The sequence below is a fragment of the Anomaloglossus baeobatrachus genome, chromosome 10 (genome assembly GCF_048569485.1).
Source record: "Anomaloglossus baeobatrachus isolate aAnoBae1 chromosome 10, aAnoBae1.hap1, whole genome shotgun sequence".
Classification (NCBI taxonomy): domain Eukaryota; kingdom Metazoa; phylum Chordata; class Amphibia; order Anura; family Aromobatidae; genus Anomaloglossus; species Anomaloglossus baeobatrachus.
The window spans coordinates 49,473,603-49,607,716 of record NC_134362.1 but is presented as its reverse complement, the minus strand read 5'-3'; the positions used below and the strand labels follow the sequence as shown (position 1 = coordinate 49,607,716).

General features: G+C 44.2%; 2 protein-coding genes across 4 annotated transcripts in view; both read left to right on the top strand.

The window, feature by feature from the left end:
• Positions 1-12,555: 12,555 nt before the first annotated feature.
• On the top strand, positions 12,556-69,081 carry KCNK4 (potassium two pore domain channel subfamily K member 4). 3 transcript variants are annotated; one of them, XM_075325864.1, is made up of 7 exons: positions 12,556-12,647; positions 29,381-29,700; positions 36,675-36,792; positions 39,500-39,660; positions 55,382-55,568; positions 62,952-63,091; positions 67,564-69,081. In XM_075325864.1, coding segments are annotated over exons 1-7 (1,458 nt in total). In that variant the 5' UTR covers positions 12,556-12,646; the 3' UTR covers positions 68,095-69,081. The 3 variants fall into 3 exon arrangements, with proteins under 3 accessions (XP_075181979.1, XP_075181981.1, XP_075181980.1); XM_075325866.1 differs by lacking the exon at positions 12,556-12,647 and adding an exon at positions 24,625-24,732; XM_075325865.1 differs by lacking the exon at positions 12,556-12,647 and adding an exon at positions 25,005-25,144.
• Positions 69,082-115,922: 46,841 nt separating this feature from the next.
• Positions 115,923-134,114, top strand: part of ESRRA (estrogen related receptor alpha) — a 23,782-nt gene continuing 5,590 nt past the window's right edge. Inside the window, 7 exon segments of the mRNA XM_075326621.1 lie at positions 115,923-115,941; positions 115,944-115,977; positions 119,299-119,357; positions 127,219-127,536; positions 129,483-129,599; positions 129,846-129,971; positions 131,447-131,614. Of these exon segments, the coding sequence (XP_075182736.1) occupies positions 115,938-115,941; positions 115,944-115,977; positions 119,299-119,357; positions 127,219-127,536; positions 129,483-129,599; positions 129,846-129,971; positions 131,447-131,614 (826 nt within the window). The 5' untranslated portion in view covers positions 115,923-115,937.

Below are 134,114 nucleotides of genomic sequence, written 5' to 3'. Positions count from 1 at the left end.
TTGTTTTGTGGTTTTTGTGTGCAGAATACATTTTTGTTTTTTGTTAATACATTCTATTTTGTTAACAACAGTTATTAACCCGGGCGAAGCCGGGTAGTACAGCTAGTTCTCTAATAAAGAGATTAATTTCAAAATTCACAACAGGTGTTTGATACATGAATCGCCCAATAAATTTCGGTGCTCAATTAGAAAAATTAAACAGTCCTCCTCATCATGCTGTTCACATATTGACATCATGAGACCAAGACACCTAACAATTGAACAGCAGTACTGCAACATTGTGAGGCTTCAAGCAGGAGGTTCTCAGGCCACTGAGCTTAGAGTGTCACAGAGTGTCACCAGCAGGTTGTACAGAGATACAGAGAGACTGGAAGAGTCACAGAAAGGCAGAGAAGGGGACGTCCTTTAGCCACATCCCACACTGATGACCGCTTCATTGTGAACATTGCCCTTCAGAAATGGATGATGAATGCCACACAACTCCAGGCACATTCAAGGGAGGTGAGAGGCTCCCAATTGTAACGTCAGCCCATTCAAAACCATTTACTTCAGCAAGGTCTGCATGCTAAACAATCTTCAAGGTACCTGACCACAGCACCAGGCACAGGCGTCATCTATGCTGGATGAGGGTCTAGTGTGCGTCAGTGCTGCTCACTGATGAAAGTCAATTCACGCTGAACACAAATGATGGCCGCCAGTGATGTTGGAGATGTCAAGGAGAGCGCTATGCATCAGCCACTGTTGTCACCAGACGAGCCTTTGGTGGTGGTGGTATTAGTGTGAGCAGGTGTATCTACTCAATACAGGACAGCACTACACTTTGTGAATGGTACAGTGACAACCCCTAGTACTGGAATAACATCATTAATCCAGTCATTGTGCCTCTTCATGAACAACACAGGTCTAATTTCATCTTCATAGATGACAATGGTCCCACTCATTGGAGTCACATCATTAGGGAACGGCTGTTGGAGACTTGGGGACCTCAAATGGATCGGCTGCACTTTCTCCACACCTGAATCCCATAGAAAACCTATGGGATCAGCTGAGTCGTCGTGTAGATGCCGTAACTCTGTACCTCAGAACCTCAATGACCTGAGGACTGCCCTTCAAAAAAAGTGGGACGCCATGCCTCTGTAGGGGTGTCACCTCTATGAATGGAGAAGCAGACTGTGACTTTAAGAGACAGTGCTTCTCCATGTTCTGTGTTTTGTGGACTAGCCGGCAGAGTCGGCCCTCCGCTTTGAACTGTGCAGTTGGGCGAACCTTGCCCAAAAAGTGCAGGAAGACGAGAAAGTGTGGGAGAAGAGATTAAAGCAGGAACAGGGGAAGTTGGGTCGCCTGACAGAGTGAGAGAGGAGGTGTTGCCTGAGAAGTGTCCGTGTCTGAGAATGGCGGTTGGGAGAGAAGCTTGATGCCGGTTTGCGAGAAAGAGACTGTAATCTGGACTGTGGCAGAGGCCTGGTAGCCGTCGAGCCAGTACTGGATTGGGAAGCACCGGAGGTCGGCGATCCTGGAGACGAGACGAGACGAGACGGTACCCAGAAGAGTCTATGGAAGAAGAGAAGTTTGCGCCTGTCGTGGAAGGAAAGTGCACACCGATCGGCCATTCGAGCATCGAGGCATTTGTCGCGGGCGGAGGGGACTCGCTCGCCACGCTCGGGTCCGGGGCTTCTGCTGCTGCTGCTCGGTGGCTCGAGCGGTGGACCGGACCCGGGGACTCGAGCAGTGCTCCTCACCCGTGAGTGAAAAGGGGGTGGTTTGGTTAGGGAGATTGTTCGTGACGCCACCCACGGGTCGTGGTGTTGATGGCACCACCGCTGCTGGTAACGGGGATCCCGGGAGAGATGGTAGGGTGCAGCTGAGATATTCTCCCCTCTGTGGGCAGGGGTTGGTGATCCCGGGGCCCGATGGTGCAACGGGGAGGCTGGATGGCTGGGGTGCAGGGTTGCAGGGACAGCGCGGCGCGGTGCCTGACGGCACTGGTGTACTCACTCAGACAACCACTGACAGAGTCTCTGGTAAACCAAAACGTCCGGATGGACGGGTCCCACAGCCGGCTGCAGTGTTGTGCTCTCCCCGGACGGCTGATGGTGGCTGTCTTTCCCTACACCTTGTAGAAAGTTCTTGACTCCTGTGGTTGCTCACCGGTAGTCCGCTCCCCGGCGTATAGGTGCCGTAGGAGCCCGTATTGCCCGCAGGCGCTGGCCCTTGGATCTCTAGCCTATGGCGGTGGCTGTATACCCTCTCTGGGTGGACGGTTGCCTTCAATCGGGACTTGGTAGTTGGAGAACCCCTGGGGTTCCTGTCACATTCTGATTTGACTATTGACGGCGGCTCCAAGCCTGGTCGGGGTCCGAGGAACCTGCCTGTGTGCTTAGCTTCACTCCGTTCCCCGGTCCGGTACCGGCGGGCCGACGCCCGACCCCGGTCCTTACGGCTCTGCGGAGTTCCACCAACTCCTACAGACGGCCACCACTGTCTGCCAACCTTGCTGTTAGTGTTTGGGCTCCAACCCAGACACCCAAGTGTTCACTCCTCTCACTTTCACCTCCAAGACTGAACTGACACCTTTTCCCGTCTCCAGGCCTGTGAACTCCTCGGTGGGTGGGGCCAACCGCCTGGCTCCACCCCACCTGGTGTGGACATCAGACCCTGGAGGGAGGCAACAAGGGTTTTGTGTTTGGCTGCTGTAACTGCCTAGGGTGGGGGTGTGTATGTTGGTATGTATGTGACTACCTGGCTAGCCCAGGGCGTCACACATTGAGCTCCCGAGAGTGGACTCATTGCCTCTCAACAGAACTGTGAGTCCTTAACTGGTGTGCACACCCGATAAGGTTTAACGTAGGCCTCAGTAGTCAGAGCGCGGTAGTCCTTTGGCCTGTTTAGCAGACACCAGTTGGGCTGTTAGTGCGGGTTAGTCCTAAGTAAAGTCTTCTTGTAAAATTTAGTGTTTCATTGATACAGTACTTGTACTAGTTGGGGGCAACACAGTGTTGGTTCGGCACAGCTAGAATCTGCAGGGATTAACAATACTGTTGCCAAACTATACTTCACCGTTGACTTGCGTATATATTTCTTGTCCGTTAATAAAGCGGTTACCTTGTTTCTGCACCCTCGCCTCCAGTACCGTAATTGAACTCTGCGTAGCGATGGCACCTTTGCTTCCGCTTCACCAAGCAAAAAGTGGTGTTACCAGCATGGGCTTCAATAAAACATGGACACAATACACGCATTCCACCAAGGCACACAGTGGTATCTAATCCCTCTTGTTACACATTGTTCCCTGTGCTCTTTTTCCTCTGCTCTCCCTTCTTTCGGGGGATGACGCTTCGACATATCTCCCATTCACAGGACACATACAAAGAGAAACAATGGTAGTAATATGGGTCATGCTAAGGAAATTAGTGGCTTTAAACGTGGTACTATCCTGGAATGCCAGCCTTGCCACAAACCATATCATTGCATTTCTTTAAGTCTTAGATCTTATGAGTCCAAGTTTATTCTGTCTCTGCCTAACCCACCCAGTCTGACAGCTGCAGCTTGTACTGAGCAGGGTGAGATTTCAGCAACAGAAAGGAGGAGGGACACTGAGGAGTTGTTTATCAGACTAGATGGGCAGAGATTGAGTTTAACCTCTCTTAAAGCCATATTGATATTAGCAAAATAATTACACCTGCCTCATCAGGACTAAAATATTAATTTATTAATGTATTTATCTTTTACTAGACACCCAATATTTCTGTTCTGTAGACAGATAAGATGTTTCCTGTCCAAAGAGAACACATGAGCGCTCAGCCGAATGTGCATCTGAAGTGTCCAGAATATCTACCTCTGCCTTGTTAAAAAGTCAGGCTGATATTCTGTTGACCGCTCTGCTTTATACTGCAGTTCTTCCTGTGTATCTGATTTTGTGTATATTTGCAAGATCACAAGGACGTTTGTTCACGTAAGGCAGATTATAATTGCAGTAAGAATTATGTGGCAAAAAATGTCCTAATAAAGGAGATCGTTACCCATGAGCTGTCAGACAGACCGTCCTGTAGTGTCTGGCTGTAGATGGTCACAGTATTTGGCTACACAAGCTGCTCTGCTCTCTGACTTTCCCTTTTTCCCTGTTTTCTTCAGCACTTCCCTTTGTGTCTTTAAATACCCTCATTCCTCCTTACTCTGTGCTGGTGATAGGTCTAATACCCTTTACAAGTCTTCAGTGCAAGCAGTCAGCTTGTATTCATCTGGAGAAATATTGTTGTTGTTGCAGTTCTTTTCCATGAGTTATCTGGAGATAAGTTATTCATTCACTTTCCCCCTGTTTGTTATACCTGTGTCTTCTTTAGAGCTTAGTGGGGTTGACTGAGCGCTCATCCCATCCGCTCCCTACCTAAAGCCTATTCAGGGTCAGCTAGGGTCAGGTATCCTGCTCGGTGCATAGGTGTAGAACTTATCTAGAATGCTGAGGGAAGCGAGGGGCCAGCGGTAAGTTTGGTCAGGGGTCACCTTCTCCCCCTTCCCTAGACACAGGGTTTTTCTTCCCTGTCGCCATTTGCTTGCTTCTTCCCCGTACCATGACATAAGACTAAAGAACTTTATCTCAGACAGTACCCCTCCGTGACTGCAGGGGCAGCATTTTCGCAATTTTACACTTTCTCGTCTCGATCTGGGTAGATAGAGGATTCACTTTGTCCCCCTGTAATTCCTGCTGGTGTGAGAAGGTGACCGGTGATGTTGTTAATGGGAGGTATGTACCTCGCGAGTGGTGTGAGCCTCGGGAATGCTGGCACTTGTAGTGCCACATTTTATGTTTTTTTTCCTTCAGTGTTAACAGGGAAGGCTCACAGGTGGCTGGCGAAATGGGCAAGTATGGCCACCTTAGTACCCCCGCCCATGTGTGTGTCACAGATCAGGTCACATGCCGTATAATGGAGTCTGCTGTTTTGCAGAGGGGGATATAGTGTTTGTCACATGGGGATAGTGTGCTGGAGGTCTCAGTCTGGGTGAGGACTGGGCAGAGACTGCAGCCCGGCTGGAGAGTGCTGGGGCTGCAGGAAGGACCTCAGCTAGAGGTGTGCAGGAGCCAGTGTGTGGAGGTGGCCATTCCTCCACAGAGACTTTTAATAGACTGGAAGCCCACGCTATGTGGCTGCGTTTTTCTTTAAGCCAGGAAAGGCTTGTTGATATTTGGGGGTTTTTTTGCAGTTATTGCCATATGTTAAATAAACTGCTGGATTTGGTTTAAAAGACTATTTCCTGCGACCCTGCCTATTCCTACCTGAGCGGATCCCCACACTGGAAATACATGACTACATTGATGCCTGTTCATTGTACTTACACCTGACAATAGAGCCCTGTCCCTAGACACAGTAATGCCAGGGGCACTCGGCGGAATAGTAACACATTTAATTATGTGTTTATTTATTTAATGATACAAATTCAGGAAGAATAACACAGAAGCAACGGTGTCACCCAGGGTTATGGGGTATTCGGTCCCGGGCGGTGTATAACGGTCCCGGGCGGAATGTCACTTTGGTGGCTGTTACCCGGGCCCGTGCCCTCAGTACTTTTTAAAAGGGGAATATTTACAGGGGATTTTGAATAAAATTCACACGTGACGCTGTGCCGCCCAGTGCCCCGTTACCTTCAGGTCGTCTCAGGGTCTTCAGGGACGGCACGTCCTGGGTCCTTCTTGTCACAGGTAGGTTGACTTCTATAGGATTCGTGACGCCACTCTCGGTATTGCGGTCAGGGTGACCGCCACTGCAGATTAGGGGATGCCTGGGGCTGATGTTGGATGCAGTTAGATGTAGTGGCCTCCCGAGAGTGAGGCTAGCCCCAGGGCCCGGCTTGGGTGTGTGGAACCACAGGTCGCAGAATGACTCACACGCACAGCAAGAATGTCTTTCAGGGTTTTTCACTCACGTCAGATGGCAGGGATGAGTAACCCGGGCGAAGCTGTGATAGCCAGGTGGAACCAGGAATTCCTTCAGGCTGACTTGTGAGGGTGGCTACTGACTCACCTTCCTAGCACTTGTGCTTTTGTGGTGACCCAGACTTGTAGTCCTACGGGGTCACCCAGGGAAGTTGCTTCTGCCTGCTCTCCACTTTTTCGGCCCGTCTGCTTGTAGACTGGACCAAGTAACTCTGGCTACTTGCCTCTTGTGAACTATGGGCCCTCTCGTTGCTACGTGGCTCCGGACTCTGTGGCGTTATGGTGGAGGGTATGAAGTACCCCCACCTGCAGGTTGAGCAGGCCAACTGAATGGGCCCCTGCTCTGGGGACCTGTAACCCCATGCGGGCCTGGTCCTCGCCTGGCAGTCCCCGTACTCAGCCACCCCTTTGCACTTGGGTGTATTTCGGGCAGCACTACCAGGTGACCGTTCTCCCCTGCCAGTAACCACTGCACCTGCGGTGTCTGACTAGTGACAGCCTCCAGGTCTCCTCCTTGTGACTGCTCTCCCTGAGCTTCACTGACTGACTGGCTCACTGCTCCCTCCCCTTTGTGCCTGCCTCCGCAACTTAGCAACCAGGCTCACTACCACACCCCTTGAGTGGAGATGGAGGCCACGCACCCTCCTGGATTCCCTAGTGGTCCCTCAAAGGTTTATGTGGGAGACCTGATTACTATGTGCCTGCGTAACCACACCTCGGTCAGCCTTCTGGATTACCTGTGTTGTACTGACCCGGCATGGGTGCAGTACTCAGTGGTGCCTGACCAGGTCAGGGGCGCCACAGCGCCACTTGCAATTTGCGGCTATGTGGATGGAGCTGCCGCTGCACAGTTTTCACTACTGGGGCTGGTGTTAGTGGCAGCCTGGATGTTGGGCCCTCCGCAAGCAGGGCCAGGCCCCAGAGGATAGGCAATGCAGGTGCGTGTTGAAAGAAGGTAGGCCACAATGGGAGTTTCAGTGTAACTGGTTTCTTTTACTCATGACAAGCTGGTAACTGGTCACCCGAGGCCGGCTGATCTTAACCGCAGGTCCCCTTAGTCCCAGTGCCGGTTTAATGATCTGGTGGCTTCTTTCCTCTGCACCTGTCTTTGGTTGGTGGGTCCCCGTAGCATAGAGCAGCTGGGGGTCCCCTCCTGGTTGTCTTCTTCAGCAGTCCGTATGACGGTAGCGTGAACCCTGTAGGGTTGGAGTCTCTGGTCCTGTCCCCGGTTCTCCCGTTGCTACTGAGTCCCGAACTTCAAGGTCAGTGAGGTCCTTGATGGCCCTCTCACTGTACAGCTTTTATCAGGTCTGCCTGGAGCTTTTGCCTGACCTAGGATTCTGTACCCCGTTGGTGCGTAGTTCCGGGAGTACTCCACCGTACTCCACCGGCAACTAACCGCCTCGGCCCTCAGGTCACTGTTCCCTTCCGGTCAGTCCGTCTGCTCACTTTCACTGTCTCTCCTCCACTGTTTGTCCACTGTCTGCCCCTCCCACCTGGTTGTCTAGTGGACTGGATTGGCTCCCCCTCTAGGCGGCCATCCATTGGTCCAACCCTAGCCTAGTACCATTCTATGTGGGATTTGGGGAAAAACAGGGATTAACTGGAGTGTTTGTGTGTTACCAGCACTGGTCTTCTGGGTCCCTAGGGGGTAGGCCCTGTATCCTGGTGGGGATGCAGTACCTTGTAGATCCCTGATGGCTTTAGGGGCGCTACACAACATCCTGCAATGTTATAAGAAAAGATGCTCCAGTAATGTGATTACATTTGGAATACAAGTGTTTACTACAATAAACATATCAGGGAAGATGACGGCTAATCCTTCACGCCAATGTGATCGCTCTCCTTGCCTTTGATGTCTAATATTCCTGATAATTTTCCCATAATTATGATGACAAATTGAAGCAACCATAAATAAGTGACTGCATCCCTCCTGCTGTCTGCTCATCCTTTGCTTATATCACCTCCCGCACTTTCTCTTTTCCGGACTTCATTTGCTCTTTCTACAAGACGCTGACGTTGTACTTATTTAATGACACATGGACAGAGATGAATCTAGTACGATGTATTCAGAGGCCGGACCGCATGTTCTCACCAATTGCAGTGGAAGAAACAATTCATTTGTGTTGTTGGCCTCATCAATGTGTTATTTAATTTTTTGTTTTGCCTTCGAAAACCATTGCTGATACAATTGGGAATAATTCTCTACATGACCAGTGTGAAAGGGGTTGTCATTAAGGATGATTGAATATCTCAAATATCCGGCAATATTCGACTTCGCGAATATCCGACGAATAGGTCGCCGCTATGCGAATATTCGATGTGCAATGTAAGTCTATGGGAAGCTTGAATAGTCGCTATTCGGCAACTATTCGGGTTTCTCATAGACTTACATTGCGCATCGAATATTCGCAAATAGTCGAATAGCGGCGACCTATTCGGCGAATATGGGCGTTGCCGGATATTTGCAGTAGTCAATCATCCCTAGTTGTCATGTCAGAGGATAATGATATACAGATCTATATAAGATTAGTGAGGGTCCGACACCCGTTGCACCCACCGATCAGCTGTTAAAAGCTCCGGAACAGAGAACATAGATTTGGGGATAATGAAAAAACCACGGTGTTGGCTGCGCTGCTATTAAAGTTCATAAAGATGATGGTATTGTTCCAAAAAACTTTTTTTATTGCAAGATTATAAGCCACAACGCGTTTCGGGGTTAAATGTTCCCCCTTCCTCAGGTAGCAACAATCATATGAAGTGGTATGCCTTATATATACATAAATATGTAGGTCCCCACACCCCTTGATTAATTCAACATATGGATCATAATGATCAATCAGCAGGGTTTTCAGGGACCTCGCCTCACAAAAATCAATTGTACATATTCACATTTAACAGCGATGTTCAAGAAACCACAAATATATTTTATCTCAAGTATATTGTGATACCCTCATCATTAAAAAAATCTTTTGAAATATATTTAAAAATTAATAAACATGAATAAAAAACTCATCAAGGAAATTACTTTAAAAAAAAGAAAATATGAAATTTAGATTTTGAGATTTAAAATTTACAAATGGAGGGTGAAAATGGATTAAATTAAATATAAATATGAATTAAAAAAAAAAAAAATTTTTACTAAAAAAAAAAAAAAAAAAATTTAAAACAGAGAACATGGAACACAGCTGCAAAACGCATCAATTAACACCCGCTGCTGGGTACTCCGGCAAAAAGCAGTGGATCACTGGCTGTGAGGCGTGTCGGACCCTTACCAATCTGATATTGATCACCTGTCCTATAGAAAAGCTATCGATATGGTCAGACTGGACAATCCCTTTAATTGTGACATCATTATAAACCAGCCTTCATGATTTGTCTCATTATTTAGGCTACTTTCACACATCAGTTTTCTGCATTCAGGCACAATCCTTTTTTTTCCTGATCCAAAGGATCCGGCCAAAAAATGTAAAACCGTATCCACCGGAATCCGGTTTTTAATGGATCCGTTATGCCGTTATGCCGGATGCGTACAAAACCGGATCCGGTGGATACGGTTTGCATCCGTTTTTGCATCCGGTTTGTCCTTTTTTTTGAAGGATCAGCTTTTTTAATTAATTTGGTGCATGCGCAGTTTACAAAAACGGATCCGGTAGCCGCATCCATTTTTTACCGCATTGCGTCGGATCCGGCGTCCATAGGCTTTCATTGTAAAACATGCCGTAACCGGCGCGATGCGGTTTTTTTGCCGGACAAAAAAACGTTGCAAGACATGTTGCCTCCGGCCGCCGCTTTGATAAATTTTGCCGCATCCGGAAAAAAACGGATGCAACGCAAAGCCATCAGGTACAATCCGGTAACAATGCAAATCTATGGGGATAAAACGGATGCGGTACTGGATCCGTTTAACCCGTTTTTTTCCAGATTGTACCTGATGGAAAAAAACTGATGTGTGAAAGTAGCCTAATAGTGATGAGCGAACTGCTCAGTGCTCGGGTGCTACTTCCAAATATATGCTACAAAGAAACAAAAACTTACCAGCAACTTGTAACAAAATAAAACAAGTTTTTGTTTCTTTGTAACATCTTTTTGGAGACGGTGACTGCTTCCTTAGTTGGCTGAGCAATCTTTAGTTTCTATAAAAGAGTCACAGCAGCTTGCACCTGTTCACATTTACTTCATTTTTTTAGGAGGTGCTGGTTTGTTTTTGTTTCTATGTAGAACCTATCTATATTTAATTATCTGTCTGTCTATCCACCTATTAATCTGTCTATCTGTCTATCTATCTGTCTATCTATCTATCTATCTATCTAATCTATCCACACTGGCATGCAAAAGTTTGGGCACCCCTATTCATAATTACTGTTATAGTGAACAGTTAAGTAAGTTGAAAATGAAATCATCTCTAAAAGGTATAACTTTAAAGATGACACATTTCCTTTGTATTTCAGGCAAAAAATATATATATTTTCATCTTTTAGATTTTTAAATGACCAAAAAAGAAAAAAGGCTGTCGCAAAAGCTTGGGCACCCTGCATGGTTAGTACCTAGTAGCACCCTTTGACAAGTATCACAGCTTGTAAATGCTTTTTGTAACACCCAAGAGTTTTGTAATTCTTGTTTGAGGAATTTTCCTCCATTCTTCCTTGGAGACGTCTTCCAGTTCTGTGAGATTCTTGGCTTGTTTTCCATTTCTGTGAGATTCCTGGCTCGCCTTCCAGTTTTGTGAGATTCCTGGCTCGTCTTCCAGTTCTGTAAGTTTCCTGGCTCGTCTTCCAGTTCTGTGAGATTCCTGGCTCGTCTTCCAGTTCTGTGAGATTCCTGGCTCGTCTTCCAGTTCTGTGAGATTCCTGGCTCACCTTCCAGTTCTGTGAGATTCCAGGCTCGTCTTCCAGTTCTGTGAGATTCCTGGCTTCTTTTTCAGTTTTGTGAGATTCCTGGCTCATCTTCCAGTTCTGTGAGACTCCTGGCTCATTTTGCATGAACGACTCTTTTGAGGTCTGGCCACAGATTTTCAATGATGTTCAGATCAGGGGACTTTGAGGGCCATTTTAAAACCTTCAGTTTTCAACTTTTCAGGTCGTCTATTGTGGATTTTGACTTGTGTCATTATCCATTTGTAGACGCCATCCTCTTTTCTCCTCTTTTCAATTGTTTACAGATGGTGTGATGTTTGCAACAAGAATTTGTTGAAATTTCATTAAATCCATTTTTCCCTTTACCTGTGAAATGTTCCCTGGGCCATTGGCTGCAACACAACCCCAAAGCATGATTGATCCACACCCATGCTTAATGGTTGACAAGATGTTCTTTTCCTGAAATTCTGAGCCCTTTTTTCTCCACACATGTCTTAAATTATTGTGGCCAAAGAGTTCTATTTTAACCTCATCCACAGGATTTGTTTCCAAACTGCATCAGACTTGTTTAGATGTTCTTTTGCATACTTCTGTTGCTGCATTTTATGGTTAGGATGCAGGAGAGGTTTCCTTCTGATTCTGACTCTTCCATGAGGACCATATTTGTGCAGGTGTCTCTAAAAAGTAGAACAATGTACCACAACTCCAGAGTCTGCTAAATCTTCCTGAAAGTCTTTTACAGTCATACAGGGGTTCTGATTTGCCTCTCTAGCAATACTACGAGCTGCTCCACAGAAATTTTTCTTGGTCTTCCAGATCCTGTCTTGATCTCCACTGTTCCTGGTAATGGCCATTTCTTAAATACATTTCAAACTGAGGAAATGTCAACTTGATAACGCTTTGCCATCTCATTATAGCCTTCTCCTGTTTTGTAGGCCTCCACCATTTTCATTTTCAGAGTGCTAGGCAGCTGCTTAGAAGAATCCATGGGTTATAAAAACCTGGGTTTTTATAAGGCTGTGAAATTTGCATTACCTGGCCTTTCCTAACGATGATAGTGACCAAGCCACATCCCTAACAGGCTACTTATCTATCTATTTATCAGCTCTCTATTTCTCGCTCTCTCTTATTATCACCTATCTATCCATTTATCCTCTATTATCTCTATCTATCTATCTATCCATCCATCTATCTATTCATCTATCAGCTCTCTATTTCTCTCTCTCTTCTTATCACCTATCTATTTATCCCCTATGATCTGTCCATCTATTAGTACATATGTAAATATCAGGATATTTGTGTATTCTAAGTGTATTACCTGTCCCTAGACACAGTCTGCTGATAATACGGCTATTGATTGCTATTGACTATGATCATGTATCTGGAAATGCTGATAGGGCAGGGAAATGGATTAACCCTGTAATGACCAGGCCTCAGCTGAGGGCAGTGTGTACAGCTGATGTCTATCTTTTCTGTGAGATGGGAGTACATTTTTGGGAATTGGTATGGGGTGATGTTGGCCAGCGGATTTTTTTTTCCCTATTGATTCTTTTCCATGGCAGAAGAGTTAGTTGTGTATGAAAGTCTTAAGAAATGGCGACAAAAGAGATGCGGCTATAGGAAGGATAGAGTTCAGCAAAAGTGAGGTTAATTCTCTATGCGGAGCACTGACAGGAAAGGGGATAAGTGAAGGTTTATATGTAATAGACAGATCTGCGGAGGCAGGAGGGTTAAGGCTGCTCTCAGCACTCTGATATTATATATTTTGCTTTGTGTCAGTCTGTCTGTGCAGAACCAGTGACAGAGACCAGAGCATCCAGAGAGTGCAGAGCCCGGGCAGAGGACGGCAGAGCCCAGCAGAGCAAGTGAGGACCGGCGCTCATCCCCTCACCCTCCTCTCCCTTTTACTACCTCTTCCCACTCTAACTGATTGACTTTCTCGCTGACTTTCTTTCCCACAATTGTGTTCTCCCGTTTTTATTTTAAATTACGCTTGTAGATGTACTAGAGCTAAATTTGTCAGATGTAGCAGAATTGAATTTATTAGATGTAGCAGAGCTGAATTTATCAGATGCAGCAGAGCTGAATTTGTCAGATGTGGCAGAGCTGAATTTGTCAGATATAGCAGAGCTGAATTTATCAGATGTAGCAGAGCTGAATATATCAGATGTGGTAGAGCTGAATTTATCAGATGTAGCAGAGCTGAATATATCAGATGCAGCAGAGCTGACTTTGTCAGATGTAGCAAAGCTGAATTTATCAGATGCAGCAGTGATGAATTTGTCAGATGTAGCAGAGCTGAATTTATCAGATATAGCAGAGCTGAATTTATCAGATACAGCAGAGCTGAATTTGTCAGATGTAGCACAGCTGAATATATCATATGTGGCAGAGCTGAATTTATCAGATGTAGCAGAGCTGAATTTATCAGATGTAGCAGAGCTGAATTTATCAGATGTAGGAGAGCTGAATTTATCAGATGCAGCAGAGCTGAATTTATCAGATGTAGCATAGCTGAATTTATCAGATGTGGCAGGTCTAAGATTATTATTTTCAGGGCTACGGAACTTTTACTTTATGAGCAGACAAATATCCCCCAACTAATTGATACCATATCTTCAATCGTTTCCTTGGAAGTTACAGCTTTGCTACATCTGTGTATGTCATCTAGGAATTGTATCTGAAGGTTTCATCCTTCATTGTGCCAAGCAAAGCTGGTAACTTCTAATGATAATGTATCATAGCGATCTCCATACTCTTTGATTCTGATGTGATATTTAGTTACCGTCTCATCTCATTGAATCATCTGGGAAGTAAAAAGAAAAATGGGGCTGAGTGAGCATCTCTCTCTCTCTCTATCTATCTATCTATCTATCTATCTATATTTACATACAGATATATAGATACAAAAAAGCAAGAATAAAGGCAGTGATTAGGAGGTACACTTTTTTCACTTGTACCCTTGAGTGCTGCCCCTAATTTTGCTTTTTTTTCCTATATTCAGAGGACGTTCATCAATTCTCCTCTATGAGGGATTGCACCAGGGACTGAAGACTTTGCTGTTATTTTTGTTTTCTATCTGTTTATCTATGTATCTATCCATCCATCCATCTTTTCATCTATCCATCCATTTTCATCCATCATCCATCTCTCTCTCTACTTTTCGCTCTCGCTATCTTTCCACTCATCTATCCATCCACTATGTATCTATCTATCTATCCTTCTATATATCGATCTATCAATCTATCCATCTATCAATCTATCCATCCATCCATCCATCCATCCGTCTATCTATCTGTCTATCTATCTATCTACCTATTCATCCATCTATCTATCCCTCTATCCGTCCATCCATCTATCCGTCTATCCATCTATCCACTCATCCAGCCATCCATCCATCCATCCATCTCTCTCTATCCATCCATCCATCTATCCATCCATCCGTACATCTATCTCTATCTATCTATCTATTCATCCATCTATCTATTCATCCATCTATCCATCTAGCTGTCTATCCATCTATCCATTCATCCAGCCATTCATCTATCCATCCATCCATCCATCTCTCTCTCCATCTCTCTCTCCATCTATCTATCTATCCCTCTATCTATCCCTCTATCTATCGATCTATATATCTATCTATCCATTATCTATCCCTTTATCTATCCCTTTATCTATCTATCCATCTATCTATCCCTCTATCTATCCCTCTATCTATCCCTCTATCCCTCTATCTATCTATCCCTCTATCTATCCCTCTATCCATCTATCTATCTATCTATCTATCTATCTTATCTATCTATCCCTCTATTTATCCCTCTATTTATCCCTCTGTCTATCTATCTATCTATCTATCTATCCCTCTATTTATCCCTCTATTTATCCCTCTGTCTATCTATCTATCTATCTATCTATCTATCCCTCTATCTATCCCTCTGTCTATCTATCTATCCCTCTATCTATCTATCTATCTATCTATCTATCTATCTTATCTATCTATCTATCCCTCTATTTATCCCTCTATTTATCCCTCTGTCTATCTATCTATCTATCTATCTATCTATCTATCTATCTATCTATCTATCCCTCTATTTATGCCTCTATTTATCCCTCTGTCTATCCATCTATCTATCCCTCTATCTATCCCTCTGTCTATCTATCTATCCCTCTATCTATCTATCTATCTATCTATCTATCTATCTATCTATCTATCTATCTATCTATCGACATTCACTTTATATGTCAATGATTCCTAAACCTATTACTGTAGGTTAGCTCCTGAAAAATATTTCCACTTCTGGATTGCTGGAGAATTCCTTAATACCATTCTTGTTATAATTGTGGTTATATCATTTTTTTTATTCTTGGCCAGTGCTGTGTTTATAAAGTATCTTTCCATATTTTTATATTTATCTTTTTGTATCTTTGTTTGCCATTAGTTTGCCATCCCCCATTGTAAAAGTGATTGGTGTTTTTGTTGCTTTGCTCTTAGTAACCCCTGATTAGGACTCCAGGGACCCCAGGTTCCTAGTTGGGGAAACAATGGATTATGATGCGGATAATTTGTTTACACAAACAAAATGTATTGCTGACCCATAAGGTGTGGCCGCCTCACTTTCCCCTTTAGCATACACACAGAATGCAGCGATTGAGTATGGTTTATTACAGGCACACTAAACCTAAAGCACTTTGACCACAATTTATCATTTTATTTTAACCTTTTTTGAGTAAAAGTTTTCTTTGTGCCAAATTCATTATACCTTTTGTACCAATTTTATATATTTTTAGCTCTACTCGACAGTGTGGGCGCGGTTGTCTTTATCCGAATGTTTTTGGCTAATTTATCATTTGAGACTTCTATAAGTATCATAACTTTGTGGCATTGTTATACCGCAGGACCCTCCTGGGTTACAATTGTTTTTGGGGCTAATATGACACATTTTAAAGCCAACTGAAAGGGTGGTTTTACTCAAAGAACAATTAGAGTCGAAAAAAGAAAGGAAAACAATTTTTACATTTCAGACAAATTCTTTAAACATCATTGGTGATTTTGGTGTAAAAAGAAGACAAGACAAATAAAACAAAGCTTAAATATATATATATATATATATATATATATATATAGTACTAGCTGTACTGCCTGGGCGGTTCTCTGGATAGTAACTGCCTCTCTGTCTCTCTTCCAGTCTCTGATGTCTGTCTCTGTGTCTCTGTCTATATCAGTCTTTCTGTCTTTCTCTGTATCAGTCTCTCTGTCTGTCTCTCTCTATCTCTGTGTCTGTCTCTATCTCTGTATCTGTCTGTCTCTCTCTATCTTTCTGTCAGTCTCTTTCCCCATCTGTCTCGTTCCAGGTCTGTCTCGTTCCAGGTCTGTCTCTTTCCCCATCTGTCTCTTTCCCCGTCTGTCTCTTTCCCCGTCTGTCTCTTTCCCCGTCTGTCTCTTTCCCCGTCTGTCTCTTTCCCCGTATGTCTCGTTCCCCGTCTGTCTCGTTCCCCGTCTGTCTCGTTCCAGGTCTGTCTCTTTCCCCATCTGTCTCTTTCCCCATCTGTCTCTTTTGCCGTCTGTCTCTTTCTCCATCTGTCTCTTTCCCCGTCTGTCTCGTTCCCCGTCTGTTTCGTTCCCCGTCTGTCTCGTTCCAGGTCTGTCTCGTTCCAGGTCTGTCTCGTTCCCGGTCTGTCTCTTCCCCGTCTGTCTCTTCCCCCATCTGTCTCTTCCCCCGTCTGTCTTTTTCAATGTCTGTCTCTTTCCCCGTCTGTCTCTTTCCCCGTCTGTCTCTTTCCCCATCTGTCTCTTTCCCCATCTGTCCTTTTCAACGTCTGTCTCTTTCCTCGTCTGTTTCTTTCACCGTCTATCTCTTTCCCCGACTGTCTCTTTCCCCGACTGTCTCTTTCCCCGTCTGTTCTTTTCCCCGTCTGTCTCTTTCCCCGTCTGTCTCTTTCTCCGTCTGTCTCATTCCAGGTCTGTCTCTTTCCACGTCTGTCTCTTTCCCCATTTGTCTCTATGTCTCTTTTCTTGTTCTTGTTCTTTCCCCATCTGTTTCTTTCCCTGTCTGTCTCTTTCCCCGTCTGTCTCTTTCCCCGTCTGTCTCGTTCCAAGTCTGTCTCTTTCCACGTCTGTGTCTTTCCCCGTCTCTGTGTCTCGTTCCTTGTCTCTGTCTCTTTCCTTGTCTCTGTTCCCGTCTGTCTCTTTCCCTGTCTGTCTCTTTCCCCGTCTGTCTCTTTCCCCGACTGTCTCTTTCCCCAACTGTCTCTTTCCCCGACTGTCTCTTTCCCCGTCTGTTCTTTTCCCCGTCTGTTCTTTTCCCCGTCTGTCTCTTTCCCCGTCTGTCTCTTTCCCCCTCTATCTCTTTCCCCGTCTGTCTCTCTCCCTGTCTGTCTCTTTCCCCGTCTGTCTCTTTCCCCGTCTGTCTCGTTCCAAGTCTGTCTCTTTCCACGTCTGTCTCTTTCCCCGTCTCTGTGTCTCGTTCCTTGTCTCTGTCTCTTTCCTTGTCTCTGTTCCCGTCTGTCTCTTTCCCTGTCTGTCTCTTTCCCCGTCTGTCTCTTTCCCCGACTGTCTCTTTCCCTGACCGTCTCTTTCCCCATCTTTTCTTTTCCCCGTCTGTTCTTTTCCCCGTCTGTCTCTTTCCCCGTCTGTCTCTTTCCCCGTCTGTCTCTTTCCCCGTCTGTCTCTTTCAAGGTCTGTCTCTTTCCCCGTCTGTCTGTCTCTTTCCTTGTCTCTGTCTCTTTCCCCATTTGTCTCTATGTCTCTTTTCTTGTTCTCTGTCTCTTTCTTTGTCTCTGTCTCTTTCCCCGTCTGTCTCTTTCCCCATCTGTCATTTTCAACGTCTGTCTCTTTCCCCGTCTGTCTCTTTCCCCATCTGTCTCTGTCTATTTCTCATCTCTTTACTTGTCTCTGTCTCTTTCCTTGTCCCGGTCTCTCTGTCTGTCTCTTTCCCTGTCTCTTTCTCTCTCTGTCTCTCTCTATCCATCTCCCCACCAACATCATATTACCTCACACATAAGCTTCTTATACTATGAATGTCCTTTGTTCCTATAGCAACCAATTACAGCTCCTATTAATAACCTAATAGCTCTCAGCTCCATTCACTTTAATGGAGGCAGGTTTTATGGAAAGTAACTGTAAAGCGCGGGGTTAAATTTTCCCATCAAAACATAGTCTATGACGTTCCCTGAGTCACATGTGGTGTCTGTGCAAAATTTTGTGATTGTAAATGCTACGGTGCGGATTCCTTTAGTGGACATACACACACACATACATACATACACACATACATACATACACACATACATACATACACTCAGCTTTATATATTAGATATATCTACGGGCAGTATGTATCAGACACTGGCTGTATGATTTCAGCAAGGTATGTTTGACTCTGAAGTCTTTGGGGGACCAGCCGTACAGGCGGGTCCACAGGGGCATCTCCCCACCCTCTGTCAATGACTGACAGGTCTCTCCATATTATACACACACATAGGCAGAGACCTGTCACTCAAAGGGAGCGGGTGGGGAGAAGCCCCCGGGGACCCGACTATCTGACTGGTCTCCCATAGATTTCATGGTGAAACATACATGTCATGCAGCCAGTGCCTAATACATGCTGTCTGAGGATCAAGCAGCATGTATCAGTTGTCAGGTTCCCTTTAAAATAAAAAATCCTGCAGGCATAAACCATACACAGCATTTAAAAACAAACGGTTAGTGGCTAATAAATGGTTAAAGGGAATCTGTCAGGATCAACCCTTCTAAGCCATCTATATGAGAATGCAGGTCATAGGAAGCTGAATAAAATGATACCTTGATATATGTGATCCGGTGTATTATTACAGAGAAATCCAAGTTTTTCTTATATGTAAATGAGCTGTTAAGATCTACGGGCTGGACATAGATCTCAATGGGAATCGGCCTCCAGAGACTATTAAAATGAAGGGTTACCAGTGTGAGACATGAAAGTAACACAGAACAGTAGAACTGAACTTTGTCTTCTTACAAACACATTTGCTGCAGCTCTCACAGTTCTGCTGTATTATAATATTACAATATTATGCAATATTGCAGTCCTGTCTGCCTGAGAGATGGAGGCTGAAGCTGAGAGGAACCTGCAGTAGTGTCAGTTATAATCCCACACAGCTCTGCAGTCAGATCAGTGAGCAGCCGACACACTGGTAATGCCTCCTTTTATCTAATATATAAAGCTGAATGTGTGTGTGTATGTGTGTGTGTGTATGTGTGTCTGTATGTCCGGGATTGGCATCTGCACCGTCGCAGCTACAGCCACAAAATTATGCACACTCACACGTCTGGACCCCGAGAGCGTCATAGGCTATGTTTCAAGAGGAAATTGTAACCCCGCGCTTTACAGTTATTCACCAAAAACCTGCCTCCATTAAAGCGAATGGAGCTGGGAGCCACAGTGCAGCCAGAACTTCAGAAGAATGCGCAGCCACGCCCTTATATGGAATGTTGGCGTGTCACAATGCAGCCAGGGAAAGAGACAGGCACAGACAGGGAAAGAGGCAGACACAGACAGGGTAAGAAACAGACATAGACAGGGTAAGAGACAGACACAAAGAGACAGAGAAAGAGACAGACTGACAGGGAAAGAGACAGACAGGGAAGGAGAGAGACAGGTTAAGATACAGACACAGATAAGTAAAGAGACAGACATAGACAAAGACAGAAACAGGGAAACAGACAGACAGTGAAAGAGAGGGAAAGAGACAGACAGGGTAAGAGACAGTCAAAGACAGGTAAAGAGACAGACAAAGGGAAAGACACAGGGAAAGAGACAGAGGGAAAGAGACAGATAGGGAAAGAGAGAGAAAGAGACAGACAGGGAAAGAGACAGACAGGGAAAGTGACAGAGATAGATAGACAGACAGGGAAAGAGATAGATAGACAGACAGGGAAAGAGATTGAGACAGACGGAGAAAGAGACAGAGACTGTCAGAGACAGACAGGGAAAGAGAGAGAGAGAGACAAAGAGATATATACAGAGGGGGAGACAGACATTACAATTACCTTTATATCTATTTGTTTTGTGTTTTTTGAGTCAAGAATGCATTCTTGTTAATGCATTCTATTTTGTTAACAGCAGTTATTAACCCGGGCGAAGCCGTGTAGTACAGCTATTTATAATATTCTCTGGAGGCAGATTCTCAGGGAGATCTATGTCCGGCCCATAGATCTTAACAGCTCATTTACATATAAGGAAAATGTAGATTTCTCTGGAATAAGACATCGGATTGCAGATATCAAGATATAATTTTATTCATCTTCCTATGACCTACCTGCCTATATAAATGGCTTAGGTCAGTCAATTCTACTGATTGATTTACCTTTATCTTGAGTCACTGTACAATAGGGTAAGTATATATATATATACTACTGGGCTTCTTGCACTGATAGCTACAGTGGCATTAACTGCTGTGGACATCATTGCGAAGAAGATGCTGTAGAGCTGCACATTTCATCCTTTAAATTTATATACTGCAAAGCAAGAGATGTTTTTGCTTCCATATTTCACGAACTGAACTCAAAGATCTAAGGCTTTTTCTTTGTATACAAAAGGCCTTTTTCTCTCAAATATTGTTTACAAATTAGTCTAAATCTGTTAGAGAGCACTTATCCTTTGCGGAGATCCATCCACCTCACAGGTGTGGCATATCAAGATGCTGATTAGACAGGATGATTATTGCACAGGTGCGCCTTAGGCTAGCTAGCATGTTTTTTGCGCAGGTGTGCATTAGGATGGCCAGCATGATTATTGCACAGGTGTGCCTTAGGCTGAACAGCATGACTATTGCACAGGTGCACCATAGACTGGCCAGCATGATTATTGCACAGGTGCGCCATAGGCTGGCCAGCATGATTATTGCACAGGTGTGTCTTAGGCTGGCCAGCATGATTATTGCACCGGTGTGCCTAAGGCTGGCCAGCATGTTTATTGCACAGGTGCGCCTTAGGCTGGCCAGCATGATTATTTCACAGGTGCGCCTTAGGCTGGCCAGCATGATTATTGCACAGGTGCGCCTTAGGCTGGTCAGCATGATTATTGCACAGGTGTGCCTTAGGCTGGCCAGCATGATTATTGCACAGGTGCGCCTTAGGCTGACCAACATGTTTTTTGCACAGGTGTGCATTAGGATGGCCAGCATAATTATTGCACAGGTGCGCCTTATGCTGGCCAGCATGATTATTGCACAAGTGCGTCTTAGGCTGACCAACATGATCATTGCACAGGTGCGCCTTAGGCTGGCCAGAATGATTATTGCACAGGTGCGCCTTAGGCTGGCCACAATTAAAGGACCCCTCTAAAATGTGCAGTTTTACAGCATTGGGAGGTCCAGGGGAGGTCAGAAAACCAGCCAGTCAGTATCTGGTGTGACCACCATTGGCCTCACAACTGCTTCACATAGAGTTGATCAGGTTGATTGTAGCCTGTGGATTGTTGGTCCATTCCTCTTCAATGGCTGTGAAGTTGCTGGTTATTAGCAGGAACTTGAACACTCTGTCGTATACGCCGATCCCGAGTCCCAAACATGCTCAATAGGTGACATGTCCGGTGACTATGCTGCCTTGTAAGAACTGAAGTGGTTTCAGCTTCCAGGGATTGTGCACAGATCCGTGCCAACCAGTTTGTGTAGAAATACTTTGGTTTTGCACCGATTGTTGCAGCCGCTGTCCGGGTGGCCGGGATCAGACAATCGTGGAGGTGAAGATGCTGGATGTGGAGATCCTAGGCTGTGTGGTTACACGTGGTCTGTGGTTCTGAGGCCGGTTGGATGTTCTGCCAAATTCTCTGAAACTCCTCTGGAGACGGCTTATGGTAGATAAATGAGCATTCAATTCATGGGCAACAGCTCTGGTGGCCATTCCTGTAGTCAGCATGCCAACTGCACGCTCCATCAAAACTTGTGATATCTGTGGCATTGTGATAAAACTGCACATTTTAGAGTGGCCTTTTATTGTGGCCAGCCTAAGGCACACCTGTGCAATAATCCTCCTGTCTAATCAGCATCTCGATATGCCTCACCTGTGAGGTGGATGGACTATCTTGGTAAAGAAGAAAGCAGAAGTGCTCACTATCACAGATTTAGACAAATTTGTTAACAAAAGGCCTTTTATATACATAGAAAAAGTAATAGAGCTTAGTGTTCAGCTCATGAAAAATGGGAGCAAAAATAAGGGTTGCATTTATATTTTTTGTTATATATAGGTGTGCCACCCCTAAGCAGGCGAACTGCTCGGATCCGGGATTGCTGTGGCTCGAGGGTCCCCGGACCCGGGGCTCAGCGGCCACTCGATTAAAAGGGGGGGATATTTACAGGGGATTAGTTTGTGACGTCACCTGCGGGTTGCGATAAAAAGGGAGTACCGCCACTGCCGAGGGGAGTACCAGGGCAGATGACGTGGGGGCAGCTAGGTGACAGTTCCCTCCGCAGGTAAGGAGGCCCCGGGACTCTGCAGGGTTGGTGGATGGTGCTGGGCAGGCAGAATGCAGGGAGGGGGGCAGTGTACTCACTCAGGTTTTTGTGATGTGAGATGCAGCTAATGAAGCAGACTCACACATTGTAGTAAATCAAAGTCTCTGGGTACCACTGCCTCTTTGGGGAGCCCGTCCGGGTGTCCGCTCCCACCGGTATCACTTTAATGGTCCGGAGCCTGCCTCCATGCACAAATGTAGTTGTTCTGGTGACCCCTTGGCCTGAAGCTGTCTTGGTCCCGCTCCCTATATATAGTGGAGTTGTGCTCTCGATGGCTGGCACTTAGGATTTCAGTGGGCTACATAAGCTGACAAACCCTATCCCTCTCTTTGTGCTGGTGCCTTCGATCTCTGAGCTCTTGGGGACAGTTCATCAAGAGACTATCCTCCACAGGTTAATTATCAGGTTGCGTGAAGCTACTCCCTGATCTAGGGTCCTGTACCCCGCCATGCTCGGTACCGGTCCAGTTACTGGACTCTCCGGTGCCAACCGTCCTCCAAGACTAAGTCTGGGCACCCTCTCCCAATACCCTGCGACCGGGTCTCCGACTCCTCTGGTCCCGGACCACTGTCTGCTACCCAACCAAGGTCACACAGGGAGCTCCAACTCTCAGCTCCTTACTCACTGAGGGCTACTCTAAACTCCTCACTGAAACTCTAACTCTAAACTGTCTTCCTTCCCTCCCACCAGTCTGCGGGACCCCTAGATGGGTGGCTCTTTACCAGGTAGACCAACCCACTGGTGTATCTGACAGGTCATGATGTGAGGTGTGGTTGGGATTTGTAGTGCTGATCGGAGTGATACCGGTTTTCAGAAACCCGGAACCATGGGAGGTAGGTTCTGCATCATAGAAAGAGAGGATGCAGTCCCCTGTGACACTCTGAGATAGTCAGGGGCGTCACACACACACACACACACACACACACACACACATATATATTGCAAATGGTAATATTTGCACTGATTTCTGCAGCATGCTTGAGATTCCTAAAAGGGAATCTGTGACCAGGTTTTTGCTCCCCCATCTGAGAGCAGCATAATGATAATGTAGAGATAGAGACCCTAATTCCAGCGATGTGTCACTTACTGAGCTGTTTGCTGTCATTTTGGTAAAATCACTGTTTTCTCTGCTACAGATCTAGCAGTTATACTGAGCTCATGAATATGCTGGACTACCTGCAGCACACCAAGTAGTCCTGCAATGATCTACTGCTGACTATAGTGATTTTATCAAAACTACACTAAGCAGCCCAGTAAGTGACACATCGCTGGAATCAGGATCTCTGCCCCTACATTATGCTGCTCTCAGATTAGGTGACAAAAACCTGGTCATAGATTCCCTTTAATTTTCCAGCACTGTATGCAGCAGATTATTCAGAGGCAAATGTGCAGTGGATTATCCAGTGCAATATTGTTATCTGGGAACATTACTGTAGATTTGTTACTGTTTGTAAACATGTTGTATATGGTTCATTTCTACCAGGAGATTGATTTGTGTGATGGATATACGCCACTGCTTTCTGTTATCACCCAATCTGGGAGATACTTTCAGTTGTTCTCGCAGTATACTAATAAATGTCCAGTTCTCATCACTTCTGCATTATATCAGTTTTGAGAAAGTATTTTTTTTATAAAATGCACTTTTGTAAGATTTCTACATTAAAATTAATGTCCCTTTAAAAAAAAATAAAATAAATAAATGAATAAATAAAAATCTCCAAATCCAATGTTTCACATACATTATTGTGCATGAGCATTGAGCCAAACTGTGACTACGCTGACAGCATGGAGCACATTCTACTGCAATGCTGGCTGATAACAGAAAGCAGTGGAGTGCATTCATCGCACAAATCAATCTCCCTGTGGAAATGAACCATATTCAAGTATTTTTTGGATGCCCATCCATCCCGTGAAACGGTTAAGTAGCGAGGTTAAGTGGCGTTTAGTACTTGGAATGATCTCCATTGACTGTCATCATCAGTTATGTGTGCTGACGGAGGCTACGATGAAGCATTAACTGTTTCATGGCCAGAAATGGACCAGCAGAGTGGGAGGGGTTAAGTGACACTGCAGCTCCGTACTGTGGGTTACTCTTATGCAATGCTGCATGGTTCTGGCAGGCAAGTGGGCGATGCTTTGCAGTGTATATATTGAATATTGTGCTATGTGGCTTGGAAGGAAGGAAAGGGTTAAGGCAAGTTTTATCATGGGACTGCTGTATAAATGCATGGCTGGCAAACAGAGGGTGACTGAGGCCCAGTCTGGCTCCTGCCAGGACAGAAGGGTTATTATATTGAGTGGTCTGCGGGGAGTCGGATGATTGCTCTAGTCTTATAATCTCATTAAGTAGAATGCGAAAAATTGCAGTTTAATGGTGGCTATGAAGGGGTTAATCAATTGCCTTCACTACAAGTATAGGGTAAGCGAAGATCTTCAAGATTGAGGTCAGAATCCGTGACCGGTAAGGAACACTGGCTAAAAAATGGTTAATTGTGTATCTTTTGCAGGTCCCTTGGTTTGTGCATCATCCCCTCCATTGTTCCCTCCTGAGGTCCTGTATATATTCTGTAATTCTCCATCTCACCCTTTATTTTGCCATCTCCCCCACTGGCTCAGTGCAGATGTTTCTACATCTCAAGCCTCCGCTGTCTCAATGTCTACATCTTATTTCATCCTCTTATTCACTCCCTCTTTCCACGCCCATGCAGTGTGTGGATGGGGGAGATGGCACTGTGGGTATCACTCTCCTTTGGGCATCAGATACAAGAGGGTGGTCTGCAGGCCCGGCTGCAGGGGGAATGTGCAGGGGGGGTACCATTATATCATCTAACACTGGACACCCCAGGCTGACAGCTCCGCCACCCTCCATCCTGGTAAGTGACATGACCCACAAGCCACTCACTTCTGCTGACATTTCTAGCTGTTTCTATGTCCTGATTAATGTATTAGTCATATAAGAAATAATCTATTGCTTATTGGACTTTTCTCTTATAGATCTCTCGTGATATATGAGAATTTAGCAAAATATTGACAGATAACAGATCATAAAGTTTATAAACTTGGTTTGTTATAGCAGTTATGCAAGTGTAATAGAAATATAAATAACCAATATACGATATATTAAAGATAAACTGATGCAATAAGAACCCAAAAATCCAATATACAATATAAAAATATATAGGTGTAACATAAATAACAAATAGATGATGTAAAGATATACAGGTGTAATAAAAACATAAATAACCAATATATAATATAAAGTCATACAGATGTAATATAAAGATAACCAATATAAAAACATACAGGTGCAACATAAATAACTAATAGATGAGATAAAGATATAATATAAACATAAATAATTAATAGATGATATAAAGATATAATAGAAACATAAATAACTAATAGATGATATAAAGGTGTAATATAAACATAAATAACTAATATAAAGTCATACAGGTGTAATATAAAGATAACCAACTAATATAAAAACATACAGGTGCAACATAAATAACTAATAGATGATATAAAGGTGTAACATAAACATAAATAACTAATATAAAGTCATACAGGTGTAATATACAGATAACCAACCAATATAAAAAAAAATACAGGTGGAACATAAATAACTAATAGATGATATAAAGTTATAATATAAACATAAATAACCAATAGATGATATAAAGATATAAAGATGTAATAAAAACATAAATAAACATATAATATAAACATAAATATCTAATAGATGATTTAAAGATGTAATATAAACATAAATAACTAATATAAAGTCATACATGTGTAATGTAAAGATAACCAATATAAAAGCATACAGGTGCAACATAAATAACTAATAGATAATATAAAGATATAATATAAACATAAATAACTAATAGATTATATAAAGATGTAATAAAAACATAAATAAAGATATAATATAAACATAAATATCTAATAGATGATATAAAGATGTAATATATACATAAATAACTAATATAAAGCCATACAGGTGTAATATAAAGATAACCAATATATAAAATATATATATACCACTATTTAATATACCAATATACCAATATATAAAAACATACAGGTGCAACATAAATTACTAATAGATTATATAAAGATATAATATAAACATACATAACTAATAGATGATATAAAGGTGTATTATAAACATAAATAACTAATATAAAATCATACAGGTGTAATGTAAAGATAACTAACCAATATAAAAACATACAGGTGCAACATAAATAACTATTAGATGATATAAAGATATAAAGATGTAATATAAACATAAATATCTAATAGATGATATAAAGATATAAAGGTGTAATATAAACATAAAGAACATATAAAGTCATACAGGTGTAATATAAAGATAACCAACCAATATAAAAAAATACAGGTGCTACATAAATAAGAGATGATGTAAAGATATACAGGTGTAATAAAAACATAACCAATATAAAATATAATACAGATAAACAGATGTAAAAAGAAAACAAATAATCTATATACAATATAAAAAATAAACAAATACAACATAAATAACTAATAGATGATATCAAATGACCAATATACAACATAAACATTTACATCTGATTTGTAAATTTGTTGGCGCAATAGAAATAAAATTATTATTAGGTGAAAAATAAACATGACCAATATACAATATAAAGATAAAGGTGTAGTATTAACATAAATAACCAATATCCACAATTGCTTCCATTATATTGCTCCTGGAAATAACTAGAAATCAATATCCATGAGGCTGATTGTGAAAGTTATATCCAAAGTGTCAGTAAAAGCTTGATTTACAGGTAGGCTTATAAATACGTCAGGGTTCATTTAGCAGTAGCATTACAGAAAGCAGTGGTATCTGTTAAAACGATTGCTCCCTGGGTGTACTAATTAATTCCAATGGTTAATGTTATATGCTTCTTCCAAGTCAGAAATTTGTTGCATAGTCAGTGTTTTTCTGAAGACGTATAATGTTTGGAAGACCTGGGCGTCACTTACCATTAAAACCTAATCTGGAAATTCAGATGTGACTGTAATAAACTCCAAGGCTCTTATTTCATATGATTGGGGCAAAAATAGTAACTCTAGAGGGCTGAAAAATCCATTCATAGTGCCTTAAAGGGTAGCATTCTTCTATATTATAGGGGCTGACATGTGCTGTTGGTGGCGGTCCTGGGACCCCCATTGATTGGTCAAAGCACCTTCTTGAAATGTGGAGCTCCTTCATGAACTGGGCGCACAGAGCGGTGAATGGGCTCAATAGTATGGAGCACTATACTTCAGAGTGGTGCTTTGACCGATCGGGGAAGGGTGTCAGGACCCAGACCACCACCGATTTGTCATCATTTATACTATTAGGGGATAACTTGTTGATCACTTGTTGGTTCGACTACATGAACTGATCTTTAGAAAGGGGAACTTTCATTCCCATTAGAATGAGCTTGATGGCGGCATCATTAATTCTGGTATGGAACTGATGAATGTTTTTGAGATTGAATGGAGTGGTGGTTGAGTATCCAACTTGCCACTCCATTTTGTAACAGGGATAATAGTTCCCTGTCAGGTATATAAACTTCCCATTCTGCTGATCGATGAGGGTCTAAAGGCCCCGTTACATGCAACGACGTATCTAACGATATATCGCCGGGGTCACGAATTCCGTGACGCACATCCGGCATCGTTAGCGACGTTGTTGCTTGTGACACCAACGAACGGCCGTTAACGATCAAAAATACCTTATCGTTGATCGTTGACACGTCGTTCATTTTCATAAAATCGTTGATTGTTGAGGACGTTCCCGAGGCAGCACACATCGCTACGTGTGACACCTCAAGAACGACGAACTACAGCTTACCTGCGGCCGCCGGCAATGAGGAAGGAAGGAGGTGGGCGGGATGTTACGGACGCTCATCTCCGTCCCTCCGCTTCTATTGGGCGGCCGCTTTGTGACGCCACTGTGACGCCGCATGAACCGCCCCCTTAGAAAGGAGGCGGTTCACCGGCACCAGCGACGTCGCTAGGCAGGTAAGTCTGTGTGACGGCTCCGAACGATATTGTGCGCCACGGGCAGCGATTTGCCCGTGACGCACCAACGTCAGGGGCGGGTACGCTCGCTAGCGATATCGCTGCGTGTGACAGGGCCTTTAGTGATCAGACCTCCATCAATCAGAAAATTATCACCAATCCTGGGATTAGGTGATAACTAGTGATGAGTGAGCACTCTCATGCTTGAGTGCTCAGTACTCGTAATGTTGAGCGAGCACTACAATGCTCAGGTGCTCAGTAGTCAGATTGATGAGCGGGTACTACCATGCTCGGGTGCTCAGTACTTGTAATGTTGAGCGAGCACAACAATGTTCAGGTGCTCAGTACTTGTAATGTTGAGTGAGCACTACCATGCTCAGGTACTAAGTACTCGTAATGATGAGCGGACACTACAATGCTTGGGTGCTCAGTACTCGTAATGATGAGCGGGCACTACCATGCTCGGGTGCTCTGTACTCATTAAGAGCAGTTGGATGCTTGGATGGGTGCGACCCGATCACCTGAGTATATTGGAAGTCAATGGGGACTCGAGCATTTTTCAGCAAAATATTCCTGAAAAATGCTCAAGTCCCTCATTGGTTTCCATTATATTTGGGTACTAAAGTTGTGCCCATCAGAGCAACTGCTTTTCACAAGTACCGAGCACCCGAGCATGGTAGTGCCCGCTCATCATTATGAGTACTGAGTACCCCAACATGGTAGTGCTCACTCATCATTACGAGTACCGAGTACCCCAACATGGTAGTGCTCACTCATCATTACGAGTACGGAGCACCTGAGCATGGTAGTGCTCACTCATCATTACTAGTACCGAGTACCCCAGCATGGTAGTGCCCGCTCATTATTACGAGTACCGAGCACCCAAGCCTTATATGTGTATATTTCTTGGTGGTATACGGTTGCACACACTTTATTGTGCACAATGATGTGACTTGCACTATTTGATGCCGATCGGAAGCATCATTCTCTCTGTAAGCAGTCGTATCCTATACATTATTGCTTTCAATATCAGACACTCTTTTCCTTTTCTCCCCCCTGTACAGTGTCTTGCCACTCCCCAGTTGGGGGTCTTCCCGGAGGCTTTCTCTACCCCCTGTCTTGCTCATCACAAGATTCCATATTACTCGGAGACCAGGTTGGGATTGAAGAGGAGATAACTCAAAATAAAAACGTCATGAAGAAGAAGACGGTGTTGGCGCTGCTCGGTGTGGTCCTCGGGTACCTGGTGACGGGGGCAGTCGTCTTCCAGATGCTGGAACAACCCTTTGAGACTCAGCAGCAGAATCTCCTCATGGAACATCGCAGAAGGTTCCTAGAGGAGAACATGTGTGTGCAGGAGGACATTCTGGACACCTTTGTGCTGGTGAGACCAAAACCTAGGAAATGCAGATATAGGTTTATAGGATTTATGTGGGTTTCATATATATTTTATGCACAATATCCACATTAGATGTCACCTATGGAGATATCCAAAAAAAAACCAAGAAAAGTCATTGGCCCCAAATCACACTTTGCACTCCAGTCTTGATGAAGAGTCTGCACCAAATTCATTCCTAGGTGCGCTCCTCTCAATGAGTTTTGGGTAACACTCAGCTATAATGTGCCAGCATAACAAATATACTCACGACATTGACTGTATTACGCTTGGGTCATAAGATTGTCGCATACATTTGCTGCAGTCAATCAGTGGCTGCTGATTAGCTGCAGCCTTCACATTCTGTCCAAACAGGAGTTCTTGATCGGATGAAATGTAAAGGCTGCAATCATTACAGCCACCTCTGATTGGCTGCAGTCGCCACTGCCACCTCTGATTGGCTGCAGTTGTCACAGCCACCTCTGATTGGCTGCAGTTGTCACAGCCACCTCTGATTGGCTGCAGTTGCCACTGCCACCTCTGATTGGCTGCAGTTGTCACTGCCACCTCTTATTGGCTGCAGTTGCCACTGCCACCTCTGATTGGCTGCAGTTGCCACTGCCACCTCTGATTGGCTGCAGTCACCATTGCCACCTCTGATTGGCTGCAGTTGTCACAGCCACCTCTGATTGGCGGCAGTTGTCACTGCCACCTCTGATTGGCTGCAGTTGCCACTGCCAGCTCTGATTCGCTGCAGTCGCCACTGCCACCTCTGATTGGCTGCAGTCGCCACTGCCACCTCTGATTGGCTGCAGTCGCCACTGCCACCTCTGATTGGCTGCAGTTGTCACAGCCACCTCTGATTGGCTGCAGTTGCCACTGCCACCTCTGATTGGCTGCAGTTGCCACTGCCACCTCTGATTGGCTGTAGTTGTCACAGCCACCTCTGATTGGCTGCAGTTGTCACTGCCACCTCTGATTGGCTGCAGTTGTCACTGCCACCTCTGATTGGCTGCAGTTGCCACTGCCAGCTCTGATTCGCTGCAGTCGCCACTGCCACCTCTGATTGGCTGCAGTCGCCACTGCCACCTCTGATTGGCTGCAGTCGCCACTGCCACCTCTGATTGGCTGCAGTTGTCACAGCCACCTCTGATTGGCTGCAGTTGCCACTGCCACCTCTGATTGGCTGCAGTTGCCACTGCCACCTCTGATTGGCTGTAGTTGTCACAGCCACCTCTGATTGGCTGCAGTTGTCACTGCCACCTCTGATTGGCTGCAGTTGTCACTGCCACCTCTGATTGGCTGCAGTTGCCACTGCCACCTTAGATTGGCTGCAGTTGTCACTGACACCTCTGATTGGCTGCAGTTGCCACTGCCACCTCTGATTGGCTGCAGTTGTCACTGCCACCTCTGATTGTCTGCAGTTGTCACTGCCACCTCTGATTGGCTGCAGTTGTCACATGACAATAAGGAAACTGTCAGGGGTCCCCACCCTGGGTCTATACATAAAAACATTTACAGTAAGGAAACCCTTTTAAAGGAAATCTATCATCAAGATTTTGCCATCTAAGCGGAGAACAGCATAACGGCGAAGAAGAAACCCTTATTCCAGTAATGTGTTATTTACTGGGCTGCTGGCTTTAGTTTTGATAAAATCACTATTTTCTCAGCATTACCACTAGAGGACTAGTAATTCGGCTTCCATGTAGTCCAGCCCCGCCCCTATCACTGTTTAGTTGTATTCTGCCTATGCACAGTGTACACAGAAAGCCATCAATCAGTGATGTGGGCAGGGTTAGACAGAGCTCAACACTGAGAAAACGAGCAGATCTGGAGCAGATAAAACAGTGATTTTATCAAAACTGAAACAAGCCATTCAGTAAGTTACACATGGCTGGAATCAGGGTCTCTGTCCCTACATTATGCTGCTCTCAAGTGAGGTAACAAAATCCTGGTGAGAGATTCCTTTAAGGGAATCTGTCTCCAGGTTTTTGCCACCTAATCTGAGAGCAGCATAATGTAAGGGCAGAGATCCTGATTCCAGTGATGTGTCGCTTACTGAGCTGCTTAGTGTAGTTTTCATAAAATCACTGTTTAATCAGCAGTAGATTATCATTACAGGACTACTTGGCGTGCTGCAGGTAGTCCAGAACATTCATGAGCTCTGTATAACTGCTAGATCTGCAGCAGAGAAAACATTGATTTTATCAAAATGACAGCAAACAGCTCAGTAAGTGACACATTGCTGAAATCAGGGTCTCTGTCTCTACATTATGCTGCTCTCAGATGCAAGAGCAAAAACCTGGTGACAGATTCCCTTTAAACAATTATTTGATTTGGGAGAGGGGGGAACTGCTGCAAAACTGGGCAAACCCATGAGTCTTTTAGTTCGGTTCCGGAGACCCGCCATCTTTCCTGGTATTGCAGTCTGTACACAAACTGTGAAACATGGACGAGGGAATATCCAGCCACATAATGGAAAAATAAAATCGGATGTCCTTTGATAGGTCCGTAATTGTTAGGCGATCCCCCCAGGCCATGGTAAAATTGTTCTCAGAGGGACAAAACATATCGTGGAGAAAGGAGCCATTGATTATGGATGAGTTGTTACTTTCCCAGCTGTTACGTCTCATAGGATACATTGTATATGAAGTTATGTTTACTTTATAACAGGTAGATTATAGATGTTTTATTCAGTATTTCCCTCTATTTAGAGGACATCTGCTTTCTTTGCTGTCAGTTGCTGATTGGCGACACAAAAATACAAGGTCCATCCAAGAAATAGGAACAAAGAGTTGTTATTTAATGGTGTTTGTACCATAAACGTCTTTCATTAAAGGGTTATTCTCAAAATACTAAGTTATCCCACATTTTACGGATATAGGATAACGTATTCATCGGCAGGTCAGGCTGTGTAAATTGGGGACCAGCCTCTGCAGGACCCTCAGAGGTGTGGATATGATCAGATTACTGCGGAACAGAGAAACAGAATTCATGTTACTACTTATTTCTTCCAAAGACAGTACTAAGGACCAGGAGGCATTCACTGCGAGTGGAAGAAAAGCGATTCCGGCAGCTAAATAGGAAAGGGTTCTTTACAGTTAGAGCAGTCAGACTGTGGAATGCCGACCACAAGAGGTAGTAATGGATGACACTATAACAGCTTTTAAAAAAGGGCAACAATGTCAGTTATAAATGATTTAAGGATATAGTATTAATTGAAATACTATGTCCCAAGAATGACAAAAGTATTTTAGGAGTGATACCTTTATAGGCTAACCATGATATAGGCTAATAATGATATAGTATATAATTGGTGGAGGAAGGTTGAACTAGAAGGTCTGCTTTCAACCTATGTAAGGCCTCTTTCACACGCCCGTGAAAAATCACGCACGTTCTTCATGGACGTGTCAAAGGTGCGTTTTCCCCTCCGTGAGCCGTGTTCATGGCACATGTGTGTTCTCCGTGTGTTATTCGTGATAACACGCGGAGAACGGAAACTTTCTACTCACTTGTCCCTGGCGTTGCTGTCCATGGTGCTGATCTTCGGTCTCCGGTTCTGCCGACTCCCCGTTGCTGCTGCTTCCGGCCGCAGTGAAGTGAATATGCAATGAGCATAATGAGCGGGGGTCGGAAGCAAGTGACAGCAGCGGCAGACACAGCAGGACTGGAGAAGGTGAGTAAAGTTTCTTTATTATTTTCTCAAACACGTGTGTTTTCTCCGGCGCGTGTCACACGGAACACCTCCGTGTGGTCCATTTGCGTTCCGTGTGACACCCGTGATGCCGGAGAAAAACAGACATGTTGACGTGTGGAGCACACAGAAACACGTATGCTCCACATCTATACACGGCCCGTGACAGAACACGCACGTGAGCGCAGACCCATTGATTTTAATGGGTCCACATGTGCCCATGTCTCCGGTACGTGAGGAAACAGACCAAACATGTACCGGAGACACGGACGTGTGAAAGAGGCCTAACTATGTGGAAAACGGATCTGTTACAGAACAGATGTAAAGAGAGGTGGAAGAGGGAGGGTAAATGGGGATGTCCAGTACTGTTATATTGGTGGCCTATCCTTAGAGTAAATCCTCATTATCACATCGATGGGAGTACGACACCTGATACCCCCGTCAATGAGCTGTTCTCAATGCAGGTGGTGGTCATATGTGATCAGACGCAACACAGCTCCATCAACTGTAAAGTATCCGCAGCGGGGTACTGCAGATCCACCACTATTCAGATGTGCAGTATCCGTCCCAAGCCTACAGTTAGGTCCAGAAATATTTGGACAGTGACACAATTTTCGCGAGTTGGGCTCTGCATGCCACTACATTGGATTTGAAATGAAACCTCTACAACAGAATTCAAGTGCAGATTGTAACGTTTAATTTGAAGGTTTGAACAAAAATATCTGATAGAAATTGTAGGAATTGTCACATTTCTTTACAAACACTCCACATTTTAGGAGGTCAAAAGTAATTGGACAAATAAACCAAACCCCAAAAAAATATTTTTATTTTCAATATTTTGTTGCGAATCCTTTGGAGGCAATCACTGCCTTAAGTCTGGAACCCATGGACATCACCAAACGCTGGGTTTCCTCCGTCTTAATGCTTTGCCAGGCCTTTACAGCCGCAGCCTTCAGGTCTTGCTTGTTTGTGGGTCTTTCCGTCTTAAGTCTGGATTTGAGCAAGTGAAATGCATGCTCAATTGGGTTAAGATCTGGTGATTGACTTGGCCATTGCAGAATGTTCCACTTTTTTGCACTCATGAACTCCTGGGTAGCTTTGGCTGTATGCTTGGGGTCATTGTCCATCTGTACTACTCTTGTCTGCTGTTATGTCATCAATAAACACAAGTGACCCAGTGCCATTGAAAGCCATGCATGCCCATGCCATCACGTTGCCTCCACCATGTTTTACAGAGGATGTGGTGTGCCTTGGATCATGTGCCGTTCCCTTTCTTCTCCAAACTTTTTTCTTCCCATCATTCTGGTACAGGTTGATCTTTGCCTCATCTGTCTATAGAATACTTTTCCAGAACTGAGCTGGCTTCATCAGGTGTTTTTCAGCAAATTTAACTCTGGCCTGTCTATTTTTGGAATTGATGAATGGTTTGCATCTAGATGTGAACCCTTTGTATTTACTTTCATGGAGTCTTCTCTTTACTGTTGACTTAGAGACAGATACACCTACTTCACTGAGAGTGTTCTGGACTTTAGTTGATGTTGTGAACGGGTTCTTCTTCACCAAAGAAAGTATGCGGCGATCATCCACCACTGTTGTCATCCGTGGACGCCCAGGCCTTTTTGAGTTCCCAAGCTCATCAGTCAATTCCATTTTTCTCAGAATGTACCCGACTGTTGATTTTGCTACTCCAAGCATGTCTGCTATCTCTCTGATGGATTTTTTCTTTTTTTTAGCCTCAGGATGTTTTGCTTCACCTCAATTGAGAGTTCCTTAGACCGCATGTTGTCTGGTCACAGCAATAGCTTCCAAATGCAAAACCACACACCTGTAATCAACCCCAGACCTTTTAACTACTTCATTGATTACAGGTTAACGAGGGAGACGCCTTCAGAGTTCATTGCAGCCCTTAGAGTCCCTTGTCCAATTACTTTTGGTCCCTTGAAAAAGAGGAGGCTATGCATTACAGAGCTATGATTCCTAAACCCTTTCTCCGATTTGGATGTGAAAACTCTCATATTGCAGCTGGGAGTGTGCACTTTCAGCCCATATTATATATATAATTGTATTTCTGAACATGTTTTTGTAAACAGCTAAAATAACAAAACTTGTGTCACTGTCCAAATATTTCTGGACCTAACTGTATATACTGTTAACGGAGCTGTGCTGTGCAACTGATCACATCCAGATGGGTACAACTAATTGGCAGGGGTGCCCGGGTGTTGCACCCCCACCGATCTGATATTGTAACGCTCAAGGCCAGTGTAGGAACAGCAAGTGGGATTAGTGGACCCAGTGGACCACAGGAGGCATCCGTGCTTAATCCTTAGTGTGAAAGTCTTAACTAAGCAATCACAGTGAGGCAGACGAAAGGTACCACTCCCATGGCAGTGACCAGGACTGTGACAGCTGACCCGAAGGACAGGTGATGGACTCATGGATAACACAGGTGCAGACAGGTATAGCTGAGGCAGGTACGGACAGGTATGGTGGGCACTTCAGGAACAGATAGGTGTGAGAAGGCAGACTCAGGTACACAGGAATAATGGGACCTGACAACTAGCTAGACAGACAGAACACTGACTAACTGGGAACGTTGCGCAGGCACCTCCCCTAATGGGAAGGTGCCTTAAATACATAATGCCTTTCCAGGCATTTCCTGGAAAGAGCGTCAGCTCGTTAAGAGCAGGTGTGTGCCACGTGTCTTAGGTGCACTCCTGGGAACTCTATCCGGCATGTACATAGTCTGTGAGGGGAGGACGGCAGGAGAGCATGTGTAAAGCCGCAGGGCAGCAGGAGAGAATGGTACCCGGCCGGGGCAGTGAGTAAATCAGCATTCCTGCAGAGACCGCGGCACCACAGATATTGATATCATAAGGATAGGCCACCAATATTATATTAAAGTACTGGACAACCCCTTTAATCATAATGGGCTCCGTTTGATTTCTGTCATGGTCTCTGATTGCTTAGCAGACTATCACAGCATTCTGTGCTTTTTGTGTTAGGCATTTTTGACAGAATCCTTATCATGATGGATTCTAAAAAAACGGTTATGACAGTATTGATGAAGACTGATGACATCGGTTAAGTTTCCACCGAAATGATCAGATCCGTTCTAAGATCTGTCACACGTGTGTTACAAAAAAAGTGTGGACGCAGCCTTAGCTCAATGATCTGTCAGAGCTTGTGACTATCACAGCAGAACGTTTCCTCATTCAGCTTACACACCCTAATTAAGTGATAATGAATCACAACAAAGGACGGGAATTAACTGAATCCTTTGGCATTACAGCAGGTGAAGGATGCGCTGGGATCTGGAGCTGATATTGCAACTAACGGCACCAATGCGACCACCAAGTGGGACATCGGGAGCTGCTTTTTCTTTGCAGGAACAGTCATCACTACAATTGGTAATGTTCTTTTCAATCTTTTATTATAAACAGATGGATAATTACATTTATAGAGCTAATGTGTCATATATAAGTGTCTAATACAATAATGATAAAAAGAATAATTCCTATTTATATACCACCAACATATTAGGCAGAACTTTACAAGACAGAAGATACATGTACAAACAATATCAGACATTGTAATGTAACACATAATGCAGTTAATAGGATTGTCTTGGGTAGTGCATTCCAGAGAACTGTTGCAGCACAAGGAAAGTCTTGACTTGGGAGTGAGAAGTGAGAATTATAGAAGATGTTAGTGCCAGACCATAGCTGAAGCACAGGTAGGGTGGTAGCCGGTACAACATTGCGGAGAGGAAGGGTTTTGGTGATAGACAGGGATTCGTGTATATTGTATTCAGTGCGTATGGGCAGCCAGTGTAATGGCTGGCACAGAGTGGAGGCATCTGTGTAGCAGCTGGAAAAAAGTAAGAGCTTAGCTGCTCCACTCAGGATGCATTAGAGAAGGAGGGAGTTTAGTGAGAAGGGAAGACTGATTAGCGGTTTGTTCCAATAATCCACTAATGTTAAATTGATATATGATATTTTAATTTTGGTCAGTCATCATTCACTCATGTATACATATGTAGTATGGCTTTGTAAACATCTGAATCATATGCAGCTGCAATGTGGCACTTTTCTATAGCTTTACTGGACTTCTGAATGATTGTAAATTCATACAGATGTTTTTTTCTCTGTTAGGTTAAGTTCACACTTCCGTTGTTTTGCTTCCGTCAGGTCCATCTTTGCGACGCAACGATGGATCCGTCGTTTTTCACATGTCAACTGACGCACCGGATGTGTTATTTCACAGGATTCCGTTCACAGGAATCCTGTGAAAAAACTGATTTGTCACGTCCGTTACATCCATTGATGGATCCGTCGTGATCCGTTTGTGTTTGAGACAGCCCAATGGGTGTGCCAAACATGCTGGGCATGCTCAGTAGAGCATGACGAAATCCAGCACTGAATTCCGTAGTGTGACGGATTATGGCGGAATCCAGCACCATAGACATACATTATAGTTTTTGACGGCTGGTGACAGACACCTGCGGAGTCCATTTTTTTGCCGCTCCAAAAAACATTACATTCAGCGTTGCTCCCTCCTGACGGTCAGTCAGTAAACAACTGATCCGTCACTCGGCAGATGCAACGCAAGGCCATCAGTCACAATCCGTCGCTAATAGAAGTCTATGGGAAAAAAACGGATTCCTGCAAAATATTTTGCAGGATACCATAATTCCTCAAGGCGATGGATTGCGACAGAAGCAAAACAACGGAAGTGTGAACTTACCCTTAGATAACCAGGCAATGCAGAGCTGAGGTGCTTGTTGTCTGCTGCTAACAAATCAATGAAGTGAAGCCACAAATGCTTATCTCTTGATGCATATGACAGAAGATAATCCTTTGCTATATGCATCATGAGTTGCATTTGCAGTTTCACATTAGTGATGTCTCAGAATCCAGCAACAAACACAGCTCAAAAACGTCACTGATACTAACAATATCCCCTTAAAAATAAATAATGTCATGGTGTAGGATAATATTAAAACTTAACCTTTATTGTATATTATTTTAAGACCTTAAGTCAAATGAATGCCAATGACAATTTCCTGGTACCAGGAACTAGTTTATTAAACAAAAAAATACAACCAAAAAAAACGAGTCTCACTTCATAAAGAAAAGATAGCTCAGGTTAGCTTCACCTAGTAATACCAAGCAACGTAGTGAGGGACTACAGCCCACAGTTATTTAAAACTATACTGATGTAGATGACAGGATACTATACAGAAGCAGACAGTGATCAGTGGCATAAGCTGAGTTCAACACTTAAATTAGCTTGATGATAAATCACAGATTTGAGGCTATCAGGAGCACACAGGAGAGTGAGGCAGGTGTCTGAAGCACTGAAGAAAGCAGGGTGCTGCTGAGAAATGTAAGTTTAGCAGATAAGAATTGGACGGACCATTCAGCTATGTAAAACTGGATGCACCTAGGGGCAGATAGAGATAAAGAAAACCACAAAAGGTACAAGAAATCGTATGTAGGATTTGGTCTGTATATTAAGAATAAATAGGCATGCCCTGTGCTTTATGAAAATTGTGGAATTAACCTCTTTAGTCTCTTAGCATGTATTATATACCACTGGCAGCTTTTTTGAAAATTTTACTGTAATTTTTAGCTTTGAAAAAATATCCAGAATATTTAAAATTTTCCTTGCACGGTATATTGAAGGTGTAAGTTAGTATATTAAAAGTCAATATTAAAGGATGATATCGGCAAAAAACAGGCATACACAATAAGAAGTAAAAGGCATAAAAAGGTACTTCCGACTTGATGGAAAATACGATGCGGCACTCACCAATAAAATATCTTCCTTATTTTAGACACATCACCAGGAAAGTCGCTTGCTGTCTGCTCATATGCCTTGTCCAATATATGAGTACGAAATAAAGTAGATAATATGTTATTGGTGAGTTCTGTAACATATTTTTAATTGAAGGTGATTACAGAAAATATTGTGGGATTACTGAGCGCCACTGATATTTACTTGATGATTGCTAATATGCAAAACAAGAAGAACCTATAATGTGATAATATGTGTAATTAAATAATTTATTATTCTCATTAAACTATATTCTTCTCTCTGTGTGATATGACTCAGGATTTGGGAACAATGCTCCTAAGACAGAGGGCGGACGAATGTTCTGTATTTTCTATGCACTTGTCGGCATTCCTCTTTTCGGTATCCTACTGGCTGGAGTTGGCGACCATTTGGGATCCGCTCTCCGCAAAGGCATTGCGAAGGTGGAAATGATATTCCTGGTAAGATCATATCGCTCTTATAATATATGTATATATATTTTTATATATATATATATATATATATATATATATATATACTGTGTATATATATATATATATATATATATATACATACATATCTCTTATACTGTATAATGTAAATATATGTAGACATACATGGATATGTATATCGAGTGAAATAAGTATTGAACACGTCATCAATTTTTTAAGCAAATGTATCCCTAAAGGTGCTGTTGATATTAATTTTTTGCTAGATATTCGTAGCAACTCATCCAATCCACACAGGGAAATAAATCAAACTATAGATGTCTATAAATTTAGTGATGTGTAGAAATGAAAAATTACACCGAAAAAAAGTATTGAACACATAAAGAAAGAGAGTTGCAAAAAGCCATGGAAAGTTATGACACAAGCTGAACTCAGTCATTAGAAAGCAATCCTGACACCTAGTGAAAAATAATACCAGCCAGCTCAAGTGATGGCCTATAAAAAGTTGTCTCATTACTAAGATGTCACACAAGAAACATCTCATGATGAGTAAAATCAGTGAGCTGACTCAAGATCTTCATAACCTTATTGTTGCAAAACATACCAATGGCATTGGTTAAAGAAGAATTTCTAAACTACTCCGGTTCCAGTGAACACTTTTAGGGTCATAATCCGGAAGTTGAGAGAACATAATTTCACCTTAAACTGGCCACGACCAGGTGCTCCCGCAAGACTTCAGGCAGAGGAGTGATAAGAATTATTAGAATAGTTATCCTAGAGCCAAAGACCAAAGTTTGGAGATGAGAACATCATGGTGTGGGGCTGTTCTTCAAAATACGGCACTGGCAAACTCCACGTAATTGAAGGAAGGATGAATTTGTCAAATGTACCAAGACATTCCTGAAAAGAATCTGCTGCAATCTACAAGGATGATGAAGATGAAACAAGAGTGGACATTTCAGTAAGAAAATGATCCCAAACACCACAGCCAAGGAAACTCTCATTTAGTTTCAGAGAAAGAAAATAAAGCTGCTAGCATGGCCAAGCCAATCATCGGACCTGAATCCAATATAAAATATATGGAAGAAACTAAAGCTAAAGTTCATAGAGGGAGCCCACAGGACCTGCAGGATGTGAAAAGTGTTTGGGTGGAAGAATGGACCAAAATCACACCTGAGCAATGCATGCATCTAGTTTCTCCATACAGGAGGGGTCTTGAAGCTGTCATCGCCAACAAAGATATTTGCATGAAGCATTAAATAACTTTCAGCAATCGTGTTCAATACTTTTTTTTTCTGTGTCATTTCTCATTATTACATATCACTAAATTTATGGATATCTATGGTTTGATTTCCTTGCCTGCGTAGATTGGATGGATTGTAACCAACATCTGGTGAGAACTTTATGTCAACTGCTCCTTTAGAAATATATTTACTTAGAGAATTGGTGATGTGTTCAATACTTATTTCACACACACACTGTATATATATATATATATATATATATATATATATATATATATACCATTTAGATGTCTGTTTATGTCTTTTGTGTTCTTTTCATGGATAGCACGTACTCTTTATAGTTTGTGGGATTGTTTACGTCCTCTTTTTTAGTTTGACTGTATACAAAGATACGCCTTGTTTTAATCTAATTTGCAGGTTGAAATCGTCCATTCATATGAATGCGTCTGTAAAAAAAACAAAAACGTATAGAACTTGGATGCCATCCGTGTGTCATCAAAGTGCTTTTTAGTCTTTAATGGCTATTAGCAAGGAGAAGTTTGAAAAAAAGATACCATACTGATGCAAAAATGGACACGTACAAAAAATGGAAAATTTAATCCACCACACTTATGAAAAATGGTCCATTTTTTCCAGTATATACAAAAGAAATACAGACTATATACTATATACTATGTCATGTCCAGTATACACCAGTTCAAACTATATACTCCGCTTGATAACTTCTCTGATATCTGTGATCAGCGCAGGCTGACTCGGGTATCGACCAGCAGATTAATAGCTCATAGGCAAACTAACAAAAGTTGATCTGTGCTTGTCTCTGCTTGTGAGTCATCTTTGATAACATGTTGTGGGGGAGCCAATCACATCTGTTCCTCTACTATATATGCTAGCTAGATCCTTCCTTCTATGCCAGCTATAGTTTATCTTAGCTGGTCTGGTGAGGTGTTGTGATCATGACTAATTGGAGGTTGTAATACTTGTGGTTGTGTGCAGTTGTGGAGTTAACCATTGTTGTCTTTTTGTTGCTACCTTCCTGCTCTTGCTTTTCTCCTGAATATCTCATTGTTGGTTCCTACGAGTGAGTCAGAGTTTTGTTTTTTTCCCCATCTGTCTTTATCTGTGTTTCCATCTCTCCTACCTCTTCCTTCCCTGGTGGGAGGGGAAATAAAATCAATTCTGATCAGGAGCTTAGCCCGGCATGGGACTCAGGCATCTCCACCATTAAGGGTAACCCTGATTTTAGGGATAGTCAAGCGACCCCTAGTGTGAGGGACCGCATAAGAGCTTCTGTCCCTCGCTTTCCTACAGTCACATTGTGACAGCTGCTCTAAAGGCCCCGTCATACCCAGAGATAAATCTTTGGCAGATCTGTGGTTGCAGTGAAATCATGGACATATTGTTCCATTTGTACACAGCCACAAACCTGGCACTGATTGTCCACAATTTCACTGCAACCACAGATCTGCCACAGATCTGCCACAGATCAGCCACAGATCTGCCACAGATCTGCCACAGATCTGCCACAGATCTGCCACAGATTTATCTCTGTGTGTAAAGTGGCCTTAAGATTACATAGCAAAAAATTGGAGATAGATTTCCTTTAAATCAGGGTCTGCATGGCAAGTGAAAACACCCCAAAAAATTAATTGTTTACTGTTAGCATCGTACAACCTCAAAGTTTCACTATAAAGGAAAAGAAAAAGTCACAAGTGACTTGTAACCTAGCCTTAAAGGTGTCGCACCTGTACACATTGGAGGTGCAGAATGTGATGATTGTCACTAGGCGGCACTAGACATTACTTGCATGCAGTAAATGGAGAGGTAGTCAGACAGGCGGGCACGATAGCACACGGGGGGGGGGCAGACAGAGACGAGGTCAAATTAAAAGCCGAAGGTCAGGGTTCTAGGAGAGTACGTGCGAAAATACAGGGAGCAGACGGGGATGTGGTCAGGAGGAAGTCCGAGGTCAGAAGCCGGGAAGTAACAACAGAAACAGGGGAGGACAGACAGAGACGGGTCAACAACAGTCCGGAGACAAGAGACCAAGACCAGAACACTGAGCACCTCGGGAGCCAACAGCACAACTGTAAATGGGAAGTACAACTTGCGGTTTCCTGTGCTAACACGCTACCTAATGAAGCAGAGCAATCACCGGGAACGAGAAACATCTACGAGAGCACCTCCCAGGACCAACATGAAACCCAGTGCTGTGAAACAACCAGCAGAGCATTCGTCCTGCGAAACACTCTACACCATAGACAGCATACCGGCTCTGCAGGAGAGCATGACAGAACAATACAGAATGTTCTGCACATAGGAACCGTGACACAGGGTTTCCGATGATTTTCGATGTATCAGAACGCGTGAACATTTGCCAGGTATTGTGCACGTGTCCATCAGAATAGGACGGATGCACAATATCTGCCAGTTGTCATAACATCATTCACAACACTCACCTCTAATGCAGAAGTACCGTAAGCGGTACCGGAGTATTCCTTTAATACCAAATTCCCCTCTACTTCATCCGTAAGCAGACAGTCCTTTTGTATACTTGGCATCAAAGAACATTTTACCCTAAGACCTTCAGTTGTTTACAAACGTCGCTTATCGTTGTTACAATCGATCCTTCTGTCTGAGACAGTTTTTGAGCTTCACTCTACACATATTCTGCCAGTAAATGCCTAGATTCAGTGATACAGTTCACCTGACGGAAGGTGGAGGTAAGCGGGTCGTATTACTTGTACATCCCCCCCTCCGCGCATTGTCTCCCGGGGTACTTCTGGAGATACATTAACTAAACCTTGTCTCCGAAAGAGCTCATTTATCGATTAGCGCTGCGGAATTCAATTTTTGGTGCTTTCGAAATTAGATTTTGACTTGAGTTTGTGACTCTGTGCAGACAGAAAATCACGTGAGACAAAGTGCAAACAGTCTATTAACTGAGTAGAGCAGTATGGGCTGGAGAACCATCTATGTAACGAAAACTAATGAGTGCATTATTAGATACGGCTTTATATGACTTGGGCATTTTTCGAATACAGGTGACCCCAGGTGAGGCGAGGACGATGCTGCTTTTCTTATGTCTTCTATTATTACTCTTATTATTTTCCCAAAAAGTATTTTTTATATATATATATATATATATATATATATTTTTTTTTTTTTATTTAAAAAGTTACTTACCGTAACTACGCATTTAAAAGGAGTCTGTATGAGCTGAGCACATTAACTTGTAGGGGATATGGCCCCTTTAAAACTTGCACCTTTAGTGATCTAATTGCTGCCTTTGTTCTTCAGAAACTGAAATTTAATGAACTATAGTAATTAGGTGTCATGAGGACTGGAGTTCCTAATCTGGCTCTCAGGCTAGGGGGCCCTAGCTGTCCCTGATCCCAGAGATACATCTGATGGTGAAGATGTCTGAGCCGCCTTCCTTGCCCTGCTCCTGGAGAGCCCTGATTTAATACCACCTCTACTCATCCCCAGGGAAGAACCGGGACAGGAGTGGTGGAAATCACATAATCTAATACACCGGTCCTTGATCCCAGAGATACCTCTGATGGTGAAGATGTCTGAGCCACCTTCCTTGCCCTGCTCCTGAAAAGCCTTGATCTAATACCCCTTCTCCCCAACACCAGTAAAAGATCGGCACAGGAGTGGTTGAAACCACATAATCTAATACCCCCTCTCCTCAACCCCAGGGGAGGGCCGGGACAGGAGTGGTTGAAACCACATAATCTAATACCCCCTCTCCTCAACCCCAGGGGAGGGCCGGGACAGGAGTGGTTGAAACCACATAATCTAATACCCCCTCTCCTCAACCCCAGGGGAGGGCCGGGACAGGAGTGGTTGAAACCACATAATCTAATACCCCCTCTCCTCAACCCCAGGGGAGGGCCGGGACAGGAGTGGTTGAAACCATGTAATCTAATACCACCTCTCCTCAACCCCAGGGGAGGACCGGGACCGGAGTGGTTGAAACCATGTAATCTAATACCACCTCTCCTCAACCCAAGGGGAGGACCGGGACAGGAGTGGCTGGAACCACATAATCCAATACCACCTCTCCTCAACCCCAGTGGAAGAACGGGACAGGAGCGGTTGTAACCACATAATCTAATACCCCTTCTATTCAACCCCAGGGGAGGGCAAGGGCATGAGTGGTTGAAACCATGTAATCTAATACCACCTCTCCTCAACCCCATGGGAGGGCCAGGACAGGAGTGGTTGAAACCACAAATATGGACAAATGAGGAGACCAAAGCTCTATCACATAGCTAGCACACACGAAGATATAATGTGATGCCTTGGCAAAACCAGGTAGTCACAGATAGGCCCCCGCATAACAACTTCCCTCACCTAGGTTACACACAGCCGACCTGAAACCCTAGTCATCCCCCTCAGGGCAAGACAGGCACACCAGTGGGCGGGACCAGGCAGTTAGGGAATGCCCACCTAGGGGTCTAGACAGCCCGGGTCAGGAAAACAAGCAGTTAAGCTTTAGTTCAGTTTTGGAGTTCAAATTGAGAGGAGTGTGGGCTGGAACTAGGTGTAGCTCCAGCAGAGGAAGTTCAAGTTGAACGGTGCCAGGGTCGGAGCCCTGGTATCTTGGCTAGTTGGTAGACGGTGGTCTCCGTCAGCAGGAGATGGGAAGATGGCTCGGCAGATCCGAGGAGGACCGGAGAAGGGTTGGAGCCCACCGGTACTGACACCGGAGACCCGACCGGAAACCGTGCACAGAGGGGGTACTCTGACCCTGAAGCCAGGACCGAAACCAGCGGCCTAGCTAATTAACCGATTGAGGGCAGGATTATAGGTCCTGTCCCAACCAAAGTCCCAAATGCAGACAACCACCCACAGAGAGGAATAGGGCAACCACCGGGGCCCATAGATCCCACCGGTCAGTGTCAGCGAACACGGCTCCTTAGGCACACAGCAAGCCGGGAGTGGACTCCTGAGTTCCAAACCAGGCAGCCCACAATACACAAAAACACTGCAGAGGAAAGGACAGCGACCACCAGCCCGGGTGGTGGGACCAGAGTACAACCGGTTGCGGCGGCCGGCCACCAGCACCTTGGTTTACCAAAGGACTCGTGTGATTCATCCAATTGTGAGTAACCAACTATCCCCTGGTTCATATGGGCGTGCCGTCGCCATACCCTGCACAGAGACACTGGGCCCCGGGGCAACCATCCCTACCCACGGAGGGGTTAACATCCGGCTGCCATTACATTTCCCCCGGGTATCCCACAACAGCAGCGGTGGTGTCCCACTTCACCACACACCGTGGGTGGTGTCACAGACTTTCTACAATCAATCCCGTACAAATATGTCCCCCTTTTATTCTGAGTGACCGCGAGACCCCCGGGTCCGGGGAACCCCTCGAGCCGTACCGTAGGCCCCGGATCTGAGCAGCGCCGGCTGCTGGCACGGGGGCGGCACAATAAGACAATTTGTGATAAGGAGGAAATAAAGAGCAGGGAGGAAATAACTAAATTATGAGAGGGTTTCCACAGTATACCAAGCATCCTGCAGTAAATCACCAGCAACTGGAACACAACAGCAGAAGGACCGGATTAGCAGAAGCTATAGTCGGCATGGGAAGACAGATTCCGCCATCTTAAAAAGGCGGGAAGTGATTGTGTTATGTCTCCCGCAACATGTAATCTAAAAGGTAACCAGCAGAATAGCAGAAATTAACTGCTGCTAGCCCGATCACTAATGAGCACACAGCTGGTCGATGCCAGAGCCTGTCTGTGCAACTTAGAATCACCAGAGAAGGTTTAGTGTGGAGTGTCAGAGTCTGTGGCCTGAACAGCATCTATGCCGCCATGACACTCGACGAGGTTAGAGCCAAACACTGAGTGACATTAGGATGCTGAGGTATGTGCACACAAAGTCTTTTTCAGGCAGATTCAGCCTAGAATCCACTTGAAAAGCACCCCAAAAAATAACATAGTGTACAGCAAAAAAAAAAGTTGTACAAATACAACTTTCATGTCATCTTTGAAAAAAATGATTTTTGCAGGATCCTTTTTTTTAAACATGTGAGTCTATGGAGAATGGATCTAATGTAGAATCCCTCTGAGCTCGTTCTGACAGTCTCGTTCAGGACACTTTGTAACCCTTTTTTACATGGGTTAGATTGGTTATATTTTGTTTTCAAGCTTGTACGAAGAACATACTGGTACTCAAGATACAAAATATTTCAGAAGGGTTGACCTGATTGGTCGCAATGGTTTTGTCTGACAGTTTAATTGTAGGAGACACGTTCTTTGTTTTGGAACAAAAGTAAAGTAGGAAATTGTTTCTAAAGAGTGGAACGTTGGCTCCATATTATGTGGAAATATGCAGACTACAATGCGCCTGCTGCAGCCAAAGATTCACAATTAAAAAAATACAAAAAACTATAAAAATATAAAAAGATTTAAAATCTATTCATATACAGTATGTCACAAAAGTGAGTACACCCCTCACAGTTTTGTAAATATTTTATTATGTTATGTCCTGGTGGTGGATACTCTGGGCCGTGCACCGGACTCCTCCAGTGAGGCAACCCGGAGCTAACCCCTGTACAGGGACTGTCCGATCACCCCACCAGAGGGCCTAGATGCACGGTAGCCGGAGCACTAATGGTACAGGAACAGAGTCCTTCAGGAGACTGGGAAAAAGATGTCTCTGGGACCACGGAGATCCTGGAGGTAGTCCAGATGACGAGGCTCAGGTTCAGGTGCCGGGTTGAGACGTCAGGCGGGATCCAGGTCCAGCTGAACTAGAGGGCAGAGGTCAGCGGGTGAAGCCGAGGATCGGAGACGAGTTCAGGCTGAAGAAGATAGTGGGGTCACAGCCGACAGTCACCGAAAGACTTCCTGGGCGAACTGTGGTCAGGACCGGGTTAGAGTGGCAGGACGGGCTCTGCGAAAGACACAGGGCTAATAGGAGACAAGGCAAGAGGGGACCTGAACACCTAGCTTAGGGAACACGTTGAACAGGCACCGCCCACATGGAAGGAAGGTCCTAATATACCCTGTACCTGAATTTGGCAATATCCTGTTTCTGGAACGCTGGCCCTTTAAGAGGAGGTCAATGACCGCGCGCGCGCCCTAATGCACATGCGCGAAGCCCGAGTGCCGGAGACCAGAGCAGGAAGCGGTGCAGAGGAAGCAGGAGAGCCCGACAGTGTGTCCTGGGTCGCAAGGGAACGCCGGGAGTGGGGGACAGGAAGCATGGAGGATGCTGTCAGGACCGGGAGGACTGGTAGACCCAGGAGGCGGCTCTGCTGGACCGAGCACCCCACCGGCCCAACTTATTTGGTTGACCATGGCGAGACCTGTTCTGTCTTGCTAAACCACTGTATAGTCTTGGCAACCATGCTGCAGCTCAGTGTCAGGGTGGTGACAATCTTCCTATAGCCTCGGTCATCTTTATGGAAAGCAACAATTCTTTTTTTCAGATCCTCAGAGAATTCTTTGCCATGAGGAGCCATGCTGAACTTCCAGTGACCAGTATGAGAGAGTGTGTGAGATAACACCAAATGTAACAGCCCTTCTCCCCATTCACACCTGAGACCTTGTAACACTAATGAGTCACATGACCCTGGGGAGGGAAAATTGCTAATTGGGCACAATTTGGCCATTTTCACTTAGGGGTGTACTCACTTTTGTTGCCAGCGGTTTAGATAGTAATGCCTGTGTGTCGAGTTATTTAGAGGGCATCAAATGTACACTGTTAGTCAAACAGCACACTGACTACTTACGATAACTCTGTGGAGTCTTTCTGATTAATCAAGCCTTATTATATATATATTTTTTAATTTTGGAGAATTTATTACTTTTTCCAAATCACCAATGACAGCAAAGAAAATGTGCTGGACGCTACTTTATATTACGTTGATAGCATAGATTGATGATTCAGCTTCGTCTCTGCCAAAGTTGATCTTAAGTGATTCTCAAGGATTGACAGTTTGCTGAAGCTTCTCCCACCAGGAGCTGCAATCAGTCCTTATGATGCACATCAGTCTCAGAACTAAGCAACCTTCTGAAAATATGTTAGATGTTTGATTCCATTTAAAGGAAACTTGTCGCATTGAACAAGCAGCATATTATGGAGAAAGAAGATCTGAGCAGATTGATGTATAGTTTTGTGATGATAAAAAAAATAAGAAAAACTTTGCAATTTATGTATAAAAACCCCTTCTAATTCTTGGCTCAGAGGTCCAGTGGGCGGTGCTAATTAGTGACTGACAGCTCTGTCTTTGTGCATGTTCCTACATCGAAGGCTTTCAGTCACTGATAAGACTGTCCACTAGACATCTGAGCCAATAATGGGCAGAGATATAAATGAATAAATTACAGGTTTCAATGAATATTTTCCGAACATAATATATAACATTTCTCAATGGCAATGTCATCAGTGTGTCCCACTTTGGGGAGACCTCTGGTGAGTCTAGGACCATAAGGTCAATTATTATTCACAGTATCTACTTTATTTCAGTGCTGTAGGGGTTAAGGACTCTTTCCTATCTGTCTGTCCTTTGTAGTCCTAATCTCAGGTGCAGCTCTTTTGTGACCACTCTCCTTCTCTATAAAAAGTCACGTGTCTACAGTCTGATGCCAGTTATAGATTCTCATTCTATGCTGACCACTTAGGAAGGAGTCTGTCTCTGGTAGAAGTTGAGTAGTTGTGACAATTGCAGCTGTGGTGTTGAGCTGCATTGGAGTGGTTTGGAGTGTTTTCCTTTTTATGTTTTTATGTCTATTTCCCCCTATCTGTCTCCCTTACCTTGTGTTGCATTAGTGTATGGTGAGACTAGTGTTCTCACCAGCCTTCTCACTAGCCAGTTCAGATCGAGCGAGGGTCTAGGTACATGACGGCGACGGGGGGAAGGACCCTTAAAGGGACTTTAGGGAGCCATGGGTAGAGTCTCATGTGAGTTGCAAGAGGGGTCCCCTCTCCTCTCTCCCTATTGCTCGGGTCTTCCTTTGATACCACTCCCATTGTTTCCCCTGTATTTTGCCACACATTGAGTGTCTGTACGCTCTGGTGCAACAGTCAAGAATTTTAATTCTTTATGTAATATTCATATATTCTTGTTAGTTTGACCCTAGAAAATGTATTAATTGAGTCAAAAGCTAATTGACATAGCACAGCTACTTTAAGTGTCACTGTCTCTAATAATATTGCTATAATACTTCAATAGCTAATAACTAGCTATTATATACTATTTTATTATTTTTATTTATTATTATATTATTTATATTATTATTATTATTATTATTATTATTATTATTATTATTATTATTATTATAATACGCTTATATTATTTTTATATTGTATTATTATTTTTATATTATTATATATTATATTTTTCCATTATTATTATTATTATTATTATATTTTATATTATATTATACTATATGGTATACTATTATATACTAAAAATATCTAGGTAATATTACTTTGCTTACTTATTTTTATTTTTTGGAAAGAGGAGCTGTCAGCTCTCATTACATGTCGCTTTTAGTAAATGGCTGTTTTTTCAGTAAAATATAAATTCTGGAGCACTACGGTGTTCCTTTGTTATTCCTCCATTGTCAAATGGGTGTTACCAGTTGGGGAGTGTCCTTATCCTGACTATGTAAAATCAGTGCTGGAAGTTTCATACTTTGTATGGACACTCCTATTTGACCAGGAGAAAGGTAACACTGTGTTGTTAATTCAGGAGGAGTAACAAATGAACTGTAAAGGGTGTCCGACAATAGAAGGTCACAGTGTTTGGCTGCACAAAATGCTCCCTGACTTTCTACTGTTCCTGCTGTCAGTACTCAGTGTTTCAGTAGCTCCTCTGCTGGGTTTTCATCCTTTTCCCTTTAAGACCCAGTAGAGGTCCTCGTCCCTTTGGGTTTAAATGCCCTCATTTCCCCTGGACTTATGCTGATAATATTCAGTTTATTCTAGCTCTGGGTGCAAGCAGGTGGCTTGCACTCATCTGTGTTATTGTTGCTGAAACTTTGCTGAACTTCTACCTGTGTCATCTGTGGAAAAGTAGATCATACTTTCCCCCTGTGTGTCCCCCTTGTGTCTTCTATAGTTGTTTAGAGGGGTTGATAGAAAGCTGATCCCACCCGTTCCCTATTTAGGACCCAGCACGAGGGATACCCAGGATCAGGTATCCGGCTCGGCGCATAGGTGCAGAACCTATCTAGAGTGGTGAGGGATCCCAGGGACCAGCAGTAGGTTTCGTCAGGAGTCACTAGAATAAAAAGTGATAAAAAAGTTCTATGTGCTATAAAATAGTACAGCATGTCTTGAAAAAAATAAACTCAATTTATTTGATAGAAGTAAAAGTTATGGCTCTTAGAATCCAAAATCAATGACTATTTCAAGCAGTGAAATAAAAAGTAATAAAATAAAAAATAAATAAAAAAATAAATAATATATATAGTATAACTGTAATGGTAAAAGTCCACTATCAAGTTAACGTATTAATTTTTCTGCTTAGTGAATGGTGTGAAATTCACAATATAAATTAAAAAGTACAGAATTGTTGTTTTAGTTCCATAAAGAATTAACAATAGTGAATCAAAAAGTTATATGTACTCCAAAATCATACCACTGAAAAATAGAAATTGCTCCACAACAAAACATTTTAACATTGGAGTCTATGGAAAACGGATCTGTTATCGGATTGCTATTTATCTTCCATTTGAAACAGATCCTGTAGAAAAAAACTGATCAGTTACAAATGCAAGAAAAATGGAAGATAAATAGGAATCAGTTAACGGATCAGTTCTCCATAGGCTCCAATGTGTTAGATCAGGGTTTGGACAGGAGTTAGGGTCATTCTGGCGGTCCAGACCTAGCTACCATCAAGTGTAACTCTTGGATAAGGGACAGCGCAGGGACCCCAGTCTGAGGGCCAGTTTATGGGTCCATGCTCAAGTTACCCCCAACACCTCCGTGACATTTTCACTTTAGTTAGTGCAATCATTATCATTCCTATCATATAAAGTTAATACGATGGGAAGATCTTCCATTTTACCTTGCTGTTCTGTACACATGGATATACAATATCATTGCAAATTATTAATCAAGTAATTTCATTTAGCTGACTGGATAGTTTCCACTTCGAAGAGACATAAATCTTTCTTCTGGTATCAGGATATGAGAAGCACAAGCTTGCAGATAATTTGCCTCAATGTCTTACTTGCATCCTGCAGAATTATTGGGAATTTGGATATTAACCCTTTTAATTCTAGCACAATACTTATATTGTCACAGTAATCATGTGGGTAGAGCAGTTGGGCTGTGATCAATACTGATTATAGGGAGGGGACACCCCTTGTTATTTCTCCATCAGAGACAACATTGCAATCACCTGGTCTGGAGGTTTTTGATCGGCAGCTGTGAGCCCTCAGAGCTGTGTCACGGGTGTCAGACAATCATGTGGTTTCTGGCCATAGAAGGTCACAGTGTTTGGCTACGCAAACTGCTCCCTGACTTTTTATTATTACTGCTGTCAGTATTCATTGGTATAGGTATATTCCTGCTGGATTCATCTCTTCCTATTTTGGACCCACCAGGAGCTCGCCTTCCAACCAGCTGCTGATCATCAGCATTCTCTTTGTGCTTAAATACTCCCTTCTTCCCTAGACTGGTGCTGGTGATATTTTCAGTTCATTCAAGCTCTGGTTGCAGGCATGTGGCTTGTACTCCTCTGTGGTATCATTGCTGAAGCTTTGCTGAACGTCTACTTGAGTCATCTGTGGATAAGTAGTTCATGTACTTTTCCCCGTGTGTCCCCCTTGTATCTTCATTTAGTGTTTAGTGGGGTCGGCGAAGAGCTCATCCCACCCATCCCTATTTAGCGCCCTGCACTAGGGATACCTAGGGTCAGGTATCCGGCTTGGCTCATAAATGCGGAACCTATCTAGGGTGGTGAAGGACCGCATGAACCAGCAATAGGTTTGGTCAGGGGTCACCAACTCCCCCTTCTGTAGGCGCAGGGGTCCCCTTCCCTTCCCTTTTGCCGCTCGCTTGGTACTTCACCTTACCTAGTTTAACAGGCTGTTAAGCATGTGTTCCCTTTAGGACAAATGTTGGCTATACAGTAATAATTTATTTCTATTGACATTTCCATAATTGGTATGAGCTGCAATATGAGACAAAGATTCCAATATGGACACAATACTTTGAGTGTCTAAACCAAGAAAAAGACTCCTTTGAAGGCTATGGCTTTTTCATTTGGCTAATCAGGGATCAAACACTGACGATCTAGATTATACTTGGATTGGACAATAAGATCTACTACTGCTGGGCTTGTGTCTTCAAGTAGATTTTCACTTCTGGTGACTATATACATTCACTCTTTGTATATGCACGGTGTATGTATCTTTTTGACATATAGACAGCACATATTTGCATTGTGCACCACTTGCTCATAGGTATTTGTGAGTAACAAAAGAGTAAAATTATTAAACCATCATTGCAAATTTAGTTGATTAGAAAAATGTAAATGCTTTCTGCTGTTGGCAATAAATCAATGAAACAAAAACAATATAAATAACGCAATTCAACTAATATACCAAGTGTTTTCTCCGAATCCAGCATCAAATCCCAGCTTTAATGATCACCGGAATGTCAGAAGTATTAATTCCCTTCATTACAAACATATTTAATACTCAGTAGAGTCTCTCTGGCTGTTGTAACCTGCTGCAAATACACAGACACCAACTTATGGTTGTGTCCTGAAGAATCTTAAGCCTGCTTTACACGAGTCGACCGATCGTGCGATTTCACGATCGATCGTACCCGTCCCCGTTGTTTGTGCGTCACGGGCAAATCGCTGCCCGTGTCGCAAAAAAGTCGTGAAACCCCCGTCACACGCACTTACCTGCTGAGCGACCTCGCTGTGGGCGGCGAACGTCCTCTTCCTAGAGGGGGAGGGACGTTCGGCGTCACAGCGACGTCACACAGCCGCCGGCCAATAGAAGCGGAGGGGCGGAGATGAGCGGGACGTAAACATCCCGCCCACCTCCTTCCCTCCGCATAGCCGGCGGGTGCCGCGGGACGCAGGTAAGCTGTGTTCATCGTTCCCGGGGTGTCACACGGAGCGATGTGTGCTGCCACGGGAACAATGAACAACCGTCGCCATTTAAATTAAACAATTTTTTAAAACTGAGCGACGAGTACACGACTCACGATTTGTGAGCGATACTGTGTCGCTCGGAGGTGTCACACGAGACGACGTCGTGAACGATGCCGGATGTGCGTCACGAAAACCGTGACCCTGACGATGCATCGCACGATAGATCGTCTCGTGTAAAGCCCGCATTACTTATTCATCATGGGCAACGATCTCAAGTTAAATTAATATTTAGGGGTTCCAAAAAGTTCATTGCCATGAACAAACAAAATAAATGATACAAAAAGACACCAAGGCAGTGAATTTTACTAGAGATACAGTTGGAAGCAAAGTTTGGTGTCCTCTAAATAATTCACCACACAGCCATTAGTGTCTAAACCGCTGGCAACAAAAGTGAGTACACCCCCAAGTGAAAATAGCCAAAATGTGCCCCATTAGCCATTTTCCCTCCCCAGTGTCATGTGACTCATTAGTGTTACAAGGCATCAGGTGTGAATGGGGAGCAGGGGTGTTACATTTGGTGTTATCTCTCACACACTCTCTCATACTGGTCACTGGAAGTTCAGCACATGGCCCTTCATGGCAAAGAATTCTCTGATGATCTGAAAAAAAAGGAATTGTTGCTCTACATAAAGATGACCGAGGCAATAAGAAGAGTGCCAACATCCTGAGACTGAGCTGCAGCACGGTGGCCAAGACCATACAGTGGTATAACAAGACAGGATCCACTCAGAACAGGCCTCGGCATGGACAACCAAAGAAGTTGAGTGCACGTGCTCAACGTCATATCCAGAGGTTGTCTTTTCAAAATAGACAGATGAGTGCTGCCATCATTACTGCAGGGGTTACAGGGGTGGTGGGGTCTGCCTGTCAGTGCTCAGACCATACACTGCATCAAATTGGTTTGCATGGCTGTCGTCCCAGAAGGAAGACTCTTCTAAAGATGATGGGCAAGAAAGCATACAGTTTGCTGAAGGCAATCAGATTAAGAACATGAGGATAAAAAAAAGTGATGATACAGCACCATAATTAGATTAAGAACATGGGCTACTGGAACAGCTCTCACTATGGTCATCCCAGAAGGAAGCCTCTATTACCTGCCTCCGATGGTGAAAACCTCTTGAGTGCCTGTGAAAGATCTGGAAGCAGCAGGTACTGAGGTTTCAGTTTACACAGTAAGTTGCATACTGATTTAGAATAAACCTAATCTGCAATGGGGATGAATATTTTTTATTTCAACTGTACCTAACATTTTTGTATCACTTGATGATTGATTTCAGTTGGTGAATGTAAATAAGCTTCAGCTTGTCATATGTCTTCCTTGTCTTCTTTCTGTACACAGAAGTGGCGCGTCTCACCGACCATTGTTCGAGTTATCTCGGCTGTACTCTTCATCCTTATTGGTTGTGTACTCTTCGTCCTTATTCCAACTTTAGTCTTCCAAGAAATCGAGGAGTGGACCCTACTAGAGGCCATTTACTTCGTGGTCATCACCCTTACCACAATTGGCTTTGGTGACTACGTGGCAGGTATACCATTCTATTGTATGATGCGCTTTAATATAATTATACTATTCATTCCAACCATATGTACATTTGTCTACACTGAAATTGAAGAAAATATCTACTATGTTCCTAATCAGGTTTCCCACCCCTCTCCAAAAATTTAACAGGGGGAAATCTTTAGCTTTTTTATTTTTTTGTTTTAATTTTCTATTTGACTAGCCATAAAAAAAATATAATTTATTTTTATAGTGTACACGCTAGACTGACATTTCACTTTTTTCAACAAATCATGTTTCAGCTTTGCTGTATAGACTTGGACAGAGTTTACAGAGCCACTTTATTACCATTAATAACAGCTGTATTGTAGTTAATAATACAGGATAGAGTTGTTTGCCTTTGACATTAATTCCCCAATATAAACAGAACTGTTTCTCTCCTACATCAAAATTTAAAGGGGTATAAGATTTCAGCAAATAAACATTGTGGTGTTTTTTTTATTTTGCATCCAAAGTTCTAGAATATTACAACATATGTATTAGTTCTAAATCGTTTTAAAGATATCTTCTTTTAAGGCCGCTTTACACGCTGCAATCTCGCTAGCGAGATCGCTAGCGTGCGTACCCGCCCCCGTTGGTTATGCGTCACGGGCAAATTGCTGCCCGTGGCGCACAAAATCGCTCGGACCCGTCACACCACTTACCTGCCTAGCGACATCGCTGTGACCGGTGAACCTCCTCCTTTCTAAGGAGGCGGTTCGTTCGGCGTCACAGCGACGTCACTAGGCGGCCGCCCAATCGAAGTGGAGGGACGGAGATGAGCGGCACGAACATCTCGCCCACCTCCTTCCTTCCTCATTGCGGGCGGCCGCAGGTAAGGTGAGGTAACTCGTTCCTGCGGTGTCACACATAGCGATGTGTGCTGCCGCAGGAACGATGAATAACATCGTACCTGTAGCAGCAACGATATTTGGGAACTGGACAGCGTGTCAACGAGCAGCGATAAGATGGGTATTTTTGCTCGTTAGCGGTCGTTCGTACGTGTCACACACAACGATGTTGCTAACGAGGCCGGATGTACGTCACGAATTCCGTGACCCCAACAACATCGCATTAGCGATGTCGTTGCGTGTAAAGCAGCCTTTAGTCATTCAAAAAGGTAAATTAGGTAATTGGACGCATGCAGAAGCGCCGTTAGGTTTATACACTTGTATGAGCACATGGTTCTTCACAACATTGATTTTTCATAGGGTTTGTCCCAAGAACAACTTGTATCATCTATCTGTTGCGATGACTGTGAGATAGCGGGGAACCAGGGCTCCTAAGCTGTCCCTCAAACTAGGGGGCCCTATGCTAGAATAAAAATTGTAAGTGTAGGTTCAGCTCACCTCTATAGCAACTGTGGCTGATTTAGATGACAGTCAGCGGGTCGGTTCCCGGACGCTTGAACAAGAAGTAACCTCAGGGATACTCCTGATGGTGGAGAGGTCTGAGTCTCCTTCCTGGTTTTGCTCCTTACTACTCCTGATCTGAGTCCCCCCTCCCCTCAGGGAGAGACAGGAATATGATGAAACCCACAGATAAAGACAGAGAAGGGAAAAGCAAAACTCTGTCACACAGCACACACACAAAGGTGAAGACAATAAGAGATTCAGGAGGAAAAACAAGAGTTGGAAGGAAGCTACACAACAACAGGGTTAAACACAACCACACCAAGCAATGAGCACAATTTTCACCAGAAATTCTGGGACACCACACCTCACAGATCAACATAAAACAAACTATAGCTGGCATGGGTGGAAGAATTCAACCAGCACAAATAGGAGGGGAGCAGATGTGATAGGTCCCCCTACAACATGTGATCAAAGGAGCAAGGAAACCAGCAGAGATTAACTCTTGCTATCCTGCCTATAAATCAGCACACAGCAGGTCGAAGCCCGAGTCTGCCTGTGTTGATCCTAGACATCATAGAAACCATCAGAAGGAGTGTCAGTATCTGCAATATGAACAGAGCACACCGCCATGACAGTCGGCGAACTATGTGCAAAATTCCATGTAATATTATCTATAGGACTGATGATAAATGTATGATCACTTAGAGTCCAACTGCTAATATTTCAACAGATTCCCCTGTGTGAATGAAGCAGTAGTGAGCATGTGCAACCACCATTCCTGTCTACAGAGAATGGAGCAGTAGTTGCACATGCTCAGTACTGTTTCATTCCCACAGGGCAATTTTCTACTCTTGTTTTCAAGATCACTGGGGATCTCAGAAACTAGACCCTATATATGTATCACCTATACTGTGATATACAGTATATAGTCTTTTGGTCAACCCTTTAAAGGATTTTTGCCCCCCAAAATTTGTCTCTTTAAAAAAAAACAACAAAAAACAAAACCCCTTGGCTCAGGAAGGCATTCCAAGCATTTGAAGGCATAGGACACTTTCATATTGCATTTGGCCATTTTGCTACATTATATATTTCACAAATTAAGTATTTAAATAGGTATATAAATAAGATTTGAATATCTTTTGGTAACATCGTGGTCGATTAATAAAGTTTTTTCTTAACGTTTAATGTACCTAAGAGGCTTTTGCTTTGATGGCTAATTGTGGGGTCAGGATAGGTTGAAATCTGAAGACTATTGTGTTCTAGCAATCTAGTAACATTGGAGCGAGAATGCATTAACAGAAGAATTGCTTGCTTGTGGCTTGGCATGAAACTCTATTTATCTCAGGAATAGACTTCCCTATTCCGACACATGGCAGTTTCTTGCAATTTGCCTTTTACCTGGGTGCCCTAATTGTTGTCAAAGGAAGCCATAATACCCTAGACAGCCTATGTATAAGAGGAGGACGGTAAGGACAAAAATATTGGGACATACAGTTAGGTCCAGAAATATTTGGACAGTGACACAAGTTTTGTTATTTTAGCTGTTTACAAAAACATGTTGAGAAATACAATTATATATATAATATGGGCTGAAAGTGCACACTCCCAGCTGCAATATGAGAGTTTTCACATCCAAATCGGAGAAAGGGTTTAGGAATCATAGCTCTGTAATGCATAGCCTCCTCTTTTTCAAGGGATCAAAAGTAATTGGACAAGGGACTCTAAGGGCTGCAATTAACTCTGAAGGCGTCTCCCTCGTTAACCTGTAATCAATGAAGTAGTTAAAAGGTCTGGGGTTGATTACAGGTGTGTGGTTTTGCATTTGGAAGCTGTTGCTATGACCAGACAACATGCGGTCTAAGGAACTCTCAATTGAGGTGAAGCAGAACATCCTGAGGCTGAAAAAAAAGAAAAAATCCATCAAAGAGATAGCAGACATGCTTGGAGTAGCAAAATCAACAGTCGGGTACATTCTGAGAAAAAAGAAATTGACTGGTGAGCTTGGGAACTCAAAAAGGCCTGGGCGTCCACGGATGACAACAGTGGTGGATGATCGCCGCATACTTTCTTTGGTGAAGAAGAACCCGTTCACAACATCAACTGAAGTCCAGAACACTCTCAGTGAAGTAGGTGTATCTGTCTCTAAGTCAACTGTAAAGAGAAGACTCCATGAAAGTAAATACAAAGGGTTCACATCTAGATGCAAACCATTCATCAATTCCAAAAATAGACAGGCCAGAGTTAAATTTGCTGAAAAACACCTCATGAAGCCAGCTCAGTTCTGGAAAAGTATTCTATGGACAGATGAGACAAAGATCAACCTGTACCAGAATGATGGGAAGAAAAAAGTTTGGAGAAGAAAGGGAACGGCACATGATCCAAGGCACACCACATCCTCTGTAAAACATGGTGGAGGCAACGTGATGGCATGGGCATGCATGGCTTTCAATGGCACTGGGTCACTTGTGTTTATTGATGACATAACAGCAGACAAGAGTAGCCGGATGAATTCTGAAGTGTACCGGGATATACTTTCAGCCCAGATTCAGCCAAATGCCGCAAAGTTGATCGGACGGCGCTTCATAGTACAGATGGACAATGACCGCAAGCATACAGCCAAAGCTACCCAGGAGTTCATGAGTGCAAAAAAGTGGAACATTCTGCAATGGCCAAGTCAATCACCAGATCTTAACCCAATTGAGCATGCATTTCACTTGCTCAAATCCAGACTTAAGACGGAAAGACCCACAAACAAGCAAGACCTGAAGGCTGCGGCTGTAAAGGCCTGGCAAAGCATTAAGAAGGAGGAAACCCAGCGTTTGGTGATGTCCATGGGTTCCAGACTTAAGGCAGTGATTGCCTCCAAAGGATTCGCAACAAAATATTGAAAATAAAAATATTTTGTTTGGGTTTGGTTTATTTGTCCAATTACTTTTGACCTCCTAAAATGTGGAGTGTTTGTAAAGAAATGTGACAATTCCTACAATTTCTATCAGATATTTTTGTTCAAACCTTCAAATTAAACGTTACAATCTGCACTTGAATTCTGTTGTATAGGTTTCATTTCAAATCCAATGTGGTGGCATGCAGAGCCCAACTCGCCAAAATTGTGTCACTGTCCAAATATTTCTGGACCTAACTGTAGCTTTTAATTACTGAATTCAGGTTTTTCCTCCAGTCTCATTGCCCACAATGTATAAAATCTGACCCCTCGCATGCCATCTGACATTACTAACATGTGACAGAACGGCTGGTGGCAAAGAGCTTACTGATACCAGCGCAGCCTGTAATAAGAGCCACCATTGTGTGGTTGGGGGAATCGGTTGTGGAAGAACATGACGTCAACCAGATCCAACACCTCTAGGGTGAATTAGACCGGAGATTGTGAGCCCTGTTCTCCTCCAACATCAGTGTCTGTCCTCTCAACTGCTCTGCAGAATGAATGGGTGACAAATCATAAAGATATGCTGTAAAATCTGGTAGAAATCCCTCCCAAAAGAGCTGGAAAGGGAATAACTCCATATTAATATCAATGGATATAGAATTAGATGCCATAAAAGCTCTCGTAATTATTATGTGTAGGTGTCCTAATACCTTTGTCTGTAAAGTTTATATTAGAGAGTACCTGTCAGATCCAGAAATGCTAATTATCATCAGACATAGGGTTATTTTGCAAAAAAATAATATTTAAATTCTGTATTGTAACAATGGTTATAGAGGAAAAAATGAACTTTTGTCCTCCCTACAGCTGCTTCCGTCCACTCATAAGGGCTAGGCAGAGAGTGATTATCAATATACTATGATCATCATGTAATCACTCCCTAGGACTTTGATTGACAGCTTGCTTTGCAGTGCCCCAAAGATTGGAATCAAGTAGCAACAGGGACGATATAAGTTCATTTTCTCCCTGCAGCTGTGCTTCCTGTAATCTGGCAACACAGGATTTAAATGCTATTTAATTACAGAATAACCCTATATCTGCAAGTATATGGCATTTCTGAGGCGACAGGGTCCCCTTAAGCTATTTGTAGTGCTCACAGCCGGTGTAAGGGCAGTGAACGGGATTAGTTGACCCACTAGTGGGAGGGGCTTTACTAAGCGTCCAACATGAGGCGGACACCAGGTACCACTCCCAAGGCAGTGACCAGGACTATAGCAGTTGACCTTCAGGACAGGTGACTGACCCTGGGATAGATGGGTACAGGCGGGGTGACAGAGGTAGGCTAACCAGGCGGGTACGGACAGGAATGGTGGGTATGACAGGGATATGCTGGTATGGGAAGGCAGACTCAGGTAAAGGGGACGGACACAGGGATAATGGAAAAGGAGCTCAGGACCTGACAACTAACTAGCTAGCAGACTGGAGTCTGACTTACTAACTGAGAATGATGTGCAGGCCCCTCCTCTAATGCGAGGGTGCCTTAAAGGGAACCTGTTACCAGAATTTTCGCTATTAAACTAAAAGAATCCCCTTGTGCAGCTCCTGGGCTGCTTCTAGAAAGGTTCATCTTGCTGCTGGCCCCCCTTTCAGACCTAAATAACAGATTTATAAAATCCTACCTTTTGCTATGGTAATGAGGTTTGCTGGCCACGCGGGTGAGATGTATTTCGTCCGTTATTCCCCCTCCTGCAGCTGTTCGCCGTCCCCCAGTGTTCATTTACATAGATGAGGCTGCCGCCCACATCTTCCGCAGTGCTCCTGAAGTCTCGTGCATGCGCAGTGGCACTATCGCGGGACTAAGCACTGTTTTCAAATCGCGAGCACCGCTGATGTTATTGCGCAGGCGCGAGATTATGGGCGGCGCTGTGAATGTCATCACCAGCGTCATCCAAGTACCCGCCCATAATCTTGTGCCCGCGTTTTTACCTCTGTCTCTACCATTATGCGCTTAACGGTAGAGGCAGAGGTAAAAGCGTGGGCACGAGATTATGGGCGGGTAATCTCGCTTCTGCGCAATAACATCACCGGCGCTCGCGATTTGAAAACAGCGCTCAGTCCGCGATAGTGCAACTGCGCAAGCGCGAGACTTCAGGAGCACAGTGGAAGATGTGGGCGGCGGCTTCATATATGTAAATGAACACTGGGGGATGGCGAACAGCAGCAGGAGGGGGAATAACGGATGAAATACAGCCCGCCCCCGTGGCCAGCAAACCTCATTACCATAGCAAAAGGTAAGATTTTTAAAGTTGTTATTTAGGTCTGAAAGGGGGGCCAGCAGCAAGAGGAACCTTTATAGAATGCAGCCCAGGAGCTGCAGAAGGGGATTCTTTTAGTTTAATAGCGAAAATTCTGATGACAGGTTCCCCTTAAGTACACAGTGCCTCTCAGACATAGGCTGAGAGGCATTTTTGAGAAATAGCTTGCCAGGCCTTTAAAAGGAGGGCCAGTGAGCGCGTGCCCTAAGCACACTCCCAGGAGACCTGGGCTGCGTGCACAGGCCCTTGACGAGTAAGGAGACAGCAGCACAGGTGGATGGCCGGGGAAGTGGGGAAGTGGGGGGAAGGACGCGATCCGGCTGGAGCGGTAAGTAAGTCGGCATCTCGGCAGAGATGCCGGCGCTACAACCTTTTTTGTGCTGGGTTGCTGATTGTTCCTGATTTTCAAAGCCCTCCCTTGACTTCTAAGTAACCACCAATGTCAGAGCCAAACTAGATTTATTTGGCCCCAGCTAGTCAACTTTATTCCGTCCCATAGCTGGATGTCCTTCTTAGCCAATGAAACCTGTGAATGAGCCTGTAGTCTCCGAAGATCAGGTGTAAACAGGTGGGGGTTAGCCACCTATTACCTGAAACTTGGTGACTTTAGGGTACAATGGCAGAAGAAATAGCCCCAGTGTGCAAGCTAAACATGATACCCATCACTGAGCCTATGACATTCATCATTGTACCATTGTTCTCCAGTCAAATAATGTTTTATTTTTCTGATTTTCAATGTCTCAGTACAGTAATAGGATCAAAATATTGATGTACATTATATATTATTCCATCACTGAGTCTCATCACTCGCTGTCTTGTAGGTGACAGTGCTGGAAATGAGCACACGTGGTACAAACCATTGGTTTGGTTCTGGATATTGCTTGGTCTTGCCTACTTTGCTTCAATTCTCACAATGATAGGAAACTGGCTGAGGGTTCTGTCCAGAAAAACCCGAGCAGAGGTAAGCTACAATGCCAAATTAATCAAGGTAAATGTATTTTTTCAAGTAGTTCACTTAAATATTAGCGTAACATTGGCCGAAGATGCTATGGGTACCAGGGCCTCCCAACTCTCCCTCATCAGATGATGTTGGAGGAGAAACGAATCTGGCATGTCCTATTGTGCACCACTGGATATTGCCACCACCGGAAGAGATTGATGGCAGCTCTTTCATATTCCCCGCCACATTGAGAGCCAAGGATAAGAAGTGACATTATCATGCACGGTGGAACACATTATGAGCACCAGAGTATGCCGCACACTGGAAGTGATGTCATTAGGGACTATGGAACGCAGGTTGCGCTCCATTGATTACAATGCATCAGGTGGCATTCACAGGGACAGGAAGTAGGACATCTTTATAGAAAGAGGAACGCAAATGCATTTCAGTAGATGTACCCACCTATTGCATGTGCGTATTTAAAACAGATATTGCAAGCCCCCAAATCTATGCTGCGTCTTTAGTATACATAAACAAGACTACCATCTAATATATAAAGCTGAGTGAATGTTTATGTGTGTGTGTGTGTGTGTGTATGTGTGTATCCACACTGTCGCATTTACAATCCCGACTATCGTAGACTATGTTTTGAGGGGAAAATTTAACCCAGCACTTTACAGTTATTCACCAAAAAAACTGCCTCCATTAAAGTCAATGGAGGTGGGAGCTACAGGTCATTAAAAGGAGCTGTGATTGGTTGCTATAGGAACAAAGGAAATTGTAAGTATTAGAAGCTTATGTGTGAGATAATGTGATTTTGGTGTAGAGATGGACAGAGAGAGACAGAGAGATAACGAGACAGACAGAGAGACAGACATAGAGTCAGAGAGAAAGACAGACAGTCAGATAGAGACAGAGAGTCATTGAGAGCGAGATAGAGAGAAATAGACAGAGCAAGAGATAGAGAGCTAGACAGGGACATGGACAGAGAGACAGACAGACAGAGAGTCAGAGAGAGAAACAGAGAGATAGAGGTCAGAGAGTCAGAGGGAGAAACAGAGAGATAAAGAGAGACAGACAGATATAGAGAGACAGAGAATCAGAGAGAGTGACAGACAGAGAGAGAGAGACAGACCGAAAGAGGCAGACAGAGAGTCAGAGAGAGTGACAGAGACAGATAGAGAGATAGAGAGACAGACAGAGAGTAAGAGAGATAAATAGAGAGATAGACACAGAGAGACAGACACAGACAGATAGAGATAAGCAGACAGCGACATTGAGTAAAAGAAATAAATAGAGAGAGACAGACAGAGACAGAGATAAGTAGACAGAGAGAGACAGAGACAGACAGAGACAGACAGAGAGAAACAGAGAGTTAGAGACAGACATAGAGAGGCAGACAGAGAGAGACAGAGAGAAAAGCAGACAGAGAGATAGGCAGATAGAGAGGCAGACAGAGAGGAGACAGATGGATAGAGAGAGACAGAAAGAGAGACAGAGAGAGACAGACAGAGACAGAGAGAGACAGACAGGGAGACAGAAAGACAGAGAGAGAGAGAGAGAGACAGAAAGCCAAAGAAGGAGACAGAAAGACAGAGAGAGACAGAGAGACAGACAGAGAGAGAGAGAGAGAAACAGAGAGACAGACAGACAGGGAGACAGAAAGAGAGAGAGAGAGACAGAGAGGGAGAGTGGGAGAGAGACAGTTATTATCCAGGGCAATGCCGAGTACTACAGCTAGTCAGTAATATCATTGGGGCAATATCATATTCATGTGAAGAAAAATAAAAGCACATTGGGGATAAACTAAAAAGAAAAGGTTGATAGTTAATTGGACAAAATGACAATATAGGAGTATACCCAGAATAAAAACATAATATACCATATTAGGAGAAAGCCAAATGTCTAAGAGAGAAAACAACAGTGGCCACTAGAGCCTATATCTGATGGAAGGTCCCAAACACACCAAGGTACCCAGTATGTGAACACCATTATGATTAGACAAATTGAATTAAACATACAAACCTTAATTGCTTATTAAGACCCTTGGGCTAAGGTGAGTGCCCTTAACCCTTTCACGACCAAGGACGTACTTGGTCCTTTCCTGGTATATATGTCCCCCATTCTGGTATATATGTTCCCTTCCAGGTATATATGTCCTGATCCTGGTATATGTGTTCCCCACTTTGATATATATCCCCTATCCTGGTATATATGTCCTCATCCTGGGCCCCTTCCTTGTATATATAACCCCATTCTGTCTCCAATGCATAAAAAAACCCAAAACCTTTTACTAACCTTCCCCAGCTTCTACATAGCTTGTGGTCCTCCCTGTCGGATCCTTGCACTGCAATACACGTTTCCAGCCAAACAGTGGCTGGCAGCTGATATCAGTGTGTGTACTATGGCATATGACATCACTGTCGTGCACCCCCAGTAATGGGAATGCTGACATCACTTGCTGGCCACTGTTTGGCTGGCAACGTCTATTGCAGTGCAGGGACCTGATGGCTCTCTGGGAAACAATGCATTTCAGTTGGATGAGCGTCATCCAATGCACATCCAGCTAAAGTAGGCACTGGGGTGAGCAGCAATAAAAGTAAAGTATGATTCAAACCTCTGTTTTGTTTTGTTTTTTTTCCATACATGTGCTGAATACAATTTTCATCCATCTGTTGTTAAAGAGTCTGGGTTTTTTTTGTTTTTTATTAGTAAGGCATCTGTTTTTATTATATGCATATAAAAATTCAACTTGCAAGCTTCTCCTATTTATTATATTTATTAGGATACTACAGAACATATTTGTAGCCAAGGTCCTGCAGTGGTATATACCTCACAGATATCATTGTGAAACAGGTGCAGGGAACTCGCACATTTCACATTTTTACATGGTTGAAAGTCGCACCAATGTCTGCAGCATAAGTGGACATGCTAAGGGATCTCAAAATCGCAACTCCTGTCACTTTACGTTGCAGTTAATTTTCGCAGCAGGTGCATGAGGTTTCTTAAAATCCTATGTACTTTGCTGGCACTATAAAATACAATGGATTTTTTGCAAGTCAATACGCACTGGAAAATCCACTTGTGTTTTCGTACCTTGGGAGTGTAGCCAAAGGGTATGTGCACAGTGCATTTTTATCACATTTTGTGATGTGTTTTTTAATACAGTTTTGTCACAAATCTGCATACTTATCCTTATGCCAGCAAAGCCTATGAGAATCCTGAAGTTTTGTTTACGTTGCTTTTTTTTCCCTTGCAGATTTGGTGCAGAAATAAATCGGCAGCATGTCCATTCTTTCAGCATTTTTCCACTCCAGAATGCATAGAAAACGCATGGAAAAAACGTGGCAATTATGCACATTTTATTCTGCCAAGAGTAGCAGATTTGGTGCAAATACTCAGGATGCGCACATAGCCTCAAAGGGAACCTGTCAGGGGCAATATGCACCCAGAACCACGAGCAGTCCTGGGTGCATATGTCTAATCCCTGCCTAACTGTCCCTGTATCTAGTAGCATAGATATAGAGAGCTTTAGAAAAAGTATTTCTAAAGATCCTTTATGATATGCTAATGAGCCCGGGGATTAGATACAAGGGCGTTTCTTCCCCCAACTAGTCTGCCCTCTTAGCATGCCCACAGGGCATGCCTAACATGCTATCCAATGCCCACTGCCCAGTGTGACGTGCGTACCTGTGTTAGTTGTCATAGCCTCATACGCCAGGTTTAGGGTAGGTGCGCACGATCAGAAGTCCAGGCACTTCTGGTCAAGCACACTAGACCACTCTGAAGCCGGGACACGTACACCCGGCTTCATAGTGCACATGACCAGAAGTGCGGTCACTTCTGATCTTGCTCACTGAGCCTAAACCCGATGTCTGAGGCCGTGACAACGGACACAGGTACATGCGTCACCACCTAGAACGTTGGGCAATGGGCTAAGATGCGGACAAATGGGCTAAGCATGCTAAGATTGCGGACTAGTTGGGGGAACTAATTCCCTTGTGACTAGTCCCTGGCCTCATTAGCATATGGTATAAGATCTTTAGAAATACTTTTTCTATAGATCTCTTTATCTATGCTAGTGTATACAGGGACAGTAAGGCAGGGATTAGCAATATACACCCAGAACTGCTCGTGGTTCTGGGTACATATTGCACCTGACAGGTTCCCTTTAAACAATAATTACTAGCTAATATTCAGATGACGCATGGATGGCAACCACGTGGTATCTGTTCATTTGTTTTTATTCATGCAAATGGGAAGAGTATTTGAAGCATCCTTAATTATTATTTGTCATGTTCTTCATTTTATGGTTCATAGCAATGGCTGTTATGGTTTTCCAATATCTGTAAAAATGTTGGCCGTCGATGATTTCTACATAACTTGTCCAAAAAAAATAATATCTGACTAAACATACACAATGAATGATTGTACTGAACCTTTCAACATAATAACTGGCGAATTCTAAAAAGCTTTCATTGCCATTTTTGCAGATGGGAGGTCTAACCGCTCATGCCGCAAACTGGACCGCAAGCATGACAGCGGATATGAAGCTTCCTCACCGGGGGCTAAGCCTTAACTTCCAAGAACGAATGACGCGACAGAAAGGGAGTTACCAAGATTCAGATGAACAGCCAAGGGATGAAGACGAGGTGGAAATGGAGATGGAAAACAAAGGAGGGAGACAAGCAAAGACGACAGAAGATGAGGACGACGAGAACGTAGAACCCCAAACTCTTCCAACTTCTGTTCCCACCATTGCACCGGTAACACCACCGCTAACTCCTTCTTTTAGGGAAGAAGATCCTGCAAGACGAATCATGGAGTGGGGAGAAAATTTGGCCTTCATTGATGAATCTTCAGATACTCAGAGTGAGAAAGGTGAAGGGGAGAAGGAAACCGATGAAAAAGGGGGGAAAGGAAAAGTATCAAAAGGCAAGAGGAAGAAGAGGACAGGAGGAAGAGGTGGAAGGAGAGACACCCTCCCTGCCCCACGAAATCGGGATAAGGGGGAAAGTGGGTAACGAGGAATGTAATGAAATATTACAATGTTGCTTTAATGAATATCAACACTACCAAAGTGCCACTTCCCTCCCATCACTTCACTGCCAAAAAATGCATTGACCACCAATCCTATGGGCTTCGAGCTGTGGCGTTAGTTTTATACTCATTGTCCAAAATATTTTATTTGGCAGTTTTCAACATGACATGAAGATTTTCTATGTTCATCAATATTAATGTGCTATGCAAAAGCCTTCACACGCACAAGTGTGACCACGGCAGGGCCAAAGTATATATATACAGTATATACACTCATCCCTCTCAGCATGTCATGTAATGGCACATCACAATAATATACAGATGTGACTAAATATTATCCAATTTCCCAGAGATCATCCGATCACCTGATTGGCTTGTGTACCCGATACAATGGGGAGGGGGAGGTAAATGTGATTAATAAATGGCCTATAATAAAGAGGTTTAATGAGCTGTCTGTGCGGCTGCAGATTAAATGCTGTTTGTCTTCTACGCTGCCAAGATGAGACCATTTCTACCCGAGAAGCAAGCCTTGCTGCAGCCACTGCTCTGTCTTCCATTAGGTACTGTAATAAAAGATGGCATCTCTCCAGAAATTCCTTCCCCAGCCTCTTCTTATATCACCTGATCAATCTGCAATCGTCTACATAACGATCTCCGCTATTCCAGACTGTTCCTTAACTTGTCCTCAGGTTCCCTTAATACTTCTAAGATATTACATTAAAGATACAAACCCAAAAACAAATCTATATGGACAGATTAACAAAAATAAATAAATATTTATAACTTTCTTTTTTCTTTTTTTATTTGACCCTGTCCAGTCTATATATCAAAATCCTAATTAAAATGAACCTTCGTCTGGTTTTCTTTTATTATTTCCCCTCCAGCACTAGTACGAATAAAGAATGTAGGTTTGGGGACAGGGATGGGATTTAGGGTGTATCTTTTTACGTATAACAGCAGGTCTGCTAAGCAGAAGATGTAATGCCCAATAGTCCAAAAATTAATAGAAATACAGCAGGGACTAAAACATAACTTTTACTGATGACTAGATAAAATCAATAATAATAACAATAGTAAAGTGCTAGTGCATATAGTGTGCAAAGAACAAAATGCCACATAGCAGCGCATAGGCTTGATCTCACCCAAGCTTCATCCATGAGCTGGACTGCACATCGGTCCCAGAATGAGAGGTCACAGGCCGGAAGGATAAGGTGGAAGGGTATGTTACAAACCCTGTCGTGCCCGTGAATAAACTTCCGCCCTGACAAGGGCAGCACCCAAATGGAATGTCTGCCCCACAACCAAAAAAGCAAACAAATAATTCCTCCCGACGCGTTTCCCTCTCAGTAGTGAGAGTTCCTCAGGGGAGAAGGAGGAAAAAAATGGGAAAGATCGACCTGCAGTGGCAGGGATCAGCACAGGCCAAAAAGGTGATAGACCTATGTGTGCTGGGCAAATGGTGGCGCTCAGTCTCTGATAGAACTGATGCCTTTATACACCCTTAATCAGTATAAAACCCCACATCTGTGCAAAACGCCCTACTTACAGTGAACATGATGAAGACGATCAATCCCTACCATGCCGGCGTCTGAGGTCACTGCCAAGGCGACAAATACCGCCCCCTTGCGTTCCAGGTTGGAGCGCATCGCGCCAGCATTGTGCGCAGTTGGAGGCTGCAGAACACCATGTGTGTTGTGTATTTCCGCGTTCCACACTGGGACGCAGAGGAGCCAATAGGAATCCTGCACGGGAGCCCTCCCACAAACAGGTATAATTCTGGGAGATCCCGGACCGGAAGTCAGCGTAACTGACTGCTAAGTCTACCAATTAGAGATGAGACTTTGAAAAAAAGGGTCATTTCCGGTTGCACTGACAGGAGCGTCCTTAGTGATATGTAAATAGATCACAACAAATCCGGGACATAACGACCGAAACCGAAAGGCTCCTTACTGTACATGGCACCTAGCAGCAAGCATAATTAACCCCATAGGGGGCGGTTATACACAAATGATAAATAAAGTACAGATTGCAGTGGTCGCCCCTGGTAGCCAGCGACCAAAGGGCACAATGGTGTCCATGACAAACATGCAGGGTGGGAAAAGAAACGTACACTGGAGCATGACTACCATGTAATAAATACAGGCAGGGAAAAGGGGGAAAAAGGGGGGAAAAAAAAGGGGGGAATAAGGCTGCCACAACATTTGTAATTAGAAACATGCAGACAAAACACAAACATGAACAGCATGGCAATAAGAGGGAGAACAAATAAGGAAAGAACTATATCCCTATTATATCCATAGCTGGACCTAATCATAATACAGGAGAGCCCAGCTAAAATGCAGGCTCCCTAAGGACCCCTGTCATCTTGTAATAAAGAAGGGCCCCAATAGTAGGCTACAAAATATATTGGTTAGGAGGCAAGGCTAAATCTTCCACAAGAACGAATACAGCCAGCGGTCAAAAACTAGGGGGAGGAGACCTATCAAATAAAGCAGCCATAGTTGATTTGATCATTGAGGCCATCAGGATGGCAGGTTTTAAGACGAAAAATCATCCTGGCCTCCTTTTGTAGCAATACACGATCCAAATTGCCACCTCTGGAGGACATTTTGACTTTGAGGATACCCATGAATTCGATGGCTTCCTTGTTGGAGCTATGACGTGTATTCATGTGCCTGGCAATAGGGGTGTCACGATCATTTCTGATGTCCCCCATGTGTTCCCCAATACGTCTACGAAATTCACGCACTGTTTTACCGACATATTGCAGTCCACAATGACACGTGGCAAGGTACACCACCCCCTTCGTTTTGCAATTGATGAACTCCCTAATAGTCAGGGATTCACCCGTAGAGGTACTGGCGTATTCCTTACCTATCTTGACATTTTTACAGGCGACACATGATCCACACTTAAAACAACCAGATGGTTTACCTGGAAGCCAAGTGGTTTCCACATTAGGGGATACAAAGTGACTGTGAGTCAACCGATCGCCCAGCGAGCGATTCTTCCGGAATGTGATCGCCGGTTGAGGCTTAATACAGTCCGCAATCTCCACGTCCATTCGAAGGATATCCCAATGTCGCTCAAGTATCCTTCTAATGGTTGGGACACCTTTAGTGTACGTTGTGATGAGTCTAACAACACCCCCCTCATCATTTTGTCTAGATTGAGGGGAAAAGAGTTTTGTGCGATCCTGATCAAGAGAAAACTTATATGCCTGCTTGAGGATCCGATCAGGATACCCCTTCTCCAAGAAACGGGACCTCATGCCATGCTGTTCATGTTTGTGTTTTGTCTGCATGTTTCTAATTACAAATGTTGTGGCAGCCTTATTCCCCCCTTTTTTTTCCCCCCTTTTTCCCCCTTTTCCCTGCCTGTATTTATTACATGGTAGTCATGCTCCAGTGTACGTTTCTTTTCCCACCCTGCATGTTTGTCATGGACACCATTGTGCCCTTTGGTCGCTGGCTACCAGGGGCGACCACTGCAATCTGTACTTTATTTATCATTTGTGTATAACCGCCCCCTATGGGGTTAATTATGCTTGCTGCTAGGTGCCATGTACAGTAAGGAGCCTTTCGGTTTCGGTCGTTATGTCCCGGATTTGTTGTGATCTATTTACATATCACTAAGGACGCTCCTGTCAGTGCAACCGGAAATGACCCTTTTTTTCAAAGTCTCATCTCTAATTGGTAGACTTAGCAGTCAGTTACGCTGACTTCCGGTCCGGGATCTCCCAGAATTATACCTGTTTGTGGGAGGGCTCCCGTGCAGGATTCCTATTGGCTCCTCTGCGTCCCAGTGTGGAACGTGGAAATACACAACACACATGGTGTTCTGCAGCCTCCAACTGCGCACAATGCTGGCGCGATGCGCTCCAACCTGGAACGCAAGGGGGCGGTATTTGTCGCCTTGGCAGTGACCTCAGACGCCGGCATGGTAGGGATTGATCGTCTTCATCATGTTCACTGTAAGTAGGGCGTTTTGCACAGATGTGGGGTTTTATACTGATTAAGGGTGTATAAAGGCATCAGTTCTATCAGAGACTGAGCGCCACCATTTGCCCAGCACACATAGGTCTATCACCTTTTTGGCCTGTGCTGATCCCTGCCACTGCAGGTCGATCTTTCCCATTTTTTTCCTCCTTCTCCCCTGAGGAACTCTCACTACTGAGAGGGAAACGCGTCGGGAGGAATTATTTGTTTGCTTTTTTGGTTGTGGGGCAGACATTCCATTTGGGTGCTGCCCTTGTCAGGGCGGAAGTTTATTCACGGGCACGACAGGGTTTGTAACATACCCTTCCACCTTATCCTTCCGGCCTGTGACCTCTCATTCTGGGACCGATGTGCAGTCCAGCTCATGGATGAAGCTTGGGTGAGATCAAGCCTATGCGCTGCTATGTGGCATTTTGTTCTTTGCACACTATATGCACTAGCACTTTACTATTGTTATTATTATTGATTTTATCTAGTCATCAGTAAAAGTTATGTTTTAGTCCCTGCTGTATTTCTTTGTATCTTTTTACGCCATTTTTTTATTTAGTCTGTTTAAAGGGAACCTGTCAGGTCCAATATGAACCCAGAACTACGAGCAGTTCTGGGTGTATATTGTGAATATCTCCCTATCTGTCCCTGTATACACTAGCATAGATAAAGAGATCTATAGAAATGTATTTCTAAAGATCTTTTATCGTATGCTAATGAGTCTAGTCCCCTGGGCCTTAGTTCCCTGGCCAGTCGCCCCTATTAGCATGTTAGTACACCCCTGTGGAAGTGCTATCATGCTAATGAATGTCCAAGAGCAGTTCTGGGTGTATATTGCTAATCCCTGCCTAACCGTCCCTGTATACACTAGCATAGATAAAGAGGTCTTTAGAAAAAGTATTTCTAATGATCTTTTATCGTATGCTAATGAGCGATGGTACTAGTCACAAGGGTGTTCGTTCCCCTGGCTAGTCGGCTCCATTAGCATGTTAGTATGCCCCTGTGGTTGTGGTAACATGCTAATGAATGTGCAGTGTCAGAGGATGAGCTCACTCACCTCTCCGCCGCCATTGCCGCCCGACGGGGGATTTCGGCTCAGTGAGCATGACGACGGAGTTTTGGTCATGCACAGTACTTCAATACACTCACCTTCATAGTGCGCATGACTCAAACTCCGGGGTCATGCGCACTGAGCCGAAATCCAGTGTCGGGCAGCGATGGTGGCGGAGAGGTGAGTGAGATGATCCTCTGACGTTGCACATTCCTTAGCATGTAGGCACACCCACAGGGGCATACTAACATGCTAATGAGGCCGAGTAGCCAGGGGAATCAACGCCCTTGGGACTAGACTCATTAGCATACGATAAAAGATCTTTAGAAACACTTTTTCTATAGATCTCTATATTTATGCTAGTGTATACAGGGACGGTTAGGCAGGAATTAGTAATAGGCACCCAGAACTGCTCGTGGCTTTGGGTGCATATTGGACCTGACAGGTTCCCTTTAAAATGTTATGGAAAATGCTCTGATAAAAAATGAAATGAAATGGGATCTGAGAAATTATGTTCATGTGTTCAAGCTTTTGAGCTTCTTTAAAAGGGAACCTGTCACCAGATTTGGCACCTATAACCTGCACCCACCACCAGTGTACCCTTATATACAACATTCCAGAATGTTGTATATAAGAGCCCAGGCTGCTCTGTATAACGTAAAAATCACTTTTATAATACTCACCTAAGTGGCGGTCCGGTCCAATGGGTGTCACTATGGATGTTACTGCTCTCCGTTCCGATGGATGTTACTGCTTTCTGGTCCAATGGATGTTACTGCTTTCCGGTCCGGCGCTTCCTTTCTGCTGCGATCTCCGTCCTCCTCTTATCCAGCCCAGGCCGACATAGCGGTCATGCGCAGGCACACTTCTCTCTGCCCGGCTGAGGGCAGATCAAAGTACTGTAATGCGCAGGTACGAGGAAAGGTTAAAGACCACTTATACATGCGCAGTACAATACTTTGATCTGACCTGAGCAGGGCAGATGAAAGTGCACCTGCGCAGGATCGCGATGCCGGCTAGTGTGGATGAGGTAGGACGCGTCATGCACACTTCCCTCAGAAGAAGGAGGACAAAGAACACCACAGAGAGGAGACGCCGGACCGGAGAGCAGCGACACCCATCGGACCGGACCACCCCCTAGGTGAGTATTATAAAAGTGTTGTTTATGTTATAGAGAGCAGCCTGGTCTCTTATATACAGTATTCTAGAATGTTGTATTGGTGGTGGCTCATAAGGGAAAAACCCGGGTGACAGGTACCCTTTAAATTCATCAGGATTTCCAAGACACCAAGTGGTTAAGGGAAGTAAAATATATAGTATTCATGTTTTCTGTAAGGAAGATAAATAAATAATAATTATACTTATAATAAAAGTAAATGGGAAGACTAGAGAGATGCCTGTGCGCCTTTTTTTTTTTTAGCATTCTTTGCTTAAAAAAACGCTAACATTTTATTCATTGTTTAAAGGAGTTGACCATTTCTTTTACATGGCCTTAGCTCTGTCTTTAAAGGAGACTGAGCGAGACATCTTATATAAGGGGTCAGGTGGATACGGATTGTATTTCTGCAATTTCACTTATTAAAGAGGACCTCAAAGAAGGTGTCTACTTGTCCTCAAGTACCCCTGATGTAATAGCTCTTAAACTTTCCATTTTACTGCTGACCAGTGTTTCGTACAATTCCTTGGCATGCTATGTATTTCAGGTAACTTTACAATCTCTTTTTCCATTCTATACCTCTTCTCCTAATGAGTGCATTCTGTATATTTAATACTGTATGTCGGCAACAGGCAACTGCTCTGCGAAAAATCCAAATGAGCTGACAGTTTCTATTAAAAATATCTCATTGTGACGTATGGAATAAACTAATTTATGATTAACTTCTATTGGAGATCTAGTGAGTACGCTCAGATTGTGCAGCGCTTACACTCGGTCCATCAACATGGCCACATCTTAAAAAGTTATTCCTAAAATAGCAAGTTAACCCTTATCCACGGAATATGAGAAAACTTGCTAGTTATGCTAATTCTATTACAGAATCGCTTTGCTAAGTGGCTAGAAGGACTTGTGCTGATGTCATACCCATGTGACCATAAGGGGCGGAGCCTCAGCCAACATAGCTGATGCCAGGAAGCAACATTATTTTTCTGTTGGCTGAGACCCCGTCCCTTGGGGTCACATGGGTATAACATCAGCACAGGTCCTTCTAGTCACTTAGTAAAACAATTATATAATAGCATTAGCATAAATAACAGATAGGGGGAGGACTGACAGGCAGGGGGGCAGGAATCGCTATGAATATCCACCCCAGCTATTAGCCGATTGGCAGCTGCTGCCACTCAAAAAGCTGCTCATTTTACAAACTTTACTTGCTTGTGTTTCAAAACCCATACATCCCAGCTGACCACTAAAGGTATGTATAGACTCAGCCTGATCGTGCCAGTATAGCACTGGCTTTAGTTTATATAGGAAAATCCTAGTGATTGGTGCGTTTTAAGTCATGAATGGTTTCAAAATAGTATTGTCAAAATACTAGGATGGGCGAATAGTAAAATATTCGGCTTTGGGTTATTCATACTGAATACCTAGTACTATTCAACTATTCAGCAGAAATAATGAACATAATGCAAGTCGAGTGTTTTTCTGGGAAATCTTCAAGAAAAATGTTCGCATTCCACACTGACTTGGATTAGGTTCATTATTCCTGGGTTCAAATCCCACCCAGGACAACATCTGCAAGGAGTTTGTATGTTCTCCCCGTGTTTGTATGGGTTTCCTCCAGTTCTCCGGTTTCCTCCTACAGTCCAAAGACATACTAATGTGGACTTTAGATTGTGAGCCCCAATGTATCTGGGGTCTCTGTAATCGTAACGACCCTCACAACACAGCGACCAGATTATTTATGGGGATGGGTAAATGACTAAAAAAAATGGCGCAATTGATTATTTTTCTCTATTAAAACCTATAAAAAATGTACACGTAGCGTAAATGCCCCTTTTTTCTGCAGGTGTCCGCACCACACAACACAATAACAATCTCCTCTAATTATTGTGTTTGCAGCGATTTTTATGTGTTTTCCTTGACATTTGATATGTCTCGTGCCGATGTGAATCTGATACTACATAAACGCTTTGATTCTGTGTTTAATAATACAGCAGCATTTTTTTGCTTGCGTTTTTTCCAGGCTCCACAAAGACGTCCATAGATAAAAAAAAAAGCAAAAAAACCCGCACAGTTCAGCAAAAGCACCGAGAGCGGAGATTTCATGAAATCACATCCTCTTTGCTTGGACATTTAGGCCGTGTTCACATGTAGCGTAAATGCTGCATTTATTTCCGCTGTTTTTTTGCACATACATTCTACTGTCTTTAAGGCTATATCCACACTTTGCGTCGTCCGAGTTGCAGCTCTAAACGCATGCTCTGGCAGAAATTGCTTTTGCCAAAGTTACTTTTGACCACAGAATCGCGGTAAATACGCATGCGCTTTTACTGCGTTTTAGCGCTTTTTACATGCTTTTCCATTGTGTTTAGACAGATGCGTTTTGAACATAAAAACACTGCTAAATAAAGTTTAAACAGTCAAACACAATGAAAAAAGGGAAAAAAAAAAAAAGGAACACATTTAATTATTGAAATCTTAACGAAAATAGTTATATTTCATATAATTAAAGCGGTTTTATACTATTTATCGCTAAAATAGCAATAAATTAATATTTTTCAATCATTTAATTGTCGGACTATGTGTGTGTGTGTGTAAAGGGACATATCATTCCATTATTTTGATGTCAGAAAATCATGCGTTTATGTAGTCCAAAACGCATTCTTTCTGCAGCTAAAAAGCAGGTAAAACGCTGGATTTTGGATGTTGCTTTTTACAACTTCTCATTGACTTCAATGTTAGCAAAACGCAGCACAAATGGCAAAAACAATTGACATGCTGCTTCTTTGAACGCAGAGTTTTTGCCAAAAATTATGCAAATTAAACGCAGCGTTTTGAACTGCAAAGTGCGCACAAGAAATCCACTTTTCCCATAGACTTTGCTGGAAAATCAAAACGCATGCATTTTGGCATGAAAGCGCTGTAGTTCAAAACGCTGCAGAAAAGCACCTGAAACGCAGGTGAAAACGCAAAGTGCGGACACAGCCTAACTGTCCAAGCAAAGTGGATGTGATATCATGAAAAGATGCCGCTGAACTCTGCGGTTTTGGAGCTTTTTTTCTCTAGAGGTTTGAAAAAATGCAAGAAAAAAACGCAGAAAAGTGCAGAATCCAAAATTTTCTGTAGTATAAAAACACTAAAAACCGCGACTTCACATCTGCACCAAAAACGCATGAAATAAAGGGGAAAAGGCATAAAAAATAAGGCAAAAATGCAATAATCAGAGAAGATTCTTATTGTATAATTTGGTGCGGATCCTGAAGAAAACACAAAACACCGGATTTCTGTAATGTGTGAACACGGCTTTATGGAAACAAAAAAGCAACATGTCATATAGTGAAGCTTATATAAATATGAGAAAGTTCTGGCTGATACGACTGAATGAATGAACAGTCCAGGGCGTCTGCTGAACATCCATCACTACTAAATGGGTGTGGTTGGGGTGTGGCTAGGGGCGTGGTCAAAATTAACTGTGGCGCGCGCAGCGCACTGCATACTTTATCCCTCTTTCCCTTCTTTAAAACTTGGGAGGTACGGCTAAACCCACATTCACCAAATAGACGTCCAAGGAAATAAAGACAAGAACAAAGATGTAGAGGGGTAAAAATAAGATTTTATTTATAGATTGAGGTTATTATTTATTTTATCATTATATATGTGTCATTTATACAACTGTCAGATTAATAATCCTATTTATGGGCTGCATTGATCCATAGGAAGGAGAAAACCCCCAGTGAGGAATGGGCCACATCAGGGGGGAAAATTCCTTCCTGACCCCAAATAAAGCATGGCGGTCAGAATAAATCATGAAATTAATATCTAAAAAAATGTATTAAACTATTTATATTTGTATTTCTTTTTGAGCTGAGCTAATGAATATTTCTGTATGTGTGTCAGCTATAAATTATCTATTTTTTAATGTGATTTTTAAATATATTTTTAATAAGCCGTTAATGTGAAAATTACTTACACAACATAAGGCTGTTATGATCCAAAAGAAGGTTAAAAATTCCTCCCGGATCCCAAATATGGCGATCGGGATGAATCCCAGGATCAAAGGCTCATACCTAATGTGTAATTTCTTTTTTAAATATTAAATTATTTTCTATTTTTAGGTTTATTTTTGTATCAAATAAAAAAACAAAATATTGTATTATTATTTTACATAAATTTTATTCTTATTTTTTTTATATTTTTTTTGCTATAAATATGAGATCCTAGTTATTTATTGTATTTTTACTAAACCTACTTATTAGCCATGTTGATACAAAGGAAGGCGAAACCCCCCTGTGAGGAATGGGCCAATTATCCTCTTATCAGGGGGTAAAATTCGTTCCCGACCCCAAATATGGTGATCAGATTAAATGCCTTGATCAAAGGCTCCTAACCTGATAGTTGTGTGAGAATTCTTTTTAAAAAATATATAATCTATTGTTCTGTCTATGGACTAAAAAAAGTTTGTGTAAAATAAATAATTTTTAAATATATATTTTTAACTTTTTTATACCTTTTAGTATACTACTTATGTGTAACTCTACTTAATGTTCTATTCTACTGAACCTATTTAAGGCCGTGTAGATCCAGATGAAGGCGAAAACCCCTTTTGAGGAATAGGCAAATTGTCCTCATCTTAGGGGGAAAAATTCCTTCCCGACCCCAAATATGGCGATCGGATTAAATCCCAGGATCAAATCCAAAATCTCCGTCTACGATCTACGTGTCTATGTGTGGGTGTGTCTATACCTATCATGTAGTGTGGGGTCTATAGCTATCATGTAGTGTGGGGACCTATACTTATCATGTAGTGTGGGGTCTATAGCTATCATGTAGTGTGGGGACCTATACTTATCATGTAGTGTGGGTGCCTATACTTATCGTGTAGTGTGGATGTGGTGGGTGATGGGTGATATACTTACAAGGCCTGTGCGGAGCAGAGTTCCGGAATAATGGACATCAAGCACAGGCCGCTCCTGGGGGACGGAGTATCTTCAGGCTGGATGATGTCAGGTGCCAGCCCAGGATTGGAGGATGCACAGTGAAGTGCATGGTGCAAGGCCACGATGGCAGTAGTCGGGCATGAAGATGTTATGGAGAGAGATGATGTTCTATGGCAGCCGAGGTGACACACAGCAGGAGAGACATGAGGTACGGGTCAGGAGGCAAGAAGTTCTGAGCAGTTGGCATGGGTTCATCCTGCAAGACATAAGATGATTATTCAGAAACTTGTATCTCCTAGATCTTCTGTTATCTTAGAGGAATGATCTTTAGAATGAAGCATTCCTCTATGTAACATCAGATATGATGTATGGGTATAATGATTGGTGTCCTACGTGCACAGCGGTCACTCACCAGATGGTCTTGGATTCTCGCACAGCCCTGATCTTTTCATCCACCTAAGAATAACAGAGTCATAGTTTAGTCATTGGCAAAGACAGTGGGAGAAGGACAATGGAAATGACCACAAGGCGAGAAGAACATCTGATGGGTGTTATCCTCAGACAAGGCTGTTCTTACCGGGCCCAGCTTGGAGATATGTAGATAAATCCGGCCACGGGGTCTAGGTCTTTCTCTTCCTCCGGCCACTGCATAAGATGGTTCTCCAGAACTGGCCTGAATGGTATAAATGGCGGCCGTGCTCTCCTTTCCTCCAGCTCCTCCCAGCCGATGGTGGTAAATAATGGATGCGCTCTGATGTTCCCGCACACACCCAATCGCTCCTGAGGATTCTTGTGCAGCAGTTGCTGGATTAGATGTTTCAGGTCAGCATCAAGCCAAGATGGAAATGCGAAGCGACCTTTTGCCATCATGGACACCACAGTCCCCAGGCTCCACCAATCAACTGCTGTGCTGCATGGTGTTTTGCCAAGCACCGCAGGAGCCATGTAATGAAGACTGCCCGTCACTCCACAGATGGTATTGGAGGCGGTGACACCATCTCGGGCGAGTCCCAGGTCGATAATTCGGATGTGGCCATCTGAATCCAACATGATGTTTTGCGGCTTTAGATCTCTGCAAATAAATAGAAAAACAGAATGAGAAATCTTATTATTGATACTAGAGAAGAGAAATGGGTGATTGCAGGATTGGACGGAGAAGACAAGAATATACAGGGGACAGACAGAAGGAGGAGAGTTCTGCTTACCGGTGGACGATTTGTCCGTGGAGGAATTGGGGGCCACATATTATTTCTGCTGTGTAGAATCTGATGGAGAGAACAGAGTGTAGTATCAATGTCATTGTCGCACTTCCCTCCCGCCTGGACCACATACCTTCCCTCCCTGTCTCAGCTACATCCCAACCTCAGCTTTTATTTGTTTTTGCTATACCGTCCTCTTTCTTACCTTACAGTGTCAATGTTCAAGTAGCCGTACATGTCAATCAAAGCCTTCAGGCTGCCGCTGGATAGATACTCCATGATGAAATACACACACTTCGGAGACTGTTGTGCGGCATACAGGTGACATATGAATGGACAGTCTCTGGCCGCTAGGAGTATCTGCCGCTCTCTCATGATGGTGTTTGTGTTGTCCTCTTTTTTGGCGATGATCTTTACAGCCATCTGACTGTTTCGGCCAGGGACTGATGCCAGGACTACCTGGGGAAATTAATAGAGAATGCTTAGAAAGTTTACATGCAAATCAAAAAAGTCCGTGGATCCTCTGTTAGGAGTCTCAACACAGAAAACTAGCCAGATATCCCTCCGGGAAAGACCTAGCCAAGGAGTGGCTCTTTTTAGGAAACCACCATAACCACCATATTAAGTGGCCCTTTTAGTCAATATCCAACTCTTTGACAAGTTTAAAGATATGACAAGGGAATTACCAAGGCCAGGTATCCATCCACAGACAGCTGTTTTGGGGTATTGCCCCTCATCAGTGTGGAGTAGGATTCTGGCCAGGTGGGAGCAATGCCTAGTAGACCAACAAGACAAAACAATTACTGATCTCGGGGAGACCAGCCAGAGAAAACACTACCGGCAGCCAGCGAGGGCACTCAATACAGTGAAATCCTAGGTGCATTGCCCCCTGGTAAATATGCAAATCAAAAAAGTCTGTGGATCCTCTGTTAGGAGTCTCAACACAGAAAACTAGCCAGCTATCCCTCCGGGAAGGATTTTAGCCAACAAGGGTGCTCAAGACAGTGAAATCCTAGGTGCATTGCCCCCTGGTAAATATGCACGGAGGGATATCTGCCTAGTTTTCTGTGTTGAGACTCCCAACAGAGGATCCACAGACTTTTTTGATTTGCATATTTACCAGGGGGCAATGCACCTAGGATTTCACTGTCTTGAGCGCCCTTGTTGGCTAAAATCCTTCCCGGAGGCATAGCTGGCTAGTTTTCTGTGTTGAGACTCCTAACAGAGGATCCACTGACTTTTTTGATTTGCATATTTACCAGGGGGCAATGCACCTAGGATTTCAGTGACAGTTTTTCCCAGTGTTTTATAATTGGGTTATACATTGTTATACATTTGATTTCCTCTGCCCATGTGCATGACCTTACATTTATCCACATTAAACTTCAATTGCCATTTCTCAGTCCAAGCTTCGAGCTTACACAAATCCCTTTGTATTATTAAAATATCCTCCTCTGTATTTATCACCTTGCAGAATTTAGGATAAGCTACAAATATTGAAATTCTACTCTCTATGCCCTCTACAAGGTCACTAATAAATTTGTTAAAAAGAAGAGGGCCCGACTTCCTGTTCCGGTCCTGGCTGAGGAGGCAGCATAGAGGAGAAGCTCCCGACACCCCTCTGAGAAACCGACGATAAACAGCATACCCGGGCAAGTGAGCGAGCAGAGAGCAGCACGTCTGGTAGCAGGAAGCACACAGCTATGGAGCGGTACTTACTGAGGAGTGCTGGTGGTGGTGAGGGGACCTGCAGGAGTGGAGATCCTGACTGCCGGCGGGGAGAAGAGGAGACTGACATGGCACCTACAAGCCTGATGGAGGAGGAGCCAGAGTCCCCAGTGCAAGATGTGGTAATGGAAGCCAGGAGAGGGAGAAGTGAAGGAGATGAGAGTGGGGGGTCGGGGGAGGATGGAGCAGGAGAGAAATCGCTGCAGGGGATTGCAGAGGGAGAAACACAATGGATAGAGGAAGGGGACATGGAGGAACAAGAAACAGAGGAGGAGGAGGAGTGCAGCAAGCAAAGAGTGGCCAGAGACGCAGGAGACCGGACTGATCACTTAGACATGCAATATAAGGTGTCTAATCATGATAAATGCCAGCAGAAGCTGCATGTCAGAAACAGTAACATTCCTTCTAAAGCAAACAAGAAACTGCCGGCCACACCATTATCTAAATACTGTAAACAAATGGGGGAGGGTGGAAAATCCCCAGCTCAGAATAAGAGAACTAAGAAACCAGCACCACCTGCAGGCCAAGACAAGCATGCACAAGAGCTCAATGTTGATTATAAAAAATTGGCTGCCGAAGTGACATCACAGCTGTCAAAAGAGATTAAAGTGGCCATTGAAACAGCCATACAAACATCCCTAGCAGCTATGCAAAAGCAGATTAGTGGACATGCATCTAGACTGGCAGAAACAGAGCAGAGAATATCTGACTCAGAGGAGAAAATAATGGCTATGCAAGAGCAAATAGCAGCTCTAGTGAAATCTAACGATTATTTGAGAGATAAAGCGGAAGACTTAGAGAACCGATCGAGGCGAAATAATCTGCGCATTGTGGGGCTGCCAGAATCGGTATCTTTGGGACAGCTGGATAACATATGTGAACAGGAGTTACCTCAGGCCCTGGGCATTAAGGCTAAATTCAGAGTGGAAAGAGCGCACAGAGTGGGACCACTGAGACAACAAGAAGCGAATAGGGGAGAGGATCCAAACCCAAACAAGAAAGCCCCGCTGAGGGCTAGACAAGTGATAGTCAAATATCTTGATTATAAACATAAAGAGGAAATACTGAGGGCCTTTAGAGACAGACAGCGACCATTGCATTACCAAGGCAACAGACTGCTAATTTTCGGCGATTATTCAGCAGAAGTCTCCAGAAAGAGAAAAGAATTCAGCAAAGTATGTTCATTCCTGTATAACAAAAAAGTCAAGTGCCAACTGCTATACCCTGCCACACTGAAAGTCAGAAATCTTAATGGCTCGTTTGCATATTACAAAGACTTTAAAGAAGCAGAGCGTACTCTCATGGCAGAACAAGATAGGAATCGGGCTGATGGACAAAAAAGAGGAAACAATGGAGAAGGGACCAGCAGAGGAGGATCTCCAAGAGGCCCAGGGAAAGACTCGAGAAGCTTTGAGGAGCAATCGCGGGTGGAGAGTAGAGAGGAAAGGAGATTGAGCCCAAAACAACAAAATAATCCTCGCTCGGAACACAGAGACTAACTGTTGGAAATGGTTCATGATAACTGAACTGAACTAGATATTGCTGGTCCTGTTCTCGCACTCTCTCACTCTCTTGATTTCACTCTCTCATGTTCAGTTTTGCTTTCACGCTTGCTATCAGTTTCACTTTCAGTCTTACTCCTAACGTTCAGTCTCACACTCTCACACTCACTCTCAGTCTCACACTTTTTTTTTTTTTTTTTTTTTTTTTTTTCTCCCTCCCTCACATATTCAGTCTCATTTTCAGTTTCACGCTTACTTTCAGTTTCACACTCACTCTCATACTCAGTTTCATTTTCAGTCTCACGCTCACTTTCAGTACCTCACGCGCTCTGTCTCACTCTTTTTCTCTCGCATATTCAGTCTCACGCTTACTTTCAGTTCCACTTCCAGATTCACTTTCATTCTTACTTTCACTCGCCTTTGTCCAGGAACAACTTCCAGGCGTAAATGAAGTGGATCTGTCTGCTCTGAGTGCGGGGATGACCACCAGAAAATAGAGCTAAGTTGGACTTGAAGTCCTTATAGAGTTTTTGTCATACTGTACTATTTTTGCCATTATTTAAGGCTTGTTCATGTGACTCATGTGAATCCGGGGCTAGAACGTATACTCTAAGGGGGGTGACTAGGGAGCTCAACAGTTTGGCTAGGAAAAGGGGAAGTCATCAGCATGGCGAAAAGAGCCAAAAGTTTCCCAGAAGGGAAAACGTGTTCTACAGTTACTTGTTTATTGTTATATTTGTTATACATACAAGGTGGGGAAAAGATATATCAAGCCTGGGGGGCAAATTCTATACCTGGTAATAATTGTCTCGTCTCTTGTGAGTTCAGGGCCCACAGGGGAGGAAGTAGTAAGAGCAAAATACAAAGGCAAATATGGTACAAATAACTACATGGAATGTGAAAGGCTTGAGATCTCCTAACAAACGAGCAATGATACTAAGACATCTGAAAAGACTAAAAACAGATATTGCATTATTACAGGAAACGCATTTGAGGAAGGAGGACTTTTTCCGCATGAAGAAATACTGGGTGGGTACTGTATATGGGGCAGAGGCACAAGGTAGGAAAGCGGGGACAATGATTCTAATACATAAACAGCTCAGCCATGAAGTAGTGACACACGAGGCAGATGACCAGGGACGGTGGCAGCATTTAACAATCATTAGTCCAGCGGGTAAATTAAGTATCTATAATGTTTACGGTCCAAACTCCCAACAGAGCATATTTCATGATGGCATAAAGGCCAGCATACTAGCAGATGGGGAGACCAACATCATAGTAGGAGGTGATTTTAACACAGTTCCAGACTCAGCTGAAGACAGGAGGAGGGGGAAGGAGAGGACAGGGGATGTGGACAGAAGGCCGGACCATAGGGATGTGACATTAGAAGACGTGGGTTTGAAGGACATCTGGAGATTAGCTCACCCGCATGATAGAGAATATACACACTTCTCGCATCCTCATGATAGCTGGTCGCGTATTGATCAATTTTGGATTTCTCAAGGCCTAGTTAATCGGGCACAAGAATGTGTGATAGAAAACATGGTGATATCTGATCATAGTCCGTTGAGATTGGGTATCAGAGAGCAGTTCAAGAGAGGTACAGATATCATATGGAGATTTCCATCATTTCTTCTCAGACAAGATAATTTCCACAGGGTTTTACGAGAGTGGTGGGGAGAATTCACAGAGGAAAACAAGGAACACAAAGGGAACCCAGTGCTATACTGGGAAACGGCAAAAGCGGTCTTGAGGGGTCGCCTGATTGGATATGCGGCCATGATCAAAAGGAAGACCAATGAGAATTATAATGCCCAGAGTGAAGCAGTGCGGGTAGCATACACAAAGTATTTGGCTAATAGATCTCCCACGACGAAAGACAGATGGTTGGAGGCAAAAAGGGGGTTCGACGAATGGGCAAAAAAAAAGGAACAATTATTTTGGTCGCACAGGGAAGCAGAGCTACATAGATTTGGCAACAAGGCGGGGAGGATGCTGGCAAATTTGGCAAGGGGTAGCAGGAAAATGACAGTGATTTCCAAACTAAAAAGAAAGGGGGGGGAGGTGACCACAGATCCTAAGGAAATTAATAAATTGCTGGGACATTTTTATAGAAAACTATATGGGCCAGGAAACAATGACATGACTGACGAGGCAGAGTGGTTAAGACAAGCGCACTTGCCTAGCGTAACAGAGGAAGATCTGAGTGACCTAAATGCAGATATCACAGTTGAGGAGGTGACTAGAACAATCGGGGAGCTTAACACCAACAAGGCACCAGGCCCCGACGGTTTTAACAGCGAGTTTTATAAGGCTATGAGGGATCTGATCTCGCCAGATTTAACTGCGGTATTTAATGCATTTTTGGAAGGAGAGGAAATTCCTAAAAATTCAAACGTAGCATATATCAAATTACTCCCTAAGGGAACTAAAGACCTGGATGATCCCTCTAGTTATAGACCCATATCACTTATAAACCAGGATTTAAAAATAATATCTAAGATTATGGCTAATAGATTGGCCATGATTCTTCCAAGGATCATTACAGAGCATCAGGTAGGGTTTATTAAAGGGAGAAATGCTGTCACTAATATCCGGAAGACAATACTAGTGGTGGATGCGGTGAGATTGGATCAGATAGAGAGGGGGACAAGACCCGCTCTAGTTACACTCGACGCAGAAAAAGCGTTTGACAATGTAAATTGGAGCTGGCTGGACAAAGTACTAGAGGCCACAGGGATTGTAGGCAAAATGAGGCTTTACATTAGGAATCTTTACGCTAACTCGGGAGCTAGGGTACACACTCCAGGTTTTTTATCAGACGTGTTCCCTTTGATGAAGGGAACAAGACAAGGCTGCCCGCTATCTCCCCTCCTATTCGACTTGGCCATTGAACCATTGTCAAGAATATTGCAGGGCCCGAATAGTTTTAAAGGGATTAAGGTAAGGGGAACTGAAATAAAGACAGCACTTTTTGCCGATGATGTCATACTATATATGGGGGACCCTAGCGTGGATTTGCCACAGACTCTAGCCCTAATTGAAAAATTTGGATTAGTCTCAGGATTCAAATTGAATAAAAAAAAGTGTGAGATCCTGTTCCTAAAAGGGGGGAATGTAAGGGATGGTTGTATATGTGGCATTCCTATAGCACAGACATCACTTAAATATCTGGGAATTCATATAGGAAGAACGGTGGAATCAATTTACGAGATGAATTATGGCCCACTAATTAGGAAAATTATAGCACAACTAAAGGGTTGGAAGGGTCTGCCTCTACCACTACTGGCAAGGTGCCACCTGATAAAAATGATGAGCTTTCCTAGACTGTTGTACCCATTCCAGACGATCCCGATATTGCTAAAACTGAGGGACGTAAATAGGCTCAACTCAGCGTATGCGGATTTTATATGGCGGGGAAGGAAACCTAGAATAAAGTTACGAACATTGATGAAGTCAACGGAGGAAGGAGGTCTTAGTTTCCCGGATGTTCGGGGTTATAACCTGGTGTGTATAATGAGACATGTGTTTGATTGGTTGAGAGGAACAAGCAGGCACTCAGACTATGGCATGGAAGCCAAGTATGCATCACCGTGGGATTTGGCGTCCATTTTACACTCCCCATTGTCCAGGGCGGATGGGCATATAAGGAACTCAATCTTATTCCGAGACACTATGCTAACATGGAAACTGGTAAGAAAGAAATTGGGACTGTCATGGAAAGTATCTAAGTACTTAAATCCCTGGGCATCTCCGAACTTTCCCATGGGACGGGAAAATAAGCTATTTACTAGATGGAAAGAGAAGGGCGTCGAGAGAATGAAGGATGTCATGAATGTGGAGGAGAGAAGGTGGCTGACAGGACGGGAAGTGCTTGACAAGTATGAACTTAATAGCTCACATATCATCCAGTATGAACAACTGAAGCATGGAGTATTTGTAGATTTGGGGGAGCTTGGAAAGGAATTGAATAAGAGTTTGATTGATGAGCTTATGGAAAGTGATGTAGCAAGTGTAAATGTTTCCAAAATTTACCGAACATTTCGGGGAATGCTTATATCTGGGGAGGATAGCCGTACTCTAACAGCGTGGGGGAAACAATTGAAAGGGCAGGAAGTTGTAGGGGATATATTGAAGGGATGGGTACAGATGCGGAAACATGTTACCAATGAGAGATGGAGAGACACCCAATTTAGAATTTTACACAGGGCTATTATGGGCTTCAACATTCCGGGAAGAGATATGCGGTGTCCTAAATGTCAAAGAGAAAAAACAGATATGCTACATGGACTATGGGAGTGTAAGGAAATTCACAGGTTCTGGAATCAAGTTAGATTATTTGTCCAGGCAACATGGGGAATTTCTGGAAATCTAGAGCTAATGGTGTGGATTTTCCATTCCTTTGAGGGAGGAGTAAGAGGGGGATCGGACATGCCGGGAAAGAAGAAATATACAATAGTACATGACATAGCCATGATAGCCAAACGGTCCATATTAAAGCATTGGATACAAAGGGAGGGACCATCCATAAAAGAGGTCATCGGGGAATTACATAATTTATTGAGGCTGGAGAAAGTGGAAGCGGAAACGGACAAAGACAGGTTGACACCCAAGTTCTTTGGGAAATGGAGAAATTTCATTGAAAGTCAATTTACTCAGGGAGAAATAAATAATCTGATGACACCTTTTATACAATCGGAATGGTACCTTCTGAATGATATCCAGGACAAACTGGGTAAATTGAAAATCACGGAGGTGTGGGTTCCGGAGGAAAGGGAGACGAGACGCTAAGGTAGCCACAAGATGTGCCAGAAAATTTGGAAGCATTCGGGGTTGGCTTAGGGGCTTAATGACTCTAATTGACTTGTATCGCGTCTGTTATTTCTTAGTACTTTTGCCTTGGTTTAATAGAGACCATATCAATCAGATAATCAGTTTAAAATATCAAGTTGGGGCATTGCACCCTATTATGTCACATATTGTCAGACAAATGTTTTTCCTTGCGTAACCTTGAATATCTTGTTATGTTTATAAAAAATTGGAAAATTAATAAAAAGTTTTGGAAAAAAAAAAAGAAGAGGGCCCAATACTGACCCCCTGTGGTACCCCCATTGTTAACTGTGACCCAGTCTGAGTGTGTTCCATTATTAGTAACCCTTTGTTTCCTATCACTGAGCCAGTTCTTAACGCAGTTACACATATTTTCCCTTATTCTCATTTTATGTACCAACCTTTTATATGGCACTGTATCTATCAACTTTGAAAAATCCATATAGACAACATCCACTGCATTTCCCTGGTCCAGTCTGGAACTTACCTCCTCATAGAAGCTGATCAGATGAGTTTGACAGGACCGATCCCTCATAAACCCATGTTGATATTGAGTCATAAGGTTATTCTTCTTGAGATATTCCAGGATGGCATCTCCTAAGAACCCCTGACGGATTTTACCCACTGTAAACTCATGGAGTTTAAGATGGAGGATTGATTTTTCTTTTGGATATCAAGGTGAGAATGTCTTAGACATGTAGACATTATGGAATTATGACTCGCCCACCCCAGGGCTCTGGGACACCCGGTGCCGGGCCGGACTAGTCCGGTGGTAGTCAGTGGTGGCTGGGCCCGGCTCCGTGGCCCTGGTGGGTGTCAGTAGAATATGTGGCTGATGACTTTAATGTTTGTGTTCGTGACGCCACCTGTGGTATGCGGCTATTAAGCCGCCGCTGCTGTATGAGGCCTCCGGGGGATGATATGGCAGCAATGGTGGTACTGCTCCCCACAGGTGGAGCAATGCCCGGGGCACCGTTGGTGCTTGTGAATGTCTATGCAGATAAAATAACTGAGACAACTTCAGAGGTGCAGTTCAAGTTCTTTTACTCACAGTTCTTGTCAGGGCAGGCAGAACCCTTGGACTGCTGGGACCGCTGTCAGGGACCTCCGTCTTCTGGGTGATTCAGAGTGTGAAATCCGGTACCCTCTCTCTTAGTGTCTCTTTCTCTGCTGTCTTCACTAGCCTTGCCTTAGGTAGATGGACTTGGCTTGGCCTCCATTACAGCCTCCAGGCTGGGGGGTCACCTGTCGGCTGATTTCCCCTTTTCTGAAGGTCTGCTCTGGGTTCTGGCCCTGGGAGCTTGCAATTCCCTGGGCCTCGGTTTTTACTGTCTGGAGATTGTCTTTTCACTCCTCCAGTCTCTAGGGACCGTCCCCTGTCGCAGCTAATCACTCCACCGATGTCACTGTGGACCAGGCCACCGCAGCCTGCAGCTACTCGTAGCGCCTCTGGGCCCTCGGCTTCGGTACCCAACAAGGACAGCTCGTGGTACCTACAGGACTACCCGCGGCCCTGCGACCCTTTCTTTCCTTCTTTCTTTCTCCTTGCCTGCCTCCAGCAGGCCTCCTCCTCCCTCCTTGCTCTCGTTCTTCTTCCCCAACTACATGCTGGCTCCTCACTCTCTCACTCCCTGAGGTAAACTGAAACTAACTTGACCTTCCTTTCTCTATCTGCTCTCTGGTGGCTCCTCCCACCTCCCCAGTTGCTAAGCTACCACCCTATGGGAGCAGGGATGGGTCTTACAGCCCCTCTCAGCATGCAGCATGGGAGGGTTGCCTGCCACTTTCCCTGGTCCTGTGTGTCCCTAGCAATGGGTGTAGTGTGAATTTACCAGGGGACCGGAGTTCACTCTCTTCCTCTCCCAGAATGGGGCATCACACCGCAGATGGGGTGCAATGACCTGTGGCGACGGAAGCCTCAGGGGCGCCACACTCCCCCACAGCAAATCCCAGCACGTCCTCGGGCTGAAAAACAACAAAAACATGTGGAGACACTGCAAAAACATTTTTGTATGCAATAACATAAACAGTAAAACATTTCTTCCCTTTATGGGAGGCACATGAAAGTAAACGTTGCAAACTTCTTATAAAGAAAAATTCTAAGTGTGCACTTCCAGTCCATTGCACGGTTTGGGCACATCCCCCATAATTCTGGTAGGGGGCACAACAGGTGCAACTAATTACATTTTTGGCTACTACAAGTCCAGTAGCCCGTCAGTTCGTTTCAAACAAACAAAGTAACATCTTCGACCAGCCATTAAGTCCAATGGCCTGGTTGCATCAGACAGATCAACAACATACCAGCCATTAAGTCCAATGGCCTGGTAGGACATAAAACACATACACCACACACCAGCCACTAAGTCCAGTGGCTTGGTATGACAGGACACCTAAACAACATACCAGGCACTAAGTCCAGTGGCCTAGTATGACATGCCACATACACTTCCACCGGGGCCCACATTCCAGTTCAGTGGCCCGGTAGCACATAACATGGGGGGTGACGTCTTCAAAAAGAATAAGGGGCAAAACACAGCAGGAAAGGGTGTCGTCTTCGAAAAGAATGAGGGGCAGACAGGGGCTATCTACAGTTCAGCATCTCTTCATCTTTACTTGTAGGGATTCTTCTCCGGCTCCCCATCTGGCAGCAGGTAGACAGCGGTCAGCACAGTCTGCGTCTCCTGCATAGCCGTAGCAGGCCTGCTGCAAGATGCTGCGGCCTGGGCCCGCTCTGAGGTAGTGCTGCTGGCTTGCATAGGGTTACTGGCTGGCGCGAGGCTGCTGGCTTGCAGGGGGTTACCAGCCATACGGCGCCACTCTGGCTCTTCTGGGGCTGCATCCTTGTCTTGGCGGGCCGCGCCTGGCATGGCGGCGGCCTGGGTTGGAGTCGCTGCTGCGGTGAGATCTTGGCGGGCCGCACCTGGCGTAGCTGCGGCCCGGATCGGCGTCGCCGTGTCGGGCGTCTCTCCAGGGACCGCGGGCATGGCAGCGGGGGTTGGGGCTCTCGCGCCGGCAGGGGCATTAAATGACTCACCCCTCAGTTGCATCTCCGGTGTTCTGGTGGTCGCTGTCTTGCTGCAGGGTGCTGGTATCGGAGCTGCGGTCGTGGCACGCGCGCCTGCAGGAGGACCGGGCAGGAACCCCACCGGGCAATCCGGGCTCCGCCGGCTGGGGGTGTCACTCTCTTTACCCGGCTCTGCAGCGGCGGCTGGATCTTCTCCGCTCTCCAGGACGCAGGACACAACCCGGTTCTGAGGTGCGTGTCCCGGCTCGGCCACTCCTCCTCTGGCCGCTCGTTGCTCGGCGTCCATCCTTTTAGCTTCTTCTTCCGCTTTCTATGGCGGGCACCGCTTCGCGCGCTTTTCTTGGACAAGGGGGCGGGGCTTCTCTTCGCGCCCTTTCTTCTTGCACGCCCCCCTTCTTCCCGCTCTCAGCTGCGCTAATGGCGGCGGTTTCTCAGTAAAGTACACAGTCTGTCACACGGTTCTTCAGGCGCACAGTACCCGGTTAGACCGGGCACGAAATCCTGTTCGTGACGCCAAAGTTGACTCGCCCACCCCAGGGCTCTGGGACACCCGGTGCCGGGCCGGACTAGTCCGGTGGTAGTCAGTGGTGGCTGGGCCCGGCTCCGTGGCCCTGGTGGGTGTCAGTAGAATATGTGGCTGATGACTTTAATGTTTGTGTTCGTGACGCCACCTGTGGTATGCGGCTATTAAGCCGCCGCTGCTGTATGAGGCCTCCGGGGGATGATATGGCAGCAATGGTGGTACTGCTCCCCACAGGTGGAGCAATGCCCGGGGCACCGTTGGTGCTTGTGAATGTCTATGCAGATAAAATAACTGAGACAACTTCAGAGGTGCAGTTCAAGTTCTTTTACTCACAGTTCTTGTCAGGGCAGGCAGAACCCTTGGACTGCTGGGACCGCTGTCAGGGACCTCCGTCTTCTGGGTGATTCAGAGTGTGAAATCCGGTACCCTCTCTCTTAGTGTCTCTTTCTCTGCTGTCTTCACTAGCCTTGCCTTAGGTAGATGGACTTGGCTTGGCCTTCATTACAGCCTCCAGGCTGGGGGGTCACCTGTCGGCTGATTACCCCTTTTCTGAAGGTCTGCTCTGGGTTCTGGCCCTGGGAGCTTGCAATTCCCTGGGCCTCGGTTTTTACTGTCTGGAGATTGTCTTTTCACTCCTCCAGTCTCTAGGGACCGTCCCCTGTCGCAGCTAATCACTCCACCGATGTCACTGTGGACCAGGCCACCGCAGCCTGCAGCTACTCGTAGCGCCTCTGGGCCCTCGGCTTCGGTACCCAACAAGGACAGCTCGTGGTACCTACAGGACTACCCGCGGCCCTGCGACCCTTTCTTTCCTTCTTTCTTTCTCCTTGCCTGCCTCCAGCAGGCCTCCTCCTCCCTCCTTGCTCTCGTTCTTCTTCCCCAACTACATGCTGGCTCCTCACTCTCTCACTCCCTGAGGTAAACTGAAACTAACTTGACCTTCCTTTCTCTATCTGCTCTCTGGTGGCTCCTCCCACCTCCCCAGTTGCTAAGCTACCACCCTATGGGAGCAGGGATGGGTCTTACAGCCCCTCTCAGCATGCAGCATGGGAGGGTTGCCTGCCACTTTCCCTGGTCCTGTGTGTCCCTAGCAATGGGTGTAGTGTGAATTTACCAGGAGACCGGAGTTCACTCTCTTCCTCTCCCAGAATGGGGCATCACACCGCAGATGGGGTGCAATGACCTGTGGCGACGGAAGCCTCAGGGGCGCCACAATTACATCCATAAAAATACGCCTGGTGGGTATTTAGTCTTCCAAGTCTTTCACCTCACTGTGGAGAGAAGGTGATGCCTCCCATGATCTCAGCAGACGTGCAGAGCAGTAAGTCGCTCGTATTCACTAATTCCTCCCATTAACCAAAAGCACAATATTATTACAGATATTGTATCTAATAGAGCGGATCTGTCATGGCGTCTGCAGTTTTGTACACGGGGCAGATTTAGGGGACAGATCAGCTTTAAAACAGAATTTTGTAGTTTAAAATATTCTAATTTAAACAGAACACGAAGTTTGCATTTATATTTTAATTTACTACTAATTAGAAATAATTCTATGTATATATTTTAATTATTGTTTGTAAAACAATGTGATCGGCATTTGCTGAATGGGTGCGGTTAGGGGCGCGGATATGAGTGTGGTCTAAAATTTTGCCGCAAACTTTGTCCCTTTTTTCCTTCTTTAAAAGTTGGGAGATATGACTGTATTCATACATTAATTTTCCCTTTTGATTGTTGTAGTATTGCAATGTGTTAATGCACCCAAAAATATGCAATGGGGCACATATATGTTGCATTTCTCTATTGAAGGTGGAAGTGATGCTGTAGCGCCCCTGAGCCACTCATGGCACTACTAGGTACTGCATCCTCACCGGGATGCAGGGCATACCCCCAGGGACCTGGAACACCAGTGCCAGTGACATCAGCACACACTAAACTCCCAGTTTCCACTACACACCAGGGGTAATTGGCTAGTTAGACACCCAAAGTGATGGCCATCCTGAGGGTGGAGCCAGTCGAGGGGACTAGACAACCTGGTAGGGGGGGCTAAAAGCAGTCAAGTCTAGAGAGTGAAGAGTAGAGACGTGCCTAGAGCTGGGTCTTGTAACGGTGACTCGGGGGCACAGGAGAGTGGTTGCCAACACAGGTACACCCGAGTACCGCTGAGAACAGAGTACCGACGGGGCACAGGGCCCTAGGACAGGCATCAGTTCATATGGTCTGGAAAATTCCTACACAGTGAGTGGACCTTCACGGACCTCACTGACCCACAAATCCAGAGGCATCAGCAGTAAAGCGAGGATCAGGGTTCGGGACCACAGACCGGCCCTACAGGGTCCACGCTGCCCTCTGTACGGACGAGGAGACTGCCAAAAGACAGTCGGGGCCCCCAAACCTGCTTCAAAATACGGGGACCCAACCACACTGAAGGTGCCGGGGACAGAGCAACCGAGTCATCAAACTGGCACTGGAAATATAGGGACCTGAACCAGCCATCCAAGGGCCCAACCGTGAGTAAAGAACTGTTAAACTGCAACCCCCGGTGTGGCCTTCCTTATTTGGCGAAAGTGTCCATCATACATCTCCCGGGCTCAGCCCTACCTGCGGAGGGCCTACCACCACAGCTGCCATTACCACCAGCCCCAGAGATAACCAACTCAGCAGCGGTGATTCCACCATCTTATCCGCAACCCGCAGGTGGCGTCACACAAATGACTTTAATCTCCCCTGTAAATACCCCCATTAAAAAGCGTCCTCAGGGTCATGGTACCGGGCAACGGCCAGCAATCACCCGTGACACAGTGTGGCGCCCCTGACCTGGTCAGGAGCCACTGGGTACTGCACCCATGCTGGGTCAGTACCTACAGGTGATCTAAAGGCTGAAATAGGGTGTGTACGCACAGAAAATAGCAACCAGGTCTCACACACACCTTAGAGGGGACCCTTGGGCAGACCCAAGAGGGGGCGTGGCCTCCACATCTCAGCTAGTGGTGAGGTAGAGAAGTTGGAAGCTTGGTGATGAAGGCTGTAAGGAAAAATGGGAGGAGTTAGCCCGTCTGATAGTGGAGAGCGCAGAGTGTGGTCGCAGGGAGAGCAAGGGGCGCAGACACGCTAGTCAGACCCCGCATGTGTAGTGGTTGTTGGCGGGGGAGAACAGCACCAGAAGTTGGACAGAAAAACGCTCAGGAAGTCAATTGGTCAGGAAGACACTGAAGGAGTCAGTTGGTCGTGTACGGAGACTTCTGGGGGCTAGGTACGCACGGGGAACAGGTCCCTAGAGCCAGACATACATTTAGTGGTCTGCTAAACCTGCCACTGGGGAGGACCACAAGTCCCACACCAACCAAAACAGAGTCCGAGCATCAGCAGCAACGAGGGGGCCCATAAGGAGGATCGAGCCTAGAGCCATCTTCCTTGGTCCACGCTGCCAGCAAATGGGCCAAAAATGGGAGAAAAGGCAGTAGCGACTTCCCTGGATGAGTCCCACGGTACTTCAAGTCAGGGGCTCTCCGAAACAAGAAGTGCTAGGAAGGCGAGTTGACAGTCACCCTTATACCAGCCTGCAGGATACCTGGTTTCACCTGGTTCATCTCAGCATCGCCCGGGTTACCTCACAACAACACCAACAGCAGTGAGTAAACAAGTTGAAAGACACTTTGGACTGAGACTGAGTTATTCTGTGACCTGTTGTTCTACACACCTGAGCCCCTGGGGCCAGCCTCACTCTCGGGAGGCCACCACATCTGACTGCAGATTCCACCAGCCCCAGATGCTCGTTAAACTGCAGTGGCGGTCACCCATCACCCTGACCGCAAACCGAGAGTGGCGTCACGACTCAGAAGTAAATAACCAGACATACCTGTTGCCAGCAGTGATCAAGTGGAGCCCCTGTGGAATCCCAGAAGGTGGAGTGACGTCCCTGAGATGACCGCTACAGGTGGGCTTCACAACAGCATCCCCCGTAAATATGCGGCTCGGGACCCCGTAGCCCTGGGCGACACAATGCCATAACTCCTATAAGATGTATCCAACCAACTTCCAGCTTGTACAGAATGGGTAAAATACAGAACCACGAATGAATAGTTGGGGTTCAACTTTATTTTTCTTGCTTTGGAGACTTCTCCCACAAATTTTTCCTACCGATCAGACAATTTCCTATGCATTTGTTTCTCCTTATAACAGCAAAAAAAAAATTCTGCATGTGTTTGATAAACATTATGAAACTAAGCAATTATCGAAAATATTGTTTAACCAGCTAAGAGCAAGAACTGAAAACACCTCTGTTCAAGGTCATCTCATTCACAGTTTCACATCATTAAATCTGACTAATGAATATGTCCGACTGGTAATAAGCCGTGTGTGACCTTGAAAGCGCACAGAGAAGAGCCAGTCTGCGGCGGGAATGGAGAATATTGTTTTGTCTCATTGTTAACTCTTGTTATTGGTGTGTTATATGTTTATATGGTATGTGATAATATATTTATCTAAAGGGGTTGTCTTATTAGTAAATATTACATGTCTATGTTATGCACATTCGCATTCGAATTGGAATCAATTTTTAAAAATGTTCCTTTGTCTGAACATTCTATTTACAAACAATATGTGTTATGGCGCCCCCTGCTGTTCATTTAAATGACCTGCATCATAGCAAAAATGATTGTGCTGTCCGTATACAAGAGGCTAAAATGCAACGTCCTCAGGATTAGAGACAACCTTCATCATCATTTTCCATTTCCTTAGCCATTTCCTATTCTGTGAGTCATCTGCAAGGAGTTTGTATGTTCTCCCCGTGTTTGCGTGGGTTTCCTCCGGGTTCTTCGGTTTCCTCCCACACCCTAAAGACATACAGATAGGGAATATAATAATAATATTTATTCACTTATATAGCACTATTAATTCCACAGTGCTTTACATACATTATCAACACTGTCCTCATTGGGGCTCCCAATCTAAATTCCCTATCAGTATGTCTTTGGAGTGTGGGAGGAAACCCACGCAAACACAGGGAGAACATACAAACTTGTTGAAGATGTTGGCCTTAGTGGGACTAGAACCCAGGACCCCAGTGCTGCAAGGCTGCAGTGCTAACCACTGAGCCACCATGCCGCCCCATATAGATTGTGAGCCCCAATGAGGACAGTGTTCCTGATGTATGTAAAGCGCTGCGGAATATGTTAGCGCTATATAAAAATAAAGATTTATTTTATTTTTATTGTTTAAAAAATGAACTATTGTGTACAGTAAATTAAGATTTAGGAGGAGGCTGCATCAGAATACCACCATTGTGGAAAGAGTAATTAACATGCTGTAGTTGCACATTGGCCGTTCTTTAGAGGAGTTGCATACTTGCTGATGGTTTCCCCCCACACAATAAAACTCATCTGTTATGATTACAAACAGCAGGCATTCTACGATATCATTTTGGGGGCATTCCTTTAAATAAAAATTTAAATTGTCCAAAACAGATTAACCCTATAATTGAATTGACTGGTAAGTGCAATAAACATATTAATGGGGTTGTCCATCTTACAACGTGCATTTAAAAAAAAAAAAAAAATGACAATAAAGTTCACAAAAATGTAACCGTTTTCCCTCTGTAGCCTCTTTCTATGGCCGGAGTCACACTGTCAAGTGACCAGCACGAGTCTCGCATTGGCCTCATCCGGCATGGCCGCACACTCTCCTTGCAGGAGAGGGTCAGCTGCATGTAAATAAAAATAAATAAAATAAATCTTTATTTTTTTCATATATCGCTAACGCATTCCGCAGCACTTTACATACATCAGGAACACTGTCCCCATTGGGGCTCACAATCTAAATTCCCTATCTGTATGTCTTTATTTCTATGCAGCAGACCCGCTCCTGTCAGGGGAACAGCAAGCCATGCCGAGTAACGCAATGCGAGCCTTGCACAAGTCACTCACAGGTGTGACTCTGGCCTTACAGTCTACATTGGTGACTTAGGAAAGGGTTCACTGAGAATTGTTCAGTGAGCTCGTTCTGATGATCTGACAGTGAGTTTGTATCTTTTTTTATCAGTCGTTTTCTGAGCTGATATCTGACAACAGACCGCAGCAAAATTGAACGTGCAGGTAAACAAAGCCAATTATTTGTTAATGAAAGCCAAGTGCAAAAATGACTTCAGCGCCAAATATGTGTATTTAAAGGGAATCTGTCACCAGGTTTTTGCCACCTAATTTGAGAGCAGTGTAATGTAGAGACAGAGTTCCTGATTCCAGTGATGTATCACTTACTGGGCTGCTTAATGTAGTTTTGATAAAATCACTGTTTAATCAGCAGTAGATTATCATTACAGGACCACTTGGCGTGCTGCAGGTAGTCCAGCATATTTATGAGTGAGTTCTGTATAAGTGCTAGATCTGCAGCAGAGAAATCAGTGATTGTATCAAAATAACAGCAAACAGCTCAGTAAGTGACACATCACTGAAATCAGGATCTCCGTCTCTACATTATGCTGCTCTCAGATGGGGGAGCAAAAACCTGGTGCCAGATTCCCTTTTTAAACAAAAAAAAATGTTTCCTCCAAAGGTGAACACACCTTTTAATAATTTAATTATTCTTCCATTTTTTTTATTTTTTTATTATTTTTTTTAAATTAACCCTAATATAATATATACATATAATACAGGTGCATCTTGATAAATTAGAATATCATCAAAAAGTTAATTTATTTCAGTAATTCAATAGAAAAAGGAAACACATTTATTATATAGAGTCATTACACACAGAGGGATCTACTCCTATATATTGTATAGTCATGACACACAGAGTGATCTATTCCTATATATTATATAGTCATTACACACAGAGGGATCTATTCTTATATTATATAGTCATTACACATAGAGGAATCTATTCCTATATATTATATAGAGTCATTACACACAGTGATCTATTCCTATATATTATATAGAGTCATTATACACAGAGGGATCTATTCCTATATATTATATAGAGTCATTACACACAGAGGGATCTATTCCTATAGATTATATAGAGTCATTACACACAGAGGGATCTATTCTTATATTATATAGTCATTACACATAGAGGGATCTATTCCTATATATTATATAGAGTCATTACACACAGTGATCTCTTCCTATATATTATATAGAGTCATTACACACAGAGTGATCTATTCCTATATATTATATAAAGTCATAACACACAGAGGGATCTATTTCAGGTGTTTATATTTGTTATTGTTGATGACTATGGTTTACAGCCAATGAAAACCCAAAAGTCATTATCTCAGAAAATTAGAATAATAACTACAAAACACCTGCAAAGGCTTCATATGTGTTTAAAATGGTCCCTTAGTCTGGTTCAGTGGGCTACACAATCATGGAGAAGACTGTTGACTTGACAGATGTCCAGAAGGCAGTAATTGACACACTCCATAAGGAGGGTAAGCCACAAAAGGTCATTGCTAAAGAAGCTGGCTGTTCACAGAGCGCTGTAGCCAAGCATATTAATGGAAAGGTGAGTGGAAGGAAAAAGTGTGGTAGAATAAAAGTGCACAATCAATCGCCCACACCACTGATTGGCAGCTTTCTGTGTACATTGTGTATAGGCAGAAAGCTGCCAATCAGTGGTATGGGTGGAATTATACAGAGCAGGTGGAATGAAACAGCTTGTCCTCTAGTGATAGCCTCCTGTTGATAAAACACTGATTTTATTGAAACAACACACAGCCCAGTAAGTGACACATCACCATTAAAAAGCATCATAACAACAAGATTTTTATTATGTTTCTCCCACACATGTTGCAGATTTAAAAAAAAAAAAAAAAAAAACATAACAAAACCCAATTTTTGCACGGATGCTCCAAAAAAAAATCAGCATCTGGATAAAACTCATCCGCTTACACTGCGAGTGGAAGAAAAGAGATTCCGGCAGCTAAATAGGAAAGGGTTCTTTACAGTTAGAGCAGTCAGACTGTGGAATGCCGACCACAAGAGGTAGTAATGACAGATACTATAACAGCTTTTATATCAGGGCTGGATGATTTCCTCAGTACACAACATTGTGCCAGTATTACATTACAGATGCAGAATATTACTGAACTTTTATGATTCCTATTTCCAGCTACAAAACATTTCATCACAATTGGAATATATTAATTGACATAAGAATGTGACAACCAACACACTCTTTTTTTTCTCTTGGTGACTTTCTTTGTTGCTGAGTTCCTTTTCGTGTTTCCTCAAGGACATCTTCAAGGTGACTCTGTAATTACAGGTGTCATGTGATTTTTTTTCCTCTACAAGGCTGTACCCTGACCCATACTAATAAAACACTGAACTCTTCATGTTACACTCACTTTGCATGACAGCTGAGGGTTTTCTCATTATAGTTCAGGTAGACCCACAATATATGGTATTATTACTGTTTAATGATATTTCCAAAATATGTGTGATACAAGTGGAGACAGTTCAGACCAGACTTTTCCAGCTCAGCTTTTTATATGGCTTATAGACTAGGCCAGCCATTAATATAAATCCCAGACTAGACATTTAGGCTGGAGTCACACTAGTGTATGGCATCCGATGCGAGTGAATCAAATACGACTCTCGGCTCCCGCTGTGCTGCGAGTATAAGCCGAGTGTCATGCCACTGTATTCGGATCACAGCTGTGGAGGTGAAGGAGGGATTAATCTCCCCATCTCCTCCATTGTCAGCTGATGCGATTATCGCACTGCACTCCGGTGTCATCCAAGTGCAGTGCAATGTTTCTCTCGCACCCATAGACTTGTATGTGTGAGAGTGAAAACGGATCTGATTCCACCCACAGCATGCTGCGATTGTTTTCTCAGTCTGATTAGGGCTGAGAAAATAATCGCAGATGGGAACATCCCCATAGAGTAACATGGGTCCGGGTGGAATGCGATTCTGCATTGTATTAAAATCGGACCGTGTGTCCTAGCTCTTAAACAGATCCAAGGCCTAACATCACTGTATAAAATGATATTCCTGTACACCCCAGACTAGCTTGTTTGTTTCCAGCACCAAGGATACAGAGAAAATACAGCATAGGTTGAAAAAAGACCTCCTAGGTCCATCTAGTTCAACCTTCCTCCACCAATTCTACATTTTGTCCCTAAGTCATTTAGAACCAACAATGTTGTGTACTGAGGAAATCATCCAGCCCTGATATAAAAGCTGTTATAGTATCTGCCATTATTACCTCTTGCGGTCGGCATTCCACAGTCTGACTGCTCTAACTGTAAAGAACCCTTTCCTATTCAGCTGCCGGAATCGCTTTTCTTCCACTCGAAGTGCATGCCCCCTGGTCCTTAGTATAATAATAATAATTTTATTCATTTATATAGCACTGTTAATTCCACAGCGCTTTACATACATTGGCAACACTGTCCCCATTGGGCTCACAATCTAGAGTCCCTATCTGTATATTTTTGCAGTGTGGGAGGAAACCCATGCAAACACGGGGAGATAATACAAACTCCTTGCAGATTGTGTCCTTTGTGGGATTTGAACCCAGGACCCCAGCGCTGCAAGACTGCAGTGCTAACCACTGAGCAACCATGCTGCCCTATAGTATTGTCTTTGGACAGAATAAGTCATGTGTCAGTGCTTTATATTGACCACACATGTATTTATACATATAAATGAGATCTCCTCTGAGACATCTTTTTTCTAAGCTAAACAAATCCATCTTTTTCAATCTGTCATCATACGGGCGGCCTCCATTCTTTTTAATAGTCTAGTTGCCGCTTTTGAACTGACCAGCTTCTGAATGTCTTTTTTAAAATGTGGAGTCCAAAACTGGATCCCATATTCCAGATGTGGCCTTACAAGTAATTTATAGAGGGGTAACAATACGTTGGGATCACAGGATCTAATCTCGCTTTTTATACACCCTAAAATCTTGTTTGCTTTAGCAGCTGCTGCCTGACATTGAGTGCTGCTGTTCTGTAGTCCCCAGTTTACTTCCATTTATTGTATAGGCAGCTATAGGATTACATCATCCTAAGTGCATTTAAAATATCACATTTAATGAAAAAGGTTAAAAAGCAAAAACATTTCTTAATCATGTCATGATTAACCCTAGAATGCACAACAATAGAAATCTACCATAGAAAACAAGTAACCAAGCAGGTCTGCGAGGCCCCAAGTATGCTTTCTAGGGTTAAGAGCCTAAATGCTTGAAACGCCTAGTTTCCTGTGTCTTTTTTTTTTTTTTTAAAAAAAAGGTTGTTTGTGTTTTAACTTTTTTTTTTCATTAAATATGATGTTTTAATTACTATATTGTATATCCTCTGTATCCTTGATGCTGAAAACAAACAAGCTTTCTCCAAACCACAATCCAGCAAGTCGGACTGGAATCCGTGCACTGGGAAAAATTGCAAATTAGGTGAGCTGAAGCTTTTTTTTCCTTTTTTACACCCCAGACTAGCCCTGTATACAGACTCCAGCAGGGGCCAAACAATCATGGGTGCAGAAGTCGTGTCTATGAACTGTTCCTGAGGTGGAGGGTGCCCACCGATCCCTGCTCCTACTTCATCTGGGAACACACATCTAGCTTAAATGCATTGCTGCCCAAAGACCCATCAGGTCCCTGCACTGCAATATATTCTACTGGTCAAACTGAGGGCAGCAGCTGACGCCGGGGGCCCAGGTACCACAAGGAGGGTCATATTTACCAGAAAGGGGCCCAGCATGGGGGACATATTTACCAGAAGGAAGGACATATATACCCAGATGGACTATATACACCAGGACATGGCCCAGGATGGGGGAACATATATACAGTATCAGGATGGTAGACATATTTACCAGAAATGTGCCCAGGGTGGGAGAAATTTGTAACAGGTTGGGGGACATTAGTACAGGATGGGGGACATTACTACATATTAAAGCAGGGATCATGTCTTTATGGGATTTAGAACATAACAAGGGGCCATACATCTGACCAATATGCAGAATAAGGAGGGGCAGGTCCAAGTTTTGAACTGGGGCACCTCGGACTCTATTTAGTCACTGGACTCCAGGCTAGATCTAGACCAGCCTCCTTCACACGTCAGTGTTTCTGGTACGTTTTTTTTATACGTACCAGAATCACTGACATACGCAGACCCATTATAATCAATGGGTCTGCTCACACATCAGTGATTTTTCACTGAACATGTCTCCGTGCAGCGTACACGCGTGTCCTTGATTCTGCACGGAAACAAGTCCGTTTTTTTCTGGCATCACTGATGACCCACGGACCACACTATGGTGTGATCCGTGTGTGATCCGTGAAACACGTACCAGAAAAACACTGACATATTAAATAATAAACATTTTCAACTAACCTTTCCAGCGATTCGCTGTGCAGCCTCCGCTCTCTGCAACTCCTGCCCGGCTCATGAATATTCATGAAAGCAGGAACAGCCGACCCGGAAGTAGCTGCAGAGAGTGGTGGGCGGACGCTGCAGAGCCGAGAAGTTCAGCACCATGGACAGCAAGAGCGGGGGCAGGTGAGTAATGTCCATTTGCAATCACGGATCGCGGATTGCACATGGACAACCCACGGGTGCCGTGAATCACGGAACACGGAGGGACATGTGCATGTTTTACACGTCAGTGAAGAACGTCAGTGTTTTTCACTGACGTGTGAAGGGGGCCTTATATACAGAAATAACACCTTTACGCTCAACTTTTATATACACCTCCTTCTGCAGATCTTACAACAGATTTACAAAATGACACCAATAAAATAAACCATTTCGCCACGCAAAAAAACTCCCAAAGCCCTCACATAGTTCCATTGACGTAAAAAATAAAAAAGGGTCTCAGAATCTGGCCGCACAAATCAATTTTTGTTTTATAAAGATATGATTTTATTTTTAACACTAAACAGAAAAAAAAACACCTAATATCTCCAGAACTCTACTGATCTGGAGAATCATGATATCAGGTTATTTTACTTTATACTGAACTGCCATAAAAATGAAACCCCCCCAAAAAAAGAGTGGAATTGCATCTTTTTCACCACCTCGTGACCGCACTTTCCTCTCTTCCTCCATCGTTCTGCGCCAGCGCTCGCTGGCGCGGTGACCCGACGTCACCTCCTCCCATCTTGCCCTGCAGCAGGAAATAGATGGGAGGAGGAGACGTCGGGTCACCGCGCCAGCGAGCGCTGGCGCAGAACGATGGAGGAAGAGAGGAAAGTGCGGTCACGAGGTTATGGGCGGCACTTGCTGAGGACACTCACAGCGCCGCCCATAACATCGTGCCTGCGCATACCGTCACCAGCGGTCACACGTGCACGCTGTGCATTGTCCCGCTACGGTAGCAGAGCGCATGCGCAGGACCTCAGGCGCCCAGGGGCGGCGTCTTGAGGTTTGAAATTCTGCGTTCTGGGGGGGGCGTAAATCGGTAGGAGGACAGGCACAGACACCAGACAGACCGCCCACATGGAAAAATGAGAAAATTTACATACGAGCAGGTACTACTTTATAAAGTGTTTATTTTGGGCTAAAAGGGGCAAGAAAAACTACAGGAACCTTGCTAGAATGCAGCCCAGGAGCTGCAGAGGGGGAAACTTTTAGGTGGATAGCTAAATTTCTGATGACAGGTTCCCTTTAATAACTGTTGTTAACAAAATAGAATGTATTAACAAAAATGTATTCTGCACACAAACACCACAAAACAAATAGATAGAAATGTAATTATAATGTCTGTCTCCCCCTCTGTATATATCTCTCTGTCTCTCTCTCTATCTCTTTGTCTGTCTGTCTCTTTCCCTGTTTATCTCTGACTGTCTCTGTCTCTTTTTCCGTCTGTCTCAATCTCTTTCCCTGTCTATCTATCTCTTTCCCTGTCTGTCTATCTGTCACTTTCCCTGTATGTCTCTTTCCCTCTCATTCCCTGTCTGTGTTTTTCCCTCTTTCCTTCTGTCTCTTTCCCTGTGTCTCTCTCTTTGTCTGTCTCTTTACCTGTCTTTGTCTGTCTCTTACTCTGTCTGTCTCTTTCCCTGTCTGTCTGTTTCCCTGTGTCTGTCTCTGTCTCTTTGTCTGTGTCTGTCTATTTACCTGTCTGTGTCTGTCTCTTAACCTGTCTCTCTCTTTCCCTCTCTTTCCCTGTCTGTCTCTTTCCCTGTCAGTCTGTCTCTTTGTCTGTCTCTTTGTGTCTGTCTCTTACCGTGTCTATGTCTGTTTCTTACCCTGTCTGTGTCTGCCTCTTTCCCTGTCTGTGTCTGTCTCTTTCCCTGGCTGCATTGTGACATGCCAACATTCCATTTAAGGGCGTGACTGCGCATTCTTTTGAAGTTCTGGCTGCACTGTGGCTCCCAGCTCCATTCACTTTAATGGAGGCAGGTGTTTTGGTGAATAACTGTAAAGCGCGGGGTTAAAATTTCCCCTCAGAACATAGCCTATTACGCTCTTGGGGTCCAGAAGTGTGAGTGTGCAAAATTGTGTGGCTGTAGCTGCGACGGTGCAGATGCCAATCCCGGACATACATACATACATACACACACATACATACATACATACACACATTCAGCTTTATATATTAGATGATAAAATGTTTTCATTGAAAGTTTGCCCTTGAAAATTACAACTCACCCCTGCAAAAAAAAAAACCAACAACCTTATATGGCTAGATTGATGTAAAAATAAAAAAGTTATGGCTCTTGGAAGAAAGGGATAAAGCAAAGGTGCAAAAATCACTTTAAATAACACTTCTTCTGCAGCAAGTAAACAAACATTAAATTTTTCTAAAATCTCACATGTCATCAGGTACATTGATATGAGTTTAGGGTGTGCATTGTCCCTATTTCCTAGAAGTCGGCGCTCTATGCTGGTGCCGCATTTGCCCACGGAATGTTGAGGATCTTCACTTTTCCTAACAACTAAATAACTAGTTCTCTCAACCTGCAACTGGTCTATGCCGACAACTTGGGAAACTTAATAACCCTTAAAATAAAGGATCCTCCCATTCATTTGTATGTGCTGTACACATTGCTCGGGTTTACAGTATACATTACAGCCATATACTGTATGCTCATAGACTTGACTGAAACTGCCTATACACATCACTTTTAACCAACCAACTTTTCAGATGCCAATAGATTTACCAGTTTGAAATCATATTTGTATCCGCTAAAAAAGAAGGTTACTACTCTACCAGGGCAGATGATCGCCTGCCGAGAAGATTTAGTATAACTTTGCTCAGGGCAAAATATAGGATCGTGTAGCAAGAATCTCATACACCTCAATCCTTGATCAAGATCCATGTGCACATTTGGCATAAAAAATGACAAATTACCTAACAAAACTTTCTTATAAGGCTAGGTTCACATTTCCGCCAAAATGTATCAGTCACAATCCGCGGCTCTGGTAAACACCAAATTCAGTTTGGCGGATTCCGTTGTTTCCCATAGACTTGAATTAGTGTCGGATTGTGACTGATGACCTTGCATTACATCCGCTGCGTGGCGGTCAGTCGTTTTTGGACTGACCTGACCGCCGGGCGGAAACAACGAAGAATGTAACGTTTTTTGGGCCGTCAAAATTAACGCACTGCGCAGGAATCCGTCGCAATCTGTCACGCTTGTAATGTTTGTCTATGGTGCTGGATTCTGTCATGCTCCACTGAGCATGCCCAGCATGTTTGGCACACCTACTGGGCTGTCCCAAACACAAACAGATCATGACTGATCCGTCAAACAACGGACGCACAGCGGATGTAACAGACGCAACAGATCAGTTTTTGCACAGGATTCCTGTAAACGGAATCCTGTGAAAAACACATCCGTTGCGTCAGTTGACATCTAAAAAACGACGGATCCGTCGCTGACGGACCTGACGGATTTAAAACAACGGAAATGCAAACCTACACTAAGATGATTCAAGATGTCGTGCAGAGCCCCAATTCCCATTAGTTTGGAAATTTGCTTTAATATTATCATAAAAAATAATGCCATAATATTTATTCATTTATATAGTGCATTCCACAGCATTTTACATACATTGGCAACACTGTCCCCATTGGGGCTCACAATCTAGAGTCCCTATCAGGATGTCTTTGGACTATGGGAAGAAACTGGAATACCCGGAGGAAACCCACGCAAACACGGGAAGAACATACAAACTCCTTGCAGATGGTGTCCTTGGTGGCATTTGAACCCAAGACCCCAGCACTGCAAGGCTGTAGTGCTAACCACTGAGCCACGGTGCTGCCATATTACTAGATAATACCGCTATACATCATCCAGAGGATAAACACAAAAATCAAATGGGACCAAAGCAGAACGTAATTCGGGCCCCACTGAGACCTCAAACAAATGTATTTTACTTTATGAAGTTAGTGTTCATCTTAATGTTTTATTCCAAATAAAGGATTTTTTGGATGTGTGTGTTTATTTTCTTTAACTTACAGGTTAATCATGGAAGGTATCTTGGGTAGACGCCTGCCATGATTAACCCCGTTATTACCCCAATTGCCACCGCACCAGGGCAATTCGGGATGAGCCAGGTAGGGTCCCGGGACTGTGGCATCTAATGGATGCGGCAATTCCAGGCGGCTGCTGGCTGATATTGTTAGGCTGGGGGGCTCCCCATAACGTGGGGCTCCCCATCCTGAGAATACCAGCCTTCAGCTGTGTGGCTTTACCCTGGCTGGTATCAACATTGGGGGGGACCGCACGTCGTTTTTTTAATTATTTATTTATTTTACTGCACGATATAGACCCGCCCACCTGCGGCTGTGATTGGTTGCAGTGAGACAGCTGTCACTCAGCGTGGGGGCGTGTCTGACTGCAACCAATCATAGGCGCCGGTGGGCGGGGAAAGCAGGGCATACCAGATTGAATAATTAGCGGCCGGCATCTTCAAAAGAGGAAAAGCCGCCAGAGCAGTGTGACAGCCATGCAGCGCCGAACCGGTGATCGGGGATCGGTGAGTATGAGAGAGGGGGAGAGACTGACCAACGGACAGAGAGAGACCGACCGAGAGAGAGAGACAGAGCGAACAACTGACAGAGAAAGAGACCGACCGACAAACAGAGGGGAGATTCACCTACATCCACAGACAGAGATTGATCGACATTGACAGAGAGAGACTGAAAAGACCTGCGTTTTGCTTGCCAAAAAAGCATGCGGAACGCAATAAAAATGCAGTCCAAGTGCATTTTGGTTGCGTTTTGACCCACATCATTGATTTCAATGGGTGGAGAACGCAGCTACAACGCACAAAAGAATTGACATGCTGCTTTTTTTTCCGCAGCGATTTTGGGCATCCAAAACGCTGCGTTTACAAACGCAGCATGTGCAGTGATATTTCGGCTTTCTCATAGACTTTGCTGGGGAAACTGAACGCATGCAATTTGGCACTGAAAACGCTGCAGTTCAAAACGCAGCATTTCCTCGGAAAAAACGCAACGTGCGCACATAGCCTTACGCTGCTTTTTCACCAAATCCTTGCATAAAATATACAAAGTGTGAATTTTCCCTAAAACATTATCTGCACCTAAGTATTTACCATAGCATCTAGATAGGAGTGGATCATATCTCATTTATACGGCTGGCACTGTGGTCCTCTGTAGATTTCCTTGTGCACAAATGAACTGCGAAAATCTGCATTTCCATCTCTTGTGAACTTACCCTTAGCGCTCATGCATATGGACACATTTTGGTCTTAGTGTAATCCGTAAAAAAAAAATGGATCGCACTCAGAACAAAATTATTCAGTGAGGCAGTGCCCATGCACAATTTGACTCTGAGAATTGGATGGGACTCGGCCATTCAAGTTTATGGATGAAAGAAAAGTCGGACTTGGATGACATCGCCCAATGTTCATGGACTGACAAAATGGAAAAGATGGAGAAACGTTTTTTTATTCTTCACATCTGAGAAAAACAGATCACACTCTGATCTGTTTATAGTGGAGCTGTGGGCCCATTATGTGTATAGGGAGCTTTGCGGCCATCCTACTATGTATAGGGGAGCTGTGGGACTATTATACTGTGTATAGGGAGCTTTGCACCTATCCTACTATGTATAGTGGAGCTGTGGGACTATTATACTGTGTATAGGGAGCTTTGCACCTATCCTACTATGTATAGTGGAGCTGTGGGCCCATTATACTGTGTATAGGGAGCTTTGCACCTATCCTACTATGTATAGTGGAGCTGTGGGACCATTATACTGTGTATAGGGAGCTTTGCGGCCATCCTACTATGTATAGTGGAGCTGTGGGACCATTATACTGTGTATAGGGAGCTTTGCGGCCATCCTACTATGTATAGGGGAGCTGTGGGACCACTATACTGTGTATAAGGGAGCTATAGGCCAATAATACTGTGTATAGGGGAGATGTGAGTCCATTATACTGTGTATAGGGGAGATGTGAGTCCATTATACTGTGTATAGGGGACATGTGAGTCAATCAAACTGTGCAAATGGGAGCTGTGCACCCATCCTACTATGTATAGGGGAGCTGTGGGCCCATCATACTGTGTATAAGGGAGGTTTACGGGCTTCATACTGTGTAATACTGTGTATAGGGTGAGATGTGGGTCCACCATTATCAATATGATCTATATTGTATATAGGGGAGCTGTGGGACCATCATACTGTGTATAGGGGAGGTTTACGGGCTTCATACTGTGTAATACTGTGTATAGGGTGAGATGTGGGTCCACCATTATCAATATGATCTATATTGTATATAGGGGAGCTGTGGGACCATCATACTGTGTATAGGGGAGCTGTAGGCCAATAATATTGTGTATAGGGGATATGTGGGTCCACCATATTGTGTATAGGGAGCTGTGAGGCCATGATACTATGTTTAGGGGAGCTGTGGGTCCATCATACTGTGTATAGGGGAGCTGTGAGCCAATCACAATGTGCATAGAGGGAGATGTGGGTCCAACATACTGTGAATAGGGGAGCTGTTGGACCATCATACTGTGTATATGGGAGCTGTAGGCCAATAATACTGTGTATAGGGGAGATATGGGTCCACAATACTGTATACAGGGTAACTGTTCACCCATCATACTGTGTGTCGGGGATCTGTGATCCCATTATGCTGTGTATACGGTAACTGTTGACCTATCATACTCTTTATAGGGAAGATCTAGGGGCTTCATATTGTGTAAGGAGCTGTGAGCTCATTATACTGTGTATAGTGGAGGTGTGGGCCCATCATGCTGTGAATCTATAACACTTATGAATCATTATTGTTATAGAGGCACTCAAGGTATTGTAGCAGTTACAGGCACACTGGGGGGCATTATTTCTTTCTATGGGCAAAATGTGGACACTTTTTAGGGCACTTCCACAGGACAATAATATTTTCTAGGGGGCAATTTTACAATCTAGAGCGCACAAAAGAGGCATTATTACCATGTAAGAGGCACAGTGGTGGCATTACTATCTGTGGGGCACAGTGGTGGCATTATGTGGGGGGCACAGTGGTGGCATTATTATGTGGGGGGCACAGTGATGGCATTAGTATGTGGGGGCACAGTGGTGGCATTCTGTGGGGGGCATAGTGGTGGCATTAGTATGTAGGGGGCACAGTGGTGGCATTAGTATGTGGGGGGCACAGTGGTGGCATTATTATGTGGGGGGCATAGTGGTGGCATTAGTATGTGGGGGGCACAGTGGTGGCATTCTGTGGGGGCACAGTGGTGGCATTAGTATGTGGAGGGCACAGTAGTGGCATTATTATGTGGGGGGCATAGTGGTGGCATTATTATGTGGGGGGCACAGTGATGGCATTAGTATGTGGGGGGCACAGTGGTGGCATTCTGTGGGGGCACAGTGGTGGCATTATTATGTGGGGGGCACAGTGGTGGCATTATTATGTGGGGGGCATAGTGGTGGCATTAGTATGTGGGGGGTCAGAGTGGTGGCATTATTATGTGGGGGGCACAGTGGTGGCATTATTATGTGGGGGGCATAGTGGTGGCATTAGTATGTGGGGGGCACAGTGGTGGCATTAGTATGTGGGGGGCACAGTGGTGGCATTATTATGTGGGGGGCATAGTGGTGGCATTAGTATGTGGGGGGCACAGTGGTGGCATTATTATGTGGGGGGCACAGTGGTGGCATTAGTATGTGGGGGGCACAGTGGTGGCATTATTATGTGGGGGGCATAGTATTGGCATTAGTATGTGGGGGGCACAGTGTGGCATTCTGTGGGGCCACATTGGTGGCATTAGTATATGGGGGGCACAGTGGTGGCATTATTATGTGGGGGGCATAGTGGTGGCATTATTATGTGGGGGGCACAGTGATGCATTAGTATGTGGGGGGCACAGTGGTGGCATTCTGTGGGGGCACAGTGGTGGCATTAGTATGTGGGGGGCACAGTGGTGGCATTATTATGTGGGGGCACAGTGGTGGCATTATTATGTGGGGGGGCATAGTGGTGGCATTAGTATGTGGGGGGCACAGTGGTGGCATTAGTATGTGGGGGGCACAGTGGTGGCATTCTGTGGGGGCACAGTGGTGGCATTAGTATGTGGGGGGGCATAGTGGTGGCATTAGTATGTGGGGGGCACAGTGATGCATTAGTATGTGGGGGGCATAGTGGTGGCATTAGTATGTGGGGGGCACAGTGATGCATTAGTATATGGGGGGCACAGTGGTGGCATTATTATGTGGGGGGGCATAGTGGTGGCATTAGTATGTGGGGGGCACAGTGATGCATTAGTATGTGGGGGGCACAGTGGTGGCATTCTGTGGGGGCACAGTGGTGGCATTAGTATGTGGGGGGCACAGTGGTGGCATTATTATGTGGGGGCACAGTGGTGGCATTATTATGTGGGGGGGCATAGTGGTGGCATTAGTATGTGGGGGGCACAGTGGTGGCATTAGTATGTGGGGGGCACAGTGGTGGCATTAGTGTGTGGGGGGGCACAGTGGTGGCATTAGTATGTGGGGGGCACAGTGGTTACATTAGTATGTGGGCGGCACAGTGGTGGCATTAGTGTGTGGGGCAGTAGGAGGAGTGGTTATTTTACCACACAGCGGGTGCAGTTCTAGGGACACATACAGCAGCGGCTCAGTTTTGGGGTATCAGGAGGATGAGGGGTTTGTGCAGGTTGGGGATAGATGGGGACGGTGCTGGAAATGTGAAAAGTCAGATGTGTCTTTTTTGTCATCTCTGCAGACTATTTGTGGCTGGAGAAATTGTCATGACGGACTGGGCCAGATAGAAAAGATGGGAAAAGCGAACAATTCAATAGTCACCATCTATAACTGTACTGTAATCTGTTATATGTTCTGCAGGACTGGTATCTACCAATATTTGGTCACCATATTGCGGTTATATTGGTGTTGGCGATTGATGTTGAGATGCACACCTACGTGTATGTGTGGCGCCCCCGTGGTTAGGCGCTACAGGGGAATACAGCACCTTAACATCAAGGTGCAGTGCCCTTTGGTCACAGGTGAAAGAGAGAGGAAATGCAGAGTCTTATATTAGATTGAGTAAGGCTGGTTTCAGACGTCTGTGTTTTAGGTACGTGTGACATCCGTTTTTAACACGGATGTCACACGTACCCATATTATTCTCTGATGTGCCTTACACGTCCGTTTTTGCACACGGACCGTGTGACCTTTCATGACCCCGCACGCACACACGCAGGTATCTCCGGCAGCACGGATGTCACATGGATCGCACACTGATGTGATCCTTGTGACATCAGTGTAAAACATACAAGAGAAAATATGGGTCTTTTTAATAAAAATATTTTCTATATTTACTTCTCTCCAGCGATGCTGTCTCCGGCTCTGCTGCCTCCCGCTCCTTATCGCCGCTCATTATACTCACTGAATATTCAGTGCCCTGTGGAGCAGCGCTGGAGACTTCAGTGCCGGGGACCGCATCGCTGGGTGAGTGTACAGCAGAGTTTGTGTGTGTGTGTGTGTGTGCGTGTATACACATGCATGTGCGCTATGTGTGTATGCGCTCGGTGTATCCATGTGTGTCTGCTATGTGTGTATACATATGTGTGTATATGTGCTCAATGTGTGTGTGTGTGTGTGTGTGTGTGTCTGTGTCTGTGTGTGTGTGTGTGGTGAGAACCTAGAAGCCGTAACATTGCGGGGACAGCATCGGGGACTCATCACAGTTCCCAGTGAACTCTGATGAACCCATGAAGCTGTAGAGCGGGTGTCGCGGGGGTCATCAGGATGTCATCAGAGTTCATTGGGAACTCCGATGACCTCCTGGATGTCACTGTGCTGAAGAATACTTGCCTGTCCTTGGCGGTGCTGTATCCCTCGCTGTTCCCGCGATGCTCCGGCTTCCAGGTCTGGAGTGCGGTGAATACTCGATGAATGAGCGGGTGTCAGGATTGGGAGGCAGCAGAGTCGGAGAAAGGAGGTAAATATGAAAAATCTTTTTATTTCACAGACCCGTGTTTTCTTCGGTACCTGTCAGATGCATGCAAACACGGATGTCACACGTGTGCCACACATATGACACGTATGACCATAACCATGCGTGTGACTGGTACCTGATTAAACACGGACGTCTGAAACCAGCCTAACATTGACTCAGCAGCCCCTACCTTCATATTCCTGGGACTGTTTATATAGTAGGTCCATAGGGGGGGTGGAGCCTAGCTGAGCGTGAGACGCGACATGATTGACAGGATGACTGACAGTCAGTCAGTGAGGAGTGACAAGAAGAGACGAGAGTACCGTAAATTGATAACGGAAAAAAGGGCTAGAAATAACATAGGCCCAACGTCCTGAGCGAGGGTACCCCAAAGGAAAAGAAAGACACAGGAAAAGGGGTAACCCAGACAGAAAGGGGGCGCTTTAGGTCTGGCGAGAGCCGTCTGAAGAGTTCAGGTCAACACCGGTATAACGGGACCGAGGAGGTTTGTCAGGTTTATCCCCAAACCATTGACCGTTAACCTGGGATCCTAAATAAGAGGAGGCCCGGTACCCATCAAGAGTCTAACTACTAACCCCAAGCCGAGTTCACGACGCTGTTGCGGGATAGATAAAAAAAATCGTGCAGCATCAGACCCCTGGGAAAACCAGTGACGAGACTGACGAGTGGGTTAAAGAGGGAGTCACAGAGCCCTCAGAGCAGGGACCGAGAAAGAGACAAGGAAAGGTTACCTCAGAGAGAGACTGTCATTAAATCTCCTCCGAAACTTGTGACCATTGGCCTTCTGGTAACCGAACGGTTTCTGCTGTGTACTGTGCAAAACAAACCAGCTGCTAGTAAAAAGGACTTGTTTAAGTTGATGTGGACTCGGTGTGTCGTCTCTCCGCCGTTCGACAGGACCCTGCGACGTCAGAGAAGAAGGCAGCCATCACCACTCGGTCGCTTCCCTCCTGGTCAGCGATCCGCCGCCCTGAGGTAAAATAGCTCCACCTGTGGGGAGCTGAGAAGTCTTAAGCTGCCGTCACTATCGCCTCAGAGGTCGGCCGCGGGCAGCGCTGGTATATCCCGCTTACCAGACACCACAGGTGGCGTCACGTACTGTATATCCCCAAAATGATCCCTGTACCCCATTCCCCAGCCGCAGAGTGAGCGCCCAGGGCACGAAGCCGGGACCGCGCACCTGTGATAACCCCATCGAGAGTAAAGTAGCCGTAGTCCCGGCGCCAGAGTATCCCCCTACCGAAAACCCTGATGGTCGACTCAATTGGCGTCACAAACAGGATCGTACTTAAAAAAACAACAATGTGTGCCTAAAAAGACTTTATTGGCTCTGTAAAGTGTGCACAGAACTGCCATAGTCATTGGAATTAAACGGCGTTGCTCATCGGTCAGAAAGAGGCGCGAGCTACCACAGAAATTGAAGCTTTGCCACATATGCCCCTTGTCCAATTGCGTGCTCCATTTTTGGGTGACTTTTACCCTGTCATTTCAATAAGTATCCTAAATCCACAGCAACATTATTTTGCTATATTGTTTCCTCAGCAACAAAAAAAAAAAGTGCGGATTTTAGATGCAGAAACGCTGCTGATTGCAATGAAGAACTCCAGACTCCGTGTAATCCGGCCATAACCGTCTGCAGCAGATTATAGCACGCGATGGGTAATGCACTGAAAAATTCAGCGTGGAACCGAGCGCCCACAAGATACAGAAGTTACTCTGCAAAACTTTGGGTAAAATTCTGCTTCCAAATCTATATGTAGATTTCAATGTGAAATTTGCAAAAGGAAAAAAATATATTTTGCTTTAATGGAAACTTTATAATTTATTCTGTACACTTATTCCTACATTGTGGCTGCAGCAGTGGGCAGAAGGGCAGCACGGGGGTGCAGGGGGGCAGCACGGGGGTGAAGGGGGGCAGCGAGGGGGTGCAGGGGGGGTGAAGGGGGGCAGCGAGGGGGTGAAGGGGGGCAGCGAGGGGGTGCAGGGGGGGGCAGCAGGAGGGTGCAGGTGGGTGCAGGGGGGCAGCAGGAAGGTGCAGGGGGGCTGCACAGGGGTCTGCAGGGTCCGGCACTGAGGCGCTGCTGGTAGAGGTCACATGAAGGACATGGTGCTCTGCCTGGTAGGCTGGGGCTGCAGCTCGTAATCCCAATGTCCCCGGCAGACGGAGCGGATCAGCTGCTCAAGGTCACTGCAGAGTCAGAGGCACAGGAGGAGTCACAGGAGCCGCACACACTGACTGCACACTGGCTGCACTGCCTCAAGGGCGCGCAAGGTCGTGAGGAGCCGGGACAGAATGCACCGGCCGTGTACCCGCAGCAAGCACCCAGCCCCGGCCAGACGGCGCCACTGCAGACAGTGCGTTATTTATCCACAGTATCTCCCCCCTCACACAATATGGAAAGAAGCCGGACGGCAGCCGCAGCCAGTCAGCGCCGCGCACAGAACCGGCCGCCAATGCCGGACACTACACAGCGCAGGCAGTGCGGCTGCTCGGCATGCAGGCCACGCCCCTTCCCCGCGGGAGGAGGAGCCAGTGTAGGAAGTGTGTGAGTGTGTGACACGGAGTGTGAGTGTGTGTGTGTGTGAGCCGCGTCCTCTGCCGCGTCCTCCACTGCTGAGCCCCACACTACTGTGTGCACGGGAGGAGCACTGCACACCGGCTATGCACGAGCGGGCAGAGTGAGTGTGCGGGAGCCGGGGCCACGGACAGACACAGCAGGAGCCTGACGTGAGTTACAGCAGAGTGTGCTGCCAGACGGGGCTGTGCACTGTGTACACTGACAACTGCGTGTGTGTGTAACTGTAATGTGTGTATGATGTGTCTAGTATGTGTGTGTGCTGACAGAGACAGGGCTGTACAAATGTGTGTGTGTGTGCATATATATATATATATCTGTCTGCATGTGTGTGTATAGCTATAATGTGTGTATGAATTGTCTAATATATAATGTGCGTGTGTGCTGCCAGAGCAGCGGCTGTGCACATGGTGTATACAGTGTGTGCTGTGAATGGTATTGTTGTGTGTGTGTATGTATATGTGTAATATATATATATATATATATATATATATATATATATATATATATATATATATATAAAATCTGTCTGCATGTGTATACAGTGTGTACTGAGAGTGATTATTGTACCAACCCTAATGTGTGTGTGTGTCTATCTATATATAATAGTCTGTCTGCATGTGTGTATAACTATAATCTGTGTATATATTGTGTATGTGTGCTGCCAGACGGGGCTGTGCACATGTGTGTACTGAGAGCTATATTGTATAAACACAATCCTGTGTTTATATCTATCTATCCTATCTATCTATCTGCATATGTGTGTATAACTATAATGTGTATAGGAATAGTATAGTGTGTGTATGAGTGCGTGTGCTGTCAGAGATGGGGCTGTGCACATGTGTATATAGTGTGTGCTGAGAATTGAATTGTATCAACACTAGTGTGTGGTTATGTGTGTAAATACATATATCTGCATGTGTGCATAAATATAAGGTGTGTGTGTGTGTGTACACATACACATGCAAACAAATATAGCTATATAGTGCGTGTCTGCATGTGTGCTTAACTATGATGTATGTATATGTGTGTGTGTAATATATATATATATATATATATATTATATATTACATGTATACAAAGACACTATGTAAATAATATAATATACATACATGTATACAAAGACACTATGTACACATTATATATATTATATTATTTACATAGTGTCTTTCTATACATGTATGTAATATATATATGTGTATATATATATATATATATATATATATATATATATATATATATATGTATATGTATGTATATAATATATATCTTTTATACTGTATACATCTTTAATTTTAGTCTTTTGTATCTTATGAATCAAAGAACTTTGTGACATTATTTCAATTGCACTGTAACTTTCTAAGGAGGTTCAGTCCCAAACATGTTTAGACCCCTAAGTACACCTGTCTCATGTCTCTCATAGATGTTTGGACATTTCTAGATATGTGTAAGACGACTGAGAAGTTTTTAACATGTTGCTACACTGTAAAGATAAACCTTTACTTTACAATGGGCTGTTCTCTAGATAGATACAATTATATGTGTGTATATCTAATATATTATGTGTGTATAATAATACTATTTATTCCCTTATATGGCACCATTATTTCCACATGTATGTAATGGATAGTACCCCAGCTCCAGTCTTGGGGTGCAGTTTTCTGCCTCCAGCCCCGGATTGTTGCGTTATCCTTGTGTTCGGCGCTCTCTTCTTGGAAACGTGCAGTGACTTTGAGCCAAGGTCATTGGGATTTTGGAGCTGTGGGTCACTGTACTACGCGGCTGCAGCACAGGGCTCTGATCAGATACAAGCAGTGATACCGAGCTGTACATGGATCACGTTCTGTTTATCAGGATGGAGGTACAGCTAGAAGTGTGTTATATATAATTCTATATAAGAAGTGATCAGACTTTTCAGATTTCTGCTCGCAGTTTAGATGCTTTTATGTATTAAAGTGCATTAACCTCTAAAATCCCAAACAACAATAAATATGTCTTTGTCCGCTTTAATAAAGTTGCTAAACCTATTTTTCTATTAACTATCTATTTCCTTACCTGGGGAAAGCTGGGTGACTACTATTACAGCCCCCCGTGTTAGTTATTTAGCCTTCCTAGCGTCCAGAATGGGACCCTGGCTACTTATGTTGTGATACATTCCCATCTTCTGAGGTGTCATGCAGAAGTCTGAAGTCTAAGAAAGCTGGGTGACTACTATGACTACTACTATTTCAGCCCCCCATATTAGCTATTTAGCTTTCCTCACATCCACTTGGTTACCTAAGTTGTGACACATTTTCTTCTTCTGAGGTGTCATGCAGAAGTCTAAGAAAGCTGGGTGACTACTATTACAGCCCCTCATGTTACCTATTTTTCTTCCCTAGCGTTGAGAATGGCACCTAGTTGTGACATATTCCCTTCTTCTGAGGTGTCATGCAGGAGTCTGAGAAAGCTGGGTGACTACTACTATTACAGCCCCCCACCACACACACACACACACACACACACACGTTAGCTATTTAGCTTTCCTAGTGTCCAGAATGGGACCCTGCCTACTTATGTTGTGATACATTCCTTTCTTCTGGGGTGTCATGCAGAAGTCTGAGAAAGCTGGGTGACTGGCTTTGTAATAGAGAAGTAATAGCGAACATTATTATATGTATTAGACTTTACTACAATGGGATGTGACTTCCAGAATGGGATCCTGGCTACTTATGTTGTGATCCACACCCTTCTTCTGAGGTGTAATGCAGAAGTCTAAGAAAGCTGGGTGACTACTACTATTACAGCCCCCCTTGTTAGCTATTTAGCTTCCAGAATTGGGACCCTGGCTACTTATTTTGTGATACATTCCCTTCTTCTGAGGTGTCATGCAGAAGTCTAAGAAAGCTGGGTGACTACTACTATTACAGCCCCACATGTTAGCTATTTAGCTTTCCTAGTGTCCAGAATGTGGGACCCTGGCTACTTATGTTGTAACACACTCCCTTCTTCTGATGTGTCATGCAGAAGTCTGAGAAAGCTGGGTGGCTGGCTTTGTAATAGAGAAGTAACAGCGAACATTATTATATGTATTAGACTTTACCACAATGGGATGTGACTCAGAAATTGCTTAATAGGGAAGAAAAGACAAGTCAAGGACTAAGTTCAGTTATCAGAACATACAGGATTTTGAGCATAGTGACAATGTCTGTAAAGCGCTGCGTAATATCTCCGCACTATACAAGCATAATAATAACATAGATGTGTATATATTATATTTTTTGTATTTTCATATCTACAGATGTTACTCTTCTTATAACGCCTGTCAACCAAAACCAGCCGACCACCTGTCGACTGAGGGTGTGTGACCCTCAACAGCGGGAGTAGCAGCATTGCCTTCATGTGTATCCTCTTGTGAGTGCCATGTTCTTTGTGTTCACTATTGGTATATAATAAAGTGTGTGCAATGAGGCTACAAAGTTTGTGTACTCAGGAACTACGCTCAGTGAGCTGATACATTGTAGGGGAGGAGGGGGACAGATCAAAGGTAAAACTGACCAGTTGCCTAATTTCTATTCTTATGTTCCAGTTTGTATTGTTTTGTTTATATTCTATTTGTTGATTTTTTTTTCCCTATAAACAATACTGTGTTGCATTCTTACATATTTACACATTTTGCAACTTTGTTTCCCTGCTTTATAATGGGACATACTAAAAAGAATGAAGAAAAGGAATAAATAAAAAGAACATAACTTCTTAGTTAAAAATTATAGAGATGAGTAATATGTTTCTTAGACATCATGGACATGGAAAGAACATGAAAATATGTGTAGATAATAGGGAAATCTACATTAAACCATATAAACAAGTGTATATTTTATTCCCTGAGCTTCTTAGGTGGGGAATGAACATGGAATATATGTAAATAATAGGGAAAAGTCCACATATACCACACAAACAAGTGTGTATTTTATTCCCTGTGTTAGATAGGTGGGGTATGAACATGAAACATATGTAGATAATAGAGACATGTACACATATTCCAAATAAATAGATTTATATTTTATTCCCTGAGCTTCCTAGGTAAATAAAGGTCTCTTAGACATCATAAACATGGAATGAACATAGAATATATTATTATTATTTATTATTATAGCACCATTTATTCCATGGCGCTTTACAAGTGAAAGAGGGTATATGTACAACAATCATTAACAGTACAAAACAGACTGGTATAGGAGGAGAGAGGACCCTGCCCACGAGGGCTCACAGTCTACAGGAGGAGAGAGGACCCTGTCCGCGAGGGCTCACAGTCTACAGGAGGAGAGAGGACCCTGCCCGCGAGGGCTCACAGTCTACAGGAGGAGAGAGTACCCTGCCCGCGAGGGCTCACAGTCTACAGGAGGAGAGAGGACCCTGCCCGCGAGGGCTCACAGTCTACAGGAGGAGAGAGGACCCTGCCCGCGAGGGCTCACAGTCTACAGGAGGAGAGAGGACCCTGTCCGCGAGGGCTCACAGTCTACAAGAGGAGAGCGGACCCTGCCCGCGAGGGCTCACAGTCTACAGGGAATGGGTGATGGTACAATAGGTGAGGACAGAGCTGGTTGTACAGTGTTGTACTGGACTGAGGGTTATTTTAGGTTGTAGGCTTGTTGGAAGAGGTGGGTCTTGAGGTTCCTGTTGAAGCTTTCCACGGTAGGGGAGAGTCTGATATGCTGAGGTAGAGCGTTCCAGAGTATGGGGGAGGCACGGGAGAAATCTTGTATGCGATTGTGGGAAGAGGAGTAGAGAAGGAGATCTTGTGAGGATCTGAGGTTGCCTTCAGGTAGGTACCGGGAGACTAGGTCACAGATGTAGGGAGGAGACAGGTTGTGCATGGCTTTGTATGTCATGGTTAATGTTTTGAACTGGAGTCGTTGGGTGATGGGAAGCCAGTGAAGGGATTGGCAGAGTGGCGAGGCTGGCGAATAGAGAGGGGAGAGGTGTATTAAGTGGGCCGCAGAGTTTAGGATAGATTGGAGGGGTGCAAGAGTGTTGGAAGGGAGGCCACAGAGCAGGAGGTTGCAGTAGTCGAGGCGGGAGATGATGAGGGCATGCGCTAATGTTAGAATATATCTAGATAATAGGGAAATGTACACACATCCCATAAACACAGGTGTATATTTTATTCCCTGAGCTTCTTAGGTGGGGAATGAACATGGAATATATGTAAATAATAGGGATATGTTGACATATACCACACAAACAAGTGTAGATTTTATTCCCTGTGTTAAATAGGTGGGGAATGAACATGGAATATATGTAGATATAAAATATACACTTGTTTGTGTGGTATATGTCAAAATATCCCTATTATCTACATATATTCCATGTTTATTCCCCACCTAAGAAGCTCAGGGAATAAAATATACACCTTTTTATATGGGATATCTGTACATTTCCCTATTATTAAGATATATTTCTTCTTCATTCCCTACTTATCTACCACAGGGAATAAAATATACAGCAGTTTATATGGGATATGTGTACATTTCTCTATTATCTACATATATTCCATGTTCATTCCACACCTAAAGCTCAGGGAATAAAATATACACCTGTGTTTATGGGATTTGTGTACATTTCCCTATTATCTAGATATAGTCTATGTTCATTCCATGTCTAAGATACCTATTTATCTCTATAATTTGGAACCAAGAAGTTATGTTCATTCTTTTTGCTCATTCCTTTTCTTCATTCTTTTGAATATGTCCCCTTTATAATATTGTAACTGAGTCCCCGTCACCCGTGTTTCGTCCAGTCCTTGTTGGACTCCGCTGCAGCATTTTACTCTTTTGTTTTCTAAAAAACAAATCCCTGCAATTTACAGTTCTTGCTCGATTTATCTCCTGTGTCAGCCATCAACATAGTTGTGTTGCTACAACTGTGCTACTGTTTCTGTCCTTTACACCCTGAGGTTATTGCTAAACCAGTCTAACTAAACACCGTGAATGAGCAAAGGTCACAATCTCTTCTTGGTTTCCTCCTCTGATATATTTTTTTCCCCTTAGTCTATACTTTTATGGTCTGATCTCAGCATAGTTTCTTTTTTTATTCTGTGGTGCTTTTGTCTACAGTCGTCTTAGTGATGTGCTCCTACAGTATATAGTTAGTGGCTGTTGCGTCGGCCCCAAACAATGTACAATAGGAGTCCTGACATTCCTCCACAACCGGCTGCTACCTGAATGTGACTTTTTTTTTTATGGAGTTTCCATAGTCACACTTTTGCAGTGCATTCTGTCAATTATACCTTTTACCTGTGTGTTGCTTCGTTGCATTGCCTTTGGTGCAAGTATTCAGTTATCAGGTTACTTGCTATATACTTTAGAAAACCTAGAGAAGTATCTTTTAGCCTGATTTCAGAGGAGAAAAAAAAGATATATCATCATAAAAGTTTTGATCCATCAATATCAGTGGGGGTCCAATGCCCATTATTCTCACCAATAAGCTGTTTTCCGAGCCGGATGCTAGCAGTTTCGGAGCAGAACTGTGTATTCTCGGTGCCAGATGTTAGCAATTGCAGATCAAAACTGTGTACTCTTGGTGTTGGATGTTAGCAGTTTCGGAGCGGAACTGTGTATTCTCAGTCCTGGATGTTAGCAGTTGCAAAGCTGAACTGTGTATTCTCAGTGCCGGATGTTAGCAGTTGCAAAGCTGAACTGTGTATTCTCAGTGCCGGATGTTAGCAGTTTCGGGCAGAACTGTGTATTCTCAGTGCCGGATGTTAGCAGTTTCGGGCAGAACTGTGTATTCTCAGTGCCGGATGTTAGCAGTTTCGGGCAGAACTGTGTATTCTCGGTGCCGGACGTTAGCAGTTACGTAGTGGAACTATGTATTCTCTTTGCTGGATGTTAGCAGTTGCGAAGTGGAACTTTGTATTCTCAGTGCCGGATGTTAGCAGTTGCAGAGCAGAACTGTGTACTCTGTGCCGGATATTAGCAGTTGCGGAGCAGAACTGTGTACTCTCTGTGCCGTATATTAGCAGTTGCGGAGCAGAACTGTGTACGCTCTGTGCCGGATATTAGCAGTTGCAAAGCTTAACTGCGTATTCTCGGTGCCGGATGTTAGCAGTTTCGGAGCGGAACTGTGTATTCTCAGTGGTGGATTTTAGCAGTTACGTAGTGGAACTATGTATTCTCAGTGCCGGATGTTAGCAGGTTCGGAGCTGAACTGTGTATTCTCAGTGCCGGATGTTGGCAGTTTTGGACAGAACTGTGTATTCTCAGTGCCGGATGTTAGCAGTTTCGGGCAGAATTGTGTATTCTCAGTGCTGGATGTTAGCAGTTGCAGATCGGAAATGTGTATTCTCGATGCCAGATGTTAGCAGTTGCAGAACTGTGTGCTCTCGGTGCTGGATGTTAGCAGTTGCGGAGCGGATCTGTGTATTTTTGGTGCTGGATGTTAGCAGTTGCGGAGCGGAACTGTGTATTCCCAGTGCCGGATGTTAGCAGTTGCGGAGCGGAACTCTGTACACTCAGTGCCAGATATTATTAGTTGTGAAGCGGAACTGTACTCTCCGTGCCGGATGTTAGCAGTTGCAGAGCAGAACTGTGTAGCCGCTGCTGCCACAGAGTGCTGCGGTTCCGCTCTTCACTCATTCAAATCTGATATTGATGACTTTATTCTAACAATACATTATCAATATAAAAGGAGTGCTGTGATCCTTTAAATTGGAATTATTTCCACTCATTTACGTCTGTTTCCAAAATCCAGCACTAGAGTTATCAGCCCTAAGCAGCTGGTTGCTAATGTGCATTAGGTAAGGCTTGCCTGACCGGTAGACTTTGGGTCACATGTAATCTGCGTGGACTTCAGACCACCTCTACATTGCGTATCCTTAAAAAATGCTTACTTGCTAGTATTGGCCCATTCAAAGTGTGCAGCTGGTGAATGACTAAAATGTTCATTCAGCATCTGATTCCATCGTTTATAGGACCCAAAACATTGTCATCGGCAGCACATTTCCTGTGCAAACTGTATGGGGACTTAATTGTTCGATCCCCATACAGTTTCTATTGGTCAAAGATAAAGAGAATCTGTCTACTGGATTTTGCCACCTAATAATCTGAGAACAGCATAATGTAGGGTAAGAGACCCTGATTCCAGCGATGTGTCACTTACTGAGCTGCTTAGTGTAGTTTTGATAAAATCACTTTAATCAGCAGTAGATTATCATTACAGGACTACTTGGCGTGCTGCAGGTAGTCCAGCATATTCATGAGCTCAGTATAACTGCTAGATCTGCAGCAGAAAAAACATTGATTTTATTAAAACGACAAAAAACAGCTCAGTAAGTGACATATCGCTGGAATCAGGGTCTCTGTCTCTATATTATGCTGCTCTCAGATGGGGGAGCAAAAACCTGGTGACAGATTCCCTTTTAAAGGCCCTTAATCCTTTTGTGTCCATAGAAAAAATCTTAGATCTTACAGTTCAGCTCATGAAAAATGGGAGCAAAATATAAGTGTTGCATTTATAATTTTTGTCAGTATATATTGCATGTGCTATCTATCTTGATTTTCTGTGGATTTTGCTAGAAATTTCACCCATTGTTCTGTTAGTGCAGAAACCTGTACAAATACATATGGATGTTTCAAGGACGTGGATAGGGATGAATGTGTAAATATGACCTTGCATTGCAATTAGTAGGCTGTCCGTGTAATGTATCAGTGCTACAGGTCCTTTAGGTTAAGGCCACAATCATAGGGCAATGCATGTACAATCACTTGCAGAACAAAACATCTGAATGGACTTCATCACACCGCAGATAATCCATATCCTCCCCAGGCTTTATGATGCGGCGAATACTGAAAAGAAAAATGTCACTTGCTCCCCAATCTAATCCTAGGAACAGAGGTTCTGAGACCCCCCCCTCCTTCCGTATTAGAACTGTTTTTGGAACAAAGCAGCCAGATTTTGGAAATCCTGGACAAAAAAAGCTGCTAAAGATCACCCGCTATTTTATTAAAGAGGACCAGCCACCAGGATTTTCCTATATAAAGTAAAGCCAGTGCTATACTGGCACTATCATGCTGATTCTATACATACCTTTAGGCCATGTGCGCACTTACCGGATTTTGCCGCGGATTTTTTTGCGGTTTTGCTGCATGTTTCGCTGCAGAAAATGTTCATAACATCTCTGCAGTGAATCACCAGCAAATCCTATGGAGAAAAAAAATCCTGTGCGCACTAGGCGGAATTTGACAGCTGCATGTTTTGCTGCGGGAATCCCGCAGCAAAAACAAGTGCATGTCACTTCTTTTCCGCACATCGCTGCGGGATTTCACTCCATTGACTCCAATGTTAATCATGAAATCCCGCAGGGAATAACGCAGGAAGCAAATTCTGTGCGGTTCACTGCGTTTTCCTGCGTTATTCCCTGCGGTATTTCGCGGTTTACCTCCGGTAATGTGCATCGCCTGTCTGCGGTTTTGCAGGGAAGTGATGTCATTACAGGAAGAGGAAGCCGTGCAGAGTAAACACACACACATCACACACACACATCACACACACACAGACACATAGACATAGAACACATAGACACAGACACATAGAACACACATAGAAAGAAAACGGAAATATAGAAAACAAAGAACGTGGGCTCCGCTGCATATTTACCTTCCAGCCGAGGTAAGCACACAGCGGCGGCCCGGTATTCTCAGGCTGGGGAGGGAGAGGGGCAGGGGTAATGTCCCCCGCCTCACTCCCCCTCCGGCAGCCGAGAATATCAGCCGCAGCTGCCCCGGGACTGTCGCATGCATTATGCGGCAGTACCGGAGTGTACCCGGCTCTTCCTGCCGCCGTGTAGCAGTGGCGGCAGGGTAATACAAGGGGTTAATGGTGGGGGATCACCGCCATTAACCCCAGGCTTGATCATGGCAGCGTCTATGTGACAGCTGACATGATCAACCCGTAAGTAAAGTGAATAAACACACACACCGAAAAATCCTTTTATTTTAAATAAAACCAACAAGCCTCGTTAACTCTTTTATTAACCCCTCCCGCACCAAAGCTCCGGCGTAATCCACACAGCTCCGGCATAATCCACAGGTCCTGCGTAATCCACAGGTCCTGCGCTGCTGACATCCAGCCGCGACTGTCACAGACACAGCGCTGAATGCAGCAGACAGCAGAGGTAATTACCGGTCATTTCCCACGGCCGGTAATGTGAACTCACTGCCGACCGTGGGAAATGCAGCGATCTGTCATCTATCTATCCCTCTGTCTGTCTATCTATCTATCTATCTATCTATCTATTGTTCTGTCTATCTATCTACTATCTCAGAATTAAATGACTTTTTTTTTTCTTTTTTTTTTTTCAATGTGCTTTATTGCATTGAATGCAATAAAGCACATCCCAACCCGCACGCGGCAAAACCGCGGCAATGCCGCGAATAATACCGCGGTAAAACCGCAGACAACCGCAGCAAACCGCATGCGGTTTTCGGGTGCGGTTTCCCGCGTTTTTTTACCGCGGGTGCGGTAATCTTTGAGAGCATGCGGAATTTTCTCAAGAAAATTCCATTTCCCAGTGCGCACATAGCCTTAGTTGTGAGATCGGATGTATAGTTTCTGAAATACAGGCAAGTGAACTTTGAAAAGCTCTGTTATTTGATTGATAGGTGCAATGGAATATCTAATAGGTGGGTCGGGTTTTGCTAGTTATTCCATCCCCTATCTGCCTTCTTCCCCGTCTGTTATTACAGGGGGAGGAAGGAAGAATAGGGTGAGGAAGCACAGGCAGGCAGACAGTGGTGGAAATAACTAGCAAAACCTGACCCACGTATTAGGTATTCCATTGCACCTATCAATCAAATAACAGTGCATTTTTCAAACTTTACTTGCCTGTATTTCAGAAACTATACATCCGATCTCAAAACTAAAGGTATGTATAGAATCAGCATGATAGTGCCAGTATAGCACTGGCTTTAGTTTATATAGGAAAATCCTGGTGGTTGGTCCTCTTTAAGCCCCTATGTGCGCATTGGCCAATGTGAACACTTTCAGCATATATAAAGCAAAAACTATTCATTATGTGTGTTGCAAATTTTTGCATCCCCAAGATGTGTCCTCCATATATGTGTACGAGCAGAACTATTGTTTTATAGTATTTAGGATTGACATGAATGATTACAATGGATTTTATTTCAAAATATTAACACTCGTTCTTTCCTTTTCACAGAACACTTCTTTATAATGTCTTCTCGTGACAGACGCCCTGATCTCTGCATCAAGGCCGAACCAGGGACCCCAGAAAGCATTGGACGGCGGAGTCCTAGCGGATCTAGCGATAGCAGTGGACACGGGCCCGAACCACAGGGTCCACGCTGCTGCAGAGGGGGCGATGATGAGCAAGAAGATGTACCTGGAAGGGGCAAATATGTCCTAAACTCCATCCCTAAAAGGCTCTGCCTGGTGTGTGGTGACGTGGCGTCCGGATACCACTATGGAGTGGCTTCTTGTGAAGCTTGTAAAGCTTTCTTCAAACGTACAATACAAGGTTAGTAAGATGCTCTGCAGGGTCCCTGTTTGTGTCCCTTTATTGGTTATTTAAGGCCTAAGACATGTTTCCTTAGGCTATGTGCACACATTGCAAACATTCTGCAACCAAATCTGCATCTGCTGGCAGGAAAACACTGCAATAAAAATGCCTGTTTTTGCCTCTTTTTTTATGCATTTTTGTTTTGTTTTTTTTCTTGCTTTCAATGGAGAAAAACAGGAAAAACGCAGAAAGAATTGACATGCTGCAGATTTTTTCTGCAAGGAAAAAATCATGAAGGTGTGCACAGCACTTCAGAATTCTCATAGACTTTGCTGGTGTAAGGATATCCTTGCAGCCATGCTTGGAGACATATGCATGGACTGACCTGACCCCAACATGATCATATATGCCTATGTGACCAGTCCATGCATCGTGGCCCAGACTCGCAAACCAAGTGCTGATGTGGAAATCGGGCTAAGTTTTAAAGGGAACCTGTGAGGTGCAATATGCATGCAGAACCATGAGCAGTTCTGGGTGCATATTGCTAATCCCTGCCTAACTGTCCCTGTATACACTGGTATAGATAAAGACATCTTTAGAAAAAGTATTTCTAAAGATCCTTTATGATATGCTAATGAGCGCAGGGACTAGTCCCAAGGGTGTTATATCCCAGCGATTAATTAGCATGTCAGGGCGGCACGGTTGCTCAGTGGTTAGCACTGTAGTCTTGCAGCGCTGGAGTCCTGGGTTCAAATCCCACCAAGGGCAACATCTGCAAGGAGTTTGTATGTTCTCCCCGTGTTTGCGTGGGTTTCCTCCGGGTTCTCCGGTTTCCTCCCACACTCCAAAGACATACAGATAGGGAACTTAGATTGTGAGCCCCAATGGGGACAGTATGCCTGATGTATGTAAAGCGCTGCGGAATATGTTAGCGCTATATAAAAATAAAGATTTATTTTATTTTATTTATGTTAATACTCCCAAAACATGCTATTCAATGGCCATTGCCAAGTGTCATCAGCAGTGACGCGCATACCTGTGTCCATTGTCACCGCATCAGACACCGGGCTTGGGGTCAGTGCGCATAATCAGAAGTCTCGGCACTTCCAGTCATGAGCACTAGACCTCTCTAAAGCCGGGACGCGTACACCCAGCTTCATAGTGCGCATGACCAGAAGTGTCAGGATTTCTGATCATGCGCACTGCCCGACGTCTGCGGCGGTGACAACAGACACAGGTACACGCGTCACCGCTGATGACTCTAGGCAATGGGCTTTGAATAGCATGTTAGTACACCCCTGTGGGCGTGCTAACATGCTGAGAGGGTGGACTAGTCATGGGGATATAACACCCTTGTGACTAGTCCCTGCGCTCATTAGCATATCATAAAAGATCTTTAGAAATACTTTCTAAAAATCTCTTTATGCTACTAGATACAGGGACGGTTAGGCAGGGATTAGAAATATGCACTCAGAATTGCTGGTGGTTTTGGGTGCGTTTTTCACCTGATAGGTTCCCTTTAAGGGGGTATACACCACTTTGGTATTGATTTACCTATCTTTAGGATCGGTTGTGTGTATGAGATTGGATCTGACACCCGACACCTCTTCAGATCTGATATTGATTGATAGGTCCTACTTCCGGCTGCCTGTGAAGTTGATGACAGCTGAATAGTGGGGGTGCCCTAAGTCAGACTCCCATCCTTCCCCCCCCCCCTCTACTGATCTAATATTGATTACACTAAGGATACAAAAAATAGTGCACAATGAATAAAGTCATCATGTGTTAGTAAATCAGATATTACAACACCAAAATTTGAGCACGGCGTATTTTCTTATTCCGTATGTAATCATGAAACTAGTAGATCAGGAAGAATTTGCTTTTCCTAAGTCCTAACTTCATACATGTGTTTTGCCCAAAAACTATACCTGTAAATATACTAATTTCTCTTTTGCAACACGTAGGCAATATTGAATACAGCTGTCCTGCCACCAACGAGTGTGAGATCACCAAACGGAGACGGAAGGCGTGCCAAGCGTGCCGATTTACAAAGTGTCTTCGGGTGGGCATGCTCAAGGAAGGTGAGCGCGCAGCATTCTGGGCTCAACTTTCATATTCCTCTTCACTTACATACATGCTTGTATTACCTTGATAACTAGCAATTCTCCTGCACCGTACTCCCATTTACTATAGGGTACTAAATTGTAATCTGAATGTTACCGTCATATGATCGGGTCTTTTGGCTGAGATCAAATTAACAATATAGAGACCTGAAATCAGAGTGATGGGCAGCAGGTTCTACATTAAGGCTTTTCTCATCTCTGCAGGGGTGCGTTTAGACCGTGTAAGAGGAGGTCGGCAGAAATATAAGAGGAGGCCGGAAGGAGACCTCCTACAGTATACACCAGGAGGGCAACAGTCCCAGCAAAGTACAACTGTAGTTAAGAAACAAGGTAAGATCTGGCGGTCTGACCGCTCGCCGCACTGATATATATATATATTACATAAAGCTTACGTTGTACACTATGTATTATCATTTATTAGGGTAATGACATTGTCTATAATATACTTTTTATTTTCCCCCTTGTCATATAGGAGGTCACCCTTCATTTCAAAATAGAATCAATCTTATAAAGGGAACCTGCCATGCGAAAAAAAAAATCCTATTAACCTGCAGATGTTGGGTCAATCTTCAGGTTAATAGTGTTTTGGACCTGCCCAGGCCATAGGAGCCCCCCAGCTGCGGGTCTTTGGAGCCCCCCCCCCCCGCTGCGGGTCTTTGGAGGCCCCCCCCCCCCCGCTGCGGGTCTTTGGAGGCCCCCCCCCCCGCTGCGGGTCTTTGGAGGCCCCCCCCCCCGCTGCGGGTCTTTGGAGGCCCCCCCCCCCCCCGCTGCGGGTCTTTGGAGGCCCCCCCCCCCCGCTGCGGGTCTTTGGAGGCCCCCCCCCCCCGCTGCGGGTCTTTGGAGGCCCCCCCCCACTGCGGGTCTTTGGAGGCCCCCCCCCCCGCTGCGGGTCTTTGGAGGCCCCCCCCCCCCCCCCCCGCTGCGGGTCTTTGGAGGCCCCCCCCCGCTGCGGGTCTTTGGAGGCCCCCCCCCCGCTGCGGGTCTTTGGAGGCCCCCCCCCCCCCCCCCGCTGCGGGTCTTCGGAGGCCCCCCCCGCTGCGGGTCTTCGGGGAGCCTCCGCAGCTGGCCCATAGAGACCCACTGACAGTAGTAAAAAAATGTAGTATATTTTTACTGCCGTTAAAACAAAATGTAAAACAATAACTTTGGTGTCAATATTTATTTTTTATTTATTTTTTTTTAAATTCTTTACTTACCATTTTAGAATACAACATAGATGGGTAGGGAACCATCATGACACTTTCTTACAAATTATGACAATGTGGATTTAGAAAAAACTTTAAGTATATTAACAACTTATAACCAATATTTATTTTTTAATTCTACCCCACTTTTCATTAGAATTTATTTTTACTATATAATGAAAAGTGGGATAGAATTAAAAAAAAAAAAATAAATAAATATAGCAACTCCAAAAGTAAAAATGATAGAATTTATTTTTACTATATATCATTTTTACTTTTGGAGTTGCTATATTTATTTTTTTATTTATTTTTAATTCTGTCCCACTTTTTATTACAAAATTAAAAAAATTATATTTAATTAACCTGCTAAAAAACAGAGTTAACACGGCAATGTTGAAGAAAAGTAAAAAAAATAAAAATAAAAAAGTTATGGCTCTCGGGGAGTAAAAAATAAAAATGTCCACATCTCCAAAGGGATAAATATACTGCGCTACGTATGAGCTGCTCCTTGGCGTCACTTCTTGCTGCTGCTCCTTCTATTTCTTCTGCGTTACAGTGAAGTGTTGTGAATGGTAATGATGATCATTTTGCAGATTGACCTTTGTGTTTTCTGCCCTTTAGCTCCGGTGAACACTGTAGTGTCACATCTGCTGGTGGCGGAGCCCGATAAGCTGTTTGCTATGCCGGACCCATCACTTCCTGACGGCTACTTGAAGTCTATGAGCACGCTGTGCGATCTCGCAGATCGAGAGATTGTCATTATTATCAGCTGGGCCAAGAATATCCCAGGTGTGTGTGAGTGGTGTCACTGACCACAGACTGCTAAACTCCATGATGTATTAGGATACAATCCATAGCTGAGACTCTTCATTCCTTTTTCCCTTTTTTTTTTTTTTTTCTTTTCTTCAGCCTAAGGCTATGTGTCCACGGTAGAATGTACCTGCGGATTTTTCTGCATGAAAATCCGCGACTTTCGCGGCAAATCCGCACCTTATTTTTGCCGCGAATTTGCCGCGGATTTTGATGCGGATTTTTTTTTTTTTTTTTCCCCATTCTATACCCAAAATCCGCAACAATAATTGACATGCTGCAGATTTTTCCGGATCAAATTCCGCGGCAAATCCGCCGCGGAAAAATCCGCAGCATGGACACAGCATTTCCAAAATGCCATTGAAATGGCTTGGAAGTGCCGCTGCTGCAGATTTTCGGAAAATCCGCGGTAAATCCGCGGCAAAAATAAGGTGCGGATTTGCCGCGAAAGTCGCGGGTACATTCTACCGTGGACACATAGCCTTAAATGGTTATTCTCATATCCAAATATGTACTTTAAAACACAACTGCTTTATATAATAATAATATTCTTCTTACAAAGGGCCCCTAAGGTTGATGGATGGCTTGGCATCCAACCTGGATGTCGGGCGCATACCTCCTTATTGGGAACAGCCAGCACCCAGCCTTTAATTTATTTACGTAAAGGGATATTCCCATCTCCAGTATCCTATCCCAATATGTAGTAGGTGTAATAATAATATTAGCAAATACCTTCAATTAGAAATGTAGTATAGTTCTCCTGATAAAGCCATGTCTCTAACCTCATGTGCAGGGCATTGCATCTTAGGTATCCATGGTTACAACCACAAACTCCTAAGTAACTGTCCACTATATGAGTGGACATAACCAACATGTAGGATACTGTACTTAATAATATTAGCAAATACCTCCAAATAGAAATATAGTATAGTTCTCCTCATTAGTCATGTCACTTACCTCGTGCAGGGCATTGCAGCTTAGGTATCCATGGAATAATCTTAGCAAATACCTCAAATTAGAAATGTAGTATAGTTCTCCTGATTAGTCATGTCACTTACCTCATGTGCAGGGCATTGCAGCTTAGGTATCCATAGTTACAACCACAAACTCCTAAGTAACTGTCCACTATATGAGTGGACATAACTAACATGTAGGATACTTAATAATATTAGCATATACCTCCAATTAGAAATGTAGTATAGTTCTCCTGATTAGCCATGTCACTTACCTCATGTGCAGGGCATTGCAGCTTAGGTATCCATGGAATAATCTTAGCAAATACCTCCAATTAGAAATGTAGTATAGTTCTCCTGATTAGTCATGTCACTTACCTCATATGCAGGGCATTGCAGCTTTGGTATCCATGGAATAATATTAGAAAATACCTCCAATTAGAAATGTAGTATAGTTCTCCTGATTAGTCATGTCTCTTACCTTATGTGCAGGATATTGCAGCTTTGGTATCCATGGTTATAACCACAAGCAACTAACTAACTGTCACTATGAGTCAAGGATACCTATAATGCAGGGCATTGGATTATAGATACCCATGGTTATATCCACTCATATAGTGACAGGAGCTTGTGATCATAACCATAGATCCCTAAGCTGCAATGCCCTGCACATGAGGTAAGAGACATGACTAATCAGGAGAACTATACTACATTTCTAAGTGGAGGTATTTGCCAATATTATTATTATTACACCTACTACATATTGGGATAGGATACTGGAGATGGAGATACCCTTTTAACGTTAATAAATTAAAGGCTGGGTGCTGACTTTTCCAATAAGGAGGTATGCGCCCGACATCCAGGTTGGATGCCAAGCCATCTATCAACCTTAGGGGCCCTTTGTAAGAATATTTTTTATTATTATTATTATTATTATTATTAAATAATGCAGTTGTGTTTTTAGGTGCAGACACAAAACTTTTAGTACTATGAAAAGGAACATTAAAAACGCTGCTTCAAATCTGCATCAAATAAAGGGGGGAAAACTCTTAAAAAAAGAAAAAACTACTATACGGAGCCCAAAAGTGTGTTGTCAGGATGTGCCAGCATGCCATTTGTTAGTAGCACTTTTCTATACAGATTACTTCACATAGAAATGTATACCATGTGGTATACTTTTTTTTTTGTTTTTCATGCCTTCCAAAGAAGCCTAAAGAGAGAAAAAAACAAAACCACACAGTTCATCGGCATCTTTAGACTCGGTGGGCAGGAGTTCCCATGAAATAAAATCCATTTTGCTTTGTCATCATTTGTATTTTAATTATCTCTGACTTTGTTTTCCCTTTTAGAATACAGATACATAGAAATGCACTGATATATAGTGATGTATCTGTATGTACCAGTACAGTGTGCCTGTAATGTATCTGTATGTACCGGTACAGTGTGCCTGTAATGTATCTGAATATACCAGTACAGTGTGCCTGTAATGCATCTCTATGTACCGGTACAGTGTGCCTGTAATGTAT

Coding starts and splice junctions, on each gene's coding strand:
- KCNK4 (XM_075325864.1), top strand. Junction 36,793..39,499: donor AACAGTCATCACTACAATTG/GTAATGTTCTTT, acceptor GATATGACTCAG/GATTTGGGAACAATGCTCCT. Junction 39,661..55,381: donor AGGTGGAAATGATATTCCTG/GTAAGATCATAT, acceptor TTCTGTACACAG/AAGTGGCGCGTCTCACCGAC.